This window comes from Miniopterus schreibersii, assembly GCF_964146895.1.
Source record: "Miniopterus schreibersii genome assembly, chromosome: 2".
Classification (NCBI taxonomy): Eukaryota; Metazoa; Chordata; class Mammalia; order Chiroptera; family Miniopteridae; genus Miniopterus; species Miniopterus schreibersii.
Genome location: NC_138102.1, coordinates 40,205,936 through 40,350,114, shown reverse-complemented (window position 1 = coordinate 40,350,114; position 144,179 = coordinate 40,205,936).

The window sequence follows — 144,179 nt, the reverse complement described above, 5'->3', positions numbered from 1 at the left end:
ACGTTGGGGCTGGCCCTTTATTGCTCAGGACTTTTTCTTCACCATGTCAATGAGCCCAGGCTGGCCTCCTCCAGAATGGTAGAGCATGCAAAGAAAGGCCCTGCTGTAACAGGTCTAAGGCTACAGAACTATGAGTGTGGCCCTCCTAGACAATCCAGCCCCAACCATGCTGGCCCAAATCAAAACTGTCCAGCTGACCCACAGAAAAAGTTGCTGTTTAAACCACTAATGTTTGAGATGGTTTGTTATGCAACAAAAGCAAACTGAAATACCCTCTTCCTTAGTTTCCATTATATACGGCTATAGAAGAAAGTTGTGTTAAATAAGGGTACATTATATGAATAAGACCTTTAAAAGTAGCACAGCTTGATGTTTTGTTATTTTCTCAGAAGAAAAAAAAGAAATTATAAAGATTCATTTTGTCCTGGTAAATAAAGAGATCAAGAATTATGTAGTAGCACAAATCTATCCATGAATATATTTGCATGTATATATTCAATAATCACTATTTCTTATATTTATTAGTATCATTACTTTCAGAGCAAAGCATTTGGGTGGGAAGACTGTTTTCTTGTTTTGTTTTTGTTTTTCGAATTACTTTTCTTGGGACATACTGACCAAGAGAAAACATTTCCTAGAAATAGGAAAGAGAATTCGTCCAATGGGATAGATTTTGCTTTTGTTTCCACAGACACAATCACATGGGTTGTGAAGTGGCCAACTGTGACTTGTGCTGAAACAACTTTAATTGTGTTTTACTTTAATAACATGGGCCAATGACTCAGAGAAGAAACATTGTTCCCTCCTCCTGAGCAGAAGGAAGGATCAGAGAAGTAGGCTAGACAGTGTGCCTGGTAGTTGTGCAGTTGGATTTTATTGCTCAAAATTAGAACATAGGATAAGTGTTGAAGGGATGGAAGCTGTTATTTATGGTTATACTCGCACAGACCAGGTATACTCTTAGCTTTCTGTCCACACCCACTGATAAACTGCCATGGAGTTATATGAGCTTAGCACACCAAAATGCTTAATTCTCTAAGATGCTGTAAAAATTTAGCAGCACGTGGCAGTAGGCTCACTTCCCTTTATATTATTAAACAGATATGAACCAAAATTAAAAAATTGAAAACTTTGGATTTTGGGGGTTGTTTTTCTAGAACAGTGATTTATTTAGTCACTCTAACCTGAAGACATTCACTTGTGAATTGCTGAGGAAATTGCAAAGGATTTATCACACAGAAAGTTTTAGAAGCATCCACATCAATAAAAGTGTCCCCTTCTAGTTTATGACTGAAAATCAAGTAATGATCAACAGTAGCATTGATTTCTTCCTACATAATCCTTCTTTTGAATCACTAATTCATTAAAGAACATTTTAACTGATAAGATCCACAAATTTCATGATCTTTAATCTTCATGGAGAAAATATGAATAATAGCTTTTAAAAATATTCTAGCTGGTCTATGTTGACCTGGCCTAGTGTTGACCTATGAACCAGGAGATCACATTTAGATTCCCGGTCAAGGGACATGCCTGGGTTACAGGCTCAATCCCCAGTAGGGGGCATGCAGGAGACAGCTGATCAATCACTCTCTCTCATCATTGGTGTTTCTCTCTCTCTCTCCCTCTCCCTCTCCCTTCCTCTCTCTGAAATCAATAACAATAAGAATAATAAAAAGATATTTTTTAAAAATGTTATAATGTGGTAAGGAACTGATGTCACTTCAAGCAAAAATATCAATTACTTTAAAGAGTCAACATAGATCACTTGATATGAATGGGAAATGTGTTTAACTTACATATATGTATAGATATAACATGTGAATATACAATGCCTATAATATTTTTGGCATCATTAGCCATTTTCAGAGTGAGGAGTTTGGGGAGCAGGGAGAGGAGTTGTTTTGTTTGCTTATTAAGTTTTTTTCTCTTGAGAAACATTACCCAAGATAAACCATTTTCCTAGAAATAAGAAGGTTATTGCTTTTGTCTCCACCAACCCAAGAGCCAAATGACATTTGAGGTAAAGACCAAAGTTTGTTTTAAAAAGTCAACACAAATCTTCACTCTTAACTGCAAAATTCTATCTGACCATCTAGAAAAACAAATTAATACTTTTGAATCCATTTCCTTTTCAGTCCTGCCTTAAACTTTCTCCTTATCGTGAAACGTGGCTCACCCACTGCTCTCTCAGCTTCATCCATCTTCTGACTATATGATAATACTGAAGTCTTTCTGCCGCGTAAGTTTACGCCTCTTCTTCAGAGTTCAAACATTTTACTTAATACGCAAATATTTACAATGATCATCCACACTATGGACACATTCTCAGTGAAATCAATAACGACAAAAAGAAACAAGGGTTTTACAAATCGGCAACATAACGGTAATCATTCAAAATTAGGGGAATAATCATATACTTTGATTAATTAATTAATGTATTTCCTAGGAATGTAAGTTAAAACTAATTACTAAAAAATAAGGAAAAAATACACACGAAAATCATAAGACCGAAGCATCCTTTACAACATTCTCTGTTATAGCAAAACATACATATTCCAAACATATGAAAATTGGAATATATGATTAAGTAGATTCTGATATATGACAGACTGGTACTCCATGATTAAAATATAAGTCTGAACAATGTGCATCATGTAAAATGTGTACAATATAATGTTGATAAAAATTAGATTTCCATACAGCATCTGTCCAATGTTTACGTGTGTGTCAAGTTATGTGTGTTTATTTTCGAGAACTGGAAACAATTTGGGAACATGGGTCAGAACAAAGGAATGAGATTTTGAAAGATGACTTCTTTTTTTTTTTAAGTTCCCTTATTGGTGTAATGTTTGACCTTCCATTTTAAAGCTCTTACCTACTTCCACTAATAAAATTACACTTTAATTCAGGTGAGAGTAGCTGGTAGAAATGTCAGTCCATAAGCTCCCACATCCGATAAATATAAACTTATTTTTCTGTATCTAAAATTAACTTCTCAGTCAGTCCTGTGTGGTGCCTACTCCTCTGCACAACCCCACCCTCGCTCACCTCTGTCTTTCAGTCCTTCATCGCGACTCCCTCTCTCCTCATTCGTGATTACTTAGCTTCTTCAATCAGCTGTTCTCTCTGAAATGTCCACGCTCCTCTCAGGAGCATGGGAAGCTGCCCAGAACCTCCAGCCTCATCTGGGCTGTAGTTCATATTCTCATTCCTCTCCCCTTTGGGCCCACAGGATCCCCCTGAGCCAGAATGAGGCCGTGTAACCCCTGGGAGGCTGCAGCTTGTCCATCTTACTAGATATCCGTAAACACCTCCTTTGCTCAGTTACACTTCCTACCGAAAACTCTGGCGTCTTGATTGCCACACACACACACAGCCCCACTGTTTCTCTTTGAGACTGGTATGCACCTGCCCAGGCCCCAGATTCTCATTCTCACGGGAAATTTGATGATCCCCCCACCCCAGGCTTGGCTGGGCTGCAAAGTGCACTGAACTCAGGTACTGTTCCTAGGGATTGACAGGCGTTTTCACTTACACTTCCCATAGCCTGGAGAAACAATCATATTTGGGTCCGTTTTTACATCATGATGATTCTGGCCTGAGTTATCTCAGGGTGTGGCCTTTAGAAAGCAAAAGCCACATGATGACTGCCCTGTTCTGTTCTCACTGTCATTCCTCCACAGAGGCAAACCACGTCACTGAGCAAGAATGGATAAAGCAGTAGGGACAAGAAAATGCAAGAGGAGAAAAAGCCATCATATTTCAAAATATCGTGCTATTCAAATATTATGAATTTTGCATAAATTCCAGAAAATTCCTTGTGGCTTTATCTAGAATCAAGAACAACTGCAAAATATATGACCCCAAATATATTTTGGAGGACTCATATAAACATGTGTGATTATTAAAAGAGAACAACTATAGTTTTTCCTCTATTAATGTTTGCGTGTTGATAACCTCAAACTCAATTAGACAAATGTTAACAGTTTCACAAATTTATTTCCTATTAGTCAGAAGCCCCCCAAATATTTCTTCTTTATTTTCTATAAATAATCTAAGGTTCCCATAAAATCCCACCCTGCTGGTAGCATAAACAAAACATGCCTTGGCCAATTGACGGTATTACAGAGCATGCAGCTTTAATAGACCCTTGAATGGAATCCAGTCTCTGCCAGCTGAGTGCTAAGATGTTTTCTTCTTGCCACATCCTATTCTTTCCAGGAAGGGTGGGTGGGGCTGAGGGTTAGGGCTTACTTGACCTTGTGTTGACAAATGAGGATTCAAACATGCAGATCTACAGCTTTGCTGTGGGACTCTGTGCCTCCTGCAGAAAAAGGGATTGTTCTTGCCTGGTACCTGGGCCACTGCACAGCTTCTAAGATGCCGCCAGTGTTCTTATGGGTTATCTTGTGTGATCAGGGTTCCCACTGATTTAACTCTACTCCAGAGCTACCAACCATCTGAATTGTAGCCAGTCTCCATTCAACCCATTTTAGGCTGACCTCAGCCTCAGCCCCTTACCCAGGTGGCCTGCTGGCAGTCCCACTGCATGGCAGCAAAGCTACAACCCACATCCCACTCAGGGCACCAGGGAGTCCTTCCCAAATCCCAACTACAGCACACAGAAGCCCAGAGAGGATCTGAAACACTCATTCAAGCATTTTCTTTGCCTAAAAATGCATCAAAAATTTTTACTTTGATGCAGCTACAGAATGTTGGGTCTGAGTAGCACTACGTTGCCATCTCCTTCAAGAGTATTAAATTTGGAATTGGGTACCAGTTTTCCTTTAAAGTACAGAACATTGTCCTCTCAACTTCTTTGGAGGCAGAAAGCCTGAAGTTACATGTCTGTCAGCCTCTTTCCTTTGCCTCTTCTCTCTCTCTCTCTCTCTCCTTCCCATGCTGCTTCTCTAGAATGGGAAGGGTATTCATCTATTTCCTTTTCTTAGAAAAAAGGGACTTCTCTTATATTATATCTTCTTTCAGAGGCAGACTTCACCCTCTCCATATTGTAGTTTTTCATAACTAGAAATGTGGCTGTTGAGAAAACAGCTGTAGGGCTGTGTGATGTGCAGAGGAGGGGGCAAAGAATGAGGTACCCATTGGTCTAATGTTTTCAAAATACAATCCTTATAACCTTACTCATTACCTTTACTTATAGCAAGTGACTGTTTTCTTTGGCAAAGTAACTTTACACATATTACATTTTATGCTACTCATAAACACAAGATTTTGTGATAGTACTGTGAATAATTTTTAAAAGGCTTTTAATTTAAACATAATTTTTAATTTAAACAAAATAAATAATTTAAATAAGATTTTGTTTAAAGTGAACAAGATTTTGTAGGCAATAGTATTGTGAAACTGAGGCCTAGCAATAGCAAAGCTAAAATTTCACCCTGGCACTTCAGGTTCAAGTTCCACCTTATACTTCCCAGGTTATAACATGGATGAATATACTGGGTCAGATTCCTAATAATGGTTGTGAAGTGGCCAATGATGCTCAACTTTTTGTTAAAGAATATCTTAGGTTTGGAAAGAAACTGTGTTATGAATTTAGCAAAACAGGAAATTTTCACATGTTGGAAATTGTCTTCAATTTTTAAAATTGTTCATTAGAATCTGTCTAGATGACTTTGAGAAATATTAATTTCTCCAGATTTTTCTCCCTTTCATATTTCCATGAGCCCCATTTTATCACAAATTATTATTCTCATTGTTATATGTAGAAAAATGGGTACGATGTCTCCAATGCATATCTGTCAATTAATTTTCAATGGATCATTACATCTTTGGGATCCTTTTAAATAATAAGAAAAATTGTTATTGAGGAATGTAATCCTTGCAAATCTGGAGAGGATGTTGAAGATCATTTCATTAAAATTTGCTAACTGTGCAAATGTGCCTGGATTCATTTGTTCATTTAACAAATGCTGAATGAACATCTGCCATGCCCCAGACACCATTCTAGGGGCTAAAACATATTCATAAACCAAACAGCCCAAAAATCTCTGCTCTAAGAGAGCTTACATTTTAATTTGTGAGACATTAAGATAAATAACTGGCCCGGCCGGGCGTGGCTCAGCGGTTGAGCATCGACCTAGGATCCAGCCGATCGGGGTTCAATTCCCGGTCAGGGCACATGCCCAGGTTGTGGGCTCGATCAATGACTCTCTCATCATTGATGTTTCTATCTCTCTCCCTCTCCTTTCCTCTCTCTGAAATCAATATATATTAAAAAAAAAAAAAAAAAGATAAATAACTGAAATGTATGGTGTGTTAAAACATAATGGGTGCCAAGGAACAGATAATATCAGGAAAGGGAGATGTAATGTGGTGTCTGGGCTACTTTAATATGGTGGTTAAGGAAAGACCTCATGGAGATGTGATTGCAGTGGGTCCAAGAATGGGAGGAGTGACAAATGAGGAGAAATTCAAAGTCTTGACTGCGCAGTGGAATTTTAGAGCAGTGAAACTATTCTGTGTGTTACAGTAATGGCGGATACATGTGATTGTACATTTGTCAAAACCTATAGACTAACACCAAGAGTGAAGTCTCATATAAACTATGGACTTTGGGTGATAATGACTTGTCAATGTAGGTTCATCCATTGCAACAAATGTACGTACCACTATAGTGCTGGATGTTCCATTGTAGAAGGTGTGCCTGTGTGTGGTGCAGGGGGCACATGGGAACTCTCTCTGTACTTTGTGCTCTGGTTCACTGTAAAGTTGAAACTGTTCTAAAAAATACAGTCTATTTAAAAGAAAAGAAATCAATCCAAAATTAGGTCCAGTATAAGTGAAGAATAAAATAAGAGCTAGTTGTAATAACCAGTAAAATTCACTAAATGCCATATGTATTATTTTAATAAAACATTTAATATATTTTCATGAAATAGTCTATGGATCTTTTAACCCTCTTTTCCAAGAAATCTTACTTTTTACTAAGATGTTGCCTTATTTTTACTTAATTCAGATGTTGTTAAGAACTATGTTGAAAATATTTTCTATATATTTTCTTTGTCTAAACGTCTATGACTAGGATCCTTACTGTAGTTAGCTTACTGAACCTCTTTATGAGTGGCTAAAAAAGAAAAAACACAGTATCAAAATTCGCCATCAAAATAAGCACATGAATGTTTTATGATTCTAATGGGCCAAATATTTAGAATATAGATGTATGAGTGGTATATAGATTTGAGAAAAAAAAAATGCATTAGAACAAATTACATGAATTTTTATGTAAGTTTGAACACAAATTTATTACATGCAGAATTTGTGAATGAGAAGCCTGATTCATGGACTTATGAGTGATGAAATGAAGAGGAATGATAAATGGAACTGATGAAGGTCACAGTCATGATAAAGGTAGCCTTCTGGTAATCTCTGGTCTCTCCTTCTTAGCTAAATTCATCTTGTCCATTCACAATGATAGGAAACACTGGGATTTATTTCACATGGTTTTAGATCATTTGCACTTCTCTGAAAAGGCTTTTTGAGAAAAGTCTTGGCCCTGCCTGAAGGTATTCTTATAGCAGACCTCCAGGGATAAGAAACACTAGTTCAGCTCTTTAATTATTTTATCAAATGTCAGACATACTGCCTAAATGCCTAAATTCTAAAGTGTGTGGGTTGCTTTTCAATCAATAAGACAGAACATCTACACTCCACAGATTCCCATCAGAAAACCCATGGAGACAATCACTGCTCCAGATAAGGACAGACCAGCCATTTATTTTCTGGCATTCTCTAATTTTCCTCTTTTTATCAGCTCAGATCATGAGAAGATATATGTGTTTACTGTAGTATATTAACTTTTCCAACACAGAAATGTCTTCTCAGAACTACAATTTAATATTGTACCTTGCCTTTTATCTGAAGAAGTACATGAAAGAGTGATGTTATATTGCACATTGCTTCATTTGATGTTTATATATGACAAGAATTTATTATGAACTTCCATCTCACTTATAACATCACGTAACACATTTTTCTGAGTTTAGAACTAAGACATATCGGCTATTCTAGTGATCTGGCATTCTTTATCAAATGACAATTATTCAGCTCAACATTGTTGTCTTTTTACTTGGGCTGCTAGGAGACAAAGTGATCTTCTCTGATCTTTTCATTAGCTAATCACCTGCCTCTTGTCATTCTTCCCTTGTTTTCATTTTACTTTATCTCTACAATACTACAAAACGGGTTATTTATTCTACGGAAATACATCCTAGGCAGGTTTGCTGAGTGATTTAACGATGGGGTAATGCATGGCACTAAATGAGAACACATAGAAGAAGTGAGATTGAATCTCCTGAAGGAGGCCCCTGGAGACTCACAAGCAACAATTGGCATAAAATGAAATATAAACTATAATAGAAATAGGTACAAGGTGCAGTGGTAAAATAGAAGGAAAATGCCTATGGTTTGAAAGAGAATGAGAGGACCTCACAAAAATGTAAACTCTTATCCTGGGTCTAGAAGGATAGGGAGGAATTTACAAGCAGATATGTTTGTAATATGGGACATGGATCCCAGGGCACAGATGCAGGACATACGAAACAGCATCATCTTTCTGTAATCAAATGACACTGTCACTTAATCTGAGTAATTTGGTCTCTGTTCTTTAAGCCCATAAAATCTTCACCTGATCTAGGGAGCTCAAGAAAAAAGGGGCTTTGATTCATTTTATAGTCTTCTAAACGCTAGTCTCTTTTGGCTGGACGTGGGCTCTTGAAACTCGGAAGTCGGGTATTTTATTATTTTCCTTCTCTTTGTATTTCTGCTGTGCCATTCCTTCTCAGAGGTAATAACAGCAAGATATAACACTGCAAGGAAAGAGGAAACAGTATTCTACTATTAAGTACCATAGCAACATATCACCTCTTACCTGAGAGGAAACTGGAGGTGAAAGAAACCTTAGATATTATTTAGGTCAGCTATTGACCTTCATTTTATGGAATAAAATTTTGAAGCAAAAAAATGGCAAAGTGATGCACCCAAGATCATCCCAGCCAATTGGAGTTGTGAACTGCACTTCTGACTCCTGTCTTGGCAATGTTCCAGGTTTCTTCAATACATTCTTTTAATCTGGGCACAAAAAACTTGCTAAGGGAGTTTGTTAAAATGCATTGTAGGTACATATGTTAGAGCTCTGCTGTTAGAGATTCAAATACAGAGAGGGGAGCCAGAACTGCATTTTAAACAAGCATTTCAGGTGATACTAATGCCAAAGACTAGCCTTTCCAAAAACCCTGCCTTAGAGGCTGAGCTCCATTAAGAGCAGAAAGGCCTGTTTCTCTTAATCTTTTTACACCTATTGAGCACATACTGTCCAGGAAATGTATAATGCTGAGTAGATTACTAAACTATATTTCTAAAAATGCACACCACTTGCAAACTTTGTTGTTTGTTTCTAGGGAAAGTACTGCCAAATTAGTCTTCACTGGAATATTTTGAATTATCTTTGAAGTGTAATGTTTCTGCGTTTCTTTATAGATCAGGCTTTTCAATACAAAAAGCCAGCAACCTCAGCAAACTCCCAAGAAACAAGAATTCCATCAGTGAAAGAGAATGTTTTGTTTAAGTTGTCATTGCTCACCCTTTAAACATGTGAGATGTAATTCCAAACCAAAGTCCAAGTGACCTTTTGGTATGTTGTGATTTATTGTAGCATTATCTCTATTTATGAGAAAATATAAGAGCACACCCTCCCAATTAAATATGTGACTATTAAATATTTAGGTCTACAGAGTGAATTTCTCTATATTTTATAAACAAAATACTCTAGAAAACAGCAACATTTTCTTAAATGAAGATAAGTGAGGATAATGATATGACATAGAAAAAAATACATTCATTGGCTTCTTCTAAAGAACTATTCTACAAAATATGTTATGATATTTTAAAATAACATCTGGGGAAAATTACCATACATAAAAAGCTCATTTGGAAAGAAGTCTACTTGCAAATCCTGACATCAGGACTTTTCCAACATTGTCACATAATTTGCACAGTGAGTAATTAGTATATCTTTATTTTATAAAGATTTGGAGAGAGCCTCAGAATAATCATCCCCTAACATGTTATCTTCTAAATAGCCATGTTTTGTATCTCACACCACATGGCCTCTGCCTTCTAACTTTAATTCACATAATCTAGTTATCTGGTTCTGTAAGAATTACAAAAGTCCATTTCAGTGGGGTAATTGCAGGTGAGTGATATCCAAGACCGAGAAAATGTAGATTATTAGATTTAGCAAAATGTTATACCATGATTCATATTTGTTGATTGTGAAAATGCTTTGAGGAGATTGAATTAGCAGAAAAAAGACCTTTTAGGAGGCTCAGAGAAAAGAATCTCAGGAGTATAATTTTGGAATGAATTAAGTTATTTGTGGATCTAAATGAGCATGTCTGAAAATTAATATAACAAAAGAAGAGTGGTACATAAGAGAAGAAAGTCACCATATAAGCCAGATTGGTTTTGACATTTGACAAGCAATTATTACAATAAAAGTAGTCATGAAAACTCAGGATGACTAGGTTTCTGGTGATTAATTTTGGCTAGAGTTTGACATAATTATCCAGATTTTCAGACAAAAGCAAAAATGCTAATTTGCTTCAAACATTTTTTCTGTGTTTTTTGGATAATTTTCACATATTCCTAAACTTTCTCCAGATGTTTCATAATTTTAGTTTTGGAGTAATTGGCTTTCTTTTAAATCTTCCACCTTTTCTTTTCTTATAAAGCATCATTTATGGCCAGAGCCCAGGACATAATATACCACAATTCTTAAAACTATTACCTGTCAAGGATACATCATCATTTCAATTGGTAATGTCTTATACAATAGAATTATTCTCAAATTATTTAAAGTGAATCACTGGGTAGCAGAAAAAGGCCTTTGGAAGAGGCATGAATTACAACCAAGAACTTTACTCTTCCTGATAAAATTGGCCCTGATATTTGGAACAATGTAGCTTAGATAAAAGATACCTTAGTACAGGCTTTGGCAGTGATTACATTTGGACCAGCAGGTACTAGCACAATGATTCTACCTACCATCCAGCCACTGGGTCATCCACTCTGTAGTGTTCCCCAGCAGCTTGCACAATGAACCCCAAGACCACTCCCTTATAGGGGTGGAAGCAGAAATTTCATTTTGAACAAATAACAAAGTCACCAGGATAGGGGATTACTTTGCTCTTCACTGTAAACAGCAGCATTCTTTGTAGTAAAACAATACGGGTAAAGAAAAACAATTGAAGAAAGGGAGATCTATTTTGAGTTAATACGCTCCAAATGAGAAGTATTGTTATTTACTGAAAGGACACAATATGTTAGTCCGTGAGAACCACTTTATAATAAACAAAACTAATCTTACATTTTTCTCAGAAGGGCACTTGTTCACTTAATAAATAAAATGGTAGGCATTTAAAGGTAAATAATAGGAGGGAGGAAAAGTCCTTAATCTCAGTAGACAATATTGGTGGGGGAGGGACAAGAGGGTCTTCTCATTCATAGAACTACAGAAAGGTCATTCGTGATGTGTTTTTGCTCAACTCCTTCCACTCTCTGTAAGATGAATCTTCTCTAAGACATGTATTGCCCTTTTATGCTGACTGCCTGCGTGTGTATGCATAAAATGCCACATTTCCAATTAGGATGTGTACACTCAGGAAGGATAACATATCAGAGCTGTCAGGCTAAAAGCTCTACAGCTCAGGAGAATTTTCCATATCATTCTGTGGGCCTGCCAAGATTATGGGACTTGTCTATTTGTTTTCTTCATCTTCTCTTTCCTTACCTTTGATTCCAAGTCATCCTCCCTCTCAAGCTAGATATTTTTTTTAACATGGCTCTGGAAATAAAATAAATTGGTGATTTCTTGTACTGAAATTTAAGCATTGCTTTGTTTTATCCCAGCAAGATACGTTCCCTGTTGTTTCCGAAATGGATTAGTTTCCAACAATTTGGCTTTACCTCTTCAGATGAAAAGTTGCTGTTAACATGCTACGGCACAAGATTGCTTTTTGTGGAAAGAACTACAGGAAGAAGCCTGTATTGAAGTCTAGCACTTTCTGATGTCTTCTTTGGAAATCTTAGCATTTTGGAAATGTCACAATATTACGGTGATATATTAGCAGTACACTATTTTAGCAGAATGACACCTAATAGGGGAATCATGTTAAATTTTCAGAGAGACATTATAAATCTTTGAAATATAAATATGGTGTTTGGGAGTACCTGGTATATTTTTCCTGAAAATTTTAAATACATCACTGACAATCAGTAATAATGTAATTGAATAGATGGGAAATGCTGGTGTCAAATTGGAATGTCTGATAGAAATATAACTTATTTGATATACTGCTTTCAAGTAGTTATAGAAAATATTCAAAAGTAGTTACAGAGACATAGAAGTATGGAACAGATTGATGAATCTCAGAGGGAAGGGGGGGTAGGTGGGCCGGAGGAGATTAACCGAAGAGTTTATATGCATATATGCATAACCCATGGACACAGGCAATAGTGTGGTGAAGGCCTGGCAGGGTGTTGGGGGAGTGGGGTAGAGGGACAATGGGGGATAAAAAGGGGGACATCTGTAATACTTTCAACAATAAAGATAATTTTTTTAAAAAGGGGGAAAAAAGCATGATTCAGATATTCACTAGGTTCCACTTAGTAGCATATAAAATTATAAGGTAAGAGGCCAGGTATGCTCTATTTGTAAGCTATGTGGCTGAGGCAGAGAATTTCTGTCCTGTTTTTTGAAATCCCAGATTATTTAAGCACCATAGATACGGACATCTCCAAATTCATCTGAAAGAACCATTCACAGCTCTATTACCCCGAGAGAGTTAGATAAGATCACAAAACTTGAAGAAACACAGCAGACGATCTGGCCCGTTTCCCCTGCCATTGAAAGAGTAATTACCATATTTTTCCAGGCTGAACAATCAATAATGCATTCTAATGCTTTCCATTTGGTTCTCTATAATATTGGTTTTAATGTCCTCATCTTGCAGTTAAAAGTTCCTTTTCTCTAGTTTTCTAATTGGCCCAAGTTGATCTTTTTACAAGGAAAGAGGCAATAAGGAGCTAATTGACAAAGCACATTTGCTCTCCTTCAAAGCCTATTACAGAGAACAGCTCAGCCCATTGCACTTAGTCCTGATGATTTCAGAGGAGGAGGGATTTTATTATTCACAGGGGAAAAAAATCTAGGCACATGAACAAGAAGGGCATTTTCTCTAGGCCTATTTACTCAACGTAAATGTGGGCTTACATTTAAGACTGCCTATTTTGTTTATCTTTTAAGTTTGACACTACCATTTTAAAGCTATAACTGTTAGCTCTTAAAGGCTTTAGTTTTATTAAAAGTTTAATGAAACAAGATTTGTTAACTCAGACATAGTATGTTTAGGGTTTTTTCCCCCCGGTATAATAGATTCCTGCCTTGTAATATATGCAGGCTCTTTTGCTGGATTGATGGAAGTACAGAAAAACTTAAATGACTTCTCTGGGATCACATCAAAATTTAGTGACTCAGTTCAAATCAGAAATTCAGACCACAGATCTTTTCTCTAAGCTTCAGGCCATGTAGCCTCCTGTGTTCTTAAAAAAACAACATTCTATGCATTAAATGAGGGATAGTGCAATTTATCCTTGTTGTTAGTTAATGTCATTGTTCTGTTGTTTGCTACAAAAAGGATGTGCAACCACAGGTAAGACTGAAGTTGAACTTAGAAAACATTTTAGTGCAGCCATTGTACTGTAAAATAAAATTTAGTGCTTACATTAAGATATGAATAGATTTTAAAATTCTCTCCACACTAAGAGGGAGGAACTACTTCCACAAAATCATTAGGGAAAAATTTCAATGCCTCCATGTCCCTAGAAATAATATCCAAATATGTTATTCTAAACCACTACTGAATGAACAATCAGCATCATAGTCCCTGTTCTTATGGAGCTTTTATCTTAGTAGAGCAGACAGAAAAATATTTTAGTTTTTTAAATATACCTCCCAGGTGGTGGTAACTGCTAAGAAGAATAAAGCAGGGTATGTTGATAAGGAGTGATTCTGTTTTAGACGTAAACTTAGGGTGGTCATGAAAACATCTAAGCTGCTGATCTTTGCACTGAGATCTGAATGAACATGAGAAATTAGCCGTATGGATTTCCAGGTAAGTTATTCCAGGCAGATGCCCAGAGAAGGACTGAAGCTTGACTTGTGCAAGCGTTAGTAAGGAGGACAGTTTTGGAGCAGAGGCAGCAAGGACACGAACGGAAGAAATGAGATTAGATAGTAGCCTGGGCCACATTAGGAGGACCTTTTAAGCAACAGAAGATTTTGGATTATATTTTGAATGAAAGAGAAAGCAGTTAAATCATTTGGAATTCAAAAGTAGTATGACCTGAACTTCCAGTCAAGGTGGCAGCGTAGGCAAACAATGCATCCTCCCACAACCACATCAAAACTACAGAACAACCACCATTCAGAATTGCCTGCAATCTGGATGAATGGAAGTCCTATAACTAGGGAATTAAAGAAGAAGCCACATCGAGACTGGCAGTAGGGGTGGAGACATAGAACAGGCTAGTCCCACACCCACGTCTGGCAGATAAAAATCAAGGGGGATATCAGCCTCACACCAGGCCTCTCTGCCTAGGATTCCAGTGCCAGGAAGGGAAGTCTCCATAACTTCTGGCTGTACAAACCAGTGGGGACTGAGGCTGAGACAGAGGGCCACTGGGGTCCAAGGCAGTTCCTCTTAAAGGGCCCATGCATGGACTTATTCAGATTAATAAGTCCAGTGCTGGGGTAGCAGCTTGAAAGGTATCTAAGACACACAGAGAGGAACTGATTTATCCAGCATCAGGGTGAAAGCTACGGGGGCAGCTTTCTCTCACACAGAAGTACTGGCAGAGGCCACTGTTCCTTTGATGAGTCCCTTCCCCCAAAGAGCCAGCAAGTGGGTGCCATATCTGAGACTACATCACCCTGACTAACACTATTCACCTCACCCTGGTGATTCCCCGGAGCTGCACCCCACCCAGCTTTACGGCCTACCCAAGCTGTTTCCAGTGGCTTTTCCATATGAATGGCCAGTATTGGTTCATGCTTCAGGTTTTCCTAAAATCTCTCAAATAAGCAGCATCTGGCCTCAGTGTGCTCCATACCTCTCACTAAGTGGTCCCAGGCCTGGCACAGAGGCCAGCCTTGGTTTGCAGCTTGGCCTCACTAAGGACCCACCAAGACCAGTGTAAGTAGTAGCCATCTGCAGATAGCCTTGTAGTTCATGCCAGGTGGCCCCAGGCAGAACACAGGCAGTGACTGACCTTGGCATGCACCTCCCAGAAGGCCCAGAACCAATGCACTCAGTGGTCAGCTTTAGACCACACTGAAGAATCACCACCCAACCACCTCCACAGGCAACGCACTCAAGAGGCAGACTCAGTAGGCACCAGAGCACTGCTGAAGTAAGTCCTGCTCTATGGAGTGGGCCCCTGCACAGCTGATCTTCCATGGTAGGTGGTCAGCTGTCGGTGACCACAGACAGTCGATGCAGCTGTGCAGCCTGCAGTTAAATCCCTCCCTTGATTGCAGTAAATCAAGGGTCAACGACAAGAGGAGCATATACATAACGCACACGAGGAGGGGGCCTGCACCTGGAGTGCCCCACCTCGGTGACTGGGGAGGCTGTGCCACTGGGCCCTACAGAGCACCTACTACATTAGATGACACTACCAAGCCTGGGTGACACAGCAGCTCTACCTAATACATGAAAACAAACACAGGGAACAAGATGGCGGTGCAGGTAACAGCTGCACCTGCCGCCTCCCGCAACCACATCAAAATGACAAGTAAAATACAGAACCACCATCACTCAGAGCCTCCTGAGATCTGGCTGAACAGAAGCCCCACAACCAGGGAGCTGAAGAAGCACCGAGACCGGGAGGAGGGGTGGAGACGCGGGCGGATTGGGGCTGAATCACAGAGACGCGCTGCAAGCCCACACCTGGTGCCGCAGGTTAAACCCTGGAGGGAATCTCAGCAGCAGAGGTTTCCCAGAGGAGTGATGGGTCCCAGCCCCACAGCAGGCCCCCAGCCCAGGGCTCCAGGGCCGGGAAGAGACGTCCCCAGAACTCCGGGCTGTGAAACCAGCGGGGACTGTCCCTGAGGGTCGCGGAGGCTGCGGGAGCCCCAGCAGCTCCTCCTAAAGGGCCCGGCACGGACTCACTCGGACGCTCCCTCTGAGCCCAGCGCCGGGCAGCAGCCGGAAAGGACCCGGGACACTCGGGGAGGAACTAACCTGCCTGAGATCCGGGCGAGAGCTGGAGGGCGGCTTCCTCCCAGGCAGAAGAGCGGGCAGAGGCCATGGCTCCTGTAGTGAGTCCTCCCCGCACACAGCCGGCAGGCAGGCGCCATATTTGAATCGCCAGCACCTGACTCTCACCTTTGGCCCCGCCCCATGATTCCCGGAGGCCCCGCCCCTCCCCATTGCGGGCTCATCCAGGCTGTTTCCAGGGGCTTTTCTGTGCAAGTGGCCTCTCGAGCCCCATGCTTAGGACTTTCCTAAAATCTCTCAAACAAGCAGCAGTGGGCCCCATATGGCTCAATAAGCGGCCCCAGGCCAGGCACTAGCGGCAGCCTGCATTGGCTCATGGCCTGGCCTCTCCTGGACACCTCCAAGCCCAGCACAAGAAGCAGCCAACTACTGTTTTCTGTGTAGATCATGCTGGGTGGCCCTGGGCAAGGCACTGGCACAGGCTGACTTTGCACCTCCTGGGAGGCCTCAGAGACAGTGCACCTGGTGGTCAGACTCAACCACACTGGATTACAACCCTACCACAGCCATGAGTTACACTCAAGGGGCGCACTTGGTGAACACCAAAGCTCCACTGAAGTAAATCCTGCTCCATAGGGGTGTCTCCAGCACAGCAGCTCTTTGGCTGTAGTCACAGCTGGTCCTCACAGCTGATTGGCCTGGGGGTCAGTTCCTCCCAAGGAGGCCAACAGCAACCAAGGCTCAACTACAACAGGACAGTGCACACAGCCCACACACGGGAGCACCTAGAAGGCCCAGCTCAGGTGACTGGGGAGGCTGAGCCACTGGGCCCTACAGGACACCTACTACACAAAGCCACTCTACAAATTCCAGGAGACATAGCAGCTCTACCTAATACACAGAAACAAACACCTAGAAGCAGCCAAAATGTAGAGGCAAAGAACATGTCACAAAGGAAAGAACAGAAGAAATCTCTAGACAAGGAACTAAATGAAATAGATCCAAGCAAGCTAACAGGTACAGAGTTCAGAATTTTGTTTATAAGGATGCTCAACTGTATTAGTAAGAGTATTATGAAAACAACTGAGACCATCGATGACACAATAAAGTACCAATTTGAAATGAAGGTTACATGAACTGAAATGAAAAATAATTTACACAGAATCAACAGTAGAATAGAGAACGCTGAGAATCAAATCAGCAATTTGGAACATGAGGAAACAAAAAACACCCAACCAGAAGAGCAAAAAGAAAAAATAATCCAGAAATATGAAGATAGTATAAGGAGCCTCTGGGACAACTTCAAAAGGCCCAACATTGTATTATTGGGGTGCCAGAAAGAGAAGAAAGAGAGCAAGAAATTGAAAACTTATTTGAAAAAGTAATGACAGAAAACTTCCCTTACCTGGGGAATGAAATAGACTTACAAGTCCAGGAAGTACAGAGGGTCCCAAACAAGAGGAACCCAAAGAGGCTCACAACAAGACACATCATAATTAAAATGCCAAAGGTTCAAGACAAAGAGACAATCTTAAAAGCAGCAAGAGAAAAGCAATTAGTTATCTACAAGGGAGCACCCATATGACTGTCAGCTGATTTCTCAACATAAACTTTACAGGCCAGAAGGGAGTGGCAAGAAATATCCAAAGTGATGAAAAACATGGAACTACAAGCAAGATTGCTCTACCCAGCAAAGCTATCACTTAGAAGTGAAAGTCAGATAAAGAGCTTCACAGATAAGAAAAAGCTAGAGTTCATCACCACCAGACCAGCACTACAGGAAATGTTGAAGGGTCTTCTTTAACACAAAGCTAATGAACAAGGGAATCTGATGAACTAAATAGATGCAGAGACATTGACTCATGCAACAGATGATTATATTTCAGAGGAAAGAGAAAAAGGGGGTGGAGAGTGGGAAGGGATTAACCAAAGAAGTTATATGCATATAAGCATAACCCATGGACACAGTCAATAACAGGGTGAAGGCCTGGGGAGGGGATGGGAGCGAGGTGGAGGGGGTCAATTGGGGGAAAAAATGGGACACCTGTAATACTTTCAACAATAAAGATAAATTTAAAAAATAAATAAAAATTAAAAAAAACAACACAGAGAAGCTGCCAAAATGAGACAAAGAAACATGTCCCAAATGGATGAACAGAGCAAAACTCCAGAAAAAGAATTAAACAAAATAGAGACAAGCAATCTACTAGATGCAGAGTTCAAGGCTACAATAATGCTCAATGAACTTAGTGAGAACCTCAACAGCCTGAAAAAGAACCAGTCAGAAATGAAGGATACACTAATTAAAATGAAGAATAATTTACAAGGAATGAACAGTAGAATAGATGAAGCTAAGATCCAAATCAGAGATTTGGAATATAAGCAAGCAAAAAACACTCAATCAGAAAGGGGAAAAAGAAAAATGAATCCAAAAAATTGAAGATAGTGTAAGGAGTCTCTGGGACAATTTCAAGCATATCAACATTCAAATTATGGGAATGCTGGAATTAGAAGAGAGAGAGCAAGAAATTAAAATTCTATTTGAAAAAAACAATGACAGAAAACTTCCCTAGCTTGGTGAAGGAAATAGACATACAAGTCCATGAAGCGAACTTGAAGAGGCCCAAACCAAGACACATTATAATTAAAATGTAAAAGGTTAAAGACAAAGAGAGAATCTTAAAATTAGCAAGAGAAAAGCCATTATTTACTTACAAGGAAGTTCCCATAAGACTGTCAGTTCATTTTTCAACAGAAATTTTGCAGACCAGAAGGGAATGGAAAAAATATTTAAAGTGATGAAAAGCAAGGACATACAACCAAGGTTATTCTACCCAGCAAAGCTAGGATTTAGAATCAAAGGACAGATAAAGAGCTTCCCAGACAAAAAAAATCTGAAGGAGTTCATCACCACCAAACCAGTATTATATGAAATGACAAAGGGTCTTCTTTAAGAAGAAGGGGAAAAAAGATTAAGAATATGAACAATAAAATGGCAATAAATACATAAAAATAAAAAAGCAAAATAAATGAACAAGCAGAACAAAAGCTCAAAGATACTCAGAACATTTTGACAATTGCCACATGGGAGGGAGGTTGGGAGATGGTAAAAAAAAAAAAAGGTGAAGGGACTAAGAAGTACAATTTGGTTGTTACAGAATAGTCATGGAGTTGTAAAGTACAGCACAGGGAATATAGTCAATAATTTTCTAGTAGCTATGTATGATGTCAGATGGGTGTGAGATTTATCAGGATGATCACTTAGTAAGTTATGGAATGTCTTATCACTGAAACTAATATAATAATGTATGTCAAGTATAATTTTAAAACTTTTTAAAATGACAAGTGATCTTAAAAATATGAAATAAAATAAAATAAATAAATAAAATAATGAAATGAAATAAAATAGTAATATGACCTGACTCAAGTTTTTGGTTTTGTTTTGGTTTGGGTTGGGTTTTTTTATTGTTTTGAAAGAGCCACTTTGGTCTATTTTTTTTTTTTTAATTCTCACCCAAGGATATTTTTTCCATTGCTTTTCAGAGTGAGTGGAAGAGAGAAAGATCGATGTGAGAGAGACACATTGATTGGTTGACTCCTGCACACACCCAAGGAGCCTGCAACTGAGGTACTTGCCATTGGCAAGAATCAAAGCCAGTACCGTCCAAGGGCTGATGCTCTAACCACTGAGCCAAACTGGCCAGGGCCCACTTTGGTCTTTGAGTGGAGAGAAGCCTATAGACACCAGGAATTGAAGGGAGAAACAGGTCTGGAGCTCTGGACTCCATCCATATTGAATTAGAGCTGCGGTGGTGGAGACTAATATAATTTGAATTTCAAGCCATCATGATTTACTTTATAGATGTGACACATATAAAGAAGAGAAAAGTCAAAATAGCTTGATATTTGGCCTGAGAAACTAAATAAGTAAAAATGTTTATTCATATGCTTAGATGCAATATATATATATATATATATATATATATATATATATATATATATATATGTGTGTGTGTGTATATATATATATGTGTGTGTGTGTATATATATATATATATATATATATTACTTATTCATGTAAGATGTAAAAGACTTAGGAAGGGTTTGGTTTAGGGTTGGGAGAATGAGAAATAGAGTTTTATTTTCAAAATGTCCAATTGGTCATCTAATTGGAAAAGGTGGGTAAGCGGTTAGTGCCTGGAGTGCAAGAGAGACGTGAGGGCTATAGAAGCAAATTTAGTTATTGCTAACAAAGATATTTTAAAAAATAGGAAAGAAGAAGCAATAGGTATAATGGGGTAGTTTATGATAGAGGATTAATGGTATTTAGCAAGATAGGGCAACATAGATCAGGAAATCATACAGTAACAGCTTACACATTTGTCTTACTACTCTGTAGATCCTTCAGAAAAGAAATGGTGCCCTGTTCATTTTGGATGCTTAGCACAGAACTAAGGACCTAGCACATGATGACCTCTTGGTAACTATTTATTGAGTGTATGAATAAAAGAATGAATGACTTAAGGGATTGAAGGGTACTGAACATTAGCAGCGGAGGCCTGGCATGACTAAAGCCCCTCCCCTCTGCCCTCAGGAAACTACACAAAACAACAGACTTCCCCACAGATTGCTTGGCTTGATACAAGTGTGTAGTGGAAGAAGCAAAGTCCTTCAAGGTTGACAGAATAGAAGTGCAGCCCCAGCTCTGTTACTTACTAACCATATAACCTTGGCAAACTATTAAGCTCTCAGAAATTCAGTTATCTCAATAAAATATACAAGCATCTAACACAGTGCTTGGCACAAAAAAGGTGTCAAGTAAAACTTAACCTCCTTTCTTGCTTCCTCAGAACTTTATTTAAAAGGCCTGAAACTTCAGAATTGAAGTACTGATTCATGCTGCAACATGGATGTACTTTGAAAACATAATGTTAATTTGGAGAAGCCAGTCACAAAAGACAAGATATTGTATGATTCCATTTGTATGAAATGTCCAGAATGAGCAAATCCCTAAAGACAGAAACTAGATTAGGATAGCTTAAGGCCATTGTTGAAGGAGCAAGTGGAATGGGGAATGACTGCTAATGGGCAGGGGCTTCATTTTAGGGTGATGAAAATATTCTACAATTAGGTTGTGGTGACAGTTGCACAACTCTGAGAATATACTAAAAAACACTGAGCTGTACTCTTTAAATAGGTGAACTGAATGTCATGTGAATTATTTCCCAATAAACTTTTTAAAAAGACCTGGAACTGCATTATTTATAAATTTTAAATAATACTTATGTCCTAGAGCTCTCATGCAACTAGTTACAGCTCTAAATCATTCAGGTTTGCTTTGCCCTTTAAGAAAGTCAGAATTCATTTAAATCTACTCATCTAATTAATAAAATTATTTCAGTGATTCTCAAAGTTTTTGCTACGTTTTTCCTCTCCATAGACCCCTTTCACACATTCAAATAACATTTCTTGAAAGCCGACTACATGCTGAATAGTAGTGTCCAAGGCATTGTAGATACAATGGGACTCCAGTCTTAGATTCAGATTGTTCTTGTCAGTGGCTCACCCTCCAGTTTATAAATTATAATTACAATAAAACCACTGACTTGATAGTTAATTTTAGAAAATGACTTCCTACTTTCTTCACCTTCACAGATAAAAAAGAGCAACTATACTCATATCACAGAAAGTTTTGGAAAAATGTGTGTTAACCACTGACTAACGGAAAATAAAATATGGGTTATATGTTGTTGAACTTTATATGAGGCATAAAAATGAAAAGATACAATTGTCCTCAAGGAGCCGACAATCTTGAAGAAAAGAGAGGACATGAATAGACTCTCTGAGATAGCATGTGATAGATGTGAGAATTAGAGTACATAGAACAAGCAATGGGCAAATGAATGCATGAATGAGAAAAACAAAATAATAAATGATATAACAATTTAAAGGTGCATATGATTCATCCCATTCAAGCTGAAGGTATCATGAATAGCCCTTTAGAAGGGGTAAAATTTGAATGACAGCTTCAAAAAACCAAACCTTTCATAACTTATGATTGAAGAACTTTTTAGACAATAAAAACTGGAAGGCATAGTAAGTACTATAAGGTGGGTAGTATACAGAAAATAAGTCAGGAAATAGTAGGAGATAAGACTGGTGTTGAATACTTAGGCAAAAAATGTTCATTTCATTTAATAGCTATTATTAGTAAGCATAATTTAGGATACTATCTTTGTAATTAACATAAAGTACAACTCAAGCTTAAACAGTAAGGAAATTATTAGCTCATGTACCTTGCTGGATAGATTCTGATGATGACAACACTGGCTCCATCTGGAATCACTGCTATTCTGGCTCTGCCCTCTTCTCTGTGATGACCTTTTTATCCTCAGACTGTAATTAAAACACTTCTTCTGTTCAGAATTCACATACATGGATGGCAAAGTCCAGGTCCAGGGGAAGAGAAATGGTCTCTCAGTATGACACTCTTAAGAGTTGGAAACCAGTTCCAAGTTGCCCCCCAGGAAACTTCCACTCACATCTCATTTGCCAAATTAATTCACCTGCTCATTCCAGAGCCAATACTTAGAAACCTGAATCAACTACAGGCAAGGAGGATGGTATGACTGACTGAGCCAAACACTCCAAGGCTACCTGTGGAGTCTGAGTCAGTCACTCAACCTCTAAGCTGTCACACAGGGGGTGGGAGTGGGGTGAAATAGGTATTGGGGAGGCAACTTCAGTGTTTACCCACTACAGAGAGTTATGGAGGTATTCTATAAATGGGAACAGATAATTCACAGGAACAGATAATTCTACTGGATATTAATTTCATGAATTAATAATTTGCAAATAAATAAAATGACTCTCTACTCATGAAAATCTCTGGAATAACCCCTTAGGTAAATATATTTATTATCTAAATAACTGCTTATAAATAAAATAACTTTTAAAAAAACTCAAGAGAAAAAAAGGTGAAGAAACTAAAAAAGGATATATAATATTTACATGTTCTGTTTACATGAACAAATACTCTATCTCAATTGTATTCAAAACTGTGAACTAAAACAAAAAATATTTAAATTAGATTTTTTAAAAATAATGCCTACAGCTCTGGAGAAGTTGTGGTGGGTGAAGATTATAGCTTAACTATTTTTGAAAAAAAAATAGCATTATCTTTCAGGAACCTTACTGATATAATTATACTTACAGGAATGTGTATTAAGGAGAGAATTAGGAATGCAATTAAAGATATATATATATATATACACACACACACATACATATACACATATATGAACTCTCATAGCAATGTTCTGTGTAATAGCTAAAACCTGAAAACACCACTAATAGCCAACAACAGGGAAATGACCAAATAAGTAGTTCACATAAGGGAAAACTGTGCAGCATGAAAATAATTTTGGTGATAGAGAAAAATTTTTGGTATAATAATACATTTTTTAAAGCATTAGAATCTCAAAATATACTATTTAATTTATTGAAGAGAAGAAAATTTTAAAGATTGATCATTTTAAAAGTTCAACTACATTTTAATAGACTTTGATTAAGGATCTGACAAAGGAAACAATATTTTACCTTGCTGAGCAGCATAAGTGAGTGATCTTTGAATATAATTGCAATAGTAACTTTACTACAATCTCTCCCTAACTTTCTACTGTGCAATGTTAAAATGCACAACATAGCCCGGCTGACATGGCTCAGTGGTTAAGTGTCAACCTCTGAACCGGGAGGTCACGGTTCTGTTCCCTATCAGGGCACATGCTCTGGTTTCAGGCTCCATCCCCAGTAGGGGGCGTGCAGGAGGCAGCCGATCAATGACTCTCCCTCATTATTAATGTTTCTATGTCTCTCCTCCTCTCCTTTCCTTTCTCTGAAATCAATAAAAATATTTTTTAAAAATATACAACATAATAAAGTGAAACAAGCAAATAACCTCACTTGGATTATAAAACAGTATATCATTAATTCAAAAGTATTGAGTCTACCATGAGCCCATCATTGTTCTGGGTGCAAGAATACCCAAGTATTAACAAATATATTAAAATGGGTTTGATCATTTTGATGCTGGGCTCATGGTCCTTGAATCATGAAAGTGGCTATTTAAATACTTTATAACATTGATCACTAAAGCTGATGGCTATATGGGGACCTATTTCATTATTTTCTCTATGTTTTTGTATATTTTGAAATTTTCATGATAAAAATTGAAAAACAAAATAATTTACTTGGGACCAGTGAAAGCATGACTAACCCAAAATTGTTAGTGTTCTAAAACAAATTCTAAACCTTTCTCAATTATTATACAGGGTGGGGCAAAAGTAGGTTTCCAGTTGTGAGTACATGAAACACAAAGTTTATTCATGTATTATTATTTATGAATTGTTGCATTATTTTCCATATGAACAACTATAAACCTACTTTTTCCTATCCTGAATGTGCACTTGTCAAGTTAAAAGAGTTTAAAAATAAAAGCATTGTATTTAAATATAGATAAATATGTTCGTATATGCATAAACTATTTCTGCATCTTGAGCATTATTTAATATATTGCATATGTTATTTTATAACCATATACAAGTATCACACTTTGTAGTAGAGAGGCCTTCTTTGGGTACAGAAAAATTGATATAGAAAGATGATATCACATTAATAGATCCATCGTTAATAACCTGACTTTTTTATTAAATTTATTGGGGTGACATCGGTTAATAAGATCATATAGGTTTCAAGTGTACATTTCTATGATACATGATCTGTGTATTGCATTGTGTGCCCACCACACAAAGTCAAATCATCTTCTGTCACATAGACTTAGACCCTTTACTACCCCCACCCCCTTCCGTCTGCTAACCACCATACTGTTGTTTGTGTCTATAAGTTTCAGTTTTATATCCCTCATATAAGTGAAATCATATGGTTCTGAGCTTTTTCTGTCTGACTTATTTTGCTTAGCATGGTATTCTCAAGGTCCATCCATGTTGTCACAAATGTCAATATTTCATCTTTTCTTATGGGTAAGTAGTATTCCATTGTATATATGTGCCATATCTTCTTTATCCAGTCTTCTATCACAGAACACTTCAGTTATGTCCATGTCCTGGCTACTGTGAATAATGCTGCAATGACCATAGGGGTGCATATATCTTTGTGAATAAACATTTTTGAGTTTTTTTGGGTAGATACCCAGAAGAGGGATTGCTGGGTCATATGGTAACTCTATTCTTAATTTTTCAAGGAACCTCCATACTGTTTCCAAAGTGGCTGTATCAGTCTACATTCCCTCCAGCAGTGAGTGAGGGTTCCTTTTTCTCCACAACCTCTCCAACACTTATTACCTGTCTTGTTGATAATATTCATTCCAACAGGTGTGAGGTGCTATCTCCTTGTAGTTTTGATTTGCATTTCCCTCATAGCTAGAAAGTTTAACATCTTTTCAAGTATCTGTTGAGCATTTATATGTCTGTTTAGGTCTTCTGTACTTTTTTTTTTTTAATATATCTTTATTGATTTCAGAGAGAGGAAGGGAGAGGGAGAGAGAGACAGAAACATCAATGATGAGAGAGTCCTCATTGATCGGCTGCTTCCTGTATGCCCCCAACTGGGGATCGAGCCTGCAACCCGGGCATATGCCCCCACGGGGAATTGAACCGCAATCTCCTGGATCCTAGGTCAATGCCTAACCACTGAGCCATGCCCAGCCGGGCTTAATTTGACTGTTGGTTTGTTAGGTGTTGAATTGTATGAGTTCTTTATATATTTTGGACATTTTATGTGAGGGTGAAAAATTCTATCTTGCTCAGCAAACTCATTCCACTAGGCACATCCTTGTATGCTTTTATTATTAAATTTATCTGCAATTTCACAAACTGATTGATTTTTCCACATTTAATACACTTTACCATAAAATAATAAAAATATTTTAGAGTCATATGAAACTTAGAAGTAATCTAAACTGAAATAATTAAGGGCAGGGCCAATGACTTTTCATCATAACATCCCTAATTGTGGGCATTTAATAAAAAAGTGGCATTGAGTAGATTTTGTCTACTTTCCATGTAGGGTAGAGCTCTTCCCCAAAACACTCCTGACTGTTGGATATATTAGTCTTGATATAAATTCTCCCACTGACAAGGAATTTATAAAATACCCCTGGATTAATTTTTTGTTTGTTTGTTTGTTTGTTTGTTTGTTTGTTTGTTTTTCAGGGTTACTTAGCAAAGTACCATAAATTGAGTGACATAAAACAGAAATTTGTCTTAACAATTCTGGAGGCTAGAAGTACTAAAGCAAAGTGTCCAGCAGACCAGGCTCCTCTGAAAGCTGGAGGGGAGAACCCTTCCTTGTCTCTCCAGTTTATGGTGGTTGTCAGCAGTCCTTCGCATTCCTTGGCTTGTAGCAACAACACTTTAATCTTGGTCATTACATGGCATTCTCCCTGTGTGTCTGTCTTCACATGACATCTTCTCCTGTGTCTCTGTCTATATGTTCATGGTGTCCTCCTTAGTCTGTGCCTAGATTTCCTTCTTATAAGGACTCCAGTTGTATTAAATTAGTGCTGATCCCAATGACCTCATTTTAATTTCACTACATCTGCAAAGATCTTATTTCCAAATAAGGTGACATTTACACTTAATGGGAGTTCTGACTTCACATTTCTTTGGGGGGATATAATTCAAGCCACAGCACCCCCACACAGGATAATGCAACACAGACAACCGCAGGAAGTTGAGCGTGATCTTTGGTCAATACCCTAAACTCTCTGGAATGAGGTGTTTTGTTTTGTTTTTCATTTTAAAAGTGACTAAATTAAAATAAATAATATAGTGCCACTGAAAACTGAGTCTGTGCCAGCCATATGTTCCAGATACAGCAGAACAGTTCCTTTAATCCTCACACAGACCTTACTAGCTAGTAATTTTAGCCCCATTGTATGGCTTAGATATTGAAGGCCTACAGAGTAGCTTCTCTGTTCACAACTAATGAATGGAGAAATGGGGGAAACCAACTCAAGCAATCTAGATTTGAACACCACATTGATTTGATTGGGAAGTTCATTCTGAGTCTGAGACCCTTGCTTAAAACTCTCACCATTGTTCTTAGTTCTGCCTTAGAACTCCTTTCACACGAAAGGCCTTCGACGATTTCCAGATAGCTATTATTTTCCTACTAAGTCTTTTCTTCCTCAAGATAAACATTATCATTTCTTTCAAACATTTTTTATGTTGAATCATTTCTAAATCTTTTGGTTCAAAAATCTTGAGTTGATTGTGCATAAAATTAGAATTATAATTATCTGCATTACCTGCCTTCTAATTAAATTAGAGATAGATAAATAGATGATAGATAGATAGGTAGATAGATGGATAGATAGATGATGATATAGATAGATGATATAGATAGATAGATGATAGATAGATATAGATAGATAGATGATAGATACATGATAGATAGATAGATGATAGATAGATAGATAGATAGATAGATAGATAGATAGATAGATGATAGATAGATGATAGATAGATAGATAGATAGATAGATAGATAGATAGATAGATAGATAGATAGATAGAGATAGATGATAGATAGATAGATAGATGATAGATAGATAGATAGATAGATAGATAGATAGATAGATAGATGATAGATAGATAGATAGATAGATGATAGATAGATGATAGATGATAGATAGATAGATAGATGATAGATAGATAGATAGATAGATAGATAGATAGATAGATAGATAGATAGATAGATGATAGATAGATAGATGATAGATAGATAGATGATAGATAGATAGATGATAGATAGATAGATGATAGATAGATAGATAGATAGATAGATAGATAGATAGATAGATAGATAGATAGATAGATAGATGATAGAGATAGATGATAGATAGATAGATAGATAGATAGATAGATAGATAGATAGATGATAGATAGATAGATAGATAGATAATAGATAGATAGATAGATAGATAGATAGATAGATGATAGATAGATAGATGATAGATAGATAGATAGATAGATAGATAGATAGATAGATAGATGATGATAGATGATAGATGATAGATGATAGATGATAGATAGATAGATAATAGATAGATAGATGATGATAGATAGATAGATAGATGATAGATAGATGATAGATAGATAGATAGATATAGATGATAGATAGATAGATAGATAGATAGATAGATAGATAGATAGATAGATAGATAGATAGATAGATGATAGATAGATAGATGATAGATAGATAGATAGATAGATAGATAGATAGATAGATGATAGATAGATAGATAGATAGATAGATAGATAGATGATAGAGATAGATGATAGATAGATAGATAGATGATAGATAGATAGATAGATAGATAGATAGATAGATGATAGAGATAGATGATAGATAGATAGATAGATAGATAGATGATAGATAGATAGATAGATAGATAATAGATAGATAGATAGATAGATAGATAGATAGATAGATAGATAGATAGATAATAGATAGATAGATAGATAGATAGATAGATGATAGAGATAGATAGATGATAGATAGATAGATGATAGATAGATAGATAGATAGATAGATAATAGATAGATAGATAGATGATAGATAGATAGATAGATAGATAGATAGATAGATAGATGATAGATAGATGATGATAGATAGATAGATAGATAGATAGATAGATGATAGATAGATAGATAGATAGATAGATAATAGATAGATAGATGATGATAGATAGATAGATAGATGATAGATAGATGATAGATAGATAGATAGATATAGATGATGATGATAGATAGATAGATAGATAGATAGATAGATAGATAGATAGATGATAGATAGATAGATGATAGATAGATAGATAGATAGATAGATAGATAGATAGATGATAGATAGATAGATAGATGATAGATAGATGATAGATGATAGATAGATAGATAGATAGATAGATAGATAGATAGATAGATAGATAGATAGATAGATAGATGATGATAGATAGATAGATAGATAGATAATAGATAGATAGATGATGATAGATAGATGATAGATGATAGATAGATAGATAGATAGATAGATAGATAGATAGATGATAGATGATAGATAGATAGATAGATAGATAGATAGATAGATAGATAGATAGATGATGATAGATAGATAGATAGATGATAGATAGATGATAGATAGATAGATAGATATAGATGATAGATAGATAGATAGATAGATAGATAGATAGATAGATAGATAGATGATAGATAGATAGATAGATGATAGATAGATAGATAGATAGATAGATAGATGATAGACAGATAGATAGATAGAGATAGATAGATATATAGATAGATAGATATAGATAGATAGATGATAGATGATGATAGATAGATGATAGATGATAGATAGATAGATAGATAGATAGATAGATAGATAGATAGATAGATAGATAGATGATAGATGATAGATAGATAGATAGATAGATAGATAGATAGATAGATAGATAGATGATAGATAGATAGATAGATAGATAGATAGATAGATAGATAGATAGATATAGATAGATAGATGATAGATGATAGATAGATAGATAGATAGATAGATAGATAGATAGATAGATAGATAGATGATAGATAGATAGATAGATAGATAGATGATAGATAGATAGATGATGATAGATAGATAGATAGATAGATAGATAGATAGATAGATAGATAGATAGATGATAGATGATAGATAGATAGATAGATAGATAGATAGATAGATAGATAGATAGATGATGATAGATAGATAGATAGATAGATAGATAGATAGATAGATAGATAATAGATAGATAGATAGATGATGATAGATAGATAGATAGATAGATGATAGATAGATGATAGATAGATAGATAGATATAGATGATAGATAGATAGATAGATAGATAGATAGATAGATAGATAGATAGATAGATAGATAGATGATAGATAGATAGATGATAGATAGATAGATAGATAGATAGATAGATAGATAGATAGATAGATAGATGATAGATAGATAGATAGATGATAGATAGATAGATAGATAGATGATAGACAGATAGATAGATAGAGATAGATAGATATATAGATAGATATAGATAGATAGATGATAGATGATGATAGATAGATGATAGATGATAGATAGATAGATAGATAGATGATAGATAGATAGATAGATAGATAGATGATAGATGATAGATAGATAGATAGATAGATAGATAGATAGATAGATAGATAGATGATAGATAGATAGATAGATAGATAGATAGATGATAGATGATAGATAGATAGATAGATAGATAGATAGATAGATAGATAGATAGATAGATAGATAGATAGATGATAGATAGATAGATAGATAGATGATAGATGATAGATAGATAGATGATAGATGATAGATAGATAGATAGATAGATAGATAGATAGATAGATAGATGATAGATGATAGATAGATAGATGAGAGATAGATAGATGATGATAGATGATAGATAGATAGATAGATAGATAGATAGATAGATAGATAGATAGATAGATGATAGATAGATAGATGATAGATAGATAGATGATAGATAGATAGATAGATAGATAGATAGATGATAGATAGATAGATAGATAGATAGATAGATAGATAGATAGATAGATAGATAGATAGATAGATGATAGACAGACAGATAGATAGAGATAGATAGATATATAGATAGATAGATATAGATAGATAGATGATAGATGATGATAGATAGATGATAGATGATAGATAGATAGATAGATAGATAGATAGATAGATAGATAGATGATAGATGATAGATAGATAGATAGATGATGATAGATGATAGATAGATAGATAGATAGATAGATAGATAGATAGATAGATAGATAGATGATAGATGATAGATAGATAGATAGATAGATAGATAGATAGATAGATAGATGATAGATAGATAGATAGATAGATAGATAGATAGATAGATAGATAGATAGATAGATAGATGATAGATGATAGATAGATAGATAGATGAGAGATAGATAGATGATGATAGATAGATAGATAGATAGATAGATAGATAGATAGATAGATAGATAGATAGATGATAGATGATAGATAGATAGATAGATGATGATAGATGATAGATGATAGATAGATAGATAGATAGATAGATAGATAGATAGATAGATGATAGATAGATAGATAGATAGATAGATAGATAGATAGATAGATAGATGATAGATAGATAGATAGATAGATAGATAGATAGATAGATAGATAGATGATAGATGATAGATAGATAGATAGATGAGAGATAGATAGATGATGATAGATAGATAGATAGATAGATAGATAGATAGATAGATAGATAGATAGATAGATGATAGATGATAGATAGATAGATAGATGAGAGATAGATAGATAGATAGATAGATAGATAGATAGATAGATAGATAGATAGATGATAGATAGATAGATAGATAATAGATAGATGATAGATAGAGGTATAGATTATATAGATATATAGATATACAGATAGATATACATAAATAGATACATACATGTATAGATAATTAGATATACTTATATATTTGACATATATATATACACAATGTCTCTTGTTTACCCACAAATTACAAATTTTGTAGCAGAAGTTGCATAAATTTATTTTCATAGATTCTGCACTAGTAGAGCTGGGGTTAATAAAGCTACACAACCCATATTGATAATACTATTGTACATACTTTGAGTGCTAGGCAATTCTGAATACTTGGAAAGCATTCATAATAAATATTACTTCCCCATTTGTGACCTCATAAAAAAGGTCAAGTAAAACCAGCTTGAAGGGCCTTGGGGATTATTTTCATATAAAATTGCCATGGCCCCTGTTACATCAACTCTGTTCACAGGAAATTTCTGAGAGTATTTAGTTAAACATGAAATCTTTTTCTGTATTTGTAAGTAATGTATATTTAATTTCAGATCAAATCTAATATGTTGCTTTCTATTTTTAGATCTTAAAAATAGCTCAAAAGGCTCTTAGATCTTCATTTTGATTCACATACAGTACCTGTGTGTGCAATTGGATTAAATAAATTGGAATGTCATGAAAATGAGGTAGAGTTCAACTATTTCATGGTCTTATTTCTTGTGAAGAAATAATATAATTTTATCATGAGTCCATGGTGTCCTGTTGCTAGACAAATGCTGAAGCCAACTGTAGGCTTTTATCAAAAATTAAACTTTGACTTAGAGCCAAGATTCTGCTTTTCAGCTAAGATGCTTTGCATCTATGGCAGCTTTGTAATCCATGAACTAATTGTCTTAATACATGATTATTAATGCAGAATCCTCTGTAGTTCTTTTTGGTCTGGTAGACTTCATATTGAATATTAAGGCTTTAACATATTTAATAGTACATATGACTAACTGGTCAGAAGTTTCCGCACTTATGCCCTGACAGCCTTATTCCCCCTTTTTCCCCCCATTCCTTCACCCACACTTCTGCCTGCTTACCACTAATATTACTCAGATTGTCAGTTGCTGGCATCTGGTGAATCCAATTCTTACTGGCCCGCAGAATGTACTAATTATATCCTACAGCTATTTAGAAAGCAGCCTCTTTGCTAGAGAACAGTTTATTTAGCTTATCAATGAATGAAACTTGGTTTGAATCTTGATGTAAAAATCAAAGGGAAATGGGAAAGGGTGGAGGCTGAGGAAAATATATTCTTTATAATGCAGGAAGCCCTGTTAAATTAAATTTTAAAAATATAGATTTTACATAAGGACTAGAAGGAGGAGCTTTAGATTAAACCACTAAAACTAGAGGAATTAAAGTACATATCTGCATTTTGAGAACATTTCTTACAAAATCAGAAAATATGTTATTTTTAAATCAAAGCCTAATTGTGGTAGATGTGTCAATGAGCTAATTTGAAAACTGATCAGATTTTCTAGAAAGATATGGGGAATGTTTTCTCTTACTGATGAATGTTTCATGAATAACATGCATCATTCAATGATTATGCTTAGGTTACATGCTTTTGAACAAATTTCTGTAATCTGTATTTATGTTAATTTTTACATAGGATTTATTAAAGGAAAGATACAGTTTCTCACATTAACAGGGCTTTACCGTGAAATTGGAGGTAACATAATCTTAGGAAGGTGTTTACCATTGAAATAGATAAGTAATAGCCTGACCCATTCAGTTTCTCCCCCCCTTATCTTCATAATCAAATCTGATCATCACAGCAACTAGAGAAAGATGTTTTCATGCTAATTTGAAAAATTGTTGCCAATTTACTGTGACTAATTAAAATATGAGGCTCTGTGACATTTGAGGTCAGTAGTTCTCCACCTTGGCTGTATTTTAGAATTATCCAGGAAGGTTTATTTGTTTAATATACAATGTTGTTCCATCCCCTTGCCACCCCCCACACACTAATTTATTCAGGATCTCTGGCCATGGACCTAGGAACCATATATATATTTTTTAAGTCTCCCAGGTGATTTAAATGTATGTGAAGGATTGAGAAAATCATTTTATTGGAAGGTTGGTCCCCCAAAATTGGAACACTATAAGAAAGTGTGCTGAATTGCTCAAGAACCAGAAAAAAACAACAGAAAATTGCTTAATGAAAATAATTCATTTTATTTATTTTATTTTTATTGAATTTATTGGGGTGACATTGGTTAATAAAATTATACAGGTTTTAGGTATGCAATTCTACAATACATCATCTGTATATTGTATTGTGTGTTTACACCCCAAGTCAAGTTTTTTTCCATCACCATTTATCCCCCCCTTTACCCTCTTCATTTTATATGTTTGGACAAATTCAGAGATATTTTCTGTCTCCTATAATGCAGAGATTTGTAAAAGGTACATCAATCCCTCTGAGAAGCTGATGAAAATCTATGAACCTCTTCTCAGGAAAGTAAACACGTCCACAAACACATGAAACTGGCATGGAAGGTGATGTGTTTGAAAGAAAACAAGAATCTCAGGAGAAAAATCCCTGAACCAGAGGGAAGGAAGAAAGTCTCAGAAATAAAAAATCTAAAATCAAGAAATGAGGCCCAATTATTTTATGCACTGGGCCATGGAGGCAGAGATTATATTCACATATAAAGACCTGTGAGATTGAAAACTTTCCAATATGACACTTATCTGTCCTATCTTAAGAGAACATATATATGTATATATGTGTGTGTGTATATATATGTGTGTGTGTATATATATATTCATGAGCTTCTTAATTCTCTGCTCAGTCTAACACATGTCCCTCCTGATTGCCACATTGTACAACCAAAGTGGAGATTCACACATTGCTTATTGCACCATTTTTGCACTAGTCTAGCTTGTTGCACCATTTTCCAAAAGGAGTTTCACAATTTTTTTCATTCCTTTTCCTTTAAATAATATTAGACTTGTGCTGCTATAGCAGACCTCAAATTTTAAAGAACTTCCAGTTTCAACCTCAGAATACTCAAGAATCCAGTAGCTGTCCATGTCAAGGCCTTTTTTATCATTTGAATTTTATTTCATTCTTTCTCTCTAGAGTTTCCACTCAATGCACCCTGATTTTCTGCAAGCCCATCTTAGATGATCCAATTCAAATCAACATCTTTAAATTTCCTCAATCCACCTTTTTATATAACAACCTGAGAAGTGTAACTTAGGTGTTAAAATTACCTCTGAAGCTATTCTAGCTATATTCACCCAGCCTAATAAATCATAGATTTTTCTGTGCTTTTCCTAAAACAGAATTATCAAGCCATTCAGTAGTCTGAATCAAAGGATTTCTTCGAAGTTATAAAGTTTTAAATCTTTTGGCCCACATAAGTATACCAACCTGCATCAATGCTTTTAAAAAGTTAAGTATATTTCAAGATTTGGGTTCATGCTGGTTTTAGTGTCTTTCCAGTCAATTCATTATCCTTGACATTGTTATTAATAGACGAGCAGCAGACCAGGTTCGCATCACTGGCACACTAAACAGCATGGCATGTTCTTCCAGCACAGGCAGGAATGAAAAGCTGATAAAAAGACTAGAAATGTAAAATCCAAAAGATAAAAGTACTTGTCTATATAACAATATATCTACACAGAAATGTATTGCAGGAGATCAATGAAATAAGTTATTCATCAAACAACAGAACATCTAAGGAATACTGAAGATCTGGCACATGTAGCATGGTATATTTATTTCTGTTGTACTAGTGCATTGGATTGGATATTAAAATATCTATGTCACTATACAACATGAAAATCTTCATTTAACTCACAATTAAAATCTTGAGTCTCTGATATATTTCATTTTGTTACAGCCATTAATATTGATTAGCCCCCTTAGCTGAGTCCTCATTACAGGACACTTAAGTAAGTTTATATGGGTCTTAATTGAAATTAGGCTACCTAAATTGTAACTGATATATATTTATAGCATAAATATTATAATTTTCTCTCCTTATAGACCATCCATTTCAACTTGTTAAATGGATATGTTTCTTTGTTTAGATATAGTTTATAGTTTATTCCAGTTTTCTATAAATTGAAAAGTGGAAATCCACTGGGGAAAAAGTATAAAGCTTGGGTCATCCCAAAGTTATCCTTAAAGAGTAAAAAAAAAAAAAAAAAAAAAAAAATTATACATCTAAAAATTTGCAAGCACTAAATGTTCATTAAATACTTAAAGAAAGATCGTAGAATTCAGAATCACTCTTGCCCAATATATCCAGGCTAGTTTGAAAGAGCATTTTATGACTTCCATAAAATTTGCCAAGAATTTCTGAAGAATATATCTTTATCCAAAATACCATATGTCTTTTATTATCAAAATTTCCTTTGCTGTTTATATCATCTGAACAATTATTTTGTAGTAAATGTGAGCCATCATGGAGCTCTCCAGTGTTTCACTTCTTATACAATGCTTATAAATAGAACTTATCAAATTATAATTCCCTCATAAATATAGTTCAAATCTAAGGATCTTTACTTTTAACATCAAACTTTGACCCTTTTGTACCCCACTATGCTGCACTGTCCACACGAGCAACCAGTTTGGAAGACACAGCCTGTAGTAAGAGTTGAGAGCTCAGCCAACAGACTCTCATGACATTACTCAGTGGACTGCGGCATGTGCCTCAAGCAATAGTTCCATACACACTATTAGTGGCGGTGAAGGCTGGAAAACAATGAGTAAAAATTAAAACTGAGAAAAATAAAATCAAGAGTAAAAACCAGTGTTTGTAAAAAGGGTTAAAGTTAGAATTACAGTTACAACATCCAAGATTACACTCAAGTTCAGATTTTGGTATTATCAAGAATCCAACTAAAAATCACTGCTTAAACCATTTGGGGTTGAGTATATCTGCAGGAACTTTAAACTACTGTAACCTAAGGCAACAGCAGAGTCTTTTAAAGAATGGCAGCTAGTCTTTGCCAATTTCAAGCCTGTAACATTCAAATATAAATAATGTTAAAAGGGGCAATTTAACAGAAGTAATCAGTAGTTTATTTATACAAGAAAACCCACCCCAAACCATGCAACAACTAGATTTGTAAACACAGGCAAGAAAGTACTGTTACCTGCAAGTTATTCATAAATCTCTCTCTCTCTCTCTCTCTCTCTCTCTCTCACACACACACACACACACACACACACACACGTGTGTGTGTGTATATTCACAATATTAATCAAAATACTCATCTACTTAAATCACCCAGCCGCCTAGTAGAACAAATCGTGTATATCAGTGTGGATTTCAAACATGGGCTAAAGAACAACCTTTGTTTGCAGCATAAAAGAAACTATGCCTGGTTGGAACACAGCCATACCACTAAGTGAACTACTGATAACTTGTGGCTCAAAATGCTGCTATCATCAGATTCCGTCCTTTTGTAGAACTATACACGCTTCAATGCAGAGAAAAAATGTACACTTATATGCAAGATATAATGGAAGCAGAAATTGCTCCCTTGATTTAACCAGTATTTATTTATGAATGTTGAGCACTGCAAAATTGTGGTTATTTGCAGATCCTCATTAATAACACCTCATGCTATTTCTGCACAGGCAAATGCACTTTGACATTCAATATTTTTTCTTCACGAGTATTTGAATTCCCTCTGAACAGAAGTAGAAATAGGTAATTTTACCCATGGTTCAAATAGCAATACAGTTTATTTTAGGACCGTGGTGAGAGCCAATGGGTTCTTTGTGTGTTTAGTGTTCTAACAAATAAAATTGCTTCTCTTCCCACAATGGAAAATGCCAGAATGGTGTAACTTTTCTCAAGGAGATTGTGCAAAAGATAGTTTTATGGTTAAAAATCCCTTAAGTGTTTCAGACCCTGTCAGTGAAACTTAGTTGCTCTAACTGAAAAGTAAAAACTATAAAGCATAAGAAGCAAGGATAGGTAAAGACTCAAAAATAAAAACACCAGTAACACTTTAGAAAGGAAAAATCAGCACAAAACTAAAACCTTCCCTTTTGTAGTATTCATTTTAATTTAGGCTACACATGAAACATTGGGGGATTATTCATAAATAACTGCTTAGTAAAACTATTCAAAGGATTATAGACAATTCTATAAATCAGGTAAAGTAACTCAGCAGCACCTTTGCCCCCCCCCCCCACTTTTCCTTCACCCTGTCACAGCTTCGGGACGTCACTCCAGTTCTATCCCTATCTGCCTCATGTCTCACAATGCCTATTGTCACACATGTCTCTCTTTCTGAACACACCATTTCTCCAAGTCTTTGCTTGTCTGTCTTCTTCATGAGAACATACATGTCCTGAGTTTTTCCCCACCATACATACCAGTAATATTCAAACGAGTATTTTCCATTTATGCACTCTATTGAAGAATCTGTGTTACACTATGATTAAGATCAAAATTTCTTTTACTTTGAGAAAGATATTTATGAATTTAGACTATTTTGACTCCTTATTTATTAATATAGACATTTTTTAAAGCTTTAGTGGTCATGAAAGTATAGTCTTGAGAAGGATGGATAGTCTTGAAAATTATTCATCTTTGAAAAGTTTCTGGTACCGGAGCATGGGAGTTACTCAATAAATGTTTATTGAACTTAACCCAGTTACCTCCAATTTAGCCCAAAATTGTGTATCATTGATGGAGAAGCTTCACCCTTGATAATGGCTAGTAAGTCAAAAAAAGTGAAATGTCTAAATTTACTGGATGGCTTAAAAGAGTCATTAACCATCAAGATATCAATGAATAAGTCCCTGCCACTATTTCCTGAAGAGCACAGTACCCTGTAAGTAGGGAAACTCAACATCATATCCATCATAGCTTGTAATGCTCCAATATCTGATCATAGATCTTTAGTTATGAGGGCTTATATTTGAATTTTTTTTTTCCTTTGGCCAGTTGCTTCATACAGCATACAAGAGCAGGCCAGGAGCAAGCTTTGGTTTTAATCATTCTGGGAGATGCCTCCTTACCTGCCAGCTCACCTCTCTCCATTGCCAAAAGTTAATTATGTATATGCCACAAAACCTGTATTCCAATTCAGACACCACACACATATAATACATATATACACAAATATACTCTGTATTAGGATTCTCTAGAGAAACAGAAAACAGAATGAACAGGGTGTGTGTGTGTGTGTGTGTGTGTGTGTGTGTGTGTGTGTGTGTGTAAATTCTTATCTAAAAACTACCTTCACAGAAACATCTAGAACAATGTTTGACCAAATATATGGGTCCTGTAGCCTATCCTAGTTAACAGATAAAATTAACCATCACAAACTCCACACATCTGAGTACCTCTATGTTGCAGTAAAATGAAGAAACTTAATGCTGTTCAAACAACAAAATACTTAATCAGTCTTTCTGTTAAGCTGACCCAAATTTCCTTGTTAATCATTGATTGATAAAGAAATCAGTAAAGGGAAAATATATGTTTTGGTTCCATGAATTCATTTTGATGGAAATACTTTTAAACACAGCCACATGAAGCTTGTAGAATTAAGTAGGTAGCATAAAGGTTGTTATATTTTATGATACGTACTAGAAGAATTTGCTCTTCTCATAACATTTGTTACTTAACTAGATGCAATAAAACTTCTATATTATGGAGTCCATAAAGCATTTGCACCTCCTAAATTCAATTCTTAAAGTAGCCATTAAATGCCTACAATGTAGCCATTTGTAATGTTATTAATGGCAATTATGATGCCAACTCTAGCCAACAAGAAGAGGGTGAGATGCAAAAAAAATGTTATCCTAAAAAACTTGTATACTGTAATCCCCTCTTGGTGTTAGTAGAATTCTCTACTGTATAAACACATCTGGGAAATATGAAGCTTTTTCCCTCTAGTTTAATTTGTAAAACATGTTTCTGAAGGTACAAAATCTAGATTAAAATGTGTAAAGTGATTCTTGCTGCCACCAGCCCTTTTCCTAGAATGTACCTTTGATCATGTCAAGTAACTGCTCAAAATATCTTTGAAAGAGCCCCATGGTCAGCAAATGATACCAAATTCAGCCTGTAGTCTGCTTTTGTACATCTTGAGGGCTAAAAATAGTATTTACATTTTTAAATTATTGTGTTTTTATTTATTTATTTTTAAATTTATCTTTATTGTTGAAAGTATTACAGATACCCCCCCCTTTTCCCCCATGGATCCCCTCCACCTCGAATCCACCCCACCCCCAGGCCTTCCCCATACTATTGTCTGTGTTCATGGGTTATGCATTTATGCAAGTAAATTCTTTGATTCTATTGCATATCTTGTTTTCTAAAAAAAGCAAAGTACATGCAACAGAGACCTTTTGTGGCCACAGAGCCTAAACTATTTTCTGTGAGAACAAATTAACAAGTTAGCCAACTCCTAGTTCATAAGATACAGTACAAAACCCATAGCATGACATTTAAGACCTTCCACACACTGAAGACAAATTGATGGACTCACCATACTTCAAATGTCGCCTGCCTTCGCATGTCCTTCTCTTCCCCTCCTGTCATCTGAATTCAGCATTCCATCAAGGACCAGCCCAAGCTCATCTCTATGAAGCTTTAACTGACTATTCAATTCCATAATAATCTATCTTTCCTTGGAATTCCAACAGACATCAATATTTGCTTCATTCACTTTAGATCACGCTTTTTTTAAAATATATCTTTATTGATTTCAGAGAGAGGAAGGGAGAGGGAGAGAGAGAGAGAATTATCAAGATGAGAGAGTCACCATTGATCAGCTACCTCCTGCATGCCCCCGACTGGGTATCAAGCCAGCAACCCAGGCATGGCCCTGACCAGGAATCAAACCTTGATCTCCTGGATCCTAGGTCGATGCTCTACCACTGAGCCATGCCCCGCTGGGCCATGCTTCTTTTAATGTACATATTTTCACCTAATCTTGTCTTTCCAACCAGTGTAAGATCCTTACTTGGTTCCCTGCCAACAGTGTCATGCAAATGTTTAGTATCAGTACGGCAAGTGTTAAGGACTTTCTAGGTCCTAGAAGTCTAGTTTCTTATTAGTTAATAATCACCATTATTTATGAGCAATTACTATTGTCAATTATTGCCAAACCTCCATATACATTTTTCTTCATTTAATCTTTACAAAATTTTAGGTGATAAGTTTAATTTTCTTATGGGTGGGGGTGAAGTGGGCCCTCATATATGGTGATGGGAGAAAATATGACTTTGGGTGGTGCACACAGAGTGCAATATACAGATCTTGTAACATAGAAACCCACACCTGAAACTTATATGTTCATTTAACCATTGTCACCTCAATAAATTTAATAAAAAATAAAAGATAAAAAACATAAGGTTTATATTAAAGAGAATAAAAGAATATGTAGTATACAAGGGAACACAAGAGCCAACGAGTGAAACATGGATTGAGAAAGAAAGAGAGAGCACATTCCTCAGTTTTTACAATAAAAATGTTTATAGAGATAGCAGAACTGAAGTCAGTCAACCAAAAAGGAAGTAATTTGTGAGTTCTGGGTTCTGTGAGAAAAAATAATTTAATAGAAATCCTCCATGACATTGAATTTAAATGATTTCTTGCATTTGACATCAAAACACAGGCAACAAAAATATAAATAGATATTTTGAACTAAATCAAAATTTAAAACTTCTGTGCATCAAAGGATGTAATGAACAGGGTAAAAAGGCAACCTATGAAATGAGAGAAACGATTTGCAAATTATGTGTATGGCAAAGGGTGAATATCCAGAATAAATAAAGAACTCCTACTATTAACAATAGGAAACAACTCAATTTAAAAATGAGGCACTGGCCAGGCCAGGCGTGGCTCAGAGGTTAAGCATCGACCTGGGATCCAGGCAATCGGGGTTCGATTCCCGGTCAGGGCACATGCCCAGGTTGCGGGCTTGATCGGTGACTCTTTCATCATTGATATTTCTCTCTCTCTCTCTCTCTCTCTCTCTCTCTTTCTCTCCCCCTCCCTCTCCTTTCCTCTCTCTGAAATCAATAAAGATATATTTAAAAAATAAAAATAAAAATGAGGCACTGGCCGATGTGGCTCAGTTGGTTGTGCACTGTCCCATGTGCAGAAAGGTTGCCAGTTTGATTCCTGGTCAGGGAACATGCCCCAGCGGGGGGCTCCATCCGCAGTAGGGGGATGTATAGGAAGCAGCCGATAGATGTTTCACTTTCCCTTCGATGTTTCTCTCTCTCACTCTCCCTTCCTTTCTTCTTAAAAATCAATAAAAAATGTTTGAATGTGAAAAACAAAATGAGCTATGGACTTGAATAGACATTTTTCAAAATAACAGGAATTCAAACCACTAACAAGCCCAAGAAAGTTTCTCAACATCACTAATCATTAAGGAAATCCAAATAAAAACCACAATGAGACCACTTATTGATGGCTACTACAACAAAAAAACAAACAACAAAAAAACACCAGAAAACTGTTGACAAGAATGTAGAGAGGCTGCAACCTCTATGCACTGCTGATGGGAATGTAAAATGGTGCAGTATCTATGGAAAACAGTCTGGTGGTTCCTAGGCAAATTAAAAATAGAATTATTATACAATGCAGCAATTCCACTTCTGAATATAGGCCCAAAAGAAATGAAAGCACGGTCTCATAAGACATATTTGTACACCAATGTTCAAACCAGCATTATTCACAATAGCCAGAGGGTGGAAGCAACCCAAGTGTCCATGGACAGACGAATATATAAACAAAATGTGGTATATACATACAAAGAAATATTTTTCAGCCTTAAAAAGAAAGAAAATCCTGAGATATGCTACAACATGGATGAACCTTGAGGACATTATGCTAAGAGTACTAGTATAGTCACAAAAAGATAGATACTGTATGATCCTACTTATATGAATTATCTAAAGGAGTCAACTTCATAGAGGCAGAAAGTAGAATGCTGGTTGTCAGCGGCTGAGTGGAAGGGAGAGGAGAGTTGTTCAGTGGGTTCAGTTTTGCCAGATGAAGAAAAGTTTTGGAGATTGATTGCACAACAATTCAAATGTACTTAGTAGCATTTAACTATACACACTTAAAAATGGTTGGGATGGTAACTGCTATGCATATTTTACCCCAATTTTAAAAAACTTTGTATAATGGTAAATTTAATAGAAGTCTTCTTTTCCTGTTGTGAAGAAATGAATGTTTACCACAAGATTTAAATCTACAAAATCACCATTACAACCTAAGCCCATGATTCCTAAAATGGGCCATGGGCCCAAGCAACTGAAAGATGTTAGAATCTGCTTCTTTTTCATATGTGTGGAAATGCTGAAAGGTTAATGCATTCTCCAGTAAGGCAAAAAATTGCAGGTTACAAATTATCTTCTAAGCCTTCTCTGGCAAACAGTGACTTTGCTTTTGCATGAGACTCTAAACACTATCTCATGATTTATTACTTCACCTCATTTTTTTTTTACCTCTTGCCTTTTCCAATATAATAGAGAAACTATGTAGAAACTCAAATGTTTGTTGTTCAAGAAACTAACTTGGTGCACTGAAAGGCACCAAAGAGCAGATGGCATTTGTCATTTTCCTCCCATGTGACTTGACAACTATGATTTGAACTACTGCTGTCATCAGGTGTCTTAAATAATTTCACATACGTAGATTCAAACTTCTGTGCCACAAAATAATCAAATGATCAAATGTCTGTTCTTTGAAAAACACAGAGGCTTATTTCGATTTAGTGAGGACTTCATTTCTATTTTACTTTATTTTTTTACATATTGAATTGATATTTATTTCAGGACATGCCATGTAAAAATTAAAAGATTCAACCCTTGCTTTTAACCATAATATTATATTATAAAAGCACTTTACAACTCCATCCTATCTTTGAGCATTAGTTACCAGTGTGGGGGATAATGATTATCTTAAAACATTTCTCTATTCAGACCCATTATCCAAGTGCTCTCTGAATATTAGAAGGTGATAATAATCAGGGAGTAGAGGAGGAAAAGGAAAGGAAGGGGAAAAGGTTCTGCCAGTTAAGAGTTTTGTTGAAATGAGGAGCTGAGGAAGTATGAAGATATTTCTATTGTCTTTTCAGTTTTATACTGTGTTAAGTAATGCCTACAACATGAACCAGCAGACTTTGCCAGATCTGTAACTCAGAAATTTTCTTCCTGCGAATAATGTATTTACAAATGTGTTTATTAACTTACACAGCAACCTCACAATAAGTAGTAAAGATTTCTATTTATTTATTTATTTGTTTGTTTGTTTGTTTATTTAAATATATCTTTATTGATTTCAGAGAGAGGAAAGGAGAGGGAGAGAGAGAGATAGAAACGTCAATGATGAGAGAGTCATTGATCGAGCCCACAACCGGGGCATATGCCCTGACGGGGAATCAAACCCCGATCGCCTGGGTCCTAGGTCGACGCTCAACCGCTGAGCCACGCCCGGCTGGGCAAGATTTCTATTTAAAATTAGGAAAGAGGGGTCTTAAAGGAAGTGCATGTTTAATTGCAAATACAGTACCAATGAAAGGCTGTGGTTTTGTGGAGGCCTCTGAGAGATTCAGAAATATTTGTAGGGAAGGAGAGGTTAGAGGAACAGCTCTCACCCAGGGGCAGGTGCCCACCCCCACCTGGGGGTGTTGAGCAAGGCCTGGCAGTGTTTTTGGCTGTCACAACTGGGAGGGGGTTGTTTCTGGTGTCTAGTGCATAGATGCCAGGGATACTGCTAAACATCCTAAGATGCACAGGACAGCCTCCCACACACAAAAAATTACCTGTCCCAAAATGTCAGTCATGCTAAGGTGCAGAAACCCTGGACTAAACTAAGACTTTGTAAAAAGGATTTCACTAAAGTGCCAAAGGGTGGAGAACAAAAGGTATGACAGAGGAAAGTAAAAAAATCATAGACACAGACAGCAGGGAGACTGAAGCGTTAAGGGGTGCTAAGGAGATCATTTTAACTCAAGTGAAGGGCTTAAGTTAAACTCATAGAGACAGGAAGTCTCTACGAATTTAACTACTTTACATACTTTATATAAGTAGGATCCTACAGTACCTGTCTTTTTGTGACTAGATTATTTCACTTATGTCCTCAAGGTTGTAGCATGTGTCAAGATTTCCCTCTTTTTTAAGGCTGAATGAAGCAGTGACTAGTCTTTTAATACAGACTAGAAAGAACATGAGCTTTGGAGCTCTGCTATTACCAGCTGTGAGAACTTAAACAAGTGTTTGTCTTCTCTGAGCCAGATTTTCCTTATCTATAAAGTGAAGATAATATTTACCTCTTATATTTGTTGTCAAGGTCAAACCAGATAATTTTCAGCTCCTCCCATCCTGGCAGGACAATAGGGGACAACCAACAGGAGATGGAGGAAAGGCCACCTCTTCAATTCTCTAGGCTCTGGGAATTACTGAGTTTCAATTTCCAATTATCTATTGAAATTACTGACTTTAATTACTCCTGCAATCAACCAAAGTCTGATTAGTTAAGCTTGTATTATCTGTTCCCATCCTTTTCTTCATTTACTAAACAAATATTTCTTCAGTTCCCCTTCTTTTGGGGGCAGTGTTTCCTTCCCTAAAGAGAGCTTTTATTGTCTTAGAGAAAAACAGATCTGGTAACAAAAAAGTTGGAGAAAGCCTTACAAAGCCTCTGAATGAAAAATGTACAGATGACTCCAAACTTATAACTTAATTGTTTCCTGAACAAAGATCATAAGAAATCCTAAGTCCAGAGTCTGTCATCTCCTGTGATGACACTTGCAATGCACCCTGAGCTCTGATGTTACATCAGACAATTCTCTTTTAACATGATCAGATTCTCCTTATTCAAGTTGAAAACAGTTTCCTTTGCTCTACCACCATCTTTATTCTTAAACCTTTCCCACACATGGGCAGCCTTTATTAAAATTATTACCTGATTCATTGGTATATGGATTGTCTCCATTTGGATAAACAAGCTTACATTTTTATTTTTTTTAAATAGTCTCGGCTGGACTGGTGTCCCTGTTCAGTCCTGAGGCCATGGGAAATGACTACTGGCCATCAATTCTAGTACAGGGTGGAATGTTGAGTATGGAAAGGCAGGAGAGCAGGGGAAGCTCAAGATGTCATAAACCCTGGTTGCCTAAAACTGCTCTAGGAGGGCACAGAGTAGAAAACAGTCTATATCAGCCAAAACAAGAAGGAAAGGATATCATCCGGAGTACTTTAAGTGTGAATTGAAAGATAAGCAGATGCTAACTAGGTAGACAAATTAGGGGAGCCTGGCCGGGCGTGGCTCAGTGATTAAGCATCGACCTAGGATCCAGGCAATCAGGATTCGATTCCCGGTCAGGGCACATGCCCAGGTTGCGGGCTCGATCAACATCATCAATCAATGAGAAACATCATCAATGAGAAACATCATTGATGTTTCTATCTCTCTCTCCCTCTCCTTTCCTCTCTGAAATCAATAAAGATATATTTAAAAAAAAAACAAAAGAACAAATTAGGGGAGAGTATTCCAGGAAAAGCTACAGCTTAAAGATCAAAAGGTTCACAGGAGAAGATAAGATCAGTGTTTGGAACACCACAGGTAGTTCACCTCAGCTGGATCATGGGGTATGGGAATGGGGCACAGCAGAAGAGGTCATGTAGGCCGTTCCGAGTTTCACTTTCTCAGAAGTTTCTGTAGAGTTGTTAAAGAATTTTACAAAAGAAGGTAATAACATCGTCAGAGAGCCTCCTAAACTTTGAAAGGAGAGAAACTGCTCAGCTTCCAATTTGGTCTTTCTTTTCGTTGCCTCTAAATATGTATGTGCTTAATGAAAATATGCGGTAGGAACTAAAATAAATGGTGCAGAAAATGATTACAAAGTACAATGGGACACGTAAGAGAGGGATATGACTAGTCCTTCCTGTGAAGAATCAGGGAATCAGAAAAGGTTGTCCAAGAAAGGTGGCCTTAAGAATGTGTGTTCAACAGGGTAAACAGAAATGGAAGAAAAATTCCACCTAGGAGGGTGGCATGAGCACAGAACACAAGGGCCTACAAAAGGCAACTGCAGGCACTCCCCCTTGACTCTTGCTCAGAGAGTCGCGGAGACAGGTGACAAAAGATGAGGTTGAATGCAGAGAGGTGAAGACAAGGCAGCAGATGATAAGGCTAAAAAATATGGTCAGGGCAAAATCATGAAAGGATTTGTATGCAAGTTTCCCATTTCTACAACGGGAAAAACTGAATGGTAATGGTTTTAGAGGAAGGATGGGGTATGAAGGGCAAGCCAGGAGATCAGGGAAAGCAGCCTCAAATTATTACTGGAGTCCTGAAAGTAGAAGGTGACCATGTGAATTAGGCAACAGTAGAAATGGCGAAGAGGAAAACCAGATATGTGAGCTATTACAGAGGCAAACACGATGGCCTTAGCATAGACTGTATGTGCTTTGAGGTGGAGAAGAGGGAACAGTCCATGTTGATTTCTGCTTCTCCAGCTAATGTGATTTGGGGGATGTTACTATGCAATTCAACATTTTGGGGGGGAAATGGAAAGTTTCATAGGTGTAATCGCTTTCTTTATTAATTAATGGCTGTTAATAAAGGTGAGCTCATTTGAACATGTCATTTTCTTGACTATCAAACCTAAACCTAATCATTTTAAAACAAAATGGTTTTAGTTAATATTTATCACCTGTATTACTCTACGAATTTTCCTTCTTGCTGCTAGGAAACACCAGAGGCATGTTATTTTTTGCATTCGTTCTTGAGTCTCCAATGATTATACTTTTTTGTTTTCAAATTATATAGAATCTACTTTTACTTCTAAAGAAAAATATGAATTTTTAGGATCTATATTGATTAATGTCTTTAAATAGCAGCTTGCATTTGCTACACATCCCACTAACAAGAAAATCAGTGATTTCAATGGTCATAAAAAAAAAAAGTCATACACTACTTCTGTCTACAGTGTTGATTTAATTGCAGCACAAGTTGTACTTCTTCCTTTACTCAGTTAACAATGCCAAAAACATATGTGGTGAGTTAACAGCCAAAATAATTGAAATGTGGGATTCTTGGCTGTCAATAAAGCAACACCAAACCTCGGGAGCTAACAAGAGGTGTCGATGAATCATTAACAAAACATAAAATTGTGAGATGCGTAGTGAAGAGTCCAATAAGAGGCAATTACTATGACTAGTTCCATGAGTTTGCCTTTGGCTGGAAAGAACTGCCAGTCAGCAGCTTGCCATTGGCTGCCATTCTGCATGAAAGCTGCTTGTCCTTACACATCAGCACGTATAGGCTATTTGCATAGAGGTGGAAGAGACCAGTGGATTGCAAAGTAACTCTACCTGTCATCACAGTATTAGCCTAGAAGGAAATTAGGTGGACTCTCCAGTGCAGAAAGTTATACAATCTTCCATATTAATGACAGACATCTTATGCTTGAATGCTGGGTTTGTTTAAAGAACTTTCACACACACTTGATCGGCATAAGTTGTATATTCATACCTCCTAAGTGTGTGTTAGAGATGACAAGGAAACTGATGCCGAGAAATGTTTAATGGCTTGCCCAGAACCTGGTTTCCTGATTCCATTGCCCATTCAGTAACCTAAATTAGCATTTCTACACAAACTCTCTACATTGTGTTAGCATTACAGCTTATTTATTAGCACATCTCCAGTTTAATAGCTTTTCACATAAAAGGGAGCTGCCTTTCAATCACTTCTATTTCCATGAAAAACAATATTTATAAACTGTTAACATTTCATGTCATGTGTTTTTAAAAAAATTCCAATTCACTTGCTGTCAGCCTGCACTCCAGAAGGTAAAATAAAATACCCCCAGATTGTTGTATTTCATGCCATGTCTGCTGCTTCACAACACAAAGCATACAAAGTTGATAATTAGTACAGCCATACAAACAAATCATGCAAATCAGACTAAATAACATCCTGCATATTGCTTAGTAGTTCAAATACTTGGATTTCCTTCATACATCTTATTAATGTTCTAAGGTTTTATAAGTTTCTACCCTTTAACTTAGGTTCTCTAGACTTTACCTATTATATTTTCCATTGAAACTATCTTGAATTATTTTTGTTTATATATTTATTAAACAAAACAGACTCAGACTCTGAATATTACTCTGAATTTGAATCAATTGGCATTTTTTAGATCATTATAAGGCACAAGGTTAAATTTAACAGTAGGTACCAAGAACCCAAATATGTAATTTAATTGGGTGCTAATGTTATTTTAATCTGCTGAAAGGCTGTGTGACTCATGTTCTGTTAATAGAAGACAAGAATATCCCTGAAAATTATGTCTCCATGAATGAACATTATAACTTTATAACTGAATGAAACTGGGAAAAAACATCCAAATGGAAAGTGAGAAGTCTAGTCGACCATCTGGAACTTTCATATATGATGCCAAACATCCAGATACTTGTTAAAATCTGGATGAGTGTTAGCTGTCATTTAGTTATAGCTTGAGTTATTTTTTTCTAACATTCAGATGGATTGATTTCTAGACTGTTATGTATCCCTAAGATAGCACCTCATCAACACCATTAGGCTTTAGTTTTAGTATTGTTATTTTTAATAAAAGCATATAATGAATAAGTTTTGTAGTAACACAATAGGCAAATGCCCATCCACTTGTGAAAATACTTCAGCTGAAATTGTTATGACTGACCTGAAGACTGTTTAACTTTTGTGGAAATGTAACTGCAAAAGTTTAGACTGTCATTTTTGTCTTTTTTTTAAAACAGAAAAAAACAGTTTAACATATCATGTTTGTTATTAACACCTGATAACCTGGACTGACCAGAGTTCTGTCATTAAGACAACTATCACTTTGTCAACAACCCTCCCACACATAAAATTTGAAGAAATTATTCATCAAAAGTAGACATAATGTTGAGTTTTCAAGGTTCTTTAAAAATCACAAGTAGCCTTTAGTTCAACCACAAAGTTTCTTGTCAGACTATCTAATCAATATTTACTATTTATTATCATTTTTTTCATAGAACCAGACATGCTTCACACTCACCAGTATAGATTAGTGATGAACTTCTTTCTCAAATAGAACATATTCTATAGTTTCAATGGAGTATATAAGCAAGCTATTCTTTCTTATTAACTAAATATCATTGTATTTTTCTCACATGTACAATATCTATAGTATAGTTTTAAAAATTATTTAATAAAAAGTAAATACTGTTATATGATTTCAAAGTTAGTAATACCTGCTATCTTAAAATGCATGAATCTATAGCAGTAGTAAATAGATTTTAATTGTTTTACTCGTGAAAGCATACGTGTATATATATATATATATATTTTTACTTTGCTCTTCTCTAACAAAATGCCACAGACTGGGTGGTTTATAAACAACAGAAATTTATTTTTTGCAACTTTGAAGGCTAGAAGTCTGAGATAATGGTGCCAGAATGGTCAGGGTATAGACCACCTCTTCCCAACTACAAATTACTTCTTCTCCTTGGATCCTCACACGGCTGAGATCAGAGAGGGCAATGAAGCTCTCTTGTGACTCATAAAGTCATTAATCCCATTCATGAGGGTTCACCCTCATGGACTCCTCTAATCCTAATCATCCCTCACAGGCCCCACCTCCTAATAGCATCACAATATGAGGTAGAGTTGTAATATAAAAATTTGGAGGGCACATAAACATTCAGTCCAAAACAATATGCATAACATTTTAGCACAGTTGAAAGTCAGCATAATGCTTTTCAATATTATGTATATAATATACATATAGTACCACTGCTTTTAGACCTGCATTGTCTAATACAGTGGCCACCAACAGCAGATAGGTATTGAGCAGGTAAAATGTGGCTAGTGCAATGGAATAACTGATTTTTAACATAATTAAACTTATATTTAAATTTAGAAACTGAGGCATTATAAATTATTATTCTGGTAAACACAATATTAATGTTTTTTAGAATATTTTACTTTAAACACTGTATCATTCTTTGTTGATATTATTTATTGGGGGGGAGGTGGAGCACATGCATCATTTCTAGTATGCCCCATAAACACATCAGCAATCCAGTCAGTAGCAACAGATTGATTCATTTGGAATATTCTGTCCCAGCAATGTAACACTGTAATGTGTTTCTTTTTTTTCTAATTTGCCTTTATTATTGAAAGTATTACAGATATGACTTACAATGATACCTATCTAATCACAATTGGTAATTAGGTGGTATATTTGTTACTATTTTAACTATAATTAATAAAATATTTTTCTAATTAAAAGTAAGTATATACAATTTTTGAAATTTAAATAAAGGCACGCTATTGATGTAGAATCTACTTGAGATGCAAAAGCTCATGCTATAGTTAGATCAGTAAAGACAGCATGGATGGACCTGGCGAGCATTGTTATGCTAAGGGAAATAAGCCAGTCAGAGAAAGAGAAGTACCAAACGATTTCACTCATGTATGGAATCTAATGAACAAAATGAATTAACAAACAAAATAGAGACAGACTCATAGGTTGATAGCAGGCTGACAGCTGTTGGAGAGGGGTAGAGGGATTGAGCAAAAAAGAAAAAAAAGTGAAATAAAGCTCATGGACATGGACAACAGTGTGGTGATTGCCCTGGGGAAGGGGTTGGAGTAAGGTGGAGGAGAGTATAGGAGGGATAAATGGTGATAAACAGAGACTTGACTTGTGATGGTGAACACACAATACAGTATACAGATGATGTGTTATAGAATTGTGCATCTGAAACTTATACAATTTTGTTAACCAGTGTCACCCCAATAAATTCAATAAAAGGAAAAAAATAATTAATTAAAACTATTAAAAGAAAGGAAGGAAGGAAGGAAGGAAGGAAGGAAGGAAGGAAGGAAGGAAGGAAGGAAGGAAGGAGAGAGAGAGAAAGGAAGAAAGAAAAAGAAAAAGAAAGAAAGAAAGAAAGAAAGAAAGAAAGAAAGAAAGAAAGAAAGAAAGAAAGAAAGAAGAAAGAGAAGAGAAGAGAAGAGAAGAGAAGAGAAGAGAAGAGAAGAGAAGAGAAGAGAAGAGAAGAGAAGAGAAGAGAAGAGAAGAGAAGAAAGAAAGAAAGAAAGAAAGAAAGAAAGAAAGAAAGAAAGAAAGAAAGAAAGAAAGAAAGAAAGAAAGAAAGAAAGAAAGAAAGAAAGAAAGAAAGGAGATAGTGTGGGGTAGAAAGATCATGATGCAAGCCGACTGCAATTTTCTGCATTGGAACACCTTGGAAAAGCTTTTGGTTGTTGTATAAAACTGTCTTTAAAGGTTATAAAATGCCCAATGTAAAGAGATATTTTCAGAAATTATATAAGGAATTTGATAAGAAGTTTGTTCTCATGAGTTAAAACAAATTGACAAAGCTGGTCAATTAAAATATGAATAAAATGTTAGAAAACTTTCTAATAATTTTTTAACAAGATCTGAGATTGTTAATCATAAAACTTCTTGGATTCTTACACAAAAAGCAAAATCATTTGTGTATGAAGAAGTGGTAAGAGAAATTATTATTTTACTCTTCAAATAAGTGAGTTAAACTTGAAGCTTCGAGGAAAAGAAAAGCTTACCTGTGGTCTAACTAGATTGATATAAGAATTTATATTAAAATTGAAATTTCATAATATAAAACAATAATTTTACATTTTCCTAACATGAATCAATATGCAGAAAAATCTTGAGAATGCATTGTTGATACTGATTAAAATCTAGATTTGTCTTCTTAAGTTATGCAATATTGCTTTGAATTTGATATAATTAATACTGGCATTAATTAACTGGCATAAGGATATAGTTTAACAAACTTAGGTATTGTGAAACTGATATACTTTTGCTTCAAAGTTTCAAAGTGTAATCTTTTCTTCTGAAAAGATGAACCAGCTTGGTAAATATGGATGCCAATATTAAAAGAAAATGTTTTCTTGATACTTGATTTAGTTATTTGAAAACTTTCAACTAGGTTTGGAACAAATTGGGTATGTGAATCTACTTTCAACTGCAAAACTCATGAAATCTACATACAGATCAAGTATTTCTGATGAAAATTTGGTAGCCAAATTGAGAACTGCTATAAGTGTAAAATGTGCACCAGATTTTGAAAATTTAGCTCAAAAAGAAAAAAAGTAAAGCAAAATACAAAATGTCACAATATTATTTATATTGATTACTCACTAAATGAAAAAATTGGGGATATATTGTGCTAAATGAAATGATTATGAAAAACACTTTCAGCTATTTTGTTTTACTTTTTAATGTGGCTATTAGAAAAATTTTAATTACATATATGGCTCTTATATTTCTTTTGGACAGTGCTACCCTATACAGATGAATAAGTTAAATCATAAAAATATATAAAATATATTTTGTGTTTATTTTGTTAAACACATTTTCTATTTGTCCTGGTTTCATAGCCTGAATAAGTAGTTGGACAAGTCCTTCTTTAATTAGCCACATCCATGGTGTAAAGAAACTTTTAAATAAATTACCATTTTAAATAATCATATATTTATTCTGAATTGAATTTCTTTAATTCAAAGTATAAAGGCTGACTGAAATTTCTATATTATTGATTAATTGATTTCAGTAATGATATAATCAACAAAAATATAATACTTTAGAATTAAAATGCATGATGTGTATTCAAATATAAAATACGTTATTAGATGATATGTAGGATTCCATTAAAATCATAAAAATTTAAGAATTTAAGTATATTCACTAGTGACCCTTGGTTAGTTTATTTAGCTTATCTTTGCAAATAAAAATTATACCTATCTGAAATTAATATTATAGAGTTTCATTGTCAAAATGATTATCTTTGTTTGTTTTACATCTCAAGATGGTTCTCATTGGTCCAACCATTTTTTAAATAAATGTAAGCACACTTTACTAGATACAAAGCTTTATGAATATATAAGCTGTGCCTTAAAAATAAACACCACAAATTCCAAAGATACTTGTAGAACAAATGGACCATTTCAGAAAATAATAAATAAAAATGTTGCTATTAAAAAGTTATGCCAGCACCCATTTCTGATAAAAACTCTCAGCAAAGTGGGAATAGAGGGATCATACCTCAACATAATAAAGGCCATATATGACAAACCTACAGCCAACATCATACTAAATGGGCAAAAACTAAAACCATTTCCATTAAAAACAGGAACAAGACAGGGATGTCCTTTTTCACCACTCTTATTCAACATAGTACTGGAAGTCCTCGCCATAGCCATCAGAAGGAAGAGAACATAAAAGGTATGCAAATGGGAAAGGAGGAAGTAAAACTGTCATTATTTGCAGATGACATGATATTGTACATAGAAAACCCTAAAGACTCCATCAAAGTACTACTAGATTTGATAAACAAATTTGGCAAGGTAGCTGGATACAAAATCAACATCCGGAAATCAATGGCATTCTTATACACCAACAATGAACTTTCAGAGAGAGAAACTAAAAAAGCAATACCATTTACCATTGCAACTAAAAAAATAAGATACCTAGGAATAAACTTAACCAAGGATGTAAAACACCTGTACTCGGAAAACTACGTGACACTGAAAAAAGAAATAGAGGAAGATATAAGCAAGTGGAAGAATATGCCATGCTCATGGATTAGAAGAATTAATATCATTAAAATATCCCTACTACCCAAAGCAATTTATAAATTCAATGCAATTCCTATTAAAATACCAACAGCATATTTCACAGACCTAGAACAAACATTTCGAAAATTTATATGGAACCAAAAAAGACCCCGAATAGCTGCAGCCATCTTGAGGAAAAAGAACATAGTGGGAGGGATCACATTACCGGACTTCAAACTGTATTACAAAGCCACTGTAATCAAAACGGCCTGGTATTGGTACAACAACAGGCATATAGATCAATGGAACAGAACAGAGACTCCAGAAATAGACCCACACCATTATGGTCAGTTAATATTTGACAAAGGAGGCAAGAGTATCCAATGGAGTAAAGACAGTCTCTTCAATAAGTGGTGCTGGGAAAACTGGACAGATACATGCAAAAGAATGAAACTAGACCACCAACTTTCACCATACACAAAAATAAACTTAAAATGGATAAAAGACTTAAATGTAAGTCACGAAACCATAAAAATCCTGGAAGAAAACATAGGCAATAAAGTCACAGATGTCCCACATAGTGGGCTTTTCACTGATACATCTCCTAGGGCAAGAGAAACAAAAGAAAAAATAAACATATGGGACTACGTCAAACTAAAAAGCTTCTGCACAGCAAAAGAAAACAGTCTCAAAATACAAAGGAACCCCACGGTCTGGGAAAACATATTTGCCAAGGATGTATCTGATAAAGGCCTAATTTCCAAAGTGTACAAAGAACTCATATTACTCAGCAAAAGGAAAACAAATAACCCAATTAAGAAATGGGCAAAGGACTTGGATAGACACTTCTCCAAAGAGGACATACAGATGGCCAAGAGACACATGAGAAAATGCTCAAGGTCGCTAATCATGAGAGATACAAATTAAAACGACAACGAGGTATCACTTCACACCTGTCAGAATGGCTCCATCAACAAATCAACAAACGACATGTGCTGGCGAGGGTGTGGAGAAAGGGGAACCCTAGTACACTGCTGGTGGGGATGCAGACTGGTGCAACCACTATGGAAAACAGTACGGAGGTTCCTCAAAAAATTAGAAATGGAGCTGCCTTTTGACCCAGTGATTCCACTCCTAGGAATGTATCCTAAGACTCCTGAAACATTAATCAGAAAGAATATATGCACCCCTATGTTCATAGCAGCACAGTTTACAATAGCTAAGATCTGGAAACAGCCCAACTGCCCGTCAGTAGATGAGTGGATAAAAAAGCTGTGGGACATTTACACCATGGAATACTACGCAGCTGTAAAGAAGAATCTCGTACCCTTTGGGGACAGTATGGATGGACCTGGAGAGTATTATGCTAAGTGAAATAAGCCAGGTAGAGAAAGACAAACATCACATGATCTCGCTTATACGTGGAATCTAAAGAACTTAATAAACTGATGAACAGAATAGATTCAATGACATGGAAGCATAGATGAGAACTGAGGAATCTCAGAGGGATGGAGAAGGGTGGGTGGGGGGAGGGGGAGAGAGTAACCAAAGAATTTATATGCATATATACACAACCCAAGGACACTGACAATAGTGGAGAGAGGGACTGGGGAGGGGGATGGGACGGGGTGGAATGGGTCATTGGGGAGAAAAAGGGACATCTGTAATATTTTAAACAAAAATAAAATTTAAAAAAAAATTATGGAGTGGAATTTTTATTGATTGATTTTGCAGATATTCAAACTCACAGGTTTCTACCTGACCTGACAGAGAGGTAAGCTCCTGGACATACTCATGAGTAGTAACTACCTGACTTACAAATTCATTTGCTTAATGCCATTTCCTTTATTTCAGATGTTGGAAATTTATTTCCACAATTATTCATTTCAAAAATCCATAGAAATGTATTGTCAGAAACAATCTTAAAGAATGCTTTGTCCAGCACTCTTATTTTACAGATAAGGAAGCTGAGGCCCACAGATGATAGTAGCACATTGTTAGTCAATTAAAGGGATTAAAAAAACCAAAACGTCTTTAAAGTAGACTATTACCCCCAACAAACACATTATTCTGTCTCTCCAGACTATTTTCTTTGTTTCCCTTCCTCCTTCAGTTTTCTTGGCCAGCTTCGATTGTGTGTGTGTGTGTGTGTTTTACCTGGTTGAAAAGTAATTATAGTTGAAGGTGAGAGCTGAGGAACTGTGGGCTAAATTCAGTCATGCATCACTTCACGATGGGGATAGGTCTGAGTAATGTGTCATTATGCAATTTCCTCACTGTCAAAATATCACTGAATGCATGTACACAGACCTAGATAATAGAGCCTGCTACACATCTAGGCTATATGATATGGCCTATTGCTCCTAGGCTACAAGCCTATACACCATATACTGTAGTGAATACTGTAGGTATCCTTTTTAAAATTTATCTTTATTGTTGAAAGAATTACAGGTGTCACATTTTTCCCCCCAATTGACCCCCTCCACTTCGCTCCCACCTCCTCCACCTTGCTCCCACCCCCTCCTACACCTTCACCTCATTATTAACGTGTTCATGGGTTATGCATATATGAATATAACTACTTTGGTTAATCTCTTCCCACCCTCCACCCCCCTTCCCTCTTTCCTCTGAAATAAGATCATCCATTGCATGTGTCAATGTCTCTGGATCTATTTAGTTCATCAGATTTTGTTCATTAGCTTCTTCTTAAAGGAGACCCTTCAACATTTCCTGTACTGCTGGTCTGGGGGGATGAACTCCTTTAGCTTTTCCTTGTCTGTGAAGCTCTTTATCTGACCTTCAATTCTAAATGATAGCTTGGCTGCATAGAGAGCAATCTTGCTTGTAGTTCCATGTTTTTCATCACTTTGAATATTTCTTGCCACTCCCTTCTGGCCTGCAAAGTTTCTGTTGAGAAATCAGCTTACAGTCGTATGGGTGCTCCCTTGTAGGTAACTAACTGCTTTTCTCTTGCTGCTTTTAAGATTCTCTCTTTGCCTTTAACCTTTAGCATTTTAATTATGATGTGTTTTGCTGTGGGCCTCTTTGGGTTCCTCTTCATTAGGACCCTCTGTGCTTCCTGGACTTGTAAGTCGATTTCTTTCCCCAGGTAGGGGAAGTTTTCTGTCATTATTTTTTTTTTCTTTTTTTTAAATTAATGTTACTTTCTTTTTACTTTTATTTTATTTTTTAATATATCTTTATTGATTTCAGAGAGAGGAAAGGAGAGGGAGAAAGAGAGATAAAAACATCAATGATGAGAGAGTCACTGATCGAGCCCACAACCTGGGCATGTGCCCTGACCAGGAATCAAACCCCAAACGCCTGGATCCTAGGTTGACACTCAACTGCTGAGCCACGCCCGGCCGGGCTCTGTCATTATTTTTTCAAATAGGTTTTCAATTTCTTGATCTCTTTCCTCTCCTTCTGGCATCCCGATAATACAATGTTGGACCTCTTGAAATTGTCCCAGAGACTCCTTATACTATTTTCATATTTCTGGATTCTTTTTTCTTTTTGCTCTCTGGTTGGGTGTTTTTTGTTTCCTCATGTTCCAAATTGCTGATTTGATTCTCAGCATCCTCTACTCTACTGTTGATTCCCTGTAAATTAGTCTTCATTTCAGTTGGTGTAGCCTTCATTTCAAATTGGTACTTTATTATGTCATTGATGGTCTCAGTTGTTTTCGTAATACTCTTACTAATGTGGTTGAGCATCCTTATAAACAAAATTCTGAACTCTATCTGTTAGCTTGCTTGGATCTGTTTCATTTAGTTCCTTTCCTAGAGATTTCTTCTGTTCTTTCCTTTGTGAATATTTCTTTGCCTCCGCATTTCGGCTGCTTCCAGGTGTTTGTTTCTGTGTATTAAGAAGAGCTGCTATGTCTCCTGGAATTTGTAGAGTGGCTTTGTATAATAGATGTCCTGTAGGTTCCAGTGGCTCAGTCTCCCCAGTCACCTAGCTGGGCCTTCTAGGTGCTCCCCTGTGTGGGCTGTGTGCACTGTCCTGTTGTAGTTGAGCCTTGGTTGCTGTTGGCATCACTGGGAGAAATTAACCCCCAGGCTAATCGGCTGTGAGGACCAGCTGAGACCACAGCCAGAGAGTTTCTGTGCTGGAGACACCCCTATGGAGCAGGATTTACTTCAGTGGAGCTCTGGTGCTCATCAAGTCCGCCCCTTGAGTGTGTCACTCGTGGATGTGGTAGGGCTGTAATCCAGCGTGGTCGAGTCTGACCACCAGGTGCACTGTCTCTGGGGCCTCCAGGAGGTGCAAAGTCAGCCTGTGCCAGTGCCTTGCCCAGGGCCACCCAGCATGAGCTACACAGCAAACCTTAGTTGGCTGCTACTTGTGCTGGGCTTGGAGGTGCTCAGGAGAGGCCAAGCTATGAGCCAGTGCAGGCTGCCGCTAGTGCCAGGCCTGGGGCCACTTATCAAGCCATATGGGGCCGCTGCTGCTTGTTTGAGAGATTTTAGAAAAGTCCTAAGCATGAGGCTCGAGAGGCCACTTGCACAGAAAAGCCCCTGGAAATGGCCTGGGCGAGCCTGCAGGTGGGGAGGGGCGGGGCCTCCGGGAGTCACGGGGCGGGGCCAAAGGTGAGTCAGGTGCTGGCGATTCAAACATGGCGCCTGCCTGCCGGCTGTGTGCGGGGAGGACTTGCCAAAGGAGCCATGGCCTCCGCCGGCCCTTCTGCATGGGAGGAAGCCGCCCTCCACCTCTCGCCCGGATCTCAGGCAGGTTAGTTCCTCCCCGAGTGTCCCAGGTCCTTTCCGGCTGCTGCCCGGCGCTGGGCTCAGAGGGAGCGTCCGAGTGAGTCCGTGCCGGGCCCTTTAGGAGGAGCTGCTGGGGCTCCTGAAGCCTCCGCGACCCTCAGGGACAGTCCCCGCTGGTTTCGCAGCCTAAGGTTGTGGGGACGTCTCTTCCCGGCCCTGGAGCCCTGGGCTGGGGGCCTGCTGTGGGGCTGGGACCCCTCGCTCCTCCGGGAAACCCCCACCGCCGAGATTCCCTCCCGGGTTTAACCCGCGGCACCGGGTGTGGGCCGGCGGCCTCGTCTCTGGGATTCAGCCCCGACCCGCCCGCGTCTCTGCCCCTCCTCCCGGTCTTGTTGCTCCTTCAGCTCCCTGGTTGTGGGGCTTCTGTGCAGCCAGATCTCAGGAGGCTCTGAGTGCTGGTGGTTCTGTGTGTTAGTTGTGATTTTGATGTGGTTGCGGGAGGAGGCGGGTGCAGTTGTTGCCTACGCCGCCATCTTGTTTCCTCCCTGTAGGTGTTCCTTTGACCAGCAAAATAATGCTATACATAGTATGTCCAGTTATGTTTTTCTTTTTGCTGGCTTTTCATTATTTATTGAATGGTTCTATGGCAGTGTTACCTCTCTAATGCTCTGAAAAAAAAATGGCCACAACATTTGAACAGTAGCTAACTACTCCACCTAGTCTATCGCTCAAAATCTCTAAGTCTGCTTTTCCTATGTCTTTGATGTTTTGTACTTTAATCAAAATCCCAAAATATCAGGTTTTCTCTTGATTCTTGTGGATTAAAAGCAAACCATCACCAATGGTACTCAAAACCCATGTAAGACTTTTCTTCTATAGAATATTTGAGGACTTTACTCTTTGCTGCCCAGGGAAATCAAATAGCTCTTCAGAGTCTAAAATTGGCAGCTTGAAAAAAAATGAAATATATTGTTGACTATACGCTATCGGAATATATGTTGTATTATACTATATATTCTGAACTATATTGTGAGTCCAGACAAAGTTTTAAGGGCATGATTCCTATTTTACCTTTATTTAAAATAGCAAAGTGAAAAGCTGTCAAGGGGCATCTACCAATTACAGTTATTAATAAAAGACAAATTTGTTAAAAATCAATAATATCAAATCAGCCCATGAAGACAGAAGGTAATCCTGCAGGTGCAAAAACCGGAGGTGTTCTTCTGACAAGCAAAATAATTTTGAAAATTTCTGAGCCAAATTATCCATCTCCCACATAGGGTTTCTAAGTGTTAATGAAAATTTTAAATAAATACAAAAAAATATACATATATGAGCACATTGACTTATGTGCTCAAGTCTATTTCTAATTCCAATTTTTAGCCCAAAGATTAAAAGAAAGAGCTCACAGATGCTTTCAAATTTGCAATGATTGCAAGACAAGTCTCAGATGTGAATTGGGTATTGGCATAAACTTAGCTAGTTGGCATCAGCATTAGTAACAGGTGGGATAATAGGCAGTGAAATTGCAAAGGCAGAACTTGTTTGCATTTTGTGTTATATCAATCTTTTTTTTTAGTTTGTATAATTATGGTAATTAGAAGCAAAAAAGTTTCTTTCTTTTTTTTAATGGCAGTCGCAAAGCCCAAGAATGTTTAGTCATCATTGTTAATATTAAAGTTTGTATGGATTGTTGTTAACTAATCTTATTAGAAATAATAACAGTGGGTTTATATATCCTATGACAGTGCATTATTTTGTTTTTCTCAACTACAAGACATGAATCTGACACACTTAGACAATAAAACACATGAGTATACTAACCATCAACTAACTTCGTCATTGTGCACTTGATTTTAAAAAGTATTACGCCATTTCACAGTGTTTAAACTATCAAAATTTTATTAATTTATATAATTTCTGTTGCAAATATTTAGAAATGTCTTCTATGTGGTATAAATTTTTGAGACCACAATAATATTTATATTTGTTATATGACATAATGTATTTTAGGTTTATTGCTTATGTTTACATTTTTTTTTTAATTAGAAACACTAAAATATTCTTTAGTGTTACATTGGTATGATTAGAAATAATGTTAATTATTTACAAAAATGAAGATGTTCCTTTTAAGTCTAATAGTAAAAAAAAAAAATAGGTATTGTGGACATGAAAAGAGTATAGATTTTAGATTCATATAAAGTTTATAATTCATTGATCTCTTAGCTTTATCTCAATAAAGGAAAGAGAATAATGTTTACTTCATTAGATTGTGATGAAAAGTAAATAGTTCCCTTAGAGGGCTGTGAGGGAAAGATCTGCCCCAGGACTCTCTCCTTGGCTGATACTGGCATCTTCTTTCTCCCAGTGTGCATTTGTCATCTTCCCACCATGCATACTCCACATCCTAATTTTCCCTTTTTATACTCACACCAGACACACTGGATTAGGGTCCCCCCGAATGACTTCATTATAACTCTGTAAAGACCCTATCTCCAAATAAGATCACATTCTGAGGTATTGGGGGTTAAAACTTCAATATATGAATTTTAAGTGGGGACACAATTCAACCCCTAACAGACAGAGTGAAAAAGACATAACCCTGTTTAAGAAAACAAGCACCCAGATAACTGATACAAAGTACTATTTATATCTGGTGTCTTCATTCAGCAGAATGGCTTGGATGCTCTGTTAATGTATCTGTGTCAATTGAGACAAGCGATCGCCCTACTGGAGTTAAGTTATACCTATCTGTTGGGGTCATTTTGAGATTTCTCCTCACGTATGTCTTTCTCTTTCTTCACCAGTTTATTTTGTACTCCCCTTGTACTATAGTACTATTCTTCCTGTCTCTCTCTCTTTATAAATCAATTGTATCTTGTATGAGGCTTTGAGTTTTCTATTTTGGAGAATACAATAAATTTGAAATGAAATACTAGTATTTAAGCCTTGTATGAGCATTTTGGCTCATATCCATGTTATTGGTCTTACTGACATCCAGTGGCCATGACAGGTCAGTGGCCAGATTTCAGATCTTTCCAGAAGTATCTTTACTATGTACTTTTTAATCTAGAACATGGGGGAAATGACCATATATCCTTAGACCACTGATCATTTTAACAAAAATGTAATAAAATACTTCCTAGATATTTGGCATTCATAAACTGAACTGCCTCATATATCAGAAAAAAAATAAAGATGATCACATTTAGTGTTAGTTCATTCCACCTTCATTAATAATTTAGTATAGCTTGCCACTTAAAAATATTTAATCTATAAAAGTTATCGTAAAAGAATTTCAAAACAGGCATGGTTTGTACTATTGAATAGTATTTTGAGTTTCATGCATTTTCAGGTTAGAGTACTTTTATTTGAATAAAATTACCAACTACGTCATTAACGGTATATGCTCTTCTGGACAATCAACATTTTTCTTCCTAGGCACTTTTGAGGTAATAATTTAAAATATTGCCTATTTCATTAGAATGTAGTGAAGAAAGTTTGTGCTGAGACATGATTATTAAGGTCTGACTATGCCCCACGTGCTGGAGTCAGACTAAAGAATTAGACAGCAGCTCTATTTTAAAAAGAAAAAGAAAATCCACAAAATCTAAGGTGTAAATTTACATACCTTGAGGCGTTATTCAGTTCTTTAGGCTTAGTTTCTGATAACAATTTGGATCTATATTATAGTGTTAAGCTAAGCACTACGAATAATGATTAGCTAGTACTTTGTAGTTGAAAAAGTCAATCATGCAAATTTGCACAAGCATAAAACCTAAAGGGAGTAGAGAAGTAAACCTTCTGTCTTTCTAAATAATAGCAAGGTGATCCATTTTAGGCCCCTTTTGTTATGCAGCACCAGAGTTGGAGCCCTGGCCTGACCAAACAAGCCATAGAGTATTCAACCCAATGAATACTTGCAGTGAATAGAATTCTGGAATATAAGTACTTATCATTTCACTGGGAAATTGATATACATACATGAAATCTCTAAAAAGGGTTCTGTTGAGTATATAATTAATTGCTAGGCTGTAAGAGGTATAGAAGCTGAGTAGAGGAACAATAGCAGTAGCTGCAGTAATAAGTAAAGGCTTCAGGAGACATCTTACAAGAAGCACAGGCATTTTGATCATCAAAGTAAAGTAAAAAAAAAAAAAAAAAAAAGGAAGAAAGGAGGCAGTTTAATTTGCTGCAGGGGTGTAAGCAAAACGTGGAAGTTAGACACAGGCACAAGGGAATGGTAAAGGAAGAATCCTGACCACAAGTGCAGCTTTTTTGGGGGGGTGGGTGCAGGACACTTGGCAAACAAGTGAGTGGGGACAGTTGATACCTGCTTCAGGGACCTGATCACCCAGAGGAACAAGGAGTCATAGATTTTTTTGAATGCAGTGACATGGTGCAAGCAGCTTGAAAGGAAATCTAAACAAAGATGCACTGTGTCTCTTGTTAGGTGACCATTAGAGAAAACCTAACACAAGCTCATGAGAGCCTAGAGAGTAATGTTGAAAAAAGCAGATTTAAAGATTCTTAAACACTGATTGGCAGCCAGTGGAAGGTCCAAGTCAGCAAGGAGTCAAGTCCAAGTCAAGATATTGACACTGTGAATGGTGCTGCTTCTAAAAGAAAAGGAGAGGGAAGATAAGAGGAACTTTTGGGGAGGAAGAAAGGAAACTTGGACATATTCAAAGGAAAAGTCTAATAAGAAACTAGATGTGTTAGGGATTGGGACTGTGGAAGAAAAAGCATGCCGTTGCAGATCATAAATTCCTAACTGGGCAAGTCATGGTGGATAGTTATGCCCTGGGCCTATAACTTCGTTAGTAAAAGGCTTATATTTGCTTTAAGCAAGCCCTGTCCATTGCTTCTATGCATCTGTGGTAGGCAGTTAGACAGACATGAGCAGAGCAAGGACAATGGACCAGGTACAGAAGGTCACCAGGGCAGAAAGCCCTGGGTGCTTAGCAAAGGACAATTGCAGGGTGGGACCTCATCCCAAGGGTTACCTTTCCTCCTCTAATATATTGCTGGTCATGTAGTTTGGACACCCTGTCCTTTTCTCCCTACAGAAAACATCTAAGTCTCAGTTGTATTTCAGCTCCAGGCCCAGAAAAGCAGAAAAACCAGATAAGCAACACCATGGCCAAGGCTTCCCTCAGGACCAGCTGCATTGAATAGTGACCGCCTGCCCTGGCACCAACTAATCAATCAGTGGAGACCTAGGCCCTGAAAGAACACACCTGAAAAATGGCTGAATATTCTATTGAGATTTTCCCCTGGGACCGCCCCTAAAATCTCCACCCTTAAAATCCTTAGGACAGAGGACACAGCCTGCATGCTCTCCCTCCTGGAAGCACACTGGAGCCTCTCTCTTTCCCTTCCTCCCCTTCCCCCCAGGTGTGTCACCTTTACCTTCCTCACTTCTAAGCTCCTAGGGCCCTTTCTTTACCTTGTTTTCTAAGCCCATTTCTTCTGCAAATTACTTCTTCCACCTGTGTGATTTTATAAATAAATGTTCTCTTATAGTTTGAGTCTTGACTCTGAGTTCTTTCTTAGCCAGAACTCAAGTACCGAGGTTGCTGAACCCAGGTCTGGCCTGACCCCCACTGGCCTAACACCAGGTGCCATTCCTGCTGCCCCCATCACATCTAGGTTAACACACATTTGGAGACTTGACTTGAGGTAGTAAACACACAATACAATATACAGATGATGAATTGTATAATTGTATACCTAAAACCTATATAATTTTATTAACCAATGTCACCCCAATAAATTCAATTTAAAAATAAAAGGAAGAAATGCTCTCTCTCATACCCCTCCTTCTAAATCATGACCACCCTCAAGACAGTACATAATCTTAACAATCTTGTGGTCCAAACCCCACCTTGCTTTCTCCCGCCTCCACGGAATTGATGGGGAACTCAAGTAGTTAAACATTTTTAGCTTTAGTTATATAGTTCATAGGCTTGGTAATTAATGCATGTAGAAAGTGATTGTTCCAGGGACTTGAACGTATGACTGGACCTGCCCTGACTTCAGGAGACCTGCAAGCAATTCCACCTTCGTGCCCCAAGAGGATTGCTAGTCACAGAGATGATATCTGAGCCACTGTGCTCCAGGGAGAAAACGTCTGCTGCCCAGGATGCAGATAAAGAATCATGGGTCAGCAGATGTAGGGATGCTGGGAAAATCACCAGACTGCAGCTTTTATTTGATTAGCCTTTTCCCTGAATTCCAAACCCTTTACTTACACTTTTCTTCTGCTTATAAAAAGGGTTGGCTTGAGATGAGAAGAAAGACTTTTTAGGGTACATAACCCACCATCTTCTCTGATCGCCAGCCATCTGAATAAAGGACCCATAAAGATTCAATCTTTGCCTCTACTGATTGGTTTTGGTAATGACCGATAGCATGAACACTGACCTTCCCGGTTTCAGAATCTTCCTTCCATCCCCTCCTTAATTTCAAATGCACAAAAGAAGCTGCAAAACTGTCCTTCCCCAGAGCATTTGAGACCTTGCTACCGAGCATATGTGCTCCATTTGACTCAAACAAACTCTTCTAAAAATTCTCTACAGGTTTGGACATTTCTTATGTCAACACTAATGTTTCAGATGTAAAAAAAATATTTTTTAAAAGAATGGAAAGGTAAATAGGGACAAATACAGCAGAGAAATCAAGGAGAATGAACAGGTGCTCAGTTCAGAGGGGGAGGAAGTGGTTTCATGGTGTTACTGTGTTCCCATCCAAATGTCCACACTTTGAGGATGAAAGATGTCCGGGAGGGAATTCCTGAATGAAATAAGAATATCCATTCAGAGAGCCTGATTGATAACATAAATGAAATCATATTAGGAAGGGACGCAGGATGAAGTGAAAATTGCACTTTTAAGGAAAAAGTTGAGGTGGCTTTCAAGGAAAGAAGTCCAAGTTTGGGCAAGGGGGTAATGGGGAGAGGGCAGTAAATGTTAACGGGAAAGGCAGTAAAGAGAGGAGTGAAACAAGTTCCCTTAAAACTAAAAAGATGAGAGCCAAGGAATATGAGACATTTGTTTGAAACAATAGATACTGACTATTGATAGAAGAATATCTAATTTTAGATAGCTATCTGAATTTATATTTCTAAATAATAACAAGGTAATCCATTTTAGACCCCTTTTGTTATGCAGCACAAGGGTAGGAGCTTTTAATGTGATAAATCAAATTAAACATGAGAGACCTGATGGGACTGAAGGCTTACTGAAATAAAACAGGGCCTAAAAAGGTTCTGTGGAAAATAATCCAGGGAACCAATGGGGGATGGATTAAAGGAGTGTGAAGCAGGCTCCACCAGGACGCCAGCTGCACTGGGCCACACAGCTCTCTCCAGCAGCACTCTGCAGTCTTCGAACAGAAGGCTCACCGCGGAGCCATCCAAGGCTAGGGGTGGGGAGGGCCCACGAGGGAGTGCAACGCGCTGGCCGGAGGAGCACTGAATACCACCTGGAAAGGAGTCAAGTTTAGTGTAATGAGAAAAGCTTGATCTTAGCAAAAAAGGGCTGGGATGAGTAATGTCGTAAGCCCTAAAGCAGCAAGCAAGCTTCGAGAGTGTGGGGAAGGAGACACAGGAATATGTGCAAAAGAGCTAAATTTGACACTCCCGGATGACTGGGAGCAGTGTTTTATGTTCGGGAGTTTCACACATGGCCGATGTGGCACAGAAGTCAAGGGTCACAAAAATGTCATTTTGGATGAGAGAATAAAACAGTAAAGAGGTAAGCCAAGAGCTGGATTCAAGTAGTTTTGGTAAATGGGATTTTCATTAAAGCAATCGTTCTCAAAGCATGGGTTTCAGATTGGCAATACCAGCCTTACCTGCTTCTGACAAAATTTCTTGGGTCCCACCTACTCACTGAATCAGAAACCCTGGAAATGAGTCTCAGCAATCCATGTTTTACAAGGGCTCCATGGTGGCCTGCATGCTCGAGTTTAAGAACAACTGTTTTAAAGAACAGAATAAGAAAGACAAAAAGGATAGATACAAGGGCCTGATCTGTTAAAAACTGGAGTGAGGCTTCATCAATATTCTGAAACAACCATGTAAAACACACTCAGTGATAATAACCAAGCAATAAATACTTGTATACCCTTCTGCATTTTATAAATTTCTTTAAATATATCTATAATTTTTGCAGCAAAGAAAAGACCTACAGAGTGGGAAAAATTACTCGCAAACCATAATATGGTTCAATAATGGGTTAATACTCAAACAAGAAATTCCTGCAATTCTATAGCATGCACGTGCGCACGCGCACACACACACACACACACACACACAACATAATTTAAAAATTCGCAAAGGAATTAAATAGACATTTCTCCTAAGAAGACATACAAATGACTAAAAGGTATATGGAAAGATGCGTACCATCAAGGAAATGCAAATCAAAGCCACAATAGCACCCTATATTGGAACTCTAATGGTACCTGTTCTTCAATGATAATTTTAAGACAAAAATTCAAAATGTTTATCAGTTGTTCATAGAAAAGAATTCAAAATTGCAAGAAATAATGCAATTATTCAAAATGCAAAGTTTAGGGATACTGCATTTTAACAATACAGAAAATAAATAATTTGAAGTAGAAGAGTAAAACGTAGGAATGTAGAATTCAAACATTATGAGGTTGCTTTGTGATTTTCTAAGAAAAACATTTTAGCAAGTACATTCTGAAGAATCATCATGATGAGTTAGACTCTTTACAATTTCCTAGTAATTACTTTATGAAAAAAATAGCATTTGCTGTTGGATGATTTACATAAAAACAATTTACAGTGCTGTTTAAATTTATTTATTTAAATGCCAGACTAAATATGTTCTCTAGAGAAATCTTAATAGAATTATAACTTCATTAGTACTCAGAAACAATGATGCTTATTAGTTTCTCTACTGTACACATAGCTATATTCCAGTGATGGCCGATATGGGATCCAAATAAATGACAATGATTGAGACACTCAAGGGTCAGCCTGCACACAATTAGGAATGAGAAAATACATAGGTAACTTCACATTCACCCAAGCTTATGTGTTCAATTTAAATGATTCTTAATTTATGCTGTATAAACACACTTCCATTGAAGTCCATTAGCACATTTGTTAAAATTATATTTATCTCAAAAAATATTTCAAAATTTGCTTAATTATAGTGGCACCATGTTTATATTATCTCAGTGAAGCCTGTGTTCATTGTAGAAAGAAAATTCATATTAAATATGACCAAGAAAATAAAAATGCCATATTTCTACCATGCATAATTATGCACACACTTTAGACTAAACCTTAATGTAAAACTTACCAGATAGTTTGCTATCACATACACACATAGTTTTTTAAGTTACATCTCTCCATTTCCTTATCAATAACTTTTTATCTTACCTAACATACAGTCCATATTTAATTCCCCCTATTGTCTCAGAAATGATCATTACAGTTACTTTATCTGCACCAAGACATACATTGCATCATTGCTGGGGGGGAGGGGGGGCCTTTTTTTTCCTCCTTTATCTTTATTGCTGGAAGTATTACAGATGTCCCCTTTTTTCCCCCCATTGATCCCCTCCACCCCACATCCACCCTACCCCCAGGCCTTCCCCATACCAATGTCTGTGTCCATAAGGTTATGCATATAAGCTTATAAGTTCTTTGATTAATCTCTCCCCACCCACACCTCTCTCCCCTCCTTCCCTCTGAGATCCTTCAGTCTGTTCCATGCTTCTTTGTCTCTGGATCTTTTTTCTTCACCAGTTTATTTTGTTTATTATATTCCACATATGAGTGAGGTCATGTGGTACTTGTCTTTCTCTAACTGGCTTATTTCACTTAGCATAATACTCCCTAGTTCCATCCATGCTGTGCCAAAGGGTAAGAGATCTTTTTTATAGCTGCATAGTATTCCATGCTGTAAATGTGCCACAGCTTTTTTATCCACTCATCTATTGGTGGGCACTTGGGTTGTTTCCAGATCTTAGCTATGCTGGTTTTTTTTAAATGAACTTTAATCTCTTCTTTTGTAATATAACACACCTCCCCCTTCTGTTTTTATTTCCCTTCATAGCATTGACTCGTTTAGAAGAAACTCCCAGTTATGCTAAAAATAATCCACCTTCTAGATGTGCTATCGAGTAATTTAACTTGTTCTTTTCTCTTCAATTTAGTTCTAAATGATTGGTAGATTCAGAATATATTGTAAATGATGAAGCATACATCACACATCAGCAGACATCTGGATGGCCCACTATTAATGACACTAAGATTAACATCTGAATTTAGGTCACGATAGTCTGATTGTTTAGAGTACAGCCCTTTCTTCCTCTTGGGACTAGCAATTATCTCTGTGGTTTTACTTTGGCATCCTTCAAATATTCAGTTTCCTATCAAACCTAATAGTCTTTACATTCATTGATAATCCTTGTCAGAGTTGGTGTTTAACTAAAAGTTATAAATTGCTGCTTTTTAATTCTTTAAATTCAGAATGTAAAATTAAATAGAATTATTATGTTTATCAATTACTGAGTTCTTACAAAGTGTCAAGTTCTGTGCAAGGGGCTTTAGAAGTCCTGAGTTATTTGAACCTCATATCAATCCTATGAGTAAGGCGATAGTTTGTCCATGTAGCCAATGAGGAAACTGAAGCTATTAGCATAAGACTATTAAGGAAATTAAATGATTTTTCTTGATAGTAGCCCATTAATGTGGAGGCAGAATCCAAACCTAATGTCTGTCTGACTTCAAAGTACATAATATTTTCCATTAAGTAATATGCCTTCCTAACCCACAAATGTATTTTGTTTTGGTAAAAAAAATAATGATAAACTAACTGAAAATAATGTTAGACATGGCATCATGAAATATAACCTTGAATTATTCTGTGAAGTGAAGGTAGTTTATGCTATCTCCCCTGAGTTCTCTCTGCCCCCAAATCTCCTTCTTTAGCACTGAACTTATAAAATCTCTTTAGTTAAAGTTATCAATAGCATTAAAATTTTGGGAAAATTTAAAATTGGGGAGGAGAGAAGACAGGGGAAATGTTAGAGACCTCCTGAGAAAACCTGTTTGTTTGTTTGTTTGTTTGTCCCAAGATAAGGAATTTTCACCTAGTAGTTAAAAAATAAAATTACTGCCTGGGGAGTGAAAGGGGTACACCTATAGTTTTCTGGGAAATCTTTCTATTCATCTCATTTATTTTATTTATTTGAATCTAAAGTTGTTAGAATTAAACGCTTGTATTATTCCCAAGAAAGCCCTTGAGCTTTGGTGAAATTTTTTCTTTTCAATATTTTTATTAAATATTAAGTACATACAAAGTAATATTTATAATATATGTGTAAAAATAGTAAACAATTATTTGTTTATTTTTATTGAATTTATTGCAGTGAAAATTATATAGGTGTCAAGTGAACAATTCCATAACACATCGTCTGTATATTATATTGTGTGTTCACCACCCCAAGCCGTCTCCCATCAGCCTTCTCCCCCCCTTACCCCCTTCTACCTTCTCCAACCCCTTTCCCTCTGGTAATCACAGTGCTGTTGCTTATGAAGTTTTGTTTTGTTTTGTTTTGTTTTGTTTAATTCCCTCACCTTTTCACCCAGCCCCCAAAGTCCCCTGCTCTCTGGCAGCTGTCAGGCTGTTCTCAGTGTCTATAAGTCTTTTCTGCTTTGTTTATTTTGTTCATTAGATTCAGCTTAAGAAACATTCAGATATATTTATAACCACCCATGTGATCCTCTCCAGATGACATCTTCCACATCCCCCTGTACCAGATGCCAACTTCTGACATTGTCAGACATTCTAACTTTCTTCAGTTTTGTGAATGTCAAATATTATATTATGAGGTTGTCAGAGAGGTTACCCATGATATGGTATGTTTATTAGCCAATCCTATTTTTGTTTTTGTGAAACCCCTCTTCAAATCTTTTACCCCATTTAGTGGCATAGGAATTAGGAGAGAACTTATTTTTATTGACTCAGGTATTTTTTTGCTGTGGATACTGAGACGTTTTTGAATAGTTGTCACAAACACTCTGTGCCATTCTATGCCTTATTATTTCATTGTCATTATGGTATATCCTGGTGATCAGAAGGTCTTCATTTTAATGGTGGCAAATTCATTAATCTTTTCCTTCATGTCTTGCACTTCTGTCTTTAATTAATCCATTCCTACCTAAAAGGAAGAAAATATTGTTGTTTGTTGTCTTCTAAAATGTTAGTTGTATTTTTCACATTTAACCTAACGTTTTTTGTTTTGATTTGGTTTATTTTTATTTTTTTATATAGTGTTTGTTGGTTTATTTGTCTTGTTTAATTATCGAAAACTCCACCTTTCTCTCACTCTTTTTTCAATGAACATCTGACAGAATCTAAGTTTCTATGTTTGCTTGGTTTTCCTTTAAGATCACTAATCGCTTACGTTAATCAACTTGTCTATTGCTTTAAATGTGGCACATGCTATTTAATTATTAAAACACTTTAATAAAGCTTCATATTTGGTACAGTAAGTTCCAACTTACTCTTCTTTTTCAATCTGTTATTACATAAAAGTAATTTGGGATCTATGTGTCCATTTCCACACAAACACACAGGCATACACACAACTGAAATTTTGTATAAAATTTTGTTGAATCAACAGGTTAATTTGGGGAGAATTGACATGTTTACAATATTTAGGCTTTGTATCTATGTACTTGGGAAATATCCCTATTTATTTTTCTTAAATATTTTAAATAAAACTTGTTGCTTTATGTATGAAATCACAGTACATCTTTGGATATATTTATTCTTAAATACTGCACATTATTGTAGCTATTATAAAATTTTTATCTTTTCAAATTATTTCCTAGTTATATTTTATAAGTGTGTAAAAATAATTGGTTTTTTCATATATTAATATTCGAATAGTGCATTACTAAAAATCTCTTGTAAAATTCTAATGGTTTCTCTTAAGAGTCTTTTATTTTCTATGAAGACAATAAGATCATTGGTGAATGAAGATTTTGATTTATCTCTTTCCATCCTCATACTCTTGCATTTTGTTTTCTTGTAATATTGCCCTGCCTGGAATCTCAAGATAAAAATGTAAAAAAAAATGCTTATAGTGTCCACCTTATACCATGTTATTACTCTTTGAAAAAATGCTTTCACTGCTTCATCATAAAATATGAGATTTGTTTTAGCGTTTTGTAATTATTTTGTCAGTTTTCTAAGAATTATTTTCATGAATGCATATTGAGCTCTATTAAATGCTTTCTTTGCACTTAATGAAATTTATTCTATGGATTTTATTATAATGTAAATTTTATTAATAAATTTGCAATGGAAAACTGTCCTTTTGAGACAGGCCAGTAAGCCAGGACAAGCAGAACAGGGAAACTGAGACAGATAGCTGAACAAACTGGCAGAGCAATTTACAAGCACATATAGAAGGTCACCTCCCTAGAAATAACATCTAGGTCTCAGTTGTATTTAAACTCCAGGCCCAGAAAAGCAGCAAAACCATGTGGGTGACACCAGGACCGCCTGCAATGACTAAGGACCCCCTGCCTGGGCACTGACCAATCAGTGGCTACCACCACCCTAAAGGAGCACCCCTAGAAAACTGATGACTACTGTGCTGAAACCCTCCCCTGAGACCTTCCCTAAGATTCCCTCCAGCAAGAGAGAAATAAAGGCCTCAAGACAAAGGACCCAGTGCCTACTCTCCTTCCCAGGAGCACCCCCGCACCTCCCCTTCTTCCCCCACAGGCACGAATCCCCTAAACTCTAAGGGACCCCATGAGGCTTGCAACCATGGCAGCAATAGCAGCACCAGTTCTTCTCAAGCCCCCTGACCTTGTCCTCAAGGACCCCTTTTCTCTGACTTTGTAGTGAGCCAACGCAGGCCTGCCTAGTTTTATCTCCCCAGACCTTCTTGTTTCACTGTCCCCAGTCTTAATAAATGTTCTCTAAAATTCACCTGGACCATATTGTGAAATTTTTCCTGCATGAAGTCAAAACCCCACACACTACCTGCTGGCCCTAGGCAGACCCGTTCAGGGCCAGGTCTCCTTTCTAGTAACACTTTCTTTAGAAAATAAACACAGCTTGATAAAATATCTTCTATTATACTTTACTGTATTTGGTTGGTTTATGTTTTGTTTGGGGTTTTTACACCTATATTGAGTGAGATTGCCCTGTATATTTTGTTTCTCTCATGCTATGTGGCTTCTTTTGAGATAAAATATATACATTACCAATATGTTTTTCTGGAACATTATGTACAAAAGTGAAAATATTTGTTTAAAGAAGTGTTACCTATAATAAAACCTGGGTCTGATACTTTGTGAGGAGGGAAAAAGTTTTAGCTACTACTTAGATTTTATTTCTTTTTATTTTATTGACATAATTTATATTTTTTCTTAATTCAGTTTTGCTTTCATTTTTGTAGAGGTTGTCCACTGCTTTTGAGTTTTCCAATGTTTGGTGAAATTTCTCCATAATTATATTTTCCAAACTCTGCAGCATCTGTAGTTGTACCTTTCTTTCTAATATTGTTTATTTGCACTTTCTCTTCATTTTCTTCATCTTTTTGAAAGTTTGCTAATTTTACTAGTTTACTAACTTATGAGCCATTTGGCTTTGTAATGTTCTATGTCATGCCTCTATTTCCTTTTTCACTGTTTATTTGCTTGTATTTTTTCTCTTCTTCTACTCTTTTTAGTAGCTTTCTCCTCTTCTGATGTCTTTCACTAAATATTTTTTCATAGTTTTCAGCACTCCTTTTTTCCTAAAGCAATTAAGGCTATCATTTTCCCTTGTAAAATCTTAAGCTATGTTCTATAAATTTTGATATGAACTACTGACAGATTTTGCATTGCTGAATATACTTTAGTTTTCATTGTACTTTCTTCATCCCATGAGTAATGTAGAAGCCATATCAAAATGTAAACGTATGTGGAGTTCCCATGTATACTTCAAAGACATAACCTTTGAATATTGTTGTTATCTGGAGGAAGAATCTTCTAATCAGAGGAAATAGTAGTGAAAAACCCTGAGTTAAAAAAAAAAAACTACCTGGTGTATTCAAGGAACTAAAGAGTAGAAAAATGTAGCCAGGGGGTAACACGGGGTCAGATCCTGTCAGGACTAGATCATATTAAGGACTTAGCATTTACTCTGAGTGAGATAAGAAGTATTGGGGGTGAGGGGAGAAGAAGTATTGGAAAGATTTTAAGAAAATCTACATTTTAACAGGGTCACTCTGTGTGCAGGGGAAAGGGCAGAAGCAAGGGGGCCAACCTGGAGTATATTACAGTTATCTAGATAAAAGATGCTGGAGACTTCCACCAGGTGTGTTGGTGGAGACAGAGTAAAGGTCAAAATCTAAATATATTTTGAAGGCAAAACTGGTAAGATTTTCTGCAATGCTTGTTGTGAGTGTGATAGAGAGAGAAGAGCCAAGGTTCACAGCAGGGTTTTAGCTCAAGAAACTGGAAGAATATAATTGTAATCAGCTTAAATGAAGAAGACCACAGTGTAAACAGCCAAGTCTTCTCAGGTAATAATTTTGAAATGTTTTAGATATCAAGTGAAAATGTGGAAAAGACAGTTACACATCCATTTTTAAAACCCAGGGCCTGGGAGTCATCAACTCATGTAATATATAAAGTCATGTGACTTAAGTAGATCACTTAGGTAGTAAGCATAAATAGGAAAGAGATGTCCAACTACTAAACCCTGAGACACTCCAATAGTTAAAGATGAAGAGGAACCAGCAAAAGGTAATGAGAACAGTGGCCATAAAAGTCAGAGAAAAACTAGGCAAGTGTGATGTTGGAAGCCAAGTGATGAAACTGTTTCAAGTTGGACATAGCGATCAATTATGACAAGTGCTACTTGTAAATCATGATGAGGAATGAGCTCTGGCCAGTGCGGCTCAGTTGGTTGAACTTTATCCCGGGCACCAAAAGGTTGCTGGTTCGATTCCTGGTCAGGGCACATGCTTAGGTTGTGGGTTCGATCCCCTGTAGGGGGCATGCAGGAGAAGCCTCACATTGATGTTTCTCACTCTCTCTCTCTCTCTCCCGCTTCCTATCTCTCTAAAAGTCAATAAAAAGTATTTTGTTAAAAAACAATGAGAAGTGAGAAATGGTCACTGGCGATGGAAGATCACTTCTGATCTTGATGAAGTGCAGGTGCAGTTCGGTGGTATAAGACGAAACCAGATTGCAATGAACTCAAAAGAGACTGAAAAGGCAGCACAAGCAGGGTTAATTCTGTTAGAGTCCTTTGATTTTTAAAGGGGAGATAAAAAATGATGTGATAGCTAGAGGGAGATATGGAGTCAAGAGAAGATCATTTTATGCTGGTAATAAAATTAAATCATACTTGCATTGCTGATTATGGTAATCCAGGAAAAAGGGGAAAATGATGATGCAGGAGAGAGATGAGAGAATTGCTGGAGTATTATCCTTGAGTGAGGGAGGGAGGGAGAATAGGACCAGGGCACAGTGTGGAAGCTGACCTCAGTGAAGAGCTTGGAGTGTTTTATTCATAGAAACCAGGAGACAGTGTTGGCCCCATGAACCCAGCCATAGGTGCCTAGATAGATGTGGTTGGAGCTCTTAAACCTTTTTTCTGATTGCCTCCATTTTTTCAATGAAGAAGGAAAATAAGCTATCAGCCAAAAATGAGGATAGGAAAGCATGTTGCAAATGTGAGAAGGGGGAAAATAAAGGGATGTGATAATCAACCAGGAAATCAATTATGATCAATAGGCAGCATGAAAAATCAATTATTATCAATAGGCAGCCCTAACCTCTTAGGTTAGTGATCATAAATTTAAAGTGATATTATTAAGCATATTTTATTTTGTTTTGCTTGTTTGTTTTTTGTTTCTACAGTTACAGTTTGGGCCCAAAGTATACAGAGGTGGATGTAACCAATGCTTTGGTTTTATCAAGTGAATGTGATAAACATCAAGAGAGTTGAAGGTTTGTCATATGCGATTCTTTTTCAAAAGTCTATGGTTAGTGATAGAATTTTTTAAATTATAAATTTATTTATAATCATTAATTTCAAAGAAGAGTTTGGACATTATATATTTTCTCCATTAACAAAGTGATAGAATTTTTTAAATTATAAATTTATTTATAATCATTAATTTCAAAGAAGAGTTTGGACATTATATATTTTCTCCATTAACAAAAACTAAAACTAACATCATGGCAAGTAAGGAAACTGTTCCCCAAACTACTTTGAACATCAGTATTGAAGCATAGTGTTTCAAAATAAGTAACTTGCAGTATGAATGAAAATTTCCATTTGATATATCAAAAAATAGTTTATATAGTAATAGATAAATAATACAGTCTCTTTGAAACAAAGCATAAATTTTATGACACTATCACAATGAGATGATTATGGACGAATTTCTGTCCCTACCAATATGAAGCTACAGATTGATTTGTTTTGTGTCTCAGAAATGAAATATACTTCTTTTAACATAGAAATCAAGAAGATGAAATTCTTTTATCAGCCCACAAGGACACATTTTAAAATGATGAATACTAGAGGCAATAAATTTATTTCAAATAAGTTTTTATGGATAAGATAAAATATATACAAAATATGTATTATTTTACTTTTTATTTTAAAATATTTTTTGTCAAGTATATCTTAAAAGCATCCCTAGTGTCCTCTCTGCCTCTCCTGCTTCCTGAACACTTCTCCATCGATTCACAGCAGGTGTTCTTGGGGCTTCCCATCTCCCACCACAATCACGGGATTGACCACAGTGCGGGAGAATCTGGCTTTCCAAAAAGTCTCTAGCCCACGTGGACCCAATAAGACAGAATAATATCTGGCTCCCCATGGCTGCCAAAGGGGTCAAATAGTGCAATCTAGAAGAGTAAAGAAACTGACACCTCGTGATACCCCATTTGACAATGGGGATGAAAGACAAGGAGACTCCTTAACCTTCCCTTCAATGTTCTATTCCAAGGCACAGTTTCTCTGTAGACTCGAAAAATACCCTGTAAGCTATAGCAGGTGCACCTACCAACTAGCCAGCTGTTTCTTTTGCACTAAGTACCTCAAGAAACAAGGCTAGGGAGATACTACATCGCCTTGCACTGGACCTCTCTAGCCTTCCCTCCCTCATCCCCTTTGCTCTCACTCTTCTTTCCTAAAATGGCACCTCAGGAATAAAGCATCAGTGCTTCATCCTTGTAATTAGACTTGATTTTCAAGAGACCATAGGCTAAAATGTGGAAGGGCGGGGTACAATGCACATGTACAGTTGAAATTTTACATAGCAAACATCCATGTAAACACCACCAAAGTTAAAAATTAAAGCATACTTTAGAAACATCTCCTTGGGCCCATCACCAACTATATACAAATAATCATTTTTAAATTAACATAAATTGAAGTCTGAGCTCATGCCCATTGCAGTGGCAGAAAGTAAAATCTCTGTCATTCTTGGGTCTCAAATTCTCTTGTTCTTTGCAAAAAAAAAAAAAAAAAGTGCAAAAATTAAATCTTTTTAATCACAGGACACACTAACTTTAGGCACCAGCATTCTCTGCCTATTCTCTACTTTCTTTACAAAGGCACTGTCTCCATCGAAACGCCTAGCAAAATTGCTTATAGAGCTGAGGGTGTTATGGAACAAAAGCCAGAAAATTGAATGTTTTGCAGACCATGTCTGCTTAAAACCATTTATGTCCACTTATTACAAACCTCCTGAAAAACAAGACAGTACAAAATTACTTGTAAAACTTAAACTACAAAGCAGTACCAAAGCTCTTGTAAAATTTTAACTTCTGATAATATTTGTAAGACTAGAGAGGAGAAAAGACAGGTGTTTGTATAAAAACTCAACACTGTTTATAATAAATTATTTTAATACAAAGGGAAATGAGTAAATTAACTGACCTGTTCTTCTACTTGGTAGCATCCAGTATAATTTTAACTTTGTATAAATTCAGAGTTTCTCATTTGATTTAAATTTAATGACTAGAAATGGTGTCAACTTTATTCTTTTAAACTTTTTATTGTGTATTATAACATATATACAAAGAAGGGCATAAAGTAAGTTTTGGTTAATTAATTATTATAAAGTAAACCCCTGTGTAAAGAGGTGAAGAAATAGAACATTTTTTTTTCCTTTCCTATACACTTGTAAGGATGCATTTCTAATCACAATGGGTTATTCAACCTTTTTAAAAATATATATATATTTATTTATTTGATTTCAGAGAGAGAAAGGGAGAGGGAGAGGGAGAGAGAGAGAGAGTTGAAACATCAGTGATGAGAGAGTCATTGATCAGCTGCCTCGTGCACACCCCCGACTGGTGATCGAGCCCGCAACCCAGTCGTGTGCCCTGACTCAACCTATTTTTGAACTTTATGTAAATAGGATCATATAGTACGTATTTTTGTATCTGGATTCTTTCAAAAATATGTTTACATTATACATCTCTATTTTATCCCATGTTTTTGCTTATAGTTTAAATTCATTTATTTTCCAGAATATAAGTATTTCATTGTAATTATAAACCACAGTTCATTTGCCTACTTCGTGATAGACATTTTGATTATATTTCCAGTTTGGGGCTATTACAAATAATGTTACTGTGAAAACTCATGTATGTGTCTTCTAGGGAAAATGTACATACATTTCTGCTGGAAAACTTCCTACGTGTAGAATTCATGGGTAATAAGGTATGTATGTCTTTAACTTAATTGATAAGTCATACCGGTTTTCAAACTGGTTGCATCAATTTACATTTCTACCAAAGCTTTATCAAAGTTCCTGTTGTTCTGTATCCTTGCTAACACTTGACATTTTCAGGCTGTTAAAACTTTAGCCATTCTGGTGGTGGGTGGTTTTACATTTCCCAATTGCTATTAATAAAAGCAGTTCTATGTACTCTGTTATAAAATTATTGCACACGTGGGTATTCTCTTTTATAAATTGCCTATTCTAAATCATTGCCCGTTTTTCTACTAGGTACATTTTTTTCTTTTTGATTTTTACAAACTACTTATGAATTTTGGACCATTTATATGGGTTGCAAAAATCTATTATTTGGCTCAAAGGACTTTCTTAAAGCACTATTTTAAGGAATGAGAGTTTTACCTTTAATTCAGTCAAAATTATCCATTTTTAGAGCATTTTCTCTTCTATTTAAGAATGTTTTTCTAATCCTCTAGTACAGTATTGAAGGTAAGTGATACTAGAAAAAACTTTTGCCTTGTTTCACTCACAGAAAGAAAGCTATCAACATTTACTGTTAAGTATGGTGTTGGTTTTAGGGATTTGGGTTTGTTTGTTTGTTTGTTTGTTTGTTTGGATACACTGTGTTATATTAATGAAGTCCCCTTCTATTCTTAATGTTATAAAAGCTTTTCATGAATAAATGTTTAATTTTATCAAAAGCTTTTCTGCAGCTCTTTCAGCAGCTATGATACTTTTCTCCATAATTTTGTTAATAGGGCATAGTGTAGAGGATGTTCAGTATTAAACAAACTATTCCCGAAATAAATTCAACTTTTCTCATGATATAGAATCACATATTGCTGTCTTCACTTTGTTGATATTTTAGTTAGAATTGTTGCATCAGTGTTCATGAGTCAAATGATTGTACTAGACAAGAGTCTGTAATGTTCCTGTAAGATTTTGTTCTCTGAATTATAGTGACACCATCAAAGGAGCTAGGAGTGTGTGATACTTTCCAAGTCCCTGGAAGAATTTATATAAGTTTGGAGTTCTTTTTCCTTAAATGTCAAGAGCTGTCTCATCTCTGAAAATCTGACTTAAGGTTCTGGTTACCTCTTCCTTCTTACAATCCAAACTCTGTCTCCTCAATTCTGCGAGATGGGTAGGAGGATAAATCTGTTCCTTGTTACTCCGTCATGACCAGAAGTTGTGTACAATAATTTGATGGAGATTATCCTGTGAATCATATCTTTGTCAAAAAAATTATCAATATTATTTTTGGAAATGAACTTTCTCTCTTTTTGCTTTATAACGAAAAATACATATAATCTAGTGCATCCAGGGTCTCAAATTTTCTAGCACAGGAATGAGCAACTTAATTTGCTAACATTTCTGATATTTTAATTGTCTTTTATTTTATGTAATCCTCTTGTCTTTTTATTCTTTCTTAAGTCAGTTAGTGTTTTTAATGAACTTTTTAAACCAGAGAGAATATAGAAATTTTTTAGAGATTATAATTTAGAACACTTTGGCTATCTTTTTCCAGGTTTTTATTTTCTTCTTAAATTAATTTTGGTAATTTATATTTTTCTAGAATTAAATTAGATTCTTCCATTCATTTAAAATTTGTAACACTTTTTACTGATCATAAGAAAATAAATGCTTTTGAAAACAATATTAAGACTGGAATAAAAAAAAGTTTTAAGTTTTTTGTTGTTGTTTCTATATTTGTTCTCCTCCCACATATTTCCTGAATTTTCTAAGTTGATTAGAGTCACCAGAAAATATTATTTTACTTGATATTTTGTACATTTAAGAAGAATCAACTCTTGGAATTATTCATCATTTAATATACATTTCTATTCTTTTATTTACTTAATTTTTTCTTTCTATTTCCTTTACATTACTTTTTAAATTTTTCTCTTAATTCTTCATTTCCATTCACTTATTTTTATTCTTTCCACTTACATATTCAAAATATTTTCACTATGAATTTACCTTTGAGTATTGCTTTAGCACTGCCATATGTTTTGAGTAACAATATTCTTATCAGCTGTTACTGACCATATGCCATTATCTGTGATTTTTGTTTAATTTCTTCTATTAAGCCGTGATAATTAAGGAGTATTTATACAGTAAAATATCATTGCATTTTTTGTTTTTTTGTCATTTTATTTCTTGACATGTTGAACTAAAATTAGAAACTGCATTGTAATTGGAAATGGTTCTCATTTTAAGAGTTTTATGATAACTTAAAATTATATGCTCAAATCATTTGGCATAACATATAAATTCAAAATTATATACCTCTACATTAATTCAACATTTTATAACAATCCAATCCTCAATGTTTATAAGTTTGCTAATATGATATGCCATTGTCCAAGAATGCTACATTAAATTATCTCACTATAATTGTGTCTTTATGTCTTCCATCTTAATTAGTGATTGTTATTTTTATTTGTGATATTGCCTTTGTAATTTAGAATAAAAATTTTTTATTCCCTTATTATTTTGTATATTTTACCTTTTTCCATGTATAATTACACATTATATCTATTGAGTTTCAAGTAGATGAGAGATGAAACAATCTAACTGAATAATTTGAGGAGGCTTAAATTAAGGGACTATTAAAAAAAAAATGTTCCTCGGGTAGGAAAATCACAAAGGATAATGACCCCTTTCCACTTGTTTTCATATTGATCAAATTTTTAGGTGGATTCCATTTCCTGTCTTTCCTTGAAGCTAGATATGGCCATGTGCCTAATCTTGAGCAAAAGAATGTAAGAGAAAGTGATGTGTGAAACTTCAAGAACTACTCAGAGCAAACGACCACCCCAGATCTGGAAGAAAAGAGTGCTGTGTGCAGAGAGGCCATTGCCCAACATGAGGATATTTTTTTCCATTGCTTTTCAGAGAGAGTGGAAGGGAAAGAGAAAGAGAGAGAGGAACATCTATGTGAGAGAGACACATCGCTTGGTTGCCTCAATTGAGCCTGCAACCACGGTACATCCCCTTGGCCAGCATCAAACTCTGGACCCTTCAGTCTTCAGGCCAACTCTCTAACAACTGATCCAAACCAGCTAGGACACAGCTACCATCTTCCACGGAGGTGCACAGCCAGCTTTCGGCAACTCTCTACAAAAGCAGGATCCCCTCCTTCTCTCACTGCCTTATCTTTTGGCTGTAAGGATGAGAAATTACTCCTTAATATGCTACAGTTGTGTGTAATTACTCTTTTTCCAAGAACTACATGAAAAGTCACAAGTGATTATTCATTCAGATCCAGTTGAAGTATTGCATCTTTGGTAAAATTTTCTTTGAACTACATAATTATTTATTTTAATCACTATTATCCCACCACTAAACTTTGTATATATTTCTATTATTACACTTACCAAATGACATTAAATGTTTATTTTTATCTCTTTTTCTAATAAAGGGTAAACTCCTTGAAAAGAGAAATGCCATGTTTGTATTTTATGATGCAAAAATGTATCTTGGAATAGAAAACAGTGATTTCCTGGGAGCATACCCTAAATTGCAGAATAATGCTACGTATATGACATCCATGCATTTCCTCTGACCCTCCAGTAAAACCAAAGTATATTAAGGTCTATAGTAAATATGCCCTTTGTCTCACATGTGATCATTCATGAATGTTTCCACATTAGTCTTTGCTGCCCAGAATGACAATTGTTTTATAATGTCCCCTTTCTGCTTCTTTCCATATTGATCAAATTTTTAGGTGGATTCCATTTCCCATCCTTCCACGATTAGGCCATGTGCCTAATCTTGAGCAGACAAATGTAAAAGAAAGCAATGTGTGAAATTTCAAGTTTAACCAATAAAAACAAATTGTTATATCCTCTACTCCATTCCATAGCTAGATCAGTGATGTGATGGCTGGAGCAGACATTCTGGACCATAAAGTAAAAATAATTTCTTGAGGACACTGGAACAGTACATGATAAAAGAGACTGAATCCCTGACATTCAGAGCCATCATGCTTGTGCTGAATTATTTTGTAAGGGAAATAATCTCCACCTTATTTAAACCACTGTTTTAGGCTTTGTTACAAAAGTTGAACCTATAACCCATTCCATAAACTTTTATTTATTTATTTATTTATTTAAAATATATCTTTATTGATTTCAGAGAAAGGAAAGGAGAGAGAGATAGAAACATCAATGATGAGAGAGTCATTGATCGAGCCCTCAGCCCCGGCATGTGCCCTGACCGGGAATCGAACCCGGATCGCCTGGATCCCAGGTTGATGCTTAACCGCTGAGCCACACTCAACTGGCCTAACTTTTAGAATTTACTTGCCCTTTTCCTTCGCAAATTATTGTGTTCTGTTTTACTATTCCCACCATCTGAAATAAAACTATCTTTATGTAGAAACAGAAAAGTAAGACCTGATACAAGTCAATATGTTAAATGTCATTATGAGAATGTTTTATGATAGTCCATGCAGCTTTTCTGAAATACAAGGTGGGGAAAAACTAGGTTTACAGTTGTGAGTATGAAAAGCACAGAGTTTATTCTTGTATTATTATTTATTAATTATTGCATTATTTTTCATATGAACAACTGTACACCTACTTTTGCTTCACCCTGTATTTAATTCTAAGAAAAGATCTAAATGAATAGGAAGCATTCTTATATTAGGAATATATTATCATCAAACAAAATTAATAAATACTAAGGCAATGTGAAAGTTAGCTTTTAAATTTAGCATAACATTTTGAAATTATATTGGCTTTGTAACATCTTGAAATTATATTGGCTTTATTTTATTTTGTTCTTATTAATTTTTTTCACTCTCAGAGAAGATGCTTCTCCCTGTTAAATTTTTGTCTGTTAATTTTTCCTGGAAAGAAATGTAATTACAAGTATCCAGATATAGGGAAAAATAATGTAGCTAACATTTCTGTAAATTTTTAAGATATGAGTAGACATACAGAAGAGTTAAGTAAGTTTTTTTTTAATTACTTAGAACTAAATTACACCTTTTGTTTGTTTCCCAGGCATTCTACACTTTTCATTTCATGGCACATACAGACAATAATTATGCATAGAACACTGAGGCAGATGAAAGGGACTGTTTTGCCAGAGGGACCAGGAAGCTCTTGCAACCTTGACACTCCACTCACCAAGTGGAGGTTGAAGGAGTCCTCCCCAGGCACACTGGTGCTCCATTTTAGGTGAACTGTGTTATCACCGGTTAGAAAGCTCTGACTTAAGGAACTAAGGACTATGTGGCTACAGAATCACTCTGAAGACAAAAGTAGCTCTACCGAAAGTTGAATGAGTTGAAAACAAAGACAGAATCATTTAAAGCATACTGTTCATGTACCTTCCCAGAGAAGAGAAACAGAAAATTAACTTCAAAAAATTTTATTATATCATTAGCCATTATTAGCATTTATTAAACAGCAAACTGTTGAGGGATTAAGGACATATGATTTTATACTAGAAATAGAATATTTCTTAAAGATGCTTTCAATTTGTTTAGCTCATATAATCCTGATATTTTGTGGTATTTTAAGTTTAGAGTAAATCCAATAATTAAAATTCTATTTTGCTATTTTTATAATTTTTAATGAATTTCTCATAAATTTATTTGAAATCTACATGCAATAAATTAGAATTATTAGATTACTAATCTTGTCTCCAATATTATTTCCTATAGGAAAATTATATCTTTTCAAATGATATTAGAGAAAGTACTTCATTATTTATGCATATTTTGAATTTTGGATAATTGTCACACATGCATTTAAAGTGGAAGTATTTTAAAATTATATTTCTACATTATGATAAGGCATAAACTCTATAATATTTTATTTTTTTTAAATATATCTTTATTGATTTCAGAGAGAGGAAGGGAAAGAGAGAGAGAGATAGAAACATCAATGATGAGAAAAGCATTGATTGGCTGCCTCCTGCATGCCCCCAACTGGGGATCAAACCAGCAACCCGGGCATGTGCCCTGACAGGGAATCGAACCACGATCTCCTGGATCCTAGGTGGATGCTCAACCACTGAGCCACTCCCAACCGGGCTATAATATTTATTAAGTAAAGGTGATGATAGATATATTTATTACTGAAGACATTTTTATGGCATGCTTTTAGGTGTTTCATCTGGAAAGAGTGTGAATTGTCAATCCATTTGCCCTAAAGCATGCATGAGTGATCATATTATATGTTTATATATTTGTTTAGTCTTGTTGGAACTATAATATTTCTAAGATAACTGTTAGCATCAAGGTTATTTTTGTTTTACTGTTAGCCCCTAAAGATCAAGGATGTCTTTTTAGATTTCATATATATTACTCTAGTTAAAAAACACTGTATGTTATCTGGTACTATATAACAAATCACCCCCCAAAGAGTGGCTGTATCAGCTTGCTAGGGCTGCCGTAACAAAATACCACAGACTTGGGGGGAGGGGGAAGAGAGCTTAAGCAACAGAGATTCATTTCCTCCCGGTTCTGGGGGCTACGAGTCTAAGACCAAGGTGTTGGTAGGTTTGGTTCCTCCTGAGGCTCTTCTCTTTGGCTTGCAGGTGGCCACCATTGTGCTGTGTCCTCACATGGCTTTACAAAGGCTTCCATAGCCCTCAGTTAACAACCAGCTGATACACCCTTAAGAGCTTTAGCAACTAACAAATCATGGGAGTGCTTATGAGTTGTGATTTTATATTTGCTTTCATTTAAAATAAATTTCCCACTGACAATTGTAAAAGGAGTGTGTACACTGTTGGGGGAATGTAAATTGGTACAGCTGTTATGAAAACAGTATAAAGGTTCCTTAAGAAATTAAAAATAGAACTACCATATGATCCAGCAATCCCACTTCTGGGTATATATCCAAAGGAAACAAAATCACTATCTTGAAGAGATATCTTTACTTTCATGTTCACTGCATCATTATTCACAATAGTCAAGGTATGGAAACAGCCTAAGAGTCTATTGACAGATGATAATTGGATACAGGAAATGTCACACATGCACACACAGGAATATTATTCAGCCTTAAAAAAGATGGAAATCCTGCCATTTGTCACAACATGGATCAACCTGGAGGGCATTATACTAAGTAAAATAAGCCAGACAGAGAAATACAACTATTGCATGGTATCACTTATATGTGGAATCTATAAACAACAATAACAACAGCAAAAAAGGCCATTTCATAAAAAAACAGATAATAGAATGGTGGTTGCCAGTGGCTGGGGTGAGGGGAAATGAAGAGAGTTTATATAAAGAGCATAAACTTTCAGTTATGAGTTCTGGGAATCTAATGAACACCATGGTGACTACCTTTATATTATATTTGAAATCTGCTAGGAGAGTAAATCTTAAGAATTCTCACCATAAAGAAAAAGAAAAAGGAAACTGTCAGGTGATAGATGTGTTAATTAACTTGATTGAGGGAATCCTTTTATAATGTATACATACATCAAATCATCACGTTGCACACTTTAAATATATTAAAATTTTATCAATTGTACATTAAGAAAGCTTGAAAAACATTTTTAAAAGAATGTGTAGCAAAAAATATGTAAATATTGTACATATACTCTACACTGAATGGGAATGAATTTGACCTAAATTGAAACTATATTAATCAAAGTATATTTATTTATTGGGCCTCTACAGTATGTCAACTTGACCTTGTTCTGAGGGTCTGTCATACATCAATGAACAGCACAGGCAAAATATATACCTTAATGTTGCTCCATCCATTTAGGAAACAAAGAGTAAAGCTTAAATTTGAGAAAAGTGGGAATACTCAACTGTAATGTGTTACAGTACTTTTCTGTTTTGAAAATGTAACAGTGAAATAATTTCCTTATTTATAAAGCCCAAATATTTGTTTATTCCATGCTTCTAGATTTGATCTCCCAGATTTAACCTAGATAGATTTTCTGCTCATATTTTTCATCATTTTAAAGAAAATAAAGCTCTATGAAAACACCACTAGTATTTAGATGTTGGAAATGTAATTCAATTGGGAAGCCTGAATTTCCTAGGTAGTTTCTTGAACCCTAAAATTCACTTGCCTCTTAGAACACTGAGAAAGTACTTAACATCATTAACACTTTACACAGAAGCCCAAGACTCATGCTCAAGTTCATTTGTGGTTGAAGATCATTAACTCCAATTAATTATGGGTCTGAATATTTTCTTAGCTTTAGTAACAAAATATGCATTTCTCAGTTAATTGACTGAAGATTTTTATTATCCTACAACTTAAAAAATATTTTCTATATTTTTCTTCTTTGAAAACTAAAACTATCTCTAGTTGTGCTGGAGCAAATATTTTGTGGATGAGTAATACCATATTATTACAAGGATGCACCTTCAACCTTGAATTTTAACTGTCATGTTGACACTAGAATATTTATTTTTCTTATGGAACTTTGCACATGTTATTAGATTTTATACCATTTCTCTCTCCCAATACTATGTCCTTGTGAATATTATAGTGTCAAGTAGCTGCTTTATTAAATTTTACATTGTAGACCTGAGAGTTGAAACTTTCTAATAATAAATACTGTTTTTGGCATATGATGTTTGGGGTTTTTTTGGTTGTTGGTAAGAGTTAGAAATTCAGTTTCTTTTTCTTTGTAATGAAAAGATTATAGCTGTTATATAATTTGAATATTATAATTTTATTTCAGGAAAATGGAATCTTGAACTTTGCTTAAAGTGTTGTATACATTACTTCTGCATAATTACGGTACATTTGATAGCCAATTTACATATTGTTAACTGTTGGATAAGATTTCTTTGAAAGCAGTGATTCCCTATTACATTAGAATTTCACCTTAGTGAAAAGTCAGAAAACACTGTGTCCTTGTAATTTCTCTAAAAGCACAGTGGCTTTTCTTGGGAAAGTGAGTTGTGGGAGATGGATAGGGGAGTTGGGTGGGTTGGGAGAATGGAAAAAAAAAGACAAAGGCTTTAAGGAGTACAGAATATAGGGTATTTCATTTAAAAAAAAAAATGGTTGTTTTTCTCCATTTTCAGAGTCTATGATAGTTCAATATGCAGTATTCTGTGCTTTCAGAGTATGACTGACTCTGAAAATAGTTTTCCCAATATGTGTGCCTATGGTTTAGAGCAGTAATGATTTTTCCCCCTAGTTTTAATATGATACGCTTACCAGATTGGCTTTGAAAGCTCTTCTCTTTTCAAACTCTGAAGAGTAGGTAGATGTCTAGTTTATCTATGGCTCATCTTTTGTCTTTCCATTTGAAGGATAGCTTTTCCCTCCCTCTACATGGATTTAAAGTTATCACCATGTTGGTCCAGAGCCCAGAAAGGACTAGAGCTGTGAGGAAAATATGTCAGCCAACTGTGGCTACTCTCTTGAACAGAGAAAATATACATTTGGGGGCTATTTTCTATGATAAACTTTGGAAAGCAAAGAATACCAGTCTAGACTGCGGCAGGCGAGGTTGGTGGCATAAATTCGCAGAGAGAGGCAGAGCGAAGGGGGGATACAGGGGCTTGAGTTGAAATTCAGTTTGCACTGAGTCACAACTACATCCTTCCTTTATTTTCGTGATCTCAGTATCATCCTTTCAGTAAAGTATGTTTCTTGACTAAGTTAGTCAGAATTCTTGCCATTTTATAGGTGTCCAACACAAAGCATGCCATTTCCCCCCTTGTTTTCATTGAGAAACTTTTAGTTACCTATTTTTACTAAGTTAGTTAGAATACATTTTAGTAACATTCCTAATGGTGTGCTGTTTATTATATTTTTAATCCAGTTCCTAAAGCAAAGGGAATATTTATTCTTTATGCATGCTATATATACAATAGAATAATGTTTAAATTCTTAATTATTTGGCTAAATCAAAATATGACCACATTCACCCATTCCACCAACTACCTCTTTTGGCACTGAAAATAAATTAGGAAAGAGATATCCCCTTTGCTGTAGGAACTGGATCAAAAATATAATAAACAGCACACCATTAGGAATGTTACTAAAATGTATTATAACTAAATTAGTAAGGTAGGTAACTAAAAGTTTCTCAATGAAAACAAGGGGGGGAAATGGCATGCTTTGTGTTGGACACCTATAAAATGGCAAGAATTCTGACTAAAAGCAAAGAGAATAGACACAAAACATTATGATATGCAGAACCAGGTTTAGAACAGGCATAAGATTATTTCGATTGTAAAAGCTTTGAGTTACCTATGCTGAACAGAGTGTGGAAGTGCTTATTCTTTAAGATGATAAACTTATTTTTCAGTACCGTCAAGATGGTACTGTTTTATAAGGACTTGTTGGAGGCTGTGAGAACTGCACCAGGTGTTAGACGGGTGGGGTCAAACAGAACCTTGATACTTGAGTTCTGGCCAGGAAAGAATTCAGAGCGCAGACTCAAACTATAAGAGAACATTTATTTATAAAATCACAGAGATGGAAGAAGTAATTCATAAAGAAATAGGAGTAGAAAACAGGTTATAGAGGCAAAGGAAGGGCCCTTGGAGCTTATAAGTGAGGAAGGAAAAAGTGACACAACTGGGAGGAGGGGGAAGGGGAGTGGGAAAGGAAAGGTGTGGGTGTGCTCCCAGGAAGGAGAGTCCCACTGGGTCCTTTGTCCTAAGGGTTTTAAGGGTGGAGATTTTAGGGGAGGTCCCAGGGGAAGATCTCAATAGAATATTCAGCAGCTTTCCAGATGTGTCCTTTCAGGGTTGGGGTCTCCACTGATGGATTGGTCTGGGCCAGGACAGGGAGTCATTATCTAATGCAGCCAGTCCTGAGATCAGGCCTCCCTCGTATTGCTTGTCTGGTTTTGCTGCTTTTCTGGACCTGGAGCTGAAATACAACTGAGACCTCGATGTTATCTCTAGGAAGAAAAGGTCCAGGTGTCCAAACTGCAGGACCTGCAATATGCTAGGAAAGGTTACCCTCGGAATGAGTTCCCACACTACAGTTGCCCTTTGCTAGGCACTCAAGGCTTTCCACCCTGGTGGCCTTCTGTACCTGGACCATCCTCCTTGCTCTGCTCTAACTGCCTACCACAGACTGTCATTAATGTAAGAATTTTTTTGAGCTTAGTCAAACTTATTTCAAATATATGAACTAATTTTTGTGTGTTTTCATCTGTCTACACATTTCTATATTTATTGGAAAACCATGAAGTTGGATGTTTCTTGTTTTAGTGACATCCTGAAGTTACAGATAATCCAGGGATGAGTGGCTGGGAGTGCTTCACTAGGTAATGCACCAGCCTCTGTTTGCCCAGCTGATAGGCTATGTGCACCTTCTGGTGCTGAGCCTAATTACTGTAGAGTTCTTATAATGGCTAGATGGCAACATGAATTCAGCAAATTCTTCCAGCTCCCTTGAGAGGCATTTTGACATAGTCACAGTAACACAGAAATTGACTCATTTTCCACTGTGAGGGCTGATTGGAATATGTTATGCAAGCGGATGTGCAGTCAGCAATAGTCAGGCAGTTCTGAATCATGATTTTTATCTTTTTTTCTTTTCTTTAAGATTATTTGTCTCCTTTGCAATCTTATCACTTTCCTTAGATCTTTCTCCTAACTGATAATGTGGTGCAGTGGAGAGAGAACCCTTGACTGGTCTCAGACAACCTGTGTTTCAGCCCTGCCTGTGCCCTTCTAACTATTTGACTTTGGATGAGCCACTGATCCTATTTTCTGATCTATAAGTTGAAGATAAAATATCCCTGTCACCGAGTTGTAAGGATTAAGTCAGTTGTAGCAGGTATAAAATGCTCCATAAAATTGGGGTATGATTCCTGGCAATGCTTTTATTTTCCCGAGTAATAATAATAATAATAATAATAATAAAAACAATTACTTGTGGTTAATAGCATGAACTCTGGACAAACTGCCTGGGTTTGAATCCAGATTCTCACTTACTAGTAGTCTGACTTTTCCTCTCTGCGTCTCAGTCTACTCATCTGAACAATTGGTATAATAATAGCACTACCTCATATGATTGTTGTGAGCATCAAACTTGCAAATATCTACATATAGAAATGCTATATGTGTTTGTTAAACAAAGAAAAAAGTAGCCAACTAGATAAGTAAAGGGGCTGGCTGCCTGCCTTCCCCCAGCTGACCTAGGGAAGTCCAAAATTCTAAAGTGGACGTTGAAGCTTTGGAGAACTCTGTCTGCTGTGCTGGTTGCTTCTCATACTACAAGCAGCCTCCCAGGAGATACCACCCAGGGCCCTGCTAGATTGGTTGAATTTTTTGAGGAAGTTAATCCCACTCCCTCCACTTGGAATTCAACCAAGGCTGTCCTTCAGCGGAGCTCAAAACACCAAAGGACTGATTGCCCCCTCCCCCCTCCCCCGGACAATGGATGCTCTTCTCTGCTCTACCCTTCTAGGTAATCTTCCTTGAGATCTAGTCCCCATTTATCATATCAGTATGGACTCACCAAGCTGTCAGCAGCAAGACATAAAGAACCTCTACAGGCACTGTTCCTAGTCAAACGCCCAGGTCTGCAGCAACAGGCAATATATACTGTATCTCTACGGAACTTCTAGTAAAACTGTGGAAATAAGTGACCACCCCAATGAGAATAAACAGAGGCTATTTGTTCAGAGATTGCCATAGCAAGGGAGTCAGCCTCTATCATTTGCATTTGGCAGAGAGTAAATGAAAACAGAGGAGTGGGAAAAACATTATGATGGGGAAAAAGGGACTGCTTCAGGTATATTCTGCTCAACCACTGAGCTATTCTGGCCAGGTGCAGAGATTACTTTTAAAATCCTCTCTCTTGACCCAGTGATTCCACTCCTAGGAATGTATCCTAAGAATCCTGAAACAGATGACCACTAACTCTGTTTCCAGATCTTTGCCATAATGTCACAAACTTCAATAACTCAAAAGATCCTAGGAACAGGAGCTGACGTTCCTAAGAGATCGGTGTGGTTAGAAAAGAAAATGTCCTCAGCCAAGCTCCAATGAGGAATCTCATTCACCATTCTAGCAGGAAGAAATCTTTGTTCTGACCCTTTTGTTATATTCTAAGGGCAGGATTGTCAATGCTTTTACTTTTTCCCTAGGTCAAGATGGTGGATCCCGGGTGAAAAAAAAAAAAAAAAAGAATCCTGAAACACTGATCAGAAAGAATATATTCACCCCTATGTTCATAGCAGCACAGTTTACAATAGCTAAGATCTGGAAACAGCCCAAGTGCCCATCAGTAGATGAGTGGATAAAAAAGCTGTGGGACATTTACACCATGGAATACTACGCAGCTGTAAAGAAGAAGGATCTCGTACCCTTTGGGACAGTATGGATGGACCTGGAGAAAATTATGCTAAGTGAAATAAGCCAGGCAGAGAAAGACAAATATCACATGATCTCGCTTATACGTGGAATCTAAAGAACTTAATAAACTGATGAACAGAATCGATTCAATGACATGGAAGCATAGATGAGACTGGCGAATGTCAGAGGGATGGAGGAGGGCGGGTGGGTGGAGGGGGAGAGAGTAACCAAGCAATTTATGTGCATATATGCACAACCCAAGGACATGGACAATGGTGGGGAGAGGGACTGGGGAGGGAGAGGGGACGGGGTGAAATGGGTCATTGGGGAGAAAAAGGGACATCTGTAATATTTTAAACAAAAGTAAAGTTTAAAAAAATTAAAATAAAATAAAATCCTCTCTCTTTACCCATAATATCTGGTACATAGGAGGGGCTCACTAGTTTTTGGTGGGGGAATAATTGAAATAATAAAGCTATAATTAGTTGCTGCATAGCTTTTGTGAAAATAGTGCAACTTCGATTTCCATCCCCTTTTCATATGTACCTTTCTTCAGAGGACAGGTTTCTCTAGAATGGTGGGATAAGCAGGATGTTCAGTTTTATTGTCTTTCTGGCACTTCCACTGAGTGCCCCTCAGAAACTCGAGATCCTTCCTCAGTCTTCCCAGCATCACTGTGTACTGACAACTTGCTAGTCAACAGCTATCCACTGGCAGTAGACCTCTTGACTTACAGACCTTTCTTCTCCCAGGAGAGCAGAAAAGGGAGTCAAGTGCAGTGGGTCTTATTTCTCCTTAAACACCTTGCCTCTTTAGAGAAGAATGACAATTTAGGAATAAATAGCTAAAGATCTTGACAACTTGGACTTTCCCAAGTGTCCCAGAGGAAAATCTTCCAAGGATGACAGAAGCTTTGTGGATAGCCTTACTTTCTGCCCCTCCACTGGTCCTCACCCTTCCCCCACACCCCAAGGTCTAGAGAGCTCCTGGCAATCTCTAACCATGGGAAAGTCATCCTTTTGCACATGGCAAGATCTTGCTTTCAGGATTCAATGCTTCACACCAGCGTTTTATTATTTTTAAATATGAAGGAAAGGAGGAAGTCTGCCCTAGGTAATTCCACGTAGGTGTGTGGTATTTTCTTTGTTTGTTTTTTAGAACAACAGTGTTTTAAGACTTCTGCTGTAATGTCTCTCAGGAATACATCACGGCAGCACATTTGTTTAAAAAACACAGCTTGGCATTTTATTTACTTACAATTTACCTTTCATGGTAATTCTTCTTGGGAATGGCCACAGTTAGGTCACACAATTTACTCACTAAGGCGAATCATAGGTAATTCTATATTTGCATTTCATTCTTCTGACTCCTGATGTCTTTGACGTTCTCTCCAGAAAGTCACTTAAAAGGGAACTGAGCACTGTGTCAACCTGGTCCCTGCATTTTTCATATATGTGTTCACTCTCTTGAAATGCAATTAAAGGCTGATTCATACAATAAAAACAAACAAATGAAAACCCCCACAAAGAGTGCATTTTAGTGGTTGCTCATCCTTTTCAATATTCCCACAAGGATGAGAGTAGGCACATGTATTTGCTTATCTAAGGGGCCTATGACTTGTTAGATCTGAGCAGGCACAGGGCCATTTCCCAAAGAAATGTTCTCACTTTATTTTTTTCTTTTTAAGAAAATAGAGAAGTTAATGTTTAACCCCATGTGGGGAATGGGAACATTTCCATAAGTAGCAAACCATTGCCCTTGTGCACAATAAGCCTTTGGTTCCCTCCCTACTCTACAAAGGAACTATATTACCCTTTAATGGAAGTTTCTGTTATCCTTAGAAAGCTTTTAACACTTAGGTAAGGAGTACTTTTCTTATTAGAGTAGGATAAAATTACTTAGTTCTCCTACACGGGGATGTGGTTGGATGAGTAATGAGTCATGCTGGTGGTGACAATTCATCTTGTTCCATCTGCATGATGTTCATGGCTGGAGGCTAGATAACACGAGTTGCAATGTTTTCATTACTCCTGGTTGAGTTCTGGGAAGAACATGGTATGGTAGGGTCATATTTTTAATTGTTAGAATTTGTTTAAGTAAACTTAGTGTATTCTTTCTCCTTCTATTTTCATTTCACCATCTAAGCAACTGGACTTGTGTGTCATTGTCTCCAAAGAGGAAGGCATAGGGCTGAAAGGAGTAGTTGGAGGGAATCCTCGGCTTTCCCTCACTGAAAATTATTCTTATTCAGAACTGAATTTGCAGGATGGAAAAAGAAGACGTCTCAGTTTGGAAATCAACTCTTGGACAAGAGAGAAATGATGGTGGGTAGAATTTGCAGGATGGAAAAAGAAGACGTCTCAGTTTGGAAATCAACTCTTGGACAAGAGAGAAATGATTGTGGGCAATAATAGGCCCTTATTTTTCTTCCTTTGGGAGCTCTTAGAACAGCTCATGGAAACTTGGGCAGATATTACATGACAACAGAAGACATCCACCTTCCTTTGACTATCTCTGTGGGGGAAACCAAGAAAACTTAGGTGCAATTTCCTTTAGCTCAGTGGTATGGGGGCTCAGATGCAAAATTACTTTTATTTAAAGAAGCTGCAATAGAGCTGTGATGTTGCTGGCATATAAAATTAGGGGACTAATTGTAAATTTTCTTACCACTTACGAATTTAGTGACCTCTTAACTCCTCCAAACCTCATATATCTGTAAAATAGGGACAATACACTAACCTTGAAAGAGTATTTTAAGAACTCAAGTAAATTAGTTAGTGTTTGACAAGGACTAGCATGGCATCATTAAATGGCAATCTATTACTACATTATTACTTCTACTTGTCTCCAATATTATTATTGAAAGAAATAATTTTAAATACATGTCCATAGAGGATCACAAGAATCAGCTTTATATATACAGAGAAGTACAATAACTTAAAGTGGATTCTGATTTTTCAGCCTAATACCCCTACTTTTCCCTCCCATTCTTCTGATATTAGACTCAGGTTTAAGGCCTGAAAGGTGGCCAGGGTGACCCACGCTAGGCTAATCAGACTCTTTCTATCAGGAACCTTAATTTTAGTATATTATTAGTTGGCATCTGACAGCAGGTCTTAAAAAAAGAGAAAAGGTTATAAATACAACAGTCCTGTGTATTCTAAAACGTAATGGTTCAGCTCTTTGTTCAGTTTTGTCAAGTACCAGCCAATCGCTTTTATAAGTCTCAGAATCACTTTCTGGTGCTTTCATCTAAAGAACATTAAATGGAAACTAGTTACCAGGAAGTGGGCTCTAGGCAGTAAAGTCACAGAGAAATGTGCATGTTAGGAATCTAATCATCAAGCCCCAAGAGTTGTAAGAGTCCTATAGACATTTCAAGATGGGAAAGGAGCAGCCCATGGTTTTCAGTGGTGGAACATCTCCTCAGGTTATTGTCTGTGGACTGCGGGGTTGGGCATGAATCTGGGGGAACAGGTAACTTTTGCCACAAATTTAAAGGAGACAAAAAAGTCTTGAACCATAAGTATGATGGTTGATTCTGATAGAATATCATTCAAAGACATCAAATGCTATGTCAAATTTTTTTCTTGAAGACAAGAGTAAAAACTCAGGGCTGTTTTGTTGTGACATGAAGCCATAGCAATTAGTGCCCAGAAACAAAATGTGAAGACAAGTTCTGCTGCATTGCAACACTTCTGTCAGCAAAACTTCATCTCCCCTGAGTAAAGAAATGGCCTCACATTTGGGGCCTATAAGAGTGTCCATCAACCCTCAGCATTCCTCAGCTTCTCATACATAACGTTGATGCACAACTCTGTGAAATGTAGTCAATGACCAGCACATTCAGTTTCTGGTCATTTATCCTTCCCATTACAGGAGGAATTGCCAGCACCTCAGCCTGTGTCCCAGGTGCCTTGTCAAGGCCTGCAGAATCAGGTTTTCTTGTATCCAATTTTTCCCCCATCCCATGACACTGTGTGCTCTTCCTCTTAAGAAGAAGCCTGTCATTTTGGAAATTTGGTGTCTGAGGTGAGGTCCTTAAAATAATCTTTAATATCACTCCTATCTCAGTGTCCCCATGAGTATTACAAAGAAATTTAGCACTTTAGAAAATAAGACTGAAGTGAACCACTACTCACTCCTGATTTAACTGTATCACAGTCATTCTGATTTGCAAACAAGGAAAAATGTGTGAGATGCTACTCTTATCTCCCCACACCAATTTCTTGACAGGATTGTGATCATAGTGGCAGTCCCTGGAAATATGTGCTGGACAAAGATTCTTGATTCTCTGTTAATTTCCAGAAGGGATTCAAAATATCTATGTCAGAGGCATATTTCATTAACATGCTTAATCAAATAAAACGTGCCTCTGTCCTGGCTGAATGATTCAATTGATTGGAGATTCATCCTGTACATCAAAAGGTTGTGGGTTCAATTCTTGGTCACGGCACATACCTAGGTTGTAAGTTTAATCCCTATCAGGCATGTACAGGAGGCAACTGATCAATGTTTCTCTCTCACATTGATGTCTCTTTCTGTGTCTCTCTCTCCCCCCTTTCCTCTCTCTCTAAAAAATCAATAAAAAGACATATCCTCAGGTGTGGATTAATAAATAAATAAATAAATAAATAAATAATAAATAAATAAATAAAATGAAAATAACACTTGCCTCTGATTAGCCACTTATCTGGCTGATAGGTCATCCAATACCACCCCCCCACACACACACACACACTTTATTAGATCAAATAATTATGAATTTTTAGATAATATCCATGATCACTGATAACCATTTTCATTGCTTCTTACGCTACACAAAATTTGTAATCATAAATAAACATAATTGTTGACCACTATCATGGCTATTTTTGCTACACTAAGTCTCAGGAAGCCTTGGTGGTCCTTCACCATTGTCTAACACTGCAGCGCTTAGCAGCTCACAGAGATGTTCCACACCGTTCTCATTTTCCCCAAACCCAGGTTCAGCCACAGAGGAATCCTAACTCTTCCCAGGGAACCACATGAGAACAGAGTCCAGATTCCCACCACTTACATAAACTCATATATATAGACATAGACATAGATATAATACATATAAACCTATTTATATATAGACATACATATACACACATACTTACTGATTCTGCTTCTCTGGTTTAACCATGACTGATAAAACTATACTTTTTCACTCTTGAAAGTAAAACTTCATGCATGGATGGCTAATCTAAAAAGGACCTACATAGGATATTTTCTACAGGATAGTCCCTGAAATACTATTAATTGAATGTGGGAAGGGGCAGGATTCTCAAACTATGGGTATCTGTCACTGTATTTTTTAGCAAGAAAATGGGTTTTTATCATAACCTCAGAATCCAGAGGAGGCCCTATAGCAAGCAGGCCAGAGATACCAAAACTTGGTATCTAAAATTATTCCCAAATCAAGTGACCGTGACATTGGTTTAGTCCCTAGAAGGAATTTAATTATATGTCTCACATGGGGATCATTTTGGTCATATCCTTTGCAAATCAATAAAGGAATATGTTCCTAAGGAAGATGAGTTTCCCAAGGTAGACATCACCTCAACTATCCATGGCAAACTTATTTATAGATAGGAGAAAATTAAAGGTAAGACTCCCGGAGAGATGTAAGGTGGTGATCGTGTGTGTGTGTGTGTGTGTGTATACACGCAGACTGTGGAGGATCTTATAAATCATCTTAAAGATTTTGGTTTTTATCCTTAAAAAAAAGTATAGTAAATAATTAAATAATTTAAAATAGGAAAATGACAAAATCTACAATGTTTTATGTAAAGATTACTTTGGCTGCATTATGGAAAAAGGATTGGGGTGGGGAGGGTGGGTGTCAAGTATTTCTTCCAATAGACAAATATAGTGGCTATGACCTTAGTCCAAGGAAACATGATTGTGACTTAAACTATCATGAGAATATACAGAAATGTTCTGAAAAACACTTTATCAACAAGGCTTGATGAACCCAATCGACTTTTACATTCCCTTTAGTCTTTGACCAACACATAATCCCATCCTTAAATGTACCATGTATCTGTATAATTTTGTATCTATCTGACATGTCTCCTCCTGTTTCCTTTGATCAAACATTGTTTGGCAAATCTTTTCCCAAAAGTTAGTTGTCCTGCTTCTGTGTCTACATCTGTTAAGTAACTTTGCATATCATGTACATTATTTGTCTCCATGCCTTCTCCCTGAGGGTGGGAACTAAATTGGACTAGCCCTTTCCCTAAGGTCTGTTAGGCCTTGTCACACAGTAAATATTAAATAAAAGTTTGTTTATTAAGCAACTCAGTAAAGGCATACCCTAATCATTTCACTCAAAGTATGAGCAAAAATTTTACTTTGATAATCTCTAAAAAAAAAATGATAAAAAAACTGGTCTCTGTTTTTCTGCAAGTGAAATGTGTATTTCATTTTTACCACAATAAGTGACCTTCCCTCTTCTGTAGGTCATGAATGTGCTGAAGAGAATGATAAATCAGCAATCAGAACACCAAAATTCTTATTCTAGTTTTGTAACATCACACGTGTTTCTACTTTCTTCTCCAGAAAGTGGGGATCAAATTTGTTCTTCTGCCTTTACATTATAAGGGCCTTTCAGTCACAAATCTATATTCATGAAGAAAATATATTACTTTTTAAAAACTTTTTATTTTGAGATAATTTCAAACTTTTTTACTTACAATTAAAAGAAAAATTTGAAACACTTGTTAAGCCTCACTGAATAATTTCAAAGAGCAGCAAATGCCCTAATCAAGTTAAATGAAAAGCTAGTTCTCTTGAGAAAGTGTTTATATGTGTTTGTAATATGCCATTTACATGCTCTAATTGGCTTTCTTAGTATTCTAAAGGTAAATTTTAAAATAATTTTCTTGTTTGAACTTTAATTTGCAAACTATTGTGTCCTTTTGCATATGTGGGTACAAGTTGCATAAACAGCACAGTTATAATTATCTGCTTTTCTCAAAAGATTAGAAAGGAAACACTACTAATTAATCTCATTTACATGTGGATAAGGTTAATTGCTAAGACCAATTTTTATTTTCCCTTGCTAAGCTCTAATAAGTGCTATCATGCTTATTAAGGCACAACATAGATATTATACTATGTATCAAATTGAATAATAATTCTATTTATGCAGTATCTTTCATCCCCTTTTTAAAATAATTTTCTTTTTATTGAGGAACACATTATCTAATTAAATGGGTGCTTTCTCCCTTGCAGGAAGATTACAATGTGGCCTTTCTAAAAGCGTGTTCTCCTGTCTTTCCTACTCTACTGTTACTATGCATTTCTCCTTTCTTCTCACCTAAGTGTACATACTAAGTTAAATATTAATGGTCTCCCATATTCAAATGACATCTGTTTTTATTTATTCAGTCAGTTATCTCATAGTTGTCGCTTTATCTAACATTCTCTTTTGTGACTATTTCTTTAACCCATCTCCTCTCCCAGTGTTCAGGAATCTTGTTTATTTCTAGGCTATTTTAAGTGGTACTTTCTAAAGTCACTCCTCTGGACTTCTTCCTAGACCCTAAATGTTTGAGAGGCATCTTTCTAAATGCAAATTGAATCATATAACTTTCTCTTAAAAACCTTCAAAGCCTCCACATCCTACAAAATAGTTAGAGCTCCACAAGACGGCATACAAAATCCTCTCATCGTTGACTTTTGCTCACCTGTCTATAACCTCAGCGCCAGCTGTAATCCAGAAAACCCTGGGTTCCAGGGAAGTCAAGCTACCTGGAGCTCCTGAAACCCACGACACCACTTCACAGCCCAAGGCTGACTGTCCCCGAAGTTAGTGAAACCTGAGCCTCCATCCCTCCTTGTGCTGGTTGAGAGTGGTTGAGTATTTTAGAATGTTCTAGGAAGGGACAGAAAGTCAAGTTGCAATCAGGAAATATTTGTGTTAGCATTTCTGTTAAACTGCCTAAAGGGATCACAGAAGAAAAGGACTTGAGGTTTCTAAGACTCCGGTAATTTGTTGTGATATGTTTCCTTATTTTAAAAACACATTCATTCCACGTTAATTTTGCATTTGTATATTATTTTTCCTAAAGAGGGGCCCTGGATCGTTACGCATGATCCTTTTGCCTGAGTGTTCCCCCCCCCCCCCCCCCCATTAAAGCAGTTAGACAGTCAGGAGCAGAGCAAGGACAAAGGGTCAGGTACAGGAACTCACAAGGACAGAAAGCCCCAGATGCCTAGCAAGGAGCAAAACTGGGAAAACAAGAACCTCGCCCCAGGGTAACATTTCCTCCCCTAGCATATTGCTGGCCATGTGGTTTAGACCCCTGACCTTTTCTTCCCCAAAGATAACAACTAGGCCTCAGTTTGTTTCAGCTCCGGGCTCAGAGAAGCAGCAAAACCAGACAAGACAAGTGATGCAGTGACTGCCTCAGGACTACATACATTGACGAATGAACCCCTGCCCTGGCACTGACCATTCAGTGTGTTACCGGAGAATTAAACTCTCCCGTTGCCTGTGGGAGCAAGGTTCTTGTGAAATCCTCAGAAAATGAATTTTCTAAGACTCACACGGCAGGATGGGGTGTGGAAGGCTTTATTGGCCTGAAGTTACATTTCCCAGGTTCCAAAGTCCCCTGCCCCTTAAGCCAGTCCTGGAAAAGGTGCAGTTGGGGTTCCAGCAGAGCCAGAAACAAGGACAGTGTCCAGATTCCTTTCCATGTTGCAGGTGGGTGAAGTTCAGCATTCAGGCCAGATTAAAATCTATTAGTCCATGTGTGGAGTCCAACATGGTCGTGTGCCATGTGGGCCCAGGGGAGGGTGTCCCTGCGACAAGAGTCACAAGAGCCTGGCACCCTGAAGTTAAAAGAGAGGAGAGAGGGAGCTTCCTTTGTTTGGAAATTTTAAATATTCAGGTTTCAGGAGCTTGCATGGGCCATGCCCACCCTGGCCACTGACTCACTTTCAGGTGATTGACAGACAAGCACCTCCCCACATCACTCAGACCTTCCTGGGCATTTGTCTGGTCTTTGTCCTGTCCCTTCCCCAATCAATTAGCAGGGAATAGACTTGGAGAATGTTAAATGCATCTTTTTGGCAAAGCTGCATAAATGGCATGCCTATATCTAGTCTTCCCTTTTCTCTTTGTTGTTAAATAATAATTAGGTTATTACAACGGCATCAAGTGGAGACCATGACCCTGAAAGAGCACGCCTGGAAAGCTGATGAATATTGACTTTAGACACACAGAAAGTGTTCTTCTTGCATAACAATATACCAGTTTTCTTCTGGGGAACTCTTTTCACCATGGGTGTCAGTCATAGTGGGATGGTAAATTCTGTAGCTCTGTCCTCACATTCTTTTTTTAAATTTTTTTTATCTTTATTGTTGAGAGTATTACAGGTGCCTCACCCCCTTTTTTCTCCCATTTCCCCCCTCTATCTAGTTCCCACCCCATCCCAGACCTTCACCTCACTATAATCTGTGACCACAGGCAATTCATCTATGTATATAAATTCTTTGGTTAATCTCTCTCCCCCTTCTCCCTTGCCTCTGAGATTTGTGAGTCTGTTACATGCTTCCATACCTCTGGGTCTATTTAGTTGTCAGTTTATTTTGTTCATTAGATTCCACATATAAGAGAGGTCATGTGATATTTGTGTTTTTCTGGCTGGTTTATTTTACTTAGCATAATAATCTGTAGGTCCATTCATGCTGTCTCAAAGGGTAAGAGATCCTTCTTTTTTATAGCCGCATAGTATTCCATGGTGTAACTGTACCGCAGCTTTTTTATTTACTCATCTACTGATGGACAACTTGGGCTGTTTCCAGATCTTGCTATTGTCAATAATGCCTCAATGAACACAGGGGTGCATATATTCTTTTTTATTGTGTTTTGGTATTTTTAGCATATATCCCTAGAAGAAGGATCACTGGGTCAAATGGCAGTTCCATTTTTAATTTTTTGAGGAACCTCCATACTGTTTTCCATAGTGGCTGCACCAGTCTGCATTCCCACCAGCAGTGTACTAGAGCTCCCCTTTCTCCACACCCTTGCCAGCACTTTTTTTGGTTGATTTGTTGATGGAGCCATTCTGGCAGATGTGAGGTGATACCTCATTGTAGTTTAATTTGCATTTTTTTATATGAATCTTGCCATCTGTATGCCCTCTTTGGAGAAGTGTCTATTTAGGTCCTTTGCCCATTTTTAATTGGATTGTTTGTTTTCCTTTTGTTGAGCTGTGTGAGTTCTTTATATATTTTGGAAATTAACCCTTTATCAGATGTATCATTGGCAAATATGTTCTCCCATACAATGGATTCCCTTTTCATTTTGATGATGATTTCTTTTGCTGTGCAGAAGTTTCTTAGTTTGACATAGTCCCATTTTATTTATTTATTTTTTCTTTGTTTCTCTTGTCCTAGGAGATGTATTGGTGAAAATTCTGCCATGTTAGATGTCTGAGATTTTGCTGCCTATGTTTTCTTCCAAGATTTTTATGATTTCACAACTTACATTTAAGTACTTTATCCATTTTGAGTTTATTCTTGTGTATGGTATAAGTTGGTGGTCTCTTTGTTCTCATGCTCCATTATCCGAAGTCTCCTTTGCTCATATATTTTATTTGGCCTTTCCAGCACAGCAAGGGTGTTTCCATATGACATCCTTTCAGCTAGTTGGAATCTCACTCCTGGAACTTTCACCTTTGATCTTAAAAACAGCTGGCCTCTTTGAAGCTGCTGTTTACATTGAGAACTTCTGTAACTTCTGGGATCCTGAGTCCTTAGCCTTTCCTTCTGAGAGGAGGTTGCTAGTTGTCTCTGGAACTATTTGCCCCTTTTGCGAGGCTGTGGGACCACTCAGCAAGAGACTACATTTCCCAGCGTTCCTTGCAGTTAGGTGTGGCTCACCACTGGAAAGTCACAGGAAATGATGCATGCAGCCATCTGACCTGGGTCTCCCAGCACTGGACTTGCCTACACACTCACATTCCCTTTTCCCTTGCTGGGTGGAGCCATGGTATGTGCAGGCTCTCTCACTTGCACAGGCCCCTTCCTGGTACCTTTTGCTAAACTACAGCTATAATGTTGTTTTGCTTTACTTGAAGAGTACTCCCCAAATTGTTCAAGCTCTAGGCTCCACAAAACCCAGCTTCTTAACCAATGGAGAATGAGAACTTGGTTTACCTCCAAGCACGCAAAACTCATTAGAATACATTACTTACTAAGTTTTATCAAGGAAGTGAGGTTTAAATTTCCTATTACCCCAAAATCTTATATAGTGCTCAAAAAATAGTTGTTTAATTATATAATTAAACAAGGTTTAACTTTCCAAAAATAGGGTTATTGAACACTGGATCAACTTACCGAATTAGTATCGTCTACCTCTTTCTTTAAATATAAACTTGTTGGTTACAAATGTTACTATCAATATATATGATTAATCAATTATTAATTGGTTGTAATTAATAATTGTTCATAGATTAATCAACATGATTAATATTTGCAAGTCACCTGAATATTATTTTTCCCTAAAAATATAGTTTGTAGCATTTGAATTGCAATTGTTCCAAGTCTGACTGTTTGACACATTAAAATAACTATATTTCCCAGCCTGTATGATTCAGGTTTGTCAGGGCAACAAAATGTTTTGCGGATAAATAGGCATGTTCTATTTTTTTATTTTGCATTTTCATGAGACTTTCCAAATAAAATTAGCCCCATAGGCTATTCTTAACAAAACAACATTAAAAGTTGAAACTAGCCATTATGAATTTGATAGAATTAAGACATAACCCCGTGGTCCTCAGCCTGATTATGATTTAAAATCACTCAGAAATGTTAAAAAAAAATTACCATGCTTGAGAATTTTTTTTAAATCATCTTCAGGGAGAGCCTGGAAATCTATATATTTTTAAATCTCTTCAGGAATCATAATGTGCAACCAGGAATAACAAGTAAAGACTTGACTAGGGAAAGGGTTCTTAACTTTGCTCCCTTCTACTAGATGTCTCACTGATAACAAGAATGTCACAGCTGAAAACTTCTATTATGCACACTCAAAGTAAGAAAAAATGGCTTAAAAGGAGAAATGGTGTATGTTTACAAATATCATATGTACATCAAACATAAAAATCCATTCGGGCCAATAAAAGAACCTGAGACTCCTCAGAGAAATGGCTGATTTTCGAGTTGGGGCAGGGAACATGCAACCTGAGATTAGAGCATTTTTTGTTCCAGAAAGTAAGGAAGTACTCAGAAACAAAATGATGGGGGTATGTCAAAGTGACACAGGCGCCAACTGAAAGAGCTCTTTTTGGCCAAAGTTGGAACAGTAGGAATGACAGAATAAATAACATAATATTAGACTATAACCTAAAGTATAAAATAAATATCCTGAGCCCATACTCTATAAATGACTAAATAAATAAATGGGTAAGAATAGACAAATCTCACACACAGAAGAATTCAAAGTAAATAATATAGGAAACTCCTCTCTCAAAGGGGTAGAACATGACCCCGCCCCCTTGAGATATGGGCTAGCCTCAGTGGCTCGGCTTCAAAGAATACAGTATGGAAAGGAGGAGGGGAGTAAACTGTATAGTGGAGAAATCTGACAAATTCTACCTCAGACACTAGTGAAAAAGACACGTTGATGGTATATACCGTTGTATACATGATGTGCTCTGGTCTTCTTCCCCAAAACCCATAACTCCAATGTAACCATGAAAAAAAGTCAGACCCAAATCAATAATCATTCTATAAAAATCCCTGAAAAGTACTTCTGATAATTGTCAAGGCCATAAAATGCAGTGAAAGTCTGAGAAACTGTCCCAACCCAGAGGAGCCTAAGGGGACATGACGACTGAATGTGATGTGCTATTCTAAGTGGGTACCTGGAACAGCAAAAGGGCATTAGGGTAAAGATAATAATCATGAAAAACAAATAAAATATGGAGTTTAGATAATAAAAATGTACCCATGTTAGTTCGTTAGTTGTGACAAATATACCATAATAATGTCAGATGTCAACAATAGTATCCAGAGAGTGTAGAGTGTGCAGGAACTGTCTGTGTTGTCTTTGATACTTTTCTGTAAATCAAAAACTACTCTAGAATTAAAAGCTTACTTAAGTACTAAAAAAGTACAATGGGAACTTAGGCATATAGTATATGTGTGTGTGTATATATATATATATTTGAGAGATTATTAATGAAAAGAATATTTGAAACTTGACTTATAAACTATTAAAAATATTTATTAACACTAGATTTAGAATACCACAAAATCATAATACATTAGGATTTTGTCTACAAAAACAGGGAAAAGAGCAATATGGGTTTTCTAATATGTCCTGAGGGAGTCAAACCTAAATAAGCATGTAGCATGTATTTCTTGTTGTCTAAAGATTCAGAGTTAAAAATGAGACTATGATCAGGGGTGTTTTAGAATACCCCCATATTCTAAAAGTGAGGGCAAGACCATGTATCTGGGATATCTTGCAAAAAACTGAAAAAAAGAAGAAGAAAAAAATTTTGCCAACATAAGTCCATCACCCACCTCTAGGCTAAGAGGAGATTTAGAATTGGTTGCAGGAGTTGAAAAGGCCAGTAATCTAGAAGACTTTAGAAGAGATCATTATAAATGTGCTAATCCTCCCCTCTGATCATGTGGAGAGAATCCCTGCTGTCAACAGAATCATAAAGAGGGGGAGCTATCTGTGAAACAGCCACAGAAAAAGCTCATTTGAAAAATTCAATATTTGGGAATTTGGAATCTACCACAGAAAGGAAATACGAGTGTTAGATTCCAACCTGACAGTCAACAGACCTACCTCTTATTTCTCTATTCCAGTTACAGCAGCTGTATGATGGGTTATCCCAAATCATAGAGGTTTAAAACAACCATTGTATTATATTCACAGATTCTGAAGGACAGACATTCAGAAAAAGAACACTGGGAATGGCTTATCTCTGTTCACGCTATCTGGGAACTCAGCTGAAAAGGCTGGAAGGGTGGAGTTGACTCCAGGCTGAGGACCGGAATAATTCACCTGCATATGCGGTGCCTCTGCTGAGATAACACAAGGACTAGGAGTAGTAACTGGACCTGCAGCCCTGCATGTGGCCTCTCCTTGTGGCTTTGCTTCCACACGCCTTAGGCACCTCAGGAGAGGCAGAAGCCATGCAGGGAAGCTCATGGTTCCAAGCCTGAGTGTTCTCGTGAGCAAGGTGGAAGCTGCATGGATTTTTATGACCCAGCCTCAGAGTCACATAGCATCATTTCTTCCAAATCTTATTGGTTGAAATTAGAACTTGTTTCCGTATGGGAAAGTGGCAGGATCACACTGTAGGAACATTTGTAGAATGGAAGGCATGTTCATGACAATCTGTGGAAAATACAATTTTCCAGATCTCTCTTCCTTCCCCTTACAAGTATGGAGAGCCAAAAGAGCTGTCAATAAAGGGGGAAGAGGTAAAAAACTCCAATTTCAGGTTTCTCAGCCTAAAGAAAATTTAAATTCAGTGCAATTTGAAGTTCTGAATATTGGGTTGGGTGTTTTGAAAACTGAAATAAAGACAGTTAGCTAACTGATATTGACAAGCTTTAATAACTACCTGAAATTTCACCCAGGTGATGGGTTGACTGTGTGTTTGCTGCAGTGAAAGAATCAAGTTGTTTTCCAACTACTCTTTATTAGGCTCAATTCACTCAACATGCTTGTAGGCCACCTGCAAATGCATAGCAGTATGCCATCTGTATGCATTTCAAAGAATTCCCCTTCGTGGAGTTTGCATGAACACTGCATTCCTAGGGAATCAGTTTCAGCAATTAGTCCGATAGAACTCAGAAATTAGTTACAAGAGAAAATAAACCAAAGGTAACCTAAACTATGGGCTTTGGGGCTTGATTATAGAAAATTATTTGGTGTACTCATAACCTTCACTTATCCTAACACTGTTCTTTGTTTTTGTTTTGTTTTTTGTTTTTAAGTGAATTTCCCTTTAGTGAATGAAATGGGTATTGTCTGCTGAAATATTTTAGAAATTGTGGGAACACAGGTGCTCTCTAGGTTGGCCAGAAACACTTCTCACCATACTTCTTTTAGAAAGACATAAGTTTCTTTTTACCCCAATTTTTAATTTTGAACATTTTTAATGGACAGTGAAACCTCGGTTCTCGAACTTAATTTGTTCCAGAAGCAATTTGTTCAAAAACCAAAACAGTTTTCCCCCATTAGAAATAATGAAGATTGAAGTAATCAGTTCCAGACCTCCAAATGATTCTGTTTTAACCTTTCTTATATACAGTACATGTCTAATGTAGTGTTTAATCTGTAAATAAACATTCCTTTTCTTAAATTTCTCGAACCCCCTCCTACCGGCCTTAAAGAACTCACTTTGGCACTTGTTCTGGGGATGTCCTTCAGGTCAGCGTGCAGCATCTTTGCTTTTTCACACGTCACTCACGGCCTGGGCAGTGCTGTCACAGGCTAACTGCCCGTCATTTATCCACATCCAAAACAGTTTTTCTACTTCTTCAGTTGCCTGCGATCATTTTCTTTCACCCCCTTAGCAACATTAGCCCTTTGGATGGCCTCTTTATGATTTAAAATTGTGCTAATCATTGTGCCAGCAACAAACGCATTGTCTCTTTTGTGGCCTGAGAGCTGCTTTCTGTCATGCTGAGCTATCAGCACGAAAGGGCAGTCAGGTGGAAAAATTTTTTGTGAGCAACTTGGTTGAGAACCGAGAATGGAGAACCGAATTGCTCCAGATGGGAGATGTACAAGAAATGAGGCTTGACTGTGCTGAAAAGTTAAAAGAATATCCTGTGAACACTCATGTACCCTTAACCTAAATTCAGCAACAAACAGGGGCATTTGAGGTCTTGCTTCCCAGCATGTCATTAGGTTGGTTCAAATAAACTCGTAAAAATCTAAAAAACAATATAAACAAAAAAACAATAGTCAAACAATTGACACATTTGTTTATATCTGTATGTATTTGGCTGAGTCATCTGAAAAAATCATGATGCTTCTCCCCTTCAGCGTGAATCCCCTAAAAACACTGTCATATTCCTACATAACCAGTACCATTAATACACTCAGGGAAGTAAACATTGATATAATAATATCTAATATGCATTACATATTCAAAATTCCTCAGTTTTCACCTATAATGGCCTTTATATTTTCCCTTCATTGAAGATCCAGTCAAGGACCAAGTATTACATTTGGCTGTCATGTCTTTTTGGTCTCCTTCAGAGTAGTTCTTCTGTCTTTGTGGACATATTAAGAGTTAACAAAGTTCTAAAGAGTTATTTTGTAGAATGACCCTCAGTTGAATTTGCCCAATTGTTTCCTCATAAACAGTTTCAGAGTAAACATTTTGAGCAAGAATATTATATAGCTGATGTTGGTCCTTCTCAGGAGGCAAGAATCATTTCTTTCTCCCATTACTGGTGATATTAGGTTCCATCACTTGGGTAAAGTGGGGTGTGCCAGATTTCTTCCTTATAAAGGGTTTCTGTACCTCTAAATTAATTAAGTATATGATATTTTGATCTGTGAAACTGTGTACATATTCTTTTTCTCAACAACTTATCAAACAAAGGTATCAATTATTATATTTTTGGATGAAAAATGGTGATTGTTTTTCCATTTCTATGATTTTCATTACATAGATCACCTAGAATATTTCAGTAAAAAAGAATCTTTTCTCTCTTCCTTCCTTATTTATTTTTACCATGACTATTTACTCATGAGTTATTAATTCAATGCATTATATTCACTACCCTGATTATTCTTTGGATACTCAATCGTCCCAAATTTGGCCAGTGGGGAACCCTTCAGACTGGCTCTGATGTCCTTCTGCTATGTTCCCATCAATTTTCAAGCCCTTTCTTACTTTCTGACATAAAATGTTCCTGGTTCAGCATGTAATGTCTTGCTACACATCAGAAATCAGACATTTATCCAAATAGACCGAGTTCTTTTAGTAGGACCCTTTGTAAGAAACCAAGAGTGCTAGGTATGCCATTTGCTACTGGAAAATAAGCAGTGCTTATTTGTATGTTTAGTACACTCTGCTAAGAAATATGTTCCTTTTTTTAAAAACTAATTGTCTTTTAAAATGACCAAATTCTTGATTTCAGTTCATATTATTTCAATTACTAGCAAAGAGTCACCAAATCCTACCCTTCATTTTTTTGTTAATGGAGATATAATTTACACATAACACTGTATAAGTTTAAGCTGTACAACTTATTCATTTGATAAATTTACATATTGCAATCTGATTGCCACAGTAGATTTTGCTAACACTTCTATCATATCACATAATTACCATTTCTTTTTCATCCTTTATTTTAACTTACCCTGTTTGATCATTTATGCTGTAGGGCAATGCCCTTTACTTGTATATACACTGTCTCCTTGAGGGAAGTACTTTAGTGTTACTCATTATTCCTTCACATTTTACATATTCATTCAACACATTTCTATTGTCCCTTCTGTATGGGGTGGAGGCAGGGGAAGTAAGCTCTTAATAAATAACTGAGATATGCATGAAGAGTGGTAAGTAGTTATCCAGGGAAAGAGGAAAGGAGAACACAGTGGGGAATGCAAAGAGAATGCTCCCTACAAAGGCTATGGCATAGATGGAGGTCTGCAGGCATGGAATTCAGTTACAACTGATGAAAAGAAATAAATTAATTCTCCGAAATTTGGTAGAAACTAAGTAGACACAGTCTAAGTGTATCTGTAAAGGAAAACTACTGAGGGAAGCAGATATTGGGGACTGTTTTTCATAAAAGTGCTATTAAAAATCATTTTTATACAGTATATATTTTTGAAACTGTGAAACCTTTTAAGATAACCCTCAGAGAATGAGTTGATACATCAAAATTATTCTAAATTCATCTCAGCAATTTTTTCTTTTATAAATCATTAAATTAAATATTGAATAGATACAATATAATTTTATTAAATATGCATAAGGCAGAAAAACAAAACAAACACAAACACCTGGGTGTCCATGACCCAATTTAATTAACAGAAAGTTACCATCATGTTGGAAGCCATGTGTATTCCAGGGCCTCCCATTTAATTGGCTCATTCCTGAAATAACCATATTAGACACTTATTCTCTCCACATGTTTACTTCACTAGAGTTTATATCCCTAAATTATTCACTATTTAATTATGCATGGTTAGGAACTTTATAGATCTGTAAACATACTGTGTATTCTTCTGCAGCTGTAGGTTTCTAAGAATCAATTAAGTTTTTGCTTCAAGTTACAATACGTTCATTTTCAATAATTGAAAATTTCATGAGATAAACATAACACAATTTATCTGTCCTGATGTGAATGGATATTTGGGTTGTTCTCAGGTTTTTGCTATCTCAAACAGCACTGCAGTAAACACTCTTACACACGTATCCTGGACAAGAGCTTCTCTGGGAGAGGAGTGAAATCGCTCAGTCACTAAATATGTGCATCTCAGATTAACTAGACGGTAGCAAGCCACTTTCCAAAATGATTCTGCCAATTTACCACTCGGCCACCTGTGCATGGGTGCAGTGCTCCGTGTCCTCATCAACGCTTCATATTATCCAATGGTTTTAATTTGTTCACTCTGGTAAATATGTTGGTGTTTTATTCTGGCTTTTAATCTGCAAAGCTCTAGCTATGAATAAGTTTGACCAAATTTCTTAGATGCTATTGACCATTTGGGGTTTCCCTTATGTGAAGAATTGTTTAAGGCTTTTATTTGATGGTCTGTTAAGTTTTCTTTTTCCTTTTTTGCTTGTAGGAGTTTTTTTATATATATTCTGGATACTGATATATATATAATTTTAATATATCTTTATTGATTTCAGAGAGGAAAAGAGAGAGAGAGAGAGAGACAGAAACATCAATGATGGGAGAGTCTTCATTGATCGGCTGCCTCCTGCACGCCCCCGACTGGGGATCGAGCCCGCAACCCGGGCATGTGCCCTGACCGGGAATCGAACCCCGATCGCCTGGATCCTAGGTCGATGCTCAACTGCTGAGCCACTCCCGGCCAGGCTGGATACTGATATTTTATAAGACACACATATTCGCCCTGTTGTGGCTTTTCTTTCACCAAACTCTTTATGATTTCTTTTGATGAAAATAAGTTCTTTATTTAAATACATTCATAACCTTTTTTATTGTTCATTTTTTTTCTGACTTTGTTAAAAAAAATCTTCTTGTACCCAATATATTTATAACCTGAAGGTTTATAAAGAATATCCTATAAACACTCATAAATCCTTAACTTAGATTTAACCCAAAGGTTATAAATATATTGTTTTCTTAGAATTATATAATTTTGGATTATGGTGTGAAGTAGGGTCCAATTTAATTGTTTTCCATTTATATGATCATTTTATCAGGCATCATTTACTGAAAAATCCATCTTTTATACCTAATCTGTAATGCCAGCTCAATAAGATCAAGTTTTGACATCCGGGTAAATCTGTTTCTGAAACTGACAAAGAATTTTACCAATTTGTTTATTTCTTTGCAACTATACAATAATTATTGATATCTGAAAAGGCATTCCCTGTACTTTGTTCTTTTTTCAGAGTGCGCTTATTCTTGGCCTTATAATTTTCTATGTTTATTTTGAAATCATGTTTTCAAGTTCTACATGAAAGCCTACTGGAATTGCAGTGAATTATGGGTGAATTTTGAGAAGATCAATATTTTTGTAATATTAATAATCCAATCTAAAAATATTATATGTCTGTATATTTACTAGGTTTTCCTTAATGGCCTCCTGGTAAGCTTTACAACTTTCTCAAAAATATCTTGGCCCTGGCAGGTGTGGCTCAGTTGGTTAAGTGTCATCCTGTGCACTGAAAGATCACTGGTTCAATTTCCAGTCAGGGCACACACCCAGGTTGCGGCCAATAGATCAATGTTTCCCTTCCTTCCTTCCTTCCTTCCTTCCTTCCTTCCTTCCTTCCTTCCTTCCTTCCTTCCTTCCTTCCTTCCTTCCTTCCTTCCTTCCTTCCTTCCTTCCTTCCTTCCTTCCTTCCTTCCTTCCTTCCTTCTTTCCTCTCTCTCTCTCTCTCTCTTTCTTTCTTTCTTCTTCCTCTCTCTTTCCCTGTCTCCCTTCCTCCCTCTCCAAAATCAATAAAAACATAAAAAAAGTCTTGCTCAGATTTTGATAGATATATTTCTAGCTCCTTTAGAATTCTGATTCTATTGTAAATGGTACCTTTATTTAAAAATAAATTTTATAAACTATTGTAGAAACTCAACTTGTTCTTATACATTGATTTCATATCTAGCAGATTTATTAAACTATTATTATGCATTATTTTTTGAGTATCCTTTGTAGACAACCATATTGGGCCTAAATAATGAGAGTTTTATTTCTTTCTTTCTGGCCTATACCCTTTATTTCTTTTTTGTAACTTACTGCTAGGGCCTCCATATAATTTTAAATAGAAGTGTTGATATTGGACACCGGTGCCTTGGGCAAATGCTTTTAACATTTCACTATTAAGTAAGCTATTTGTTGTACATTTTTGTATTTTTTTTTTTTTTCACTTCAAGGAAGTTAACTTCTAGTACTAGTTTCCCCCCCACCCGAACTTCTTTTTTTCTGAAAAATTGTGAACATTTGAAAGACTGAAAGAATAGTTCAATGAATATTCATACATTCTCTACTTTAAACATTATTAAAATATTTATTTTATATTTATGCCTGATCATTTCAATATCTGACTTTTTTTAGCTCAGGGGTGGTATTTTTCTTTATGGTTTATGCGGAGATTCTCCTACTAGGCTCTCACCTTGGGCTGGCCCTCAGCTGTGTACCTGGCTTACCTTGTCCTGGGAAGGAATGAAGTTCAAAGCTCAAGGTGATCCTGGTTCAGCAAATTCCCTTAAGACAAAAGCCAGCATCAGTCCTCTGCTTTCCTCTGTGCCTTGTCATGTTCTCTCAGTTTATGGCCTCTGCATATCCCTTATTCACTTGCCAGCTCATTAATTAAGAAAATATTTTTTTTGTATTTTTACTAGGCATTTTTGGTTGTTTTCAGTGGGAGGTCAGTCCCGATACACACTATAAGAAATGGAATTTAGTATATTTTTTATGTAACATTTGGAAATACACACCAACACCAGTCTTCCTTGAATCTATTTTTCCCTTTCCTTCATGAGGGCTACTGACACAGTAGCTAAACTTTTCTTTCCCGTCTTCCACACACAATCTTTATTAGCTTCACAACACGTGGTGTCATAAGAGAGGTTCCTGACCTAAATGGCTATATAAGCAAAAGCTAAATTCTAGTTTCCAGAGATGAACACTGATTCCCTGAAGTGAAACTAGCAAAAGTGAGCTTTGTGAATACAAAGTCGTTCTAATATCTCCACCTTATCTCTGCGGATTTGCCCTTACTGCATAAGGCAAGATGTTTTGACATAGGATGACTTGCTTTTTTAAAGTACAGAAGCTTTGTTGTTCTTAATTGTTTCATGTTCTAATCACTGCTGGCTGTTTAAAAAAACACACCCATAATTATACTAGAAATTAAAATGAGATATATTTGAACAAGAACATGCTCTCATCAGCCTACACACATACACACACACACCTCTATACAAAAGTTTCTTACACAGACTGCATGGCCTAGTGGAGCTGACCAAGGCAATACTGCGAACAATGTTACATTGGTTTTCAGGGCTCATCCTGCACTTATGGCCCTCAAATGTGGCCTTTCCGAGACAAGTACTTTTTATACCCTCTGAATCAAGAAGATGAAACAGTTGTGCACTCCCTTGTTGTCCTGTGTCTTTTTTACATTTTTTCTCTGCTTGTCAGGCCTGTTTCACTGGATGTATTGTCAAGTTGAGGTGATTCCATTGAACTAAGACCCATTTTTGTTTGGCTAAGGTCAATTAAAGATAAAGAGCCTCAGCTTATTCAAAGACCAGAATGTGTTTATATATTAGCTTCCTGTTACTGCTCTAACAGATTACTGCACATTTAGTGACTTAAAACAGCACAAACTGATTCTCTTGCAATTTTGGAGGTCAGAATTTTGTAATGAGTCTTCAGGAGCTAAATCAAGGTGTCAGCAAGACAGGTTTCATTCTGTTGACAGGTCCTGAGGGGAGAATCTCTGTGTAGTAAGTCCTCACTTAACATCATGGATGGTTCTTGTAAACTGCAACTTTACGTGATGGACATATAATAACACCAGTATTACCACAGGCTCATTGACATAAACAAGAGTTAAGTTCCTATAGCATATTTCTGCTCACAAAAACACCACCAAACTTCGAACAGACCCAAAACGCTTATACTATTAAACTTTGGAATAAATGTGAGCTACCCATATGTTTAAAAAAGGTTAATAACAACAGGTAGGTAATTATTTTCCAGCCTGCTTATTTTAGTTCAGAATCACAGGTGGCCGGAGCCTCTCCCAGCCACTCAGGGCACAAGGGGGGACCCCCTCAGGACCGGATGCCCTTCCATCTCAGGGAACACTCACACCTGCACTCACTCAGACTGGGACCATTTAGACGTGCCAGTTCACCTCCTGTGCACATCTTTGGGAGGAATCTGGAGTCCCTGGGAAAAACCCACAGAGACATGAGGGGAACATATAAACTCTACACAGACAGTTGCCCTGGCTGAGGCAAAACAAGGTTGAACGAAATGACATTATTCACAGACCTGGGGTATTTGCCTTTTTCGGCTTCTAGTGGCCGTCTATAAGCCTAGGCTTGTGACCCTCTCTTCCATCTCCAAAGCATGTTACTCAAGCTCTGCTTGCGCCAGCCCTCACCTTCTCTTCTGACTGCCTCCTCCTGCCTCCCTCTTGTAAACACTGGCGTGATGACATCCATTTTACCGGGGCAATCCAGAATCATCTCCCCAGTTCAAAACCCTTAATTTAATTGCATCTGCAAAGTTTCTTTAGCTAGATAAAGGAACATATTCAAAAGATCAGGGACTAGGATGGGGACATCTTTGGGAGCACCCTTATTCAGCCTACTACAGGCTACAGTGTTGAACGGTCTCTCCCATGCTTTCTAGTTCCATCTCCTTAGGCCAGTCTGCAAGCCTGATGTCACCTGACCTCGAGACTAAGGTCCTTCTTGCTAGTTCATTTGTACTCTCTAGAGAGTCAGAAGGGACTGTGACCATCTGTTACTTTATGATGAAAATTATTCCTAATACTCTTTATTCTAATTAATGATTCTTCTTTAATAGATTTGGGATACCCAAAGTCTTATTTAGAAACTTCTTCAGTGTGGACTTCAAGCTCTAGTAGTTCATTGGTTAATTACCCATCAAAAATTGCATGGCTCAGTGGTTGAGCATGGATCCATGAACCTGGAGGTCACAGTTCGATTTCCAGTCAGGGCTCGATCCCTAGTAGGGGGTGTGTAGGAGGCAGCTGATCAATGACTCTCTCATCATTGATGTTTCTCTCTCTCTCTCTCTCTCTCTCTCTCTCTCTCTCTCTCTCTCCCTCCTCTCTCTGAAATCAATAAAAACATATTAAAAACAAATTGGAAGTGCCCAGCCGGACATGGCTCAGCAGTTGAGCATCGACCCAGGATCCAGAAGAGCGAGGTTCGATTCCTGGTTGGAGCACATGCCCGGGGTGCTGCTTGATCCTTGGTCAGGGGTGTGTAGGAGGCAGCCAATCAATGAGGACTCTCATCATTGATGTTTCCCTCTCTCTCTCTCCCTCTCCATTCTTCTCTCTGAAATCAATAAAGATATATTTAAAAAAAAAAAAAAAAAAAATTGGAAGTAATTTCCACACACGCATAACACTGTTTTACATAAAAAGTTTTAAAGTATATTATAGGTAATATAACAATGGATGTAACACAATCTACTTTCACTTTCCTCTGTTGATGAACATGCTGATAATATTATAGTGGGTTTTATTTTTCTTAAAGATAGTATCACTCAAAGACAATGACTGAAACATCCTTCATAGAGAATAATTAAAATATGGCTATCTTCAAAGCCATAAAGTAAAGGAATCATATAAAGATAGCTATTGATGATCTGTTGTATTAAGTGCCTATATACAGGGTGAAGCAAAAGTAGGTTTATAGTTGTTCAAATGGAAAAATAATACAATAATTAATAAATAGTACTACAAGAATAAACTCTGTGTTTCATGTTCTCACAACTGTAAATCTACTTTTGCCCCACCTTGTATGTTTTCATGGACTTTGCCAATGTAATATTAGTACTGTTAATAAAAGCCAATGGTTTAAAGCTTAACTGTGATGTCAAATTTCTTCTTTTCAGCAGCTCAATGAGGTAAATATAATTATTCTATTTTGTACAATTAGCAAGGAGGCTAGAAGGTGTTCAATTCTAAATACAGACACCATGATAGAGACAATGTGATACTGGGATAGTCGAAGGAAAGATAATTTTGAACGTGAGGCCTCTGAAAACTGGTTTTAATTCCATTCTCTAGGTGTAAAGCTTAGGCCCTTAGCATCTCAGACTAATCCTACCCAGACTCTCATCTCAGCTCTGCTGAAAAGGTTAAGGAAAGAGGTATAATAGGTATTTAGAAAATATTTCTCATCCTGACACCTTTGGAAAGACTGCCCTTTTAAACTGAGACATGTTTTGACACCTGTAAATCTCTCTCAACGTAATTTCTGAAATGTTAGGTGCACCTGAGGTATTGAGACTTCAAGTTTTCACCTAGAAAATACTTCAATGAGTTAGTGATTCTTACAAAAAGAAACAAAGCCTTTCTTAAGCAAAGATTTCTGTAAATGTAGTTAAAAAATGCAACTAGTTCTGACACCTAAGACATAAATTGTGAGACACAATTCATTTTAACATACAATATCCACTAGAAAAGTGTATGCAGCTAAGAAAATGTAGATATTGAATACATTTTAAGAAAAAGAGTAAGAGAAGAGGGATGGAGGGCAAAAGTGAGAAAGGGTATCAAAAACAAAGAAAGGAGACAATGAGAGTGGAGATGCTGGCATGTGGGCCTTATAATTCACATGCAGGGGCTAGAACTTTTTAGACTGTGAGAAGTTAAAGACAATAAAAGCAAGTCAGGCAGAGATTAGCTAGATGCTCGCAATCCTGTTTTAGTCCAGAAGACTAAATTGCAGTTAGGTTGGGGCCATATTGACCTTCTGGCCAATGTAACATAAATGGAAATGTTGACTGAACCTGCCCCTAAAATCATCTTTGACATCTTGAGCTCATCGTCTTCCACTTATGCAGGGACCCCACAGGTATGGTTTTGAAAGGCAGCCTGACCCATTGGAAAGAATCGAATCACTGAGACACCCCTTGAAGGGGAGCTACCAAGGAGATACATCAGACCTGTGTCTGAATCTACTATGACCAAGAAATACACCCTTATTGTTTTGAGGTTCTAAGATATTGGTGATATTTGCTACAGTAGTCAACCTTAACTACCCTGACCGAAACAGATGAGTAACATGGTCAGATTTGTGTATTATGTAAGTCCATCTGACAATGTGTGAGGAGGGATTTGAGAATAAAACAAGCTTGAAGACAGAGAGAACAGCCGCCCTGTGGTTGTATGGGCAAGACAGGAGCTGAGGTGTATAACTGCTGTTGAGGGAAAGCTGGCAGATATTAAAGGAGGAGAAACGAGCAGAACTTCAGGGTGGGTGGATGTCAGGATTAAGGGGGGATCAAGGTCAACACCCATGCAACTTAGTGAAGAACTGGGGAGGTCTGTGAAAGCACCAACTGAGAGATAATACTGAGCAAGAAGCAAGCTTAGGGAGTTGGAATGCTCTATGTGAGGTATGCTCTCTTTTCCTTCACTGCACTCGTCACACTTGTCACTTATTTTTGTGATTATTTCACTACAGGACTGCTAAACTGTGATGTTTCATGAGGGTAGGGACCATATCTATTGTTACATAACTTCCATCCCTATTATTAAGCCATTCTTGGTACAAAGTAGATATGCAACAAGGAAAAGGGAAAGAGAGAGAAAGAAAGAAAGAAAAAGAAAGAAAGAGAGAGAGAGAGAGAGAGAGAGAGAGAGAGAGAGAGAGAGAGAAAGAAAGAAGAAGAAAGAAAGAAAGAAAGAAAGAAAGAAAGAAAGAAAGAAAGAAAGAAAGAAAGAAAGAAAGAAAGAAAGAAAGAAAGAAAGAAAGAAAGAAAGAAAAGAGAGGGAGGGAGGTAGGGAGGGAGGGAGGGAGGGAGGGAGGAGTGGGTGATGTGACAAGCAAACAATTGGATTTATAAACTTCAAGGAAACAACATGACATGGAAATTTACAATTAGAGGTCTTCAGCCTTAACAGATAGATGAAATCCTGAGCACAGAAGAAGTGGTCCTTGGGAAAAGGAGGAATGAAAAGCACAGGGAGCTGAGAAGAACACACACAGGGTAAAAATGTGTTTTATTCTTTTGTAGGAGAGGACGTCTTCACAGGCTAAGAAGAACGAAATGGTTGAGAAAAGGAATTGAAGATGCCTAAGAGTGTGAGGAAGACTGAAGCCCAATGTGAGAGAATGGCCCCTGTGCCTGGATTGACTTGAACAGAGCGGGAGCGCCTGTCTTCTTAGCCTCTAGGAGAGAAATTTAAGGTGCATAGGGCTAAATTTGTATGTGATGAAATTAAATCAGAAAGAGATTGTATAGATGAAAGGTATATGGTGGGGGTAGGTCTTAAGAATGGGAAAGGTTTGGAATAGTCATTGAGAAATAAACAAAACAGACAGATGGAGAAAACCCAAATGGTTTATAGACAGTACCCAGGGCCGAGTTTAGATTAGAGGCTATGAATTTGTGTGCCACAAAATTCAGAAGGCCACATATAAAATTCTTCATTTATTTAGCAAATATTCATTGAGCACCAAGCATTGTAAAGCGCTGTGGTATTTGCAGGGACGAAAGTATGTTAATGATGTTAGTGCTTTGCATTTATTGTAACTGAGATACATTCAGTCATTTCATTAAAAACAATACTTATTGGTTGGCTGTATGAAATTTTCCCTTTTCAAGCTGTTGTTTTATTACAGTGGGACACACAGGTTCCTTGCTTTATTTCTCAAGTTAAAACATTTAGTGTGTTCTCTCACTGACCTTCATTAAATAAATCACGGCAAGCTTGACAGTCTGGTAAGGGCCTGCATACTTTATTCTTCTGTGGTTCCATTTCCCTCCCGAGGCTGAATTATCTCTTTACCCATTCCCTTTCCCTCAAGGCAAATCTCCAGGTAAATAGTCTGATAAATGTGTTAATTTAGCATCACCGTAAAGCTGAGAATTTCTCTTAAAGATGCTGTTAGTTAAGATTGAGGTCAGTTTTCTGGAGCCATCAAATTAGGCCCCAAAAGCCCTGCTTGCTCAATACTACATATATTAAGCCATGAGTTACTGACTGGTAATAATATTTAAGATAGCTTAGTGTTTAATTTTTTCCCCCCCAAAATTGAAATTGAATCATGAAGATGTTAAGGAGTTGACAAAATTTATTGGTTAGTAAGTAAGAGACTAAGAATCTATGTCTCAGTCACAGTTAAATGATTTTTTACTAGACAGAATAACCCAGACAATACACACTTCCCATTGTATCCAGGAATATTATTGACTTAATTTTATCAAAGTAGTTAGTTGGTCTCTAAAAGCATAGGGATTTTTCTCAGAGTATCACTGCCGCATACTAATATAAGAGAGAGAATGGCACCTGTGGATGGATACTTACAAGAAAAAGTATTATGTGACTATTTTACTGATAACCTCATTTTTTACATTATTGAGTGTTGTTTTGAGAATGGTAAGTAAAATTCCATGTTAAGATATGCAATTTGGCAGGAGATTTTCAGGGAAATTATTGAACTATAGTGGTGATTTTTGCCCTGCCTGTTTTTACCTACCTGCTCCATTAGTGAATCAACTTGAATGACCAGTGAATTAATCCAGTGAAATAGCATAATGGTAATAACAGTCAATTAAACTAATTTCTAAATTCACCTACTTGCTTTTTTTACCAAGGTCACCCAACCAAACAAAAATTCAGAAAAATTAATATTGTGTCTCCTTTTTAATAAATGATCTCTGAGGGCTCAGGAGGAAGGAGTGTTGAACACCAGCCTGGTTTTCTCTTTTGAATCCTCCTCAGCTACTTAACTGAATCCACTGTTTGGCTTATTAAAAAAGTGACAGCCCCAGCAACCCAAAAAATGTAGGAAAAAATAGGGTACTCAAACAGTTGAAACAACTGCATTTGATACATTTACCTTTTCACCACTAAATCATTATTGATACTCTTGATATGATCACTTTTTTGGCATTGGAAGTTACTTACATTCATTCTATGTATCACCCCTTGACATAGATGTATCTGTATTACTAGCACTATTGTATGGGGGATGGAAAACAGCTTTGGAAACCATATTTTCCTGTATTCCCTCTCTCTTAGTATTACATTTTATTATTCAAATTGTAACCATTGTAAATGTAATTTCATTTTAAAGCATATTTGCATTTTAAAATATTAATATGTAATTTCTGTATACATTATTTAGATTCTGCCTTGCCTCCTATATATCAATCCTTTGAATCCACATATTTCACTGAATCTTCAAGAACTCTAGCTTAGTACAGGTCACCACTGTCACTTGTTTTACCACAACATCCTTTTACATGGACCTCTTCCTCCAATTTATTTATTAAAGTTTTCATCATTCACATAATATTGTACACCTGAAACTTATATAATGCTGTAAGCCAATGTTACCTCAATTTAAAATAATAATTAAAAATACAATTTATTAAAACCCTCTCCTGTGGGATTTAATAATAAATCCCACAGGAGATTTATTATTAATAAATAAATCAATTAATAAATACAATTAAATCAGAAAAACAGTGCCATCATTCATTCAGCAAACTATTTGTATTACCTACTATACGCCATGTACTATTTTCTAAGGACTGAGCAGAGATCAGTAAACAGCAGAAAACAATAACTGTCGCCTGGGAGCTTAAAGGATGATCTTTCAAAATTGCAAATCTGCTTATATCATTCTCTTCCTTAATATCTTTCCGTGACTTTTCACAACATTAATAATAAATTCAAAATAAGTTAACATGGTTTAAGGAGTCCTTCAGGATCTGGTTCCTAGTTCTATCTGTTCTAATCTCCCTTGATTAGTCAGAATTCCTAGTTGTAAACAACAAAAGCTGACTATAGTTTAAGTCACAGGAGAGAGATTTATTAAAAGGACACAAGGTATCTTCTAAGACTGTTGGTGAATTGGAAAACCAGGCGTGAAGCTCGGCTTTGGGTACTAATGCCCAAAATCTCACAGCAGAATTGGCCTGACATAGAAGTCTCTGCCAGTATCCAGGAGCACCAGGTCTTGAATTGTTCTGGCACCACTTAAGCCTCAGTATGTCAACCTTGAAGCCACTATTAAGACCAAGCTGTATGCAAGTATGAGAGAGAGAGAGAGAGAGAGAGAGAGAGAGAGAGAGAGAGAGAGAGAGAGAGAAAGGCTGATTCCTCTCCTCTCTTTCAGCACTGCTTATGAGTTCGAGTCTGTTGTCTTGGATATATCTGATTAGTGAAGATTAGGCTGCATGCCCATGCCTTAGCTAGAAGAAAGACCGGGAATATAAATATCTACCATTTGGGGAAGGGAATTTTACTTCCTACCAAGACTCATAAAATGTGGGAATTCCCTAAATATGAAAATAGGCTTTAGGTGGTTGATGGGCAGATGAATAACAAGTGTCCTACATACCCCTAAGTGCTAAGCTATATAGACAAATATGCCAATGGAACAGAATAGAGAGTCCAGAAATAAACCAACATAAATATAGTCAACTGATCTTTGACAAAGGTGCAAAGGCAATACAATGGAGCAAAGGCAGTCTTCAACACAGTGCTGGAATAGCTGGACATCCATATGGGGGGGAAAAACCAAAAACCAAAGAATCTAGACACAGACATTATACCCTTCACAAAAATTAACTCAAAATGGATCATAGACCTAAGTGTAAAACACAAAACTATAAACTCCTAGAAGATAATATAAGAGAAAATGCAAATGACTTTGAGTATGACGTTGATTTTTTAGATATGACACCAAAGGTGCAATTCATGAAAAAAAAAAACACAAGATGGAATTCTATAAATTAAAAACTTCTACTCTCGGAAAGACAATGTCAAGAGAATGAGCAGAGTAACCCAATATTTTTGGGGGGAAAATGTTTGCAAAAGACATATATGATAAAGGACTGTTACCCAAAATTAACAAAGAACCCTTCAAAGCATCAGTGTTACCTACACAGACCTACTGAATTAGAACTCTCATTTTAATAAAGTCCCTAAATGATTCACATGAACATTAAAGTATGAGAAGCAGTGGGTAGTTGGGCAATTACTGTTCTGTTCACATCTCTCAGCATCGCATTTTTGAGCACACCATCTACCAGTTTGATTTTAATCCCAACACTCAGTGCCTGTTCAACCTTCAGGCTAGAACAAAATTTGCCTGCAAGCAAAGAGTACCCACAGAGATTAAGAACATACCCCTCACCTGGGAAATCATTAACCAATGATGGACATATGAGGGGAATAAATACTCTATCACCCCATGCCTCAATTCTGAAGTATCACATGTTTTCTCCATGGTTCTACTATGACATTGAGCCAAAGTTAATCTCTGAAGACTTTGCTTCATGTCACACCCCTGACTGGCCTCCTTCCCTTTACTTCTCCAACGTTCCTATCAGGTTTTCCTGGAAATTTATGCTAATGAATCACTTTCACCTGGATCTTTATTACAGCGTCTGCTACTGCAGAACCCAGATAAGATACAAGGCAACGTAGAATTAATAGATCACAAGTTAATAGTTCTGTATTTTTGCTCTTTCTTGGTATTTTCCAAGTGGTAGGATATGTAAAATGTACTGGTTTCATATTAGACTCAGAAGCAGTAAAAGCATTTTTTCGTGTTTGTTTTTAAAGGTACCAACAGGGATTTCTATCTGACCAAGATAGTAGTAACAAGGACCCTTCAACTTGAAACAACTATTAAAGAAAAGACAATACATGGAACGATGATTTTCAAGCCATTTTACATCAAGTAACAAAGGAGAGTGATCTCTCAGAGATGAAAATAAAGTGGTAAGTCTTGTGATTGCCCTACTTGATTGCTTTTGGAGCATTTCCAGGCTGCAGTGCAAGGAGCGCAAACTAAGCAGAGCTTCATGGCCTCCCACATTGGAGGAGAAGAGCCCCTCCCCCCTTCAGGACACCAAGGCAACTAGTGTTTGCAAGGAAGGTGCCAGCGAGGAGAGAGCTTCACAGAGAGAAAAATGACACCAGATGAAAATATAGATACACACAAGAACTAAAAAGCACTGGAATTGGTAAGTGCTTTGGTAAATATTTATGTTTTTAAAATTATTATTTAAAAAGTTGATGATAAAAATATAGTGAATTTTTATTAAGCATGGAGTTGTAAGTCCATATAACATTTTATCATTTAATTTAAATACTCAATTTCATTCATTTTTTGCATCTATTCTATTTTTTTAGAAATCGACATCGATTGAAAATAAGATTCTGTTATACCATCTGATTTTTGTAATTCTGATCATTTTGTATATGCTACAAAAATAGTACAGCTTACTTTCTCTTTGTTTTATTGCAGCAACAAATTACCATTTTATTTTAAAATTAATATTGTGTCTAATAAGGAAAATGTATCAACAGTACCCAAAATAGTTGATTTTTATATCTTTGATGTGATGATTCAGTTGCCTAATTTAATTTTATACTTTTTAAGATATGTGAACTTTTTTCCCCAAGAAATTTGCAGCTGGAATGGTTTTCTCCTTAGTATCTATAAATATTTTAAAAGTTCAATTATCATGCTTAAAATTGCCAGAGCTAGATTATGCTTAGCCATTTAAATATTGATTTGCTTAGACGTTCTTAGATAAAACTTTATCATTAGGAGTTGAATTTAATGTTATTTTATAATGGAATTTTAACACTAAGTAATAAATGAGCCTTTATATAGATAGACACTTTTCCCAATCTTCTTTATCTTAACTAAAATAATTTGTTAATAGGGGAATTTTTTTGTCCCCAATTTTTCCCAAACTCATAGAAAGCAATTATGAAAATACTCTAGAACTTTTCTAAGACTTATTCTAAATAAAAATAATATCATGTTCAAATAAAATATTTAATATGTAAAATACTTCAACACCTATTGAATATATAGGCAATTATTCATTAATTGTATGAGTTAGATATGTCATAGCAGATAACTGTTGCATTGTACATGAGATGTTTTTCTAGTTTTGTGCATCTTATCTATAATTTTGGTAGGTTTTCTAATAGAGAGAAAAAATCAATTTTTAAAATTAGTTCATTTACCTTTCAGAAAGCAGCTTATTTGGTTTTTAAAATTCTAAACATTGTTTTATTTATTTTTAATTAAGTTTATTGAGGTAACATTTGTTAGTAACATTGTAGAAGCTTCAGGTGTATAATTCTATAATATATCATCTGTCTATTGCATTGTGTTCTCACCACCCAAAGTCCAGTCTCCTTCTGTCATCATGTATTTGATATCCTTTACTCGATTTATTTTCCCACCACCCCCATCCCCCTTCCCCTCATAATTGCCATACTGTTGTCTTTGAGTTTGTTTGTTTTATTTGTTTGTTGCTTTTTGTTTTATATCCCACATACAATTGAAATAATATGGTTCTTGTCATTTTCCATCTGAATTATTTCACTTAGCATGATACTCTCAAGATGCACCCATGTCCTTGCAAATGGCAATATTTCATCTTTTTTATGGCCGAGTAATATTCCATTGTGTATATGTACCTCATCTTCTTTAGCCAATCATCTGTCAAAGGGCAAATGGGTTGTTTCCATGTCTTAGCTGTTGTGAATAATGCTGTGATGAACACAGGAGTACATATACCTTTATGAATAAATGTTTCTAAATTTGGGGGGTACAAACTCAAAAGAGGAATTGCTGGGTCATATGGTAACTCTAGTCTTAATTTTTTTGAGGAAACTCTATCCTGTTTTTCACAGAGACTTCACCTATTAACATTCCTACCAGCAGGGTACTAGAGCTCCCTTTAGTCCACAGTCTCTCCAACACTTGACTTTTCTTGTTTTATTGACAACAGCCATTCTAACAGGCGTGAGGTGGTAACTCATGGTGGTTTTGATTTGCATTTCCCTTATAGCTGGTGAAGTTGAACATTGTTTCATGTACCTGTTGACCATGTATATGTCTTCTTGGGAGTAACGTCTTTTGGGTCATCTGCCCATTTTTTCATTGGATCGTTTTGTTGTTATTTAGTAATATGAGTTCTTTATATATTTTGAATATTAACCCCTTATTGGTGCTTTCTTTGCAAATAGCTTCTCCCATTCAGATGATTGCCTTGTTGTTTATTTATGGTTTATTTTGCAGTGCAAAAATTTTTGTTTGATGTAGTTCCATTCATTTATTTTTGCTTCTACTTCCCTTGCCTATGTGGTCAAGTTTACAAAAACTCCTCTGACACCAAGGTTCATAAGTTTAGTTCTTATGTTTTCTTCTATGTATTTTATTGTTTTAGGTCTTATATTCAAGCCTTTAATCCATTTTGAGTAAATTTTTTGTAGAGCTTATTTGTTTATTGAATATACAAAGAGCACTATGGAGTGAATCAATAGCAAGAAGAACAGAAAGATAAAAATTTGAATTGCTTCTAATCACTTTGGTAAGATAAGCTCTATGTGTAAGAAAAAGTAAAGCTCACGAGAAATAACAAGCATGTAGAAATAAAATTTTATCAGAAATATAGAAATGTAGGTCTTATGTGTTTCTGAGTAGTAAAAAAAAACCAAAACAGTGCAAGCTATGTGTTAATAAAGTGACTTTACAGGGTTAAAATAAAAATATAAATTCCAGTAAACTCAAGACACAAAGGTAGAAAGCAAATTTGCAATTTCCATTATCATACAATTATTTTTTTTGTCTTTAAAAAATATAAGTAATTAAAATTAATTAAATAATTAAAGTCAGACTTTAAATGTGAAAAAATTTAACATTAAACATAAAGAATTATGTTTATATATGTTACAGTTTTTATACTAAAAAATACATCACCTTTTCAAACTCTCCATAATGACAATTGTTGGTGGGGCAATGGTTGAAATATTATCAGATATTTAACATTCCAATCAATCATTTTTGCATAAGTCCTGATTGACTAAATTGATAAATAGCAACTTCTAAGATGTAGAGTCAACCCATTAATAAAAATTAGGTGCTATTATATTTTAGTCAACCTCTGATCATCTTACATATTTTTCTTCATCAAATTCCTTAGCAGGCCTTGTGTTTTTGCTGTGACATTAAAAAAATAGATATTTTTATTACCTATTACCAACTATAAAACAAATATTTTGTTAGGCCCTATAAAAATACAATTTGTCCCCTTAAGACACTCTTTTGTGGAGAAGAATACAGAAATTATTATGTAATACAGAACTATGAACAGAGTGCAGAGGGAGCCAGTAATACATAATTTTAAAATATTTAAATCCCTTATCCCAATTCAAATTCAAAATGATCAGATGTCAGAGATTTTATTTAGTTCATTAATTAATGAGTACCTGTAAGGTGTAAAGGTGTTAAAGCTGGTGTAATGGAGAATCTAAGGAACAGGTAGATGTAGAGTGAGATGTTGATGTGGACAGATAAGCAGACACATTCAAAAGTGTTGGAATGACTGCCTACAGATGCAAAACTGGGGAAATAAACATAATCTTTGGAATGTATTTTTCTATTACATAGGTATCAATGATATTTCTTCTGGGAAACTTATTTACATTTCAGTAGACAAGAATAATTTGTATTATTATCTGTTTTCTACAATGGAGTTGTAAAATAGCCTAGTGAAAAGTAATCAGAGTCACAGACCTGATTCCATAAGCCCAGATTGTCAGCTAGACAGCCAAGGAAAACAACCTCTTTTATTTTAAGAGACATTAAAATATAATTTATTAAAAGTCTCCAGAAATAGGGAAACATGACATTTTCAGATACTGAGAGATCAAGGCCTTCCTCAATTACAGGTACATTGACACAGAGAGAGCATGTAGCTTCACTTTTACAACCTTAGGCAAAGGTCAAAAGTAAACACAAAAACTCACTGACTCACTGATTCAGACCTGAAAGAGTTGTTTTCATTATCACTCCACAAAAGAGAAACACAAACAGAAAAGACTTACACACCAGATTCCCTGCCATCTCTCATTCATCAGAGAATATATTTCCATCATCCATCTGACAGAAATGATCAATAAGTCACACAATAAAATCCATATTCTAATCACTGTTGTCACCAATGTGTAATAAATTATTATACTGTACAAACCACACACATAATTTGTAGAGAGGAAAAACAGTGAAACAGAGTCAGCGATAATTAAATTTTATTGCTACTTGGGATTTACTCTGGGAGCCAAGAAAATACATACCTAGAACTAAACAGTCCATGAAGTACATTTCTCCAACAACCTCACTCAGGTGAATCCGTTGTGTATGTCTGTGTACCCTCCAAAACTATTCAAATATAATTTTTTTTAAATGAAGTTGTTGACTCCCATAAAAATATAAAATGCTTTATTGAACTTATTTTTAATGAGGACACTAGTAAGAATCCAAATTATATATGTTATATGTATTTTATAACATTATAATATGTTTATTTTACATCTAATATAATGCATATCAACAGTTTAAAATATAATATATTACATATACAATATCAATAATGCTGAAATAAATTTCCTAATAGACACAAAATGGTTTAATATCCTGTAAAACAATAAAATATAGTGTTTGAAATAATCTTTTCTACAAGGCAGAAATTGATTGTATCTCTATTGAACAAAGTTTATTTGCATTTCTCTAGACAGTAATCATTTGTATTACTATAAGCTTTCTACAACTTACAGAGTTGTAAAATAATCTAGTCAAAGACACTCAAAATTGCCATACGATGAGATATCTCCAAAGGGCAGCCCAGAAATCTTTTCTTGCCCATTTTAAAGTCTTTCACAGTTTTTCTTAACAGAGCCCAAAAGAAGAGGCAAAATACTGACCCAGGGAAGCAAGGTAACAAAGACAAGTGATGAGAATACATGGAAACATCAAGAAGGAAAACAGGCGGCGGAAAGGCAGAGCCCAAAAAGGCAGAGTCACAGAAGAGTGGAGGGCATTGGGGTCCATCCACAGGCATTGGGGTCCATCCACAGGCATTGGGGTCCATCATCTGCTGGAGTGTGGGGCTTCAGCCAAGGAAAACAGCTCTAGAGAGGGTCATTGAAGCCCAATTTGGAAGCAACATGGGTACCCCTGTTCTAAAGGAGTGGTTATTGGGGGTTTCCCTGAAAGATGCCTCTGTGAGTGGTTATTGGGGGTTTCCCTGAAAGATGCCTCTGTTGGTGCCCTAGACAGGGTCGTGGAGATGTACGGGAATCCAGGGCGTGTTCCACGAGGGCTGAAATAGTGAGGTTCTGAATGGGGCAGTGTTGCTGAGGGTGAGAGAAAAGTCAGCGCCAGAGGAGTTCCAGAAACACGGTCTGAGAATCGGTAGGATGAAGGGAGTAAGTCCTTTTTGCCCTTGGTGATTTGCCTGTTTCTGCCGAGATGAGATGATTTATTTTCATCTTGGATTATTGCCGTATCCCATAGCAAAAACACAGGTAGGTTTGAATTTCGTGGGTCGGATCTGGGTATGAATATAGGCACCTAATCACTTGTGTCTGATTTAAGTGGATATTGGAGAAGCTGCTGTTAGATTCCTTCCAAAGAGGCCTTGTTATAACCTGGGGTAGTTTAGACACAATGATCATATTCACAAAGCAAAATTTTTATAAAACTCAGAACACATTTATCCAATCCAAATTTTAGCAGTACCACAATACTAATTAGGTTCAATACAGATTCTAGAATTGAATTGAAGCACTTTTATTTTATAATTACAAAGAAAAATATGACTATTTTTTCATAAATAGATACCAGGACTATAAATTCAGTACCATCGCTCTTTTTTATTCCATCTTCTTTATTTTAGAGATTTCGGCTTTTTTTTCCCCTTATAGAAGCTTAGGATGGATATTAGACAATTTATGATGCTTCACAATTTATGATGCTTACTTCTATAAAAATAACTTGATAGTAGGATGTACTCCCATCTATTTTTTAATTTGCTATAAATATTTAAGCTTATATATCAATCTTTAAAAAAATAACAGGCAACTCTTACAAACCATATGCCTTTTTTTCAGCAAGTGGAGAATTATGTTCTGAAACAAATGACATTTTTCTGCCTCCCCCAGAATATTTTTAACTGAGAATTCATGGGGGAGATTGTTGTAATAAAAACATAACCAAGCAATGAATTTATTATAGTAGATTTTTTATTATCAAGATGTTAAGTCAGGAGAAATGGTTTATGATATTGCTGATTCTTAAAATATGAACAGCTTTCCCCACCCCAATTTTCACAGTCTGATAAAAAAAAAAAGGCAACATGAACATGTTGAAAATGTAGTTGTAGCTGTTCTTTTATTTCTTATATCTTCAACCATAAACTTAGGAGATGGCTTTGAAATGTAGAGCACATTTCACTAAAATATTTTTTATCATTAAATCACTCATCCTAAAGGTTCTCTCTCCTGTTCTTTGAGATAAGAAAATGAATTTCCATTTTGGCTATTGGCAGAGAGAAGTGTTAATTGGTTTGCTCAGTCTTAATAGATAAACTGATTTTTCATTAGAAAGGAGAATTTATAGGATTATTTAACAAGCAATCTAGATAAGGGAGGGCAAATATGTAGCATGAATTCCACCACTCACCTAACCCTTTTTCATGGCAGACATTACTAATCTAGCAAGGCACTTTTTTTCTCTAAGTCCGGAAATGACCTCAGAGTGAATCTCAAATCACTTGGAGTTAGCACATAATAGAAAGCTATTTGCCAGCCCTACTATAATGGTCTACCAAGAACCAAGTAATTTAACTATAAACATTTTATTTGAAATACTATTAATCGCCACTATAATATAGTTCACTATTTCACTGAGTTTGCTACACCACTGGGAAAAATAAATAGTAGCCAAAATAACTATGATAAGAAATTAAAAAAAATAAAATAAATATTATAATAACAGGATTCAATCACATGTTTCTTGCTATTGATATTTGCTATAATTTACTGAAGATATGGGTAATTCCTTTTTCAAATATTTTAATGGAGATTAATAGATTGATACATTTGTACACTTTATAGTTTTTGTTGTGTAATTCATCCAAAATGCAGAATTCTAGAGCCTACAGGATGTATGTGCCATGAAAACTAAGTAAGAGCAAGAAATCAAAACACTTTATACATATATAAATATATTTTTGTTTTTATGTTCATGAACATTAATTTAGCACAGCAAAGGCCAACCTTCTGTTTCCTTACACTTCTACAATGATTCTGAATATGAAATTAGTCAAAATAGTCAAAAGATAAAATAGACAAAAGATAAAAGGTTTTTTTAGAGCCAAGATGCCATTCTTGAAACTGAAAATATGAATAGTGTTCTTGCAACATGTTGTAGTGATAAGAGTAATTTCAACTTTGATTTATGTTTACTTAACAAGGTTTTTATTTTGATAAAAGGATATATAAAATGGCAGGAAAATCTGAGTTACTCAATAAGTGTTTAAATCCTCATACTTAGGACAGTGATAGTCTTGAAACAGGTATTTTGGAAGGAATGAACTATTGATTATTTTACCTGGCAGAAGGATAAAAACATCCTGATTGGTTTCAGTGCCTTTGTGTTTACTTGATGCTAATGGTAGAGAGGGATGGAGTTGAAATTGGTTGAAGAGAGAATCGCCACCTCCTTTTCTATGCAATGCACCTGAAAGTCTGTGGATATGTGCATGTCCTTACCATTTCCCAGCAAGCTTATCCAATTCCTTGAAAATGAATTCTAATAACATACATTAAATCATTTGCAAAACTGAGGCTTTCCTCCTAACCCATAACAGTCTTCTGAAAATCTAATATATGTTTTCTTATTTAAATTTAAATTTCATTTTTTGAAAGCTTATGATTATATCACTGTTATTGAACCAGAATATCATACTTTAAAGCATTGGAAACATGATTTTAGATCCTTTTGTAACGTAATAATCAAGAGATAAAAGTTTATTCTGCTATTTGTGGCCAGTCAAAACACTAAACTCCATTATGGAGAAATAAAAAATTTTCCAAAATATATCCAGTATTCTATAGGTTCAAAATTACCTTAATCTTGCTAGGGTTTGGAGGTACATGAAGCTTAGTGTTTGGTGAGTGTTAAGGAGGCCAAGCTAAACCTTTCAAACTGATCATATTATGTATCCTCAGATATACTAGTTTCTTAAATCCTAATTAAGTGCTAATTATAGCTAAGACCTTTTTCTAGGGACTGGAATAATCAAATTAACAAACAAAACTAAAATTTTGGAATTTTCTTTAAAGTGCACCAAAGGCAACATTGTAAGTGTACCTAGACCCCTGCCTTGATAGCTTTTAGGAAAGTTATATAAAGAAGCCAACTGTCAACTGTAAATCATAATGTGATCCACATTTACATTAAAACATATTATACAGATTAATTGGATTTAAGTGGTATTCCTTAAAGAATTAATGGTAAAACCTAGATTTTTAAGAATGCCTGAGATTAAAAATATTGAAGGCATAGTCTCTATACTTGTTTGTTCTTCTTGAGGCCTTCTACTATACTAACTTTTACTTTTTACCCAATTATTTTTTTAAAATTTAAACTCTAAAGGACTTCAACTCAATAAGGCATTACACTGGAGGCTCATGAGGACAGAGACACAGCCCCTCTTTCCACAGTTTCATAACATGTTTCTGCATATGCATAGTGTGTGATATGCATATATTTAATAAATGTTTTATGTGAATGAATGGCCGAATAGTCTTTTTGGAGAAATCAAAGTAGTGAAATAAATTGTGGAGTTGAAGTAATAAGTTGAAGAAAACTGCCATAACATTCCCAGGACCTGAGGCAAATGTACAGATGGACGGCCATAGACATTATTTCCTAAAAACTTAGACAAGCAAAGCCCCTCACCTCTTCACTTTTCTGCACTGTGGGATGTCTGGGCTTTGAAGTGTTGTTTGCAAAACTTTTTACATCTGTCTCTCCTGGGTTGACCAGGGTTGGACTGTCTCTCTGGGTGGGGGACCCCAAGCTTAAAGGTAGACAGACAAAGACCCTGATCCAGATTCTCCTATTTGAAGTGCTCTCCAAATTCACACACACCTTCCCTTGCTTGTCCAACCATGCACATATGCACATACATACACGCATACACACGCAAAGACAAACAGAGGCAGGGTTGACCAGATGCTTTAAGTTGCTCAAGTATTTGCACCTGTAGGATCATTCTGGCGCGCTTATTGGGTTGACTATGGTTTATTGGAGAGTTGCTTCCTTTTGTCCCCTTCTGGGAGCAGCAAGAGACTCAGTCTGTGCCTGCAGTTAGTGATTCACATACAATTCAAAGGACTGAGAACAGCTGCCCTGAAAGACACCATTTGGGGGCATGCTGGCATGGCCTAGAATTGAGAAGCAGGAGCAGATAAATTCATTTGCAACTCATACAAAGACCAAGAGGATAGGGTACCTCTTGATCTAGCCTAAGGAAAAAAGTTTAAGGCAGAGGTGGCAGGTGACCTGGTCCTCTGTGACACACAGTCTCAATCCACTATACACCTCACAGTATTCTAACCACTTTCTTTGCTCCCACTTTCTGAATCTCCTTTCTGGAATCATCAGGTGTCAGAAATTCAGAAGATAAAACTGTAGGCAGGAAGTCAATGTGTGAAGTAGGCAGGTAGAGACAGGATGGGGAGAGGAGTGGTTGCCAAACTTGAGTGCAGACCTAAAAGAGACTGTCTGACTTGCCTTAGCTCCAGCCAAATGTGGGCTCCATTCTGTCAGATCTTTGGAATTTTCAAAAAAAAACCCCAAAATTTAAATTTCTCTTGTGATATCTCCCAATTTTAAGTGGTGACACTCTTTCAAATTAAAGGCCAACACAACACCTGTGTGTGCCAAATCATTCCCCAGGACTGCCATTTCATATTTTAAAACCTCAAATACTAAAAGGACTGATTTAATTCCCTCATATCTTTTTAAGACAATGTGATATTGTTATTTATAATAAGAAATACATATTTGGTCTTCACCCCAGTTGTGGTACCTACCTCCTAAAATCCTTGGGACTTCCTAAGTGATAAGAGCAACAAAGGTATCTCTTGTTATGCTAATGAGGTGGCTCTGGACCCCATCCAAAGATGGGGGCTGGTTGCCAGGAGAACTAAGTGATTAGAGGGGCAAAACTTGCCCTTTGCCTCCCCAGACCTCCAGGGATAAGAGGGGGCTGGAGATTAAGTTGAATTGATAATGGCAAAACATTTAACCAATCATGCATATGTAATGAAACCTCCATAAAACCCCAAAAGGGTAGGGTCCAGAGAGCTTCTGCTTTAGTGAACACATAGATACTGGGGAAAGTGATACACTTGGAGAAAGCATGGAAGCTCTAAGCCCTTTCCCCCTACCTTACTCTATGCAACTCTTCATCTGGCTATTGATTCATATCTTTTAATATCTTTTGTAAAAAATTGGTACTTTTGTGAGTTTTGTGAATTCTATAAGCTGCTCTTGCAAGGAGGGGGTTGTGGAGACCTCCAATCTGTAGCCAGTCAGTCAGAATCAGAGGTAACAACCTGGGTTTGAGATGGGCATGTGAAGGAGTTGGGGGGACAGTCTTGTGGGACTTAGCTCAACCTGTGGGATCTGACACTATCTTCCAGTAGTGTTAGAAATGAGTTGAATTGTAAGTCTCCCAGCTGGTATCCATAGCATTGCTAGTGCATGGGAAAACAACGCCCTCCCCTGCCCATCCTCAACCCCCAATCCAGTTGGAATTGAATGATCTGAATCCTTTGCTAAATTCCCGAAATACTTTCTTAGGGCCCTGGGGCTCTTACTACCCCAGAAGCTGAAGGTGGGGATGCAAAGAAAGCTACCTTTAGTGAGTGACTCAGAGTGATTAACATTCCTTGGTTGATCACAGTAACTATTGCACGTCTCCCTAGAGCAGAAAAAGACAAGATAAACACAAAATTTCAATTTCTAGTAGAAAAATGTGCCATGTTTTCCTACCTAGCTCTATTTAACTCACCAGAGTGGCCTGAGGTTCCCTATTAAGCTTGACCTTGAGGAGCTCAAAGCCCGGGAGCAGGCTTTGTTAATTATTGTAACACAGTGCACTCAATCATTGCTTGTAGGACTTATGTTTGTGTAAATGGGTAGATGAAACTTTTATAGAAAAATAATTTTAAAGTTTAAAATTTTATAAATGAGTTATAATTTTCTTCAAAATTTGTCCATGTTATTTGTGACATAATATACAATTAAAAAATATAAGAAATTAACTAATGTTTTTGTTCCCTAGTATGTTTTGTTGTTCTGACAACTTCTGCCCACTTGGTAGTCAGAGGGGTGTACATCCAAGACTCCCAGTGGATGCCTAAAACTGAAGATAAGGCCGAACCCTATATATTTTGTCTTTTCCTATACATACATACATACCTTTTCACTTAAAGGAAGCACTTTATGGCTTCTCTTTGGCATATCAGAATAGCCAGCATCACTACTCTTGTGATTTGGAGACATTGTGAAGTAAAACAAGGTGAACGTGAGCCCTGCTTGCCGTACAGTGACAGTCCATCTGATAACAAAGATAACTACTAAGTGACTTAGCTGCAGCCTAGTAGACATGGGCACACTGAACAAAGGGATGATTCATGTCCTGGGCAGGATGGAGCCAGATGGTTCATTTCATCACACTACTAAGAACAGCAGGCAATTTAAAACTTATGAATTGTTTATTTCTGGTATTTTCCATTTAATATTTTCAGACCACAGTTGATGGTGGAAAGCCAAACCATGGATAAGGGACTACTGTAAGTTGTCAGCTGAGATAACGAAGTCGATTCTCATTTTTTTAATTTCTAGGAAGACTCTTAAACTTAATGCAGAGACAGCACTCTTGACAGGCACAGTGTTTGATTTGTAAAGGCTAAAAGTGTTCTGAAAGAGAAAGGAGTGCCTTTGAGTTCCAAGAAGTCTAAATTCCGAAGGAAGCAAGCTCTGTTGTTTAGGCCATAAGCAATGAATTGGAAAGAATATGAAATACATAGGGCAAGAGCCATTTTCTCATCTTGTTATAAATAAAAATGCTAGGGGAAGAGAGAAAGCTGAAGGAAGCTACTAGAGGAGCTTCCCTGTGTCTCTCCCTGGGCTGAATCCTGGCTAAGATTAGGGTCTCCAGGGAGTGAAGGTGTGCATTGTGACTCTCCTATCTGGAGATGCTGCAGTCTGTATTTTCTCTGATATTCCTTGTACTACAATGGAATGGGAGCCGTGAAACCCATACAGAAAGGATGCAGGAGTGGAGTGAGGGAACTGCAGAGAGGTGCAGGAGAGCAGCCCAGCCTTCCTTGTGCAATCAACAAAAGGCAGAGGTGAGTGGAGAGAAAGAAAGCTACCATCACTGGCAGTTCACTCACACTGGTGATTGTGCAGGATTCTAGGTGAGAAAAGAAACTGCACGGCCTTGGAAGGACCATGCAGTCAGGAACTGGAAAGAGATCTATTTATATTTCAGAGACCAACAACTAAATCTTCTGTTTTCACCAATGCCTGGATGTCTCACCATCTCCCCTTGGATAAAAGTGAACCCTCCCTAGGAACGGAGATAAGTCTGAGAAAATTCTTATGCAACTAAATTTACCTTGAATTGGCAAGATTACATTTTCTGCTGGTGAGTAGAAGAGAGACTTAAAATAGAAATTCAGTTCCATCATAGGAAAATAAAGGGAGTTCTATTTCTTACACCTGAGTTTGTGGCCTGTGAAAATTCATAACCATTACACAAATATAAAGTTTTCCATTTGAGCTGCTAATTGCAAAGAACAATAATTTTGCATGGTGGTTAATCCTTCAAGTCAACTTGAACAAGAACATGCTTCCTCCTCCCCCCTCCCCCCCAGAAAAAAAGAAATAAAAACAATCTTTAGAGATCTTCTTGCCAAAGTCCAAAGACTTCTTATAACAAATATTTCAATTCAGTGCTGTGATACCCCATATTTCTGTTGAATGGTGAAGTATGTGTGATTCATTAAGCTCTCATTCATTATGAAAATAGACTAGCAAATTATACTCTTTGTAAGTGAAATCATTATGGAAGTAATTTACAAAATACATTAAGCCCTTTCATGATCTTTCTCAAGTAGAAGGCAAATAGGTTTAAACACATTGCAAGGTCATTATCATTTTAAAATCTTAGGTCTTACTTTTCATTAGTTATTTTGTAAAATATGTCTTGCAAAAATATCTAAATTGAGTTATACTTTGCGCAGCACAGACTACTTTTTTATGTGTGCCCAAGAGAATCATGGTTCAACTATGTTTTCATGAAGTTTAAAATAAAGATGAAATTCTGGTTTCTTAAACACTGTGTTCAAATGTTCTTTCTTTTCCTTTCAAATTTGTGTAAGCCGGTCTTTACCCCTTAGAGACTGTAACATGATTCTTCATCTCTTTAATTTTTGTACTAAATCATCATTTTAAATTTGTAAAAGCAACATATAAGCCGGGCAGCATGCTACAAGTTTAAAATAAAGTTGTTTGACCCTCTATGGGGTATCAAAATCAGTTATCTACTTCAATTAAGGTGGAAGTCAGAGCAGATGTAGTTCCCTTCCATGCTAAGCACATTCACAATGCTGTTCATTACCACCAACATGCTGGTACATGTTTGTTTCCCAGGAAAATAGAGCCCTATTCATTATTCATAGAGGTCCTCTGGTACAGTAAAGACATTCATTCTTTAACGGCTCTATGACTAGGGTGTTGTGAAGCCCGAAGATGTTATTTTTGGAAGATAGTTTACCAATTAAAAGCAAACAGCACCGGATTGCTTAGTAATGTTCTCAACATTGATTGGCTATGATTGCAAATGAACATCAGGAGAAAACTGAAGGTGAATTGCTGACTGCTATTTCTCTGCTTGCTTTACACACCTCCCTGGAAACATCGTTAGTGGATGGAACTTCCAAGCTTGAACTTTTTCTTTTCTCTGAGTAACAAAAAATGCACTAGGTTTACTCTATCACAAACATTTAATTATTTCCCCCCTGAAATGTAATAAAAGGTGTGAAGTTAATATAGAGGCAAGTGTAGAAATCATTGCTTAGAAGTGAATTCAGGCTACGAACACAAATAAGACAATATTATTCAAGGGGAAAAATGTTTTATATGAAATTAAATATATTCTATTTTTTTGTGGCTGATCAAGAATGGAGGATGTTGGCCAAACATGCTATATTTAAATTCAGTGGAATTAAGTTTGTTTAGGCTTTGACTTAACAATAAATGACATAGACCAGGATTTGTGCTAGTTTCTTAACCATAGATTTAAAAATTATTGCTAGTTTGTGTTTGTTATGCAGGCTATAAACCTAATGATTTATTACTCTTTTCCTTAGCATTTGTCGAGTGTTTAAAAATGTGACACAGTTGGGTGTAGTGTAACCAGAGACTGGCTAACAACCTTTTCTCTGTGTAGGAGATGAGAATACATTTGTGAACACTCTAAAGAATATAAACTGAAAAACACTTATGCATGAAATTCTTAATTGAAAATATTAGCATTGACAGAGAATATTTTACAGGATTTGTCTGGCCAAATTAAGGAACTGTTTCCCTGGCTTAGCAGAGAACATATTTTATTACTAATTTCTTGTACTTATTATTTAGAGAATGACAAACTTGAGGAAGCAGATTTTCTTTGTACTTCTGATGTCATTCCAACCATGAAGATGAATAGCAGAGTTTGAAAAGCTATATAAGTAGGAATTACTATTGAAAACATTATTCTTGTAACTTGCATAAGAGATGATATTCACCATAAGATAATCAATTATGTATTTTTAGGAATCGTCTTGCCTTTCAAATGAAATTACTAAATTAACATCATTATAATCTTTGTCAAAGGATAAAGTAGAATTTATCAACGAAGTTATTGGTATGTTACTGGATTGACACTATTTACTTGGTTCCATTAGGATGCTGAGTTTTACTTTGCACAGTTACATATCAGTACAACCTGGCTGTTGTCTCCTACTCTATTTCTTACAACCAATAGTCTTTGTATATTTCTAGCTGGGATGTGTCTGACTGAATCCACTGAACAGAGAAAAGCTGCCTTAAACCCCCTTCATCACCTTTCCATATTAAAAATAATATTGCTTTAAGGTGTAATACTCAACAAAGAACTTTTATTGACTTGTATGTACCAGTGGATGAAGCAGAATCAATTTAAAACTTTTCCTTCCCCCCCCCTTGTTATTACCTATGCTAACTTACAATAAAAATGAATGAATTGAATCATTATATATCAAAGTTTTTAGAGAAATCCCCAAATTAAAAGCTTAGAATATGTTGATTATTGAATTTTAGAATATTTAAATTGCCTCCCATTCATAAGAGTAATTTCATGTCAAAGTTTAATCTAGCAAGTAGGAATTTCATTAATGTCTTTTACATTTCCTTTGGGTTCCTTCTGATTCTATTCAATCAAACAATTTTTGTAATTTAGGTAGCTTTTTGTTTGTTTCATCTTCTTTTTATGAGGAAATACTAGGTTTAAAGAAAAAGCTTAATCAAAATCATTTTACTGTTCCTTCAGAGCAGGGTCCTTCTAAGCTGAAGTGAAGAGAGCACAGGCCTATATATAGTAACATTGTTAGTACCAGTAATATTTTATGGGTTCATCATCAGTTTTTTAAATTAAAAACTAAGTCTATCTTACTCTTTATTTAATGTTGAAATAAGTAATGATAGATAATTAACCCAGGGCTTATGAAATCTGAGAAATAATTTTAATAAAAAGAGTTAAGGAGTTTCATTGATGAAAATTAGCAACATGTGAAGAGCTACTTCCCTGCCAAATGAGCCTGTGTTGTCATCCACTTGCCATAAGGAATGTCATTGTTTATGGTGCCAGATGATCTGAAAACTGTGCAAAGCTCCATTCATTTGTCACAAAAGCAAAAGAACTAGAGTAATGACTGCCAAGATATATGGTTCCAATCATCTAGGTATTTCAAATTACTGCTTAGCTACAGAATCATCTCTCATAACATTAATACCTGTATTTATAACAAGTAAGACAAGGTTAAATGATCTTTTATGAACTACAAAAATGCAAGTTTATTAATCTGCAATAAGATTTCCATTTGTGCCACTCTTCCATTTACATATCTGATTCGGAAACACATCGAAAACACGTGAGCTTTAAATAATGACAGTGTTGAAGCCAACTATTAATATTCTGAACCATAAAGTCAAAATGAAACTCTCTACCTTATGTATAGTAACTTTTTCTAATGATGGTATAAAATGATACTTAGCCCAAAGTATTCCATTCACCAACATTGATCTTAAAACCAATTTTGAAAGTATGTATTTTGTTACTTGATATTTCAATGAACTTAATAATCTAAGAATGTATTTCTAGGCATGGAACTCAGAATCAATGGAGAGTAGATTTCCAGATCATTAATAAATATAAAAAATTAAAATAGCATTTTAAATCATTTTTAAGTACCATAACATATTTTTTATTTATATTTTCTTGATGATTGTTAGTAATAGTTCAGATAAATAGGAGTAGTGCTTAATAATACATGAAACACTTTCATTGTCTAAATTTCTAGCATGTATGAAAACTAAATATAATTAAATAATTTGAATTCTTTAAATCCTGTTGAACACTGACATAACTATTAGACAAAAATTGGATGAAGCCGCTCACATGATTCTCCTGGATTCAGAGTCTTAGAGGAATATTATGAAACAGGAACCTGCCCCTTGATTCTTGGCTTTCCCCAAGAGACCACAAGGAAATTGGCTGGTTCTCAGTTGCCCTAAAAATATAATTTCAATTGGCTTATATTAGTAATAGGTATATTTTCACAGCTCAATAAACGTTAAATGGACTTTTAGGATCAATGGATATAAACCTTGATAAGAAAAATAAAACATTCTTTTCACCATTTCTGGCCGTTATTCACTTAAGTTTACCTTTTCTGCCTCTGCAGCTAAGCAACCTTCCCATTATCTAGGCACCTGGCAGAGCTACTGTTGTTAAATTTCTGACAGCTTTTTCATTACAGGTCCTGTTTTTCAAGAGGCAGGTTAACTAAGAGATTTTGATTTGTGCCAAGCTGAGATGTGGAATAGACACTTGAATTCCATTCGCTTGTTTTCATAAAATTTCATTTGAACTTATTTGTCCTTTTTGATCTCAACACAGAAAGAAGAAAAAAAACCAAAACCCTAAATTCACCTAGTTTCTCATTCATGAATTGGTATAACTGAGCAAAAGAATAGAAAATTCTATAGTTTCCTTTTTTTTTTTTTAAATTTAAGATTTTTAAAAAAACAAAAATGTTATACCACAAATTTATCTTGTTGAGAAAAGTATTAACACCCATTTGTTTTACATATATGAGAAAATGGTAAGACCTCTTTATAAAACATGACACGTTAATATTTGCATGTGTTAGAAGTGTTTTAGATATTTATTTTAAAAGAATAACTTTCTCATTATAAAAAAGAACTCACATTTACTGTAGACAACTTATGAAATGCGGATAAGAAAGAGAAATATTTAAACTCAACCTACCAGATAAGATCATGTTGACTTTCCGTCTCTCTCTCTCTGTCTCATCTCTCATTCTTCCCTTCAGTTTTAGAAACTTCTGGAAAGTATTCCCTGATGACCACGCCCCTTCCACGGAGAGGTACCACACTGTCATCAGTTATACCTGATGTTTCCATATTCTTTCCACCCTCTGCATATACAATTCCATGTGGTCTGGCGTCCACTCTATTATTTTACTAAAATCTCTCTCTCGAAATTTCTAGTGAGCCTTTTTATCATCATGCATGTACCATTTTCTCCATCTTTCTTGTCCTTGATGTCCTCCAGGATTTGTTTTGTGTTTGAAAATCTAACTTGGGTTCTGTGATGCTCCCTAATTTTTGTTCTATTCTTTCATCTCCAATGAATCCTTGCCTCTTGCCTGCACTTTCACTCGCTCTTTCTTTGGTTTGCTATTACACATTTGTATTGTTTTCACTGGTAAACTGCAGAATAACCCACTGACAGTGGCGTAAATGACAAGGATTATTTATGGATTATTGAACAAGAGGTCCAGGTGTTGGTGGTCCCAGGGCTCGTTTGGTGGCTCCAATAGGAAATCATGAATCTATGTTCCTAGGAGCTACCCTTGTGTTCTGTCATTCTTTGTTAGCAATCTCTTGTCTGCTCGTCACAGGATGACCAAATAGCTATAAGAAGGCAGGAGGCTGAGACACAAAGATCTTTCTGCTCCTAGAGTTGTCGCCTTTAATAAGGAAAAATGCATTTCTCAGAAATCTTCTTTTTACATCTTATTGGCCAGAAATGGACCTTATGTCCAACCCCTAAACTGTTTAAAGGAAAAAGAAAAAGGACTGCCATGACTGGCCTAGACCAACTGTGATCCATCCTCTGGTGTTAGCACAATGCCCCCCAAACACAGCCAGTCTTAGGATAGCCAGGAAGAAGAGCGGATGGTCCTGGAGCAGGCAACTGACGGGAACAGCTCTGCTTACCTATCAACTATGGCTGCTCCTTAAGACTCAGTCTTTTTCTCTCTCTGACTCAAAGCCTCTGAGGTTCCATTAACCTTATGCCCAGAAGACGTTGTTGTGAAAAGCAGCTGGGATGTGAAAGTTCTGTATAAACAAGAATATTTATTGTCCTAGTAAATATACCATATTTTCCCAATGAGACTCATAATTTTAAAATAAGTTTTTTATAATTTTTTTGGGTGGGGTCATGTGCATATATTAAACCAAGGACCAAATCATGCTAATCTTTTCTGCAAAATTTGCCTTCGCCTTCTTTCCATTCACTATGCCTCCTGTTCTGGTCTCAGTCACCTGAAACTTGTACCATTGTGGCAGAGTTCTATGTGTTTCCCTATTTACCTCTCTCTTGCTTCTATTTGCTCGTCTCCTCTGGTTTGATGTTCTCTCATGTTCTAACTTTTATCCCGTTACATACAATATAAACATTACTTCGGAGGTTCAAGTTCTTTAATAGCCATTCTATCTAAATCAAATGCCAACTTCTTAATATGAGCCCTCTTCTTTCTAGTCAGACCTCTTCTGTGGACTTCCATGACATTCAGTGCTCATTCCAGTACCACATTTAGGGTCTGCGGCTGCCCTTAGCTGGAATGTGTCTTTATACCTTTTCAAAGTGCTGTAATGACTCATCAAGTGGACTAAGAAGAGGCTGAGAGAACCAGTAAAGCAAGTTACTTAGAATTCACAACCCTATCCTAAATTGTCCCCGCCCCCATGGGATTAAACAAATACATTTATGCTTAAATTATAATTTTTTCCACATACTAGTCTTGTCACAAATGCTAAGCTCATTTTATAAGTGTAAGAACTATGTGCAATAACCTAGTGCTGTACATTTGCACTGAATGCTCATTAAATACTTAATGATTGATTGATTTTTAAATAATTTAAACCACATACACTATGTTTTTACCGGGTCTTCCTCCACCTCAAATGTCCTTTTTATTGCATTATCTGCTATGTACTGCTAGGATCAGGGTAAATTATGAGTCTCAGTGTGGCAGGATAGGATAAGTGAGGTGTGTATTTACTCTCTTCCTCTGGGTTGCGTAATGCTGATCACCTGGCTGGATGTGATAGAAACTGAAGTTTGACGGAGGTCACGTCAAAGATCAGAAATAATGAGTTGACTACAGCAATCCCTAATCCTACCAATCTTATCCTTTGTCTATAAAGAAACTACAGTATATTTTGTAATTTTGATTTCAGACTTTGAGGAAAATAAATTCAGAAACTTAAGGTCTGTCAGCACAATGATAACGAAGGCAGAAGTTCTGCTAAAATTTTAAGAGAAAGAAATATGTATTGTTACTGTTGTCTTCTGGAAGACATGTTTAACTATGGACTTGTGAGGAAGAAAAAGTCCCTCTGTAAATAGGCCGAAAACATTTTTAAAGCATTTCCAAAGCTTAAATGAGGTTGGATCTTGAACTTGAGAGACTTTTTGGTGGATTAAGAGAGGGGAAATTTATTAAAGAGAGGAAAGAAGTACCTAATGTGTGATGATGCAGATGATTATGACTGTGATAGTGGGGGGAAAAAAACAGAATGACTTAAATTTCATGAGTCATTCTGGCCATCAATAGCCATCATCAGGAAAACATCTCATGTGTTGCTTTATAGATAAGCTCCATAAAACTGGACATTAACCCATAGTAATTTCTGAATAATATGCTGGTCTAATATGCATAGGGCCACACAGGTGAGTAGCCATTATCTTTTGTTGTTGTTTTTGTTTTGGATTTAGCTGTCTTAGTAGTTGCAGGAACTCTGGGTTTTAACAGACTTCTGCATAGCAGAATTCACTGTTCCTTAGCAGGGAGTCAACGGAAATGAGCCAATCCTGAGTTTTCACTTTTATCCCATTTCACAGAGCTTGAGTGAAGGACAGAAAGAAGGAAGTGAGTTGATTTTCCACTTGAGAATTCTGTTAACCTGAAACAAAAATATTAAGTCCAGTAGGTGAGATCATTTGGGGAGAGGGAAGGGAGATAGCACTCCTTTCCCCAGTATCTTCCTTCAGGCACCCCACTGGCCTCCGCTTTCTCTCATTTTCCCTTTGCTCCTGTGTTCTGGTCTTCCAGCTCCTCCACAC